This window comes from Melospiza georgiana, chromosome 9 (assembly GCF_028018845.1).
Source record: "Melospiza georgiana isolate bMelGeo1 chromosome 9, bMelGeo1.pri, whole genome shotgun sequence".
Taxonomy (NCBI): domain Eukaryota; kingdom Metazoa; phylum Chordata; class Aves; order Passeriformes; family Passerellidae; genus Melospiza; species Melospiza georgiana.
Genome location: NC_080438.1, coordinates 4,320,498 through 4,459,949, shown reverse-complemented (window position 1 = coordinate 4,459,949; position 139,452 = coordinate 4,320,498). Strand labels below are relative to the sequence as shown.

The 139,452-nt window shown below is 46.1% G+C and overlaps 5 protein-coding genes across 11 annotated transcripts; 3 read left to right on the top strand and 2 right to left on the bottom strand.

Annotated features, from left to right (window-relative positions):
• The first annotated feature begins 8,639 nt into the window (after positions 1-8,639).
• On the top strand, positions 8,640-9,982 carry FAM163A (family with sequence similarity 163 member A). The gene is made up of 2 exons (XM_058030558.1): positions 8,640-8,732; positions 9,578-9,982. Exons 1-2 carry the CDS (start codon positions 8,640-8,642, stop codon positions 9,980-9,982), a joined length of 498 nt encoding a protein of 165 aa, XP_057886541.1.
• Positions 9,983-12,762: 2,780 nt separating this feature from the next.
• Positions 12,763-32,552, bottom strand: LOC131086969 (ADAMTS-like protein 2). Its single transcript, XM_058030275.1, has 19 exons — positions 32,475-32,552; positions 32,256-32,273; positions 26,307-26,449; positions 24,174-24,249; positions 23,567-23,669; positions 22,780-22,925; positions 22,448-22,571; positions 21,112-21,192; positions 20,625-20,800; positions 19,942-20,371; positions 18,874-19,282; positions 18,053-18,159; positions 17,750-17,876; positions 17,219-17,432; positions 16,526-16,681; positions 15,976-16,146; positions 14,227-14,403; positions 13,329-13,473; positions 12,763-13,216 (listed from the first exon to the last, which is right to left on the bottom strand). The coding sequence occupies exons 1-19, from the start codon at positions 32,550-32,552 to the stop codon at positions 13,098-13,100; spliced, it is 3,000 nt and encodes a 999-aa protein (XP_057886258.1). The 3' UTR covers positions 12,763-13,097.
• A 4,593-nt stretch (positions 32,553-37,145) lies between these two features.
• On the bottom strand, positions 37,146-44,794 carry LOC131086837 (torsin-1A-interacting protein 2-like). 2 transcript variants are annotated; one of them, XM_058030068.1, is made up of 6 exons: positions 44,682-44,794; positions 43,748-43,948; positions 41,844-42,143; positions 41,399-41,713; positions 40,881-41,045; positions 37,146-40,115 (listed from the first exon to the last, which is right to left on the bottom strand). In XM_058030068.1, the coding sequence occupies exons 2-6, from the start codon at positions 43,779-43,781 to the stop codon at positions 39,355-39,357; spliced, it is 1,575 nt and encodes a 524-aa protein (XP_057886051.1). In that variant the 5' UTR covers positions 43,782-43,948; positions 44,682-44,794; the 3' UTR covers positions 37,146-39,354. The 2 variants fall into 2 exon arrangements, with proteins under 2 accessions (XP_057886051.1, XP_057886053.1); XM_058030070.1 differs by having other exon boundaries at positions 40,947-41,045.
• Positions 44,795-47,726: 2,932 nt separating this feature from the next.
• Positions 47,727-57,178, top strand: LOC131087022 (torsin-1A-interacting protein 1-like). The gene is made up of 6 exons (XM_058030381.1): positions 47,727-48,117; positions 48,338-48,406; positions 51,267-51,368; positions 52,202-52,261; positions 54,722-54,781; positions 55,917-57,178. Exons 1-6 carry the CDS (start codon positions 47,727-47,729, stop codon positions 56,708-56,710), a joined length of 1,476 nt encoding a protein of 491 aa, XP_057886364.1. The 3' UTR covers positions 56,711-57,178.
• Positions 57,179-62,982: 5,804 nt separating this feature from the next.
• On the top strand, positions 62,983-132,907 carry CEP350 (centrosomal protein 350). Of its 6 annotated transcripts, XM_058029997.1 has the most exons (40): positions 62,983-63,069; positions 73,650-73,735; positions 75,348-75,391; positions 76,306-76,420; positions 77,034-77,166; positions 78,172-78,342; positions 78,532-78,761; positions 79,253-79,363; positions 81,774-81,887; positions 85,110-85,253; positions 86,033-86,685; positions 87,033-87,154; positions 88,392-89,443; positions 90,057-90,210; positions 91,379-91,533; positions 92,420-92,609; positions 93,979-94,199; positions 94,319-94,482; positions 95,157-95,267; positions 95,511-95,642; positions 97,064-97,188; positions 97,586-97,705; positions 98,152-98,318; positions 98,799-98,995; positions 99,517-99,701; positions 100,646-100,733; positions 101,082-101,228; positions 102,064-102,221; positions 105,732-105,854; positions 109,391-109,590; positions 111,694-111,905; positions 113,099-113,243; positions 115,876-116,036; positions 116,613-116,752; positions 117,594-117,676; positions 118,302-120,319; positions 120,613-121,014; positions 121,102-121,248; positions 122,337-122,459; positions 128,887-132,907. In XM_058029997.1, exons 2-40 carry the CDS (start codon positions 73,663-73,665, stop codon positions 129,049-129,051), a joined length of 9,195 nt encoding a protein of 3,064 aa, XP_057885980.1. In that variant the 5' UTR covers positions 62,983-63,069; positions 73,650-73,662; the 3' UTR covers positions 129,052-132,907. The 6 variants fall into 6 exon arrangements, with proteins under 6 accessions (XP_057885980.1, XP_057885975.1, XP_057885976.1 ...); XM_058029992.1 differs by having other exon boundaries at positions 78,172-78,761; positions 86,036-86,685; XM_058029993.1 differs by having other exon boundaries at positions 78,172-78,761; positions 98,155-98,318.
• Positions 132,908-139,452: the final 6,545 nt, after the last annotated feature.

Genomic DNA, 139,452 nt, shown 5'->3' with positions numbered 1-139,452 from the left:
AGTCACGTCTCCTCCCTGGAGCTCAGGCATGAGCAGCTGGTAGCAGCTGCCACATTGGGCAGACAGAGGCAAATGAAGAGAAGATCAGAGAGTTTTCTGGGTTGTTTTTTGGATCCTGATCACAAAGCCTCACTTCCAGAGCCGGCAGCTGGCCCTGATGTCTGGCCCCAAAAAGAGACAGCCTGTCTGCCTTGTGCTTTCGGGGAGGCTCCGAGAGCCCTCCTGCCTGTAGTACTGGTGCACGTGGGAGGCTCCTCTCTCTGTATTGCTGCCTGAATGCAATTAGGCTTTAATGAGTCATTAAAATAAATCTCTGTTTCTACTCCAAGCAAACATGCTGGGGGGATGCTGACAGTCGGAGCAGCAGGTCTTGCATCATGCGGAGGAAGAGGCTGCCCTTCCCCGTGCCTTCCTCCCCTGGGCTGGCACCCTCCATCTCCCTTTCCCTTGGAAAAAAAGACATTTCCCAAGCACCATGCAGATTAGCAGCTCCTGTGAGAGCAGGATTAGACCATAACCAGCCCTAGGGTTGGGTTTTTTGTTGGAGGAGCTGTGATCTGGGGGGTTGTCTGTTCCCCGGTGCCAAAGGGCACCTGGCCAGCTGGAGGCGGGCAGAGATGTACCTGGTTTGTAAGAGATGTGGATGGCCAGGTCCTGTTTAACCCTTGCCTGGATCTGGCAGGCAGCTAGGAGAGATCTCAGCTGGCCCCATGGCTGGATGGAGATGATTGTGAGGCAAGCAGCAAATTGTGAAAGGGAAGTGCAGTGATTCACCCATAGGCATCCATGTAGTTTTCCTAACTGTAATATAAGTGGGATTTACAGACCTCCTGAGCCAAGAGGGGTGGTGGTGGCTCCTCACCTTATGGGCAAACACAAGGCTCATCTCCTGTCGTTCCTCTTAACTGGTAAACAGTGCAATTACCCCTAATGATGTCCATGCTAATTGAATCCCTCCACAGGGCTGTCCAGCTGGCACACTCGCAGGCAGGAGGGCAGATGCTGGCAGGACACAGAGAGACATCCCGTGCATGCCCCAGGGGTGCAGCACCCTTCAAACCTGTCACTGTTTCAACCACAACTCCCCAGGCTGTGGGAGGGCAGGGGTTAAACCCAGGGGGCGAGACAGAGAATTTATTTTGTGTTTTATTTTAGCAAAAGACGTAAATTGGGTGACGCCCGCCGCGGCACAAGGGATCCGCCCCGGTGTGCCGTGCCAGGGGGCTGGAGCTGATGGGATTACAGAGGCTCCAGCCTCATCCAGAGCTTCTCCCCTGGGCTTTGCTTTCGGGAGCAGAGCTTGCTGCTGCTCCGTGGAAAGGTTTTGCACAAGTTGTGCTTCATGTGGCAGGCTGGGAGGAACTGGGATAGGGCAGCAAGGACAAATCCATGTGGGAACTGGGAAACTGGGGAAAGAGTTGTCGTGGGAATGGTGGGAAGGGTGAGATGGCATTGATGTCTAGGGCAAGAAAGGTGACATTGAAGTAGAGCCTTGGACAAGAATCCTAGAGGTTGTTTCAGAGAAAGCTGCTGAGAAACTGGCTTAATGAAAAAAATATATTTGGAGGGAAACTCACTGCTCTGCTTGGCTGGATGCTGTTGGGGATGCTCTGTGGGGTTTCTCTGAACAAAGCTCCTGGGATTGATGCTCCTCTTCCACTGTGCCTGGGATGAAGATGTGTTCGGTGTCCCTGAGTCCCGGTGGAATCACCCCCACCGGAGAGCAGAGCATGCATCTTCCTGTGGAGGACAAGCAAGACAATCAAACCAGGGAGAAGATCCACAGAGTGTGTTTGCAGCCCCCAGGGAATGGAGGGATTTGGCCGAGGTCTTCATGTCCTTGCCCTGATGGGAAGATCCCACTGGTGTGTGAGGTTGAAGGTTTCATCTTGAAGCAATGAGAGTGCTGGAGAGACGTGCCCAGGGCTGGGAATGAGCAGGGAGCATCCTTGGTGGGAGGCTGGCTCCATCACACTGCTGGGGAGAGCACTGGGAGTGCTGGCTGATGCTGGGGAATACCTGTGCTGTGTTGGTGCCTTCCACAGGGTTAAATCAGTCATGGGATGCCCACAGCAGTGCGAGGTGCTGGAATCAGGGTGGAAGCAAATAACCCTTCCTGCTCCTTTTCAGTCTCACAAGGACCCATGTCTTTTGCTGGATGTTGTAAGAGGAAACATGGGGTGCAAGTAGGATCCAAGTCCTTGCTCTGCAGGTCTGTGTCCTCCAGGGATCCACAGTGCAGCAGGATCCAGCCCGGGCTCTGGCTCTCCTCAGGCCGTGGCGTAGGCAAAGTCCCAAGCCTTTAGCACACATGTGTAGGAAAATTCTGCAGCTTTTTGGCGCGGGTCAGTCTCACCTGGGCCACACCCAGCGTCCTGGCTGGCTCCCCTGCCGGCTGCTGCAGCTCCTCACCCACGGGGACGTGGGGGTGCTGGGAGGGACGGTGCCTGCAGCAGGGATGCTGCCCAGGTGCTGCCCGTGGGGATCTGACGTGCAGGATAATCTCAAAAGCCTTTCTCTGTGTGCCCTGGCCTCATGCCACCGGCTTTGTCCCTGGTTATTTTGGGAGCACGCGTTGCTGGCCTCGGCCACACGGGGCTCTTGCCAGATGAGCCCTGTGGATATTCCCATCCTGCATCCCGCTCTGGGCTGCCCAGCCTGACACCTCCCCTGTGTCCGGGGATGCTCCCCACCCTTCCCGGGACTGCATCCACCCTGGCTGGCTCCGGGCTGAGCAAACACAGCGGGCAGGAGACGTGTGGCGGTGAGGAGGGAGCTGCCATCCTCCAGCCCTGGGTTCTAAGCCGCCCTGCAATGAGGAGGAGCTGCAAATGGGGCTGTAATTATATAGAGACTTGCCTTGATGCAGGTGTAGCCCACGGGGTTGGTGTCTGTGTGTGGTTTTGGGGACAGGCTGGGGTGACAGTCCCTTGTGTGCCCCTCCATCATACCCACGGCTGCAGTTAATCCACTCAGGCAGGCGAGACGGGATCTGAATAGTCGTTTAAGGAGATAAAGGGCAGATGAGATGCCCAAGTAATGAGATACCAGGATAATCCGTGCCTGAGACATCCCAGCCTGCAAAGCTGCCCTTCCTCCAGGAGTCTGAGGAGTGCTGGGAGGTCTCCCAGGGAGAGGAATGCGGATGTGCCAGCTGGTCCCAGGATGGGACCATGGCTGGTGCCAGCCCTGTGCCAGGGCTTCACACACCTGGTCAGAGATCAGAGGGGCATGCTTGGTCCTTCGTGGCTGTAGAGACAAATTGCTGTTGGTTTGGAAGCTCTCCTGGGCTCCCACAGGGCAGGGTGAGGCGGGGTGTGGAAGGCAGTGAACCTGGGTGGGCAGGAAGGTGGGTTTTGGTCGAGTTTGATGGCCAGAAGAAGGGATCTCCCAGGCTGAGAGGATCAGGAGCACAGTGTTGCAGCAGGAGTGCAGCCCTTCTGCCCACCTGGGAGCTGAGGTCTGCTGGCAGCTTCCACCATTGAAGGCGTTTGATTTTTTAAAAATTGAGATTAATATCTTGCCTTTTCCACAAAGCTTTTGCAAGAAAAGAGCTGGTTTCACATCCTTGGCATTTTGTCTTTCCCATCCCTGAGCTGGGAAGAGGCAGTGAGGAGCCTTGGGGAGCTGGTCCAAGTGGTGGAGGGAAAGCAAGGGCAGACTTGCAGCAGGGCACAGAATTTTTGGTTTTGATGACTGACTGTGACTCACTGGAGCCTCAGCTGGGGGACAGTGTCACCTCTGCAACCTGGCTGCCCTTGTGGTAGCAGGTGTTGGCTGCAGCAAAACTGCTGGGAAAACCCCACGTGGCCCAAGGCACCAAAGGCATCACAGCAGGAAAAAGCCTCAGGCAGGAAATGGGCCCCATGAAACACCCTTTCTGCTGGCAAAAACCTTATCTGGAGTTCTCTGCAGCAGGCAGAAATAAAAGTTTTCTCCACTGCTGCTGTGATTTCTGTCTGCAGACTGGTCCACACTCCAGGGTAACTCCAGCAGAACCAGCAGCAGATTCAGCTGATTTGGCTCCACAGTGACCCAGGGGTTTGGAGCTGATGCAGGGAGCCTGGGGTGAGCACTGGGACCAAGGGAAGCTCCTGGGGGGCTGCCAGCTGCATCCCACCACATTGCCATTGCTCTGGGTAAGGTTTCCTTTGGCTCAGCTCGTTTGTGTGGTGGGGTCTCCTTGGTTCTGCCCCCCAAGGCTTGGTTTGTCCCCTCATGGTTTGCAGCACAGAGCACCTGACATGCAGGGAGTTTGGGGGGGACCCCAGCCGTGCCTGAGCACCCATGCTGCCCCAAGGCTGGGGTTTGCAGCACAGGGTTATCCCCCTGAATCTCGCTGGGCTGGGTCTGTGTGGGGCAGCTGCCTGGGAGCTGCCCTGTTGCCTGCTGCCATAATCTGTTTTGAAAAGGCAGCCCCTGATGCTGGTTTTTTCCAATTAGGCCCTGGGAGATGACTCTGGTGAGGCAGCGGCCGGGCTAATTTACCAGGCAGACATTTCATTGAATTATCCCGTGAGCTGCAGAGCAGAACCAGGAGAGCAGAGCTTGGGTTGGGGCAGGACTTGTGGCAAGGTTTGGCATGATGTTGTTCATGTATAACCAAGTCCTGCCCCATCCTGAATTCGCTCCTGAGCTCTGGTGGGAGAGCTTGACCCCTGTGAGAGGCAGGGATGACAGAGGCTGTGGGGACACCCGGGATGAGTGAGGATGGCAGGGTGTCACAGCTGGGCTGGGAGTGCTGCTGGCTGGCGAAAACCTCGCCATGGACTTGCAAACCGTGTAAACCTGCTATGAAAGAGGCATTGAAGGAGAATAAATACAGAAGCCTGAGATGCCTCTCGTTGCCAGAGTCACTTCTCAGGCGCTAACTTTGAGCCGTGAGGCGACATCAATTAAAGCAAATGTATCTGTACAGCCAGCTCTGCCCAGAACCACGGACCCGCCCTCAGCCCACCCCGAGCCGGGGACAGTGACACCGCTCCGATCCCTCCCCGAGAGGCAGGGAGTGCGGCAAGGCAGCCCTGCTCCTATAAATCCTGGTTTATTCGGATTATTTGTGTGCCACAGGGTCCCCGTGGCCATCCCGAGGCACCTGGGAGCGGGTGAGCGGCGAGTGCCAAGGCATCTGCTCGACCCGGGATATTGAAATATTTAAACAATTCTCGGCTCCCTTTTTAAGCCAGAAGGAGAAATGGGACTGTGCCTTGGGGAATTGGATTTGTGTGTCCCCCTGGGATGCCTCTGTGTCCTATCCCGCTCCAGGACAGCTCAGCTCACAGTGCAGCCTAGGATTTACAGGATCCTTCTGTTGGGATGGAGCGGTGGGGCTGTATGGAGCTGAGCCAGTGGAGCCCAAAATGCTCCTTTCCCGGCAGGTTGGGATGTGCTTGGGAAGGGTGGATGGAAAAGGGGGATGGGCTGGTTCCTGGTGGCAGAGATGTGAAAAGGCTGCTGTAGCTGTCCTGCCCCTTTCTGGACATACTTAACCTGTAATTCCCAAAACCCCACTTACTCCTGAGGCTAAGGCTCTTGCTCCTTCCCTGGGAGGTTTTGCATTCCCTTCTTCATCCATGCAGGAGAGAGCTGTGGGCTAGAGAAAGCTATTTTGTAGGCACAAATGTGGTAGGAAATGAATTCTGGGCTGCTGGTGGGCTGGGTTTGGGGAAGGGGAGAAGGGCAGGGACTTCCTTCTCTTAAAAAAAAAAAAAACCTCCAAAAAGAAGAGGAAAGGCAGCACTTCTCTTGTGCTTCATTTTCATTTTTGCCTTTGTTTAACATTCACTATTTTAATAAGGAAGAGCTCAGTTCCTGAGAGGGGGTAGTGAAATGCCGACCCCAGCATTCCCAGAAATAGGAACACCAGAGAGGGGGCATGAGGAAGCCCAGCCACCCTCTGAGACCTGAGTGTCTCAGAGGTGACCAAAATTACCCCAAGGCTGGTCCCTCCTTACCCAGGGTCATTCTCCAGCCCTGCCTGCTCACTCCAATCCTCGGGCTAATTGGATGCTGCTCTCTGAGCTCTAAATCAAATCACAGCTCCCATGAAATGAAGTTTTCTGGATGTGAACAGCTGCCTGCATCATCCATCACCGCCCAGCTTGCAGCGTGTCCGTCTCGGGGTCATCAAAGGTCAGTGTTTGCCATTTTCAGTCACCACTGTCACCTTGCCCTGTTAAGGAAGGCACCTGGGGAGGTGACAACTGCACCAAAGGCTCCCTGTGTGTGTCCCCTCACACTCCTGGCAGTGGTTCAGGGTACAGTTTGGTAACAGGGAGCAGGAGCTGAGTGTGTTGGTCTCTATTATTAGCTCTGTGCTGGGTCTCCTGATGGATGGTGATGTTAGCTGGGTTATGGACATATTGATTTCTTTGGGTTTTTTTTTTTCCTTTGTTTCATGTGTGAGAGCAGCTCAAGGAGGAAATCCAATGCATGCCCCCCTTTTGGCTTCCTACAGGAACTTCCCACGAGCTGAAAAATCAATTTGTGGCAGGCAGGATGTGCCAACCCCCACAGCAGAGTGAGGAGGGTGGGTGATTTTGGGGGAGGAGGGCTCCACACTGTGCCTGCTGGGACGTGCAGCGGAGAGGGGCCGGGGCAGAGTTGGGAAGGTGTCTCCTGGAAGCTGCCACCTCTCTCTGTCAATTAGGGCCGCGTGGTGAGCGGGTAATTAGATCTCCTCAGCTGCAAAGGGCTGGCACTTGGGCCCTATCAATTATCCCTGCTCTGCACGAGGCACAGAGGGACACGGGGGCCAGTAATGAAATGTGGCTGTGCTGCTATCAGCGGGGGTGATGGGGCCGTGGCTGCACCCACTTGTGAAAAATGTGTGTTTTATGATTGGTTTTGTGCAAATATTAAAATGAATATTATATGTGTTGTGTTGGAAAGTGATGCTGTATTAATTCTCTCAAGTAGTGTGTTAAATATAGTTTTAGGTTATAACATAATGTTGAAATAGAAACTATGCTATGTAAGATAGTTTTTTTAAGAGAGGACTCACACTGAGATAGCAGCCACAGGACACTTAAATCTTTCAGAGAAAGAGAATTTATTGCTCTCTTATTGAGTTCTTCCCACCTCACTCAGCCCTGAAGATGCAGTCAGGATTCAGGGGAAGAAGCTGACACTGCCCAGACAGTGTTTGAATGGAATTTATGCATCGTGTATGAGGTGTATGAATATGCAGCAGGCTGTTGCTTTTAAGGGTTAATCCTCTGTTAATGTGGGTCCTTTTTCAGGCTTATTTTGCCCAGAAAAGGTACCCGGACTGTCTGGAATGCTTTGTTTTTATTGTCTTGTATTGTCCTAATCCTAATTGTCCAAATTTTTATTACTCCAATTATATTACTATTTATATAACAATTTTATTACTATTAAGCTTTTAAAATGTTAAAAACAAGTGATTGGTGTTTTTCACGCACTTCTTGCTACAAGTCCCCAGTTTTTGATGAAATGGCAGATTTGGGGCATGGCATCATCCTTTCCTGGCAATTTGCTTTACCCATCTTTGCAGCACCCACCTTTCCTGACAGCCTCCTTAAAAAAAACTCAATTCATTTAGCCCCAATGCGGTGACAGAGGTGGCATTGGTGGGGAGGGAGACACTGGGCAGCCCCTTTGGGAAGGAGGATGAGCTGACAGTGGAGTTTTTCTCCTTGTTCTCCCTCGCAGGGCTGTTGAGTGTCCCTGTGGCCATGTGGTGCTCCCTGACCCCACCATCCGGCCCGGGGCCAGTGTGACTGTGACATCCTGCCTGTCCTTTTCTGGGTAAGTGTCCCTGGGGTGGGGTGGAGGGGGATGCTGGGGCTCCTGGAGGGGATGGAGGAGAGATTTCGTTTCCCAGCGGCACCTAAAGCATCAGTGCAACAATGCATCCGCCTCCCTTGTAATAAATTTTAAAGTGGAAAAGGCCAAGTGCTGACTAAGCCAGGCCTGTGCCCTGTTCCTGTAGGGCTTGGGAAATGCCTCCTTTCCCTGCTTCAAATTAGAGAAAATGACACGGGGGTGAAGCAGGGCCTCCTGCACATCCCAAATCAAGGCAAATTCTTGGGAAATGGGGAAAGGCAGGCAGGTGCAAGGGGAGCTGTCAGGCCATGTCTAACCTCTCCCTCCACTTCTTGCAGGTCCAACGCCTCCGTCACTGAACGTGAGTATCCCCTGGGTGCCATGGCATGGGAATGGGGTGGGGGCTGCTTGCTAAGTGCCTGCCAGGCAGCCAGGGTGCCATTTTGGGGCTCAGACTGTTGTGGAGTTCAGAGGCTCCCCTTTGGCTTTGCCTGGCAAAAAGTCCGGGTTTGCTCCTGCATTTTGAAGCAGAAACTGGATTTTCTGCCAGGAGGGTGGAAATCATCCCTTTTGGCTCAGTAAGGGTGAGGTTTTGCCAGTGGGCTGAGGGGTGTTTGACAAAGACCCCAAGCCAGAGCAGCAATAACAGTGAGGGGATGTGATGCTGCATCTCAGTGTCCTCTCATTAAGAGGAGGAGGATGATAATATTGGACGATGCTTTTCCACCTGGGGAATGAGGATGCAATATTTTGGGATGGCTTGCGGGCATCACGTCCATGATGTGATGGCAAAACCAGGGAAGGTGAGTTTTGTGTCCCTGCCTTGCAGAGTTTGATGGAGAATCGGTCGGATGACAGCGGGAACTGTTGTTATCACCGGGGGAATCCTAGCGACGGTGATCCTACTGTGCATCATCGCTGTGCTCTGCTACTGTAGGCTACAGGTGAGTGTCCTCTGCCTTGCCACCCCCACCTTGCACTGGAACGGGCTCCCCAGGGCACTGGTCACAGCCCCAAGCCTCCCAGGGCTTAAGAAGTACTTGGACAATGCTCTGAGGCACATGGTGTGATTTTTGGGCTGTCCTGTGCAGGGCCAGGAGTTGGACTCTGTCCTTCCAGCTCGGGATATTTTAGGATTATGTGCTCCCCGAGCCAAGGTGCTGCTGCAGAAAGGGTCTGGATGTTTTTTGGGGTTTTTTTTTGCCTATGATGGCAGGGAGTTGAAACCTGCTATCCCCCGGGGGATGCTGCAGTGATGTCCTTCCCTCCCCTAGGTGTGGGGGGTACTGCCCTGAGGCTTTTGAGGCTCTGCAGCACTTGCTAATTGAGGTGCAGGCTTGGCTGGGTTTGCAATACCAGATGGAGATTTTTATATAATTTTTTTTCCCCTTGTAAATTAACCGAGGAGGCTTTCAACAACGGCTAGCTACAACCTCCTGCTCTTTAAAAGTTAATGTGAAGTCTGTGCCATGCAGCAATGCCCGTGTGATGAAAAGCACAGCGCTTACTTGGAGCAGTTTGCAGCCGGCAGGATGAAATACCTTCCCTTTGCAAACCTCACAGGGGGATGATGAGGGTGAGTTCCCCAGCAGGTGCCTCCTGCAGCACGCTCAGATCCAGGTTTTGTCTGGCTTCTGCCGCTTCCCAGGACGCAGGAATGATGGAGCAGGTCAGCGAGAGGCCCCGGAGGGTTCCTCAGGCAGAGGGGGATGAGGGCAGCGGGGATGCGGCAGGGCCGCCCCACCGGCTGCTCCCCTTCCCCTCACACAGCCCCTTCCCTCTCCTGCAGTATTACTGCTGCAAGAAAAATGACTCCGATGAGGAAGAGGAGGAGGAAGAGGAGGAGGAGGAGGAAGAGCCCGACCTGCCCGCGCACTCGCACCTCGTCATGTGCAACGCCTGCAGCTCCCGCATGGTGGACGGGCAGGGCAGCCCCGCGCCGCCGCCCGGCGAGCTCAACCAGCACGGGGCTCACACCTACTGCCCGACGTGCTCCCCCTACGGCTCCCCCTTTTACATCCGGACTGCCGACATGGTGCGCAACGGCGGCGAGAGGGTCGCCTACGCCCCCGCGTGCTACAAGGAGATGGGGCCGCCCCTCAACATGGCCTCCCTGCAAAGCTACACGGTGAGCCGCCACGGCCTCCTCCGCGACAGCTTCCCGAACCCGCGGGCCATCAGCACGGAGGTGTAGTCACCATTGCCGCTAGCACAGGGTGTCCCCGGCTGGCACCGCTCCAGGGAAGGGGCTTTTCGCTTGGTTTTGAGGAGAGGAGCCCGCAGCCCAGCCCGAGGCCAGCGCGGCCCTGCTGAGGCGCCCAGCACGGCCAGGCCAGAAGGCGAGTGAGACCTCAAAGGGCAGCGCTGAACCGGCCATCTCTGAACCCATAATAAGTGTCATTATTCTCTACTCTCTCTCCCAAAGGGACTTGTCTAACGAGGGCTATGTACAGTACAACCTAATCTAATTACCCCCGGCTCCCTGAGCCCAGTGAGGCCTTCGGTGTCCCCACGCAGCCAGCCGAGTTGATGGCACATGGAGCAGTGGGCTGATCATCCAGGGCCAGCTGCCATCCCCATGAATCCCAGTGCCCAGCAGGGCATGGCAGCACTCCTCAGCCATGGGGAAGTGAAGAAGGGAAGATCCAGGTCATCCTGCTCCCCTCGTGCTGCGTCAGCTGCCGCTAGCAGTTTGCTTTTCTGTTCAAGTGTAAGATAGGGCACCGTCTCCCACCTGCTTCGGTCTTTGCACGTGCTGAAGAAGTTCAGGACATGAATTTAGGTCACTGCCGAGGGAGGCAAAGTTCCTCGCAAAAGAGCTCACCCACACCAACAGACACAGGCCAGTCCTTCTGCGGCCAAAGCCCCCACCTCTTCTACTCTTCACAAGCTTTCTTAGGAACAATTTTAACTTGGACCCATGAATATGGCAAGATTTTACTTATGGGAAGAATTGAATTCCTAAATAACCAGTTTTGGTCACCTTCAGCTTTCAAAGCCCCACCCTAACAGCTCCGACAGCCAGAGGAAGGTTGGCTTTAGGATAGATTTTGCTTTTGACAGCAACAGCAGAGCCCACTGGCTCATGTCTTCTTTGCAGGGCACTCCCACTGGAGAATGATGTTCAGGTGGTTGGGGTCCCTCTGCTTTTGTGTCTGGAAGAAGAGGGTGCAAGACCCAAATGTGTCTTGAACATGTTGTGAACGTGGGTTCACAGGCACTGCAGCCGGCAATGACAGCCAGTGACTCTGCCTTTCTGCAAAAATGAATGTGGGAAAGTTTCTTCTTCCTCCATAAATCAAATTAGGTGAAAAATTACTAAAGGGACATCTCCATCATTCCCAGGCACTTCCATAGCAACCAGTGCAGGACTGCTCTGCTGAGCACTTCCCATTCACGGCAGGGAGGAGGGATGGGGACAGCAGTGATCCCTGCAGATGCTGTTGGAGGCAATGGCAGGAAACCCTTGCCATGCCTTCGCAATATAGGGTAGGACTGCTCAGAAACGTGAATGGTGGGATTTTATTTTCACCACTGCAATTCAGAAATCATCCCGCTGCTCACAGAAGGATTTGGAGTTGACCTCCCCGCTCACACACAGAAAAAGTAGGTCTCAGCACAGAGGCACACAGTGCACCAGCCTCAAATATCCACTTTACCAGGCTAATGTACACATTGGACCTGCCCATGCCTTGGCAATTCTCTGAAGAACGGAGCCAAAACATCACAAAACATGGTGATGGTCCTTGTAACCAAACACATTGCCCCAGCCTGTGTTTTACACACACTTCTGAGCAAATGTTATGCACCATCTCCCCCACCTCCAGCCCAAAAAGACATTGCATTTCCATTACCTGGAGACTCAGGCTGGCTACAGCGTTTTTAGAGTCTCTGTCCATTCTCCAAATAGTGATAGCAGGTTTTAATGTCCTCTGACATTAACGGCAGGCAGGAGGGAAGATGAAAGTTACCAGCAGCAAAGCTCTCTGGATCCCACTGGTCAATAGTCTGCAGCTCCTCCTGCCTCCCATCTAGCCAGTGCTCCTCCCTGGAAACATGGTCTGTAACTGGAAGAATATCTTGGCTAACTTAATAAATCCCATTCTTTGCCACTAGAGCATCTGCTCAGCTAGGTCTCATCGTGCTGGGAGCCAGGAGAAGTTAATGTGTCCCAGCATGGTCCCTGCCAGACAGCCCCGTGGTCTCTGGATGCCATCCCCTTGGCAGGCACAGAGCACATGGCCACGGCGGCTCCCGCCATCCAGCTCTACCTCTTGGCACACAGAAAGGCTTTCCAGCACCATGGCAGTGCCATGACCTCCAGAGGGTGGGAGTAACACACTGCTGGGGGTCACCCTCGTGGTAGAAGGAAGGCCACTCCACTGTCATCTTTGTCACAAGCAAATTAAGCGTGACCTGTCGCGAGCTAACGAGGCGCCAAAGCTGGGGAGGCAGTTCCAGAGCAGCCAGATGGCCAAGATGAGGGTTGGCCTTGCAGCCAACACACACCCTGGGTCTGGCATGGCTACAGGGAAATGGGTGAGTCTGGAAGGGCTGAAAACACAGGGCATGCAGCTGAGAATTAGAGGGTTGGGAGCTGGTGGAAAAACAGGATGGGGTAGGGGCAGGGATCCCAGGTTTTTTTCCACTTCAGATTCCTCCTGTTAGTACTCTCTGTCTTTGTTGCTCAGCTATGGGTCCAAATTCAATGTCAGAAATAAATGAGGACTTTGAAATACAAACCAGGAGTGGTTTCTGTTCTTTTGGCAGGCAGCACCCAAAGGGCTTTATCCAGTGCTGCCTGGAAGCTCTACTGGTGCAAGGGTTTTTCCTCCCCACCCTTCCTGCTCCTGCTCCTCTTGTGTCCCCTGCTCCTTCCTTGGCTCTGGCCTAGGCACATGCATCCCAAATGCACAGTTTTATAGTTTATCTCTTTATTGTGACAATTTTTTGGTGTGTTTTGGCAGTTGCCCTTGTAGTAGGAAGCCTGCAGGGCAGAGCAGAGGGATGCTGCTGTCCCTGCCCTGCTGCAGGCTGGCCTTGGTGCCCTTGGACACGATGACAGCAGGGACAGGCTCTCCTAACTCACTCTTCAGTAGCTTTCTAGGCACTGATGGTTTGTCTTGTGTAAAACCCTCTCGGTGGAGAGGGAACAGTGATGACTAAGTCATAAAATCCTTCCTCGCTGAGCAAGCTGCTCTACAGGGACTGGCTCCACAGCAGGCCAAGTGGGGTGGCTTCAAGTGGAAAGTCTGGCTTGAGGGGGCTGCTGCCCCTGAACTTGGAAGGGAAGTAGGGCCTGGCAGTGCTCAGGATGACTTGAGGCGACAGGACCAGCAGCAGGCCTTCCTGTAGTACCAGTGTGAGCACAGCTTCACCTTCAGCACCAGCACGCAGTTGGCCGTCGCTTTGTCTTCACAGGCATCTTCTGGGGAGCAGAAGCACACACAGAAGGGATTACAAAGGAGGTGTGCTTCCCCAGCACGGACATCAGGGACTGAGCCAAGGGCTCCTCCACCTCCCTGCCCTCCCAGACGTACCTGGTGCCTCCGTGGGGCAGGGCTGGAGTTGGCACATCTGCCTGGCCTCTGGCTTGGCCGTGGGGTCACAGCCCTGGGCCAGCGCCTCCCCCTGGTAGCACTTCACCTCCCGCAGGCGCACGCCAGCACCGCACGTCTTGCTGCACTGCCGGGGTCAAGAAACAGCAGAGAGAGCATGAGAGCCATTTCCTGGTTTTCTGCAGCTCCCAAGTTCTTTGCTCTACTGAGGTCTCCCAATCCCTGCTTTGGATCCCTGGTCTTGAGGAGGTTTGGGTCAAATGCCACGCTGATCTCAAACTTACTCTCCATTTTTCTTTTTGCTGGAGGAAAGCATCCCTGAGTTGAGATTGGGGCAGAACAAGGGAGAGTTTGCTTTTTATCTCTTTGCTGCAGCTCAGAATTGAATGCAGCTCCATTTTTGTTTGGAGCATTGATGCTGTGATAGAAAATGGAGGAAAAGGCTGGTATAAGCCAGACACAGCTCCCAGTCTTCCCATACCCTAAATGTTCACTAGTTACTAAGGGAAAGAGGGAAAGACAAAACTTTGATTTCTGGGAGTAGAGGAGACATTATTGTCCTGTATGCTTGGAGTGTGGTGCATGCTCTTCTTGAGGCAATAACCCCCATGCTGCATAATTTTCTCCAGCCTGCATGTGACAGTATCATCCTGCTGCAGAGGAGCATAACTTGGGGTCCCATCCAGACTTGAGAGATCCATGGCAGAGCAGAACTTGGGGTCCCATCCAGACTAAGCAGATCCTTGGCAGAGCAGAACTTGGGGTCCCATCCAGACTTGACAGATCCTTGGCAGAGCAGGCTGCCAGAGAGCCTCAGCACAGATCTGCTCCACCAACCAGGTCTCTGAGGCCTCCCCTTCCCCGCCACCCCCAGCCCTACCTGGGACCAGGAGGTGGTGAACCACGTTGAGCATGGCCTCCTGAAGCAGACAGCTTGTTCCTCAGGCTTTGGAGAGGTCTCACAGCGTTTCTCAGGGTACTCCCTGTACAGCCCATTCTCCAGGCCCACGCACAGCACCAGCCGGGTCTTCACCCCTCGCCCACAGCTGGCGTCACACTGCGAGGGAACAGAGCAGCCTGGTGACAAATGGTGCTCCAGCTTCAGGCAAGAGGCCATTCTGCTCAGAAGGGAGGCTTAATGCCTGTGCTAACACCAGTCTGACAGAGGGAAGTGCTGCCCAGGCCACAGGGGCAGGGACAGATGCTGGTAATTAGTGTTCAGCTGAGCTCACCTTGGCTGGCCTCGAGAGCAGCTACCACAGGGCGCCTGGAGCAGAGCTAAGACTGCAAGAGCCTGTTCCTGTCTTATTTTATGTGTAGCTCTGCTCTGAAAATCCAGATAGCAAATGCATGTAGCAACCTACATCTTGGAGTACTGCCAAGCTTTCTGTGGACCCAAGGGGACCCAAGTGGTGCAGTGCAGGTGATGTGCACAGACAAGCACTGCTGAACCCAGAGCTGTGCAGGCTGAGCTGGGAGGGCTCTCTCCCTCAGGACACCACCAGGAAAAGCAGCAGGAGGCAGGATCTGCTCCCTGATGCCCATGCAGGCAGTTGCCAATTTGAGATTTCACTGCTTTGAGTTCTTTTTCACCACAGCAGGGCCAGCACAACTGGCTTGCATCCGCCCTTAGTCATCCTGAAAGCTCAGAGCTCATCAGTGGAGAAACACAGCAAAGAAGCTGGCATAGGCAAAGGTGGAGAGCTCAGCTGGTCTTTCTGAGCTCTGATGAGTTTTACAGCCGTGTCACAGCTGAAAATGGCACTTGAGGACTGTGTGTGACCCACATGGAGGGCTACAGAACCGCCAGGTTTAACCAGCCTGTGCTTGTTACTGGTGCTGGAGGAGCCTCAGCTGAATGCAGTCAGCAGCTATAAAGGGAGCAAAGTGAGAAGAGAGGCTTAGCCATGATTGGAGGGAGGAGAGCTTGGCTACTTCCCTTATTTCCTAGAAACCTTCTTCCTTAGTGCTATGTGGATCCCTGTTTTGCTCGAGACTTCAAAGAAAAAGCCCAAGCCTCACAACTGACTCAATGTGTTTCTTTGGATACTCTGGGATTTGGATCAGCATGTATGGCAAAGCATGAAGTCTTTTGGCCTTGAGCAACAGAAAGAGAGTAAAAAAAGTGCAGAGACTGAGTGTTGGGGGGAACAGAGCACCTGGACCACGTTCACTGGACTGTAATCCCTGAAGCAAGTACCCTGTTATGGTCTGGATGTGACTTCCAGCACAGGGATCTGCGCTGTGGTTCAGGTTTACCTCCAGCTGTTACTTATCAGAGATGAAGCTGGTTTTGGTCAGACTTTCTCTTTACTGGTGGGAAACTCAGGTCCTCTGTGGGGATGAGTGAACACGGCTCTGCTGAGGAGCCAGGTGGGAGAGCATTTTCCTCAAGGTATTGCTGCCCTCCCGTGGAGCTCCTTGGGAAGGCAGCAAATGCCACAAACTTTGGGGTTTTTGTAGGGGATGGCAGGGACAAGCTGGGATACTCCTTCCCTCTTTCTCAAAGGAGCTGGGGCAAGGATACAGATCCATGTCTGGAAGTACAGCCGTGCTCTGCCAAGTTCCTAACACATCCTGTGGGATATTGGGTGGAAAGGAGCTCTGAGGACACAGAGCTTGGCTTTACCTGCTCCCACTCCTGCTCCAGCCAGTGTGCAGGGCAGTTCTTGTCTCCACACGGGTGGACAGCCAGGGGCTTGGTGGCCGGGTCACACTGCGAGCTGGAGATCACCTTGCCCTCCAGGTTGCGACACGCGATGAAGCGGCTCATGCGCCCCTCGCCACACGAACCTGAGCACTTGGAGAGCAAAAGGCATTTAGACACATCAGAAAGCAGGGGACTGGACAGGGCAGGGTTGGGGGTGCCTGCAGAGTTAAGTCCAGAGTCCAGCCCTAACACTGGGACTGTTGCACTGCATCCCAAGGGGCTTTAGATGTTCATTTAGTAAGGCTCTTCCATTCTCCAGGTGCCCTGAGCTTCCCAGATTATTGACTAGAGCTCAGCTCACACAGTTAACCAAAATATACACAACGAGAGCCAAAACCAGAGGTTATTTTAGCTTCTGTAGCTTGGCCCTGCCCGAGGAGAGCCGACAGAGATGTGCAGCAGGTCTGCCCAGGCGTTCCCCGCCTGCAGCCCAGCGCTGGGCGCCAGGCCGCAGCCCGGCCGCTCTCACCGGGCCCCAGTCGGAGGCGGTCCAGCGGCGGTCGCAGGGCGGGCCCGTGCACTCCCTCTCGCTGCTGGGCCTGCGGGACTCATCGCACAGCGGAGCTTCCACGGAGCAGCGCACCTCGCGTCTCATGGTCCCCGCCGCGCCGCACCGCGCCGAGCACTGCAAGGGACACAGCGAGTCAGCCCCGGCGCTCGGAGCACGGAGCAAGGTGGGGAAGCGGCTGTGCCGCCTCCTGTTTCCCTCCTGCTGCTCTAGGAGGGAGGGGAAGGGCCCCAGCAGGGACAAAAAAAGGTGTGTCTGCCTCTGTGTCCACCTCTACCTTTGCTGCTCATTTATTTTGGGACCTAGAGCTTCAACACATCAATGGGTCGATGCCTAAACTGCTGTGTAAAGTCACTGGGCCACAACCAGAGCAGTCAGTCAAAGGGGCGGCAATGGACTTCTAGTTGTTTTGTATCTCCATGGTAGTTTCTCATTTGTCCCTTTCACTTGGTCACTGTCCTGCTTTAGAAGTGACCTTAGAAAAAATGTTTTGCAATGGATTTTGTCTGCAAAGTCCAGCTACAGATAAAGGCACTCCATGTGGAGAACCAGGGTGCAGTTGGCCAGGGGCTTCCTCAGCACCAAACACCTTCCAGCCACCTTCCTCCAGGCCATCCCCCAACCCTGGTACCCAGCTCTGGGAGCGAAGCCTACCTCAGACCACTCAGAGAGCTCCCACTGGGGCCCACAGGCCTTGTTCTTGCAGGCTTTCCTCTCCATGGGCCTGGCCAGCCCCGCTGCCTCGCACAGATCGTCGTACACGGAGCTGTCGAAGCCCGGTGCCAGCATCTTCCAGCAGCGCACGGTGCGGTACTGGGAGCCCTCGCCGCAGGTCCGCGAGCACTCGCTCCACCGGCTGGTCTCCCACCTCCACGAGCAGAGAAAGCACAAAGGAACACCCAGGTAAGGGGGACCAGGGGCATGGGGTGGCAGAAACACAGGCTGCACACCCAGGGCTCCCTCACCCAGCAGCTGCTGCTGTGGCTCTGCTCATCACGTCTGAGTAAATGTGGTTCTGGCCTTTAGCAGGGTCCCAAATTCTTCCCCTCTTTTTGCTTACAGGGGGATATGAGGTCTTGTTAGTTTAAGCATACCTTTCAGCCCAAAAATGGCTGTATGCCTTGAGCAGAACGTGATCCTTAGAAAGGTATCTCCCTGTGGACAGCTGATGTCACTCCCACTCACCTAGGCTGGCAGTCTCTCCCTGTGCAAAATTCATGGGTGGGTTCTGGTCGGGTCAGGGCGTCACAGTAGGATTCATCCACTTCCACTCCATCGTAGCGCACACACATGGCATAGGAGGTGCTGATACCTGCTGGGCCAGCAACACCCTCAGCTGTGCTCCATCAGAGCCAAGAGCCTCCTCCCAGCAGCACTGAACAGCTGGAGTGCTCACTGCATCTGAAACTCTTCCTGTCATATAAAGAAATACCAGGATTCTCTCCCTCAGCAGCCCAAAAGCACCTCACTTGATGAAGCCAAACCTACCTGAAGTGCAGGTGGAGCTGCAGGGGGCATAAGCTGAGACTTTCCAGCGATACATGTCAGCCAAGCTGATGTCATCGTGGCCCACGGGGCTCACATCAAACTCATTGCTGTGGAAAAAGGAGGTGGTGTGAGCTAAAAATGAAAAAAATTGCTGCAAACATGAAATATAGGGAAATTCCTCCTTGCTGTCTTTGAAGGTGGAAAGAAAGCCAGTATTTCTGCTTTCAATTTCCCCCACCTTGGGCAAGGCAGACCACTGATGAACAGAGAGTGCAAAGCCTTGATCCACCTCCCAAACTGAACTAGCAAGGAGGAAGCATCGTTCATAGTGAGTCTTGTGTATATCAGGGTTTGCCAGCCATGGGGATGCCCTCAGCTTGTACCTTGCCTTGAGGCATGATTTGAGTTGGAAAGAGAAGCTCAAGCAAGGTGCCTCTCATATCATATAATGTGGTGGGGAGATTTCATATGTGGCTTGCCAGAAATATTTAGAAGTTGCTCCTCAGTCTCCTGACAGATGTTTACAGAAGCTTATGTGCCCAGAAAAATGGGACAGGTAGGGACATGATGGATATATGGCATGCTGTGGATTCTTGGCCTTATTTACAACCACACCAGGCCCTTCAACACCATTTCAGGGTCCACTGACCCTGAAATATATTCCAGGAGCTCTGTGTCGGGCCAGTTGTAACAATCAGTCTGGAGGAAGCACCTATAGCAGCTTCCATGGATAGACACTGGTGAGTGGGGACATCACGGACAGCAGGGGACTGGCTTGCCCTCCCTCCCCAGCCAACCATGCCCAGGAAATCAGGTGCCACCTTTCAGTGCCAGGGGCTCGCAGGGGCTCTGCCTGGCTGCTGTTGGCGGTGGGGCTGGCCCCGAGCAGAGGGCTCTGTGCAGATGCCATCGTGCTGGAGTTGGCTGCTTCCCCCTGGCTCCCAGCCAACACCTCCACCTTCAGCTCCTCCAGCGAGTTCTTGCGAGCCAGGGCTCTGTGGAGGCCCTGGGGCCAGTGGGGCCAGAGCCTGGCAGTGGAGTTCCTGGGGGCCAGCCTGGCTGCCAGGGGCTGCAGCTCCCTGCAGAAGGCGGCGTTGTGGGGGTCTCGGTGACACAGGCGCCTGAGGAGACGGAGCCTGGAGGACGTCCCACGGCTCTTCTCCGACAGCTCGGGCCTCCTCATGCTGTAGGGCACAGCTGTGCTGATGGAGATTTGGTTGAACCTGAGAGCTGGAATGAAGATACAAGCTTTAACTATATGGGGTGGCTTGTACTTCAGGCAAAAAACATTCAGTGTTCAGCCTAAAAATCAAAAGATTTCTACCAGGGAGCATCAGCAGGCTTTAATTACCTCAGCCAAGCCTTTACTCTGTCCACCCACTACTCTGGAGCCCCATTTAAGCGCCAGTCTGGGCCTTCAGTCTTGGGCTGCACAGTGCTGCACGTGTTCTTATTCCTGAATTGTTGTATGGCTCTCCCAGATCAACCTCAGATATGACTTGTCCCCTTGCTGTGCCCTGATGATCACTGGACTGTTGCCAGGCCCTGTTGCTGTCACTGCCCTATCTGCCAAGCTCAGGCCCCAAGTGAGTGCTCTGCCTAATCCATATTACAGGATCACAGAACCACAGAATGAACCAGATTGGAAAAGACCTTTGAGATCATCAAGTCCAACCTATGACCTAACACCTCCTCCCTGTGGCCTTCCTCTCTCAGCCTCTCCTTCCCTCAGTTACTGGCCCAGGCTGCCCCCTGTCTCCACCCCTCTATTTACCATCCTTCCCTCCTGTTCACCCTGATGCTAAAGCCACCTCAGATTTCAAGAAGACCACTGCAGAATGTCTGCTTCCAGTCAATACAACGGGGGAAGGAAAAACAAAGCAACCAACCCAACTCTGTTTCTTCACCAACTGCTGCTGCTTCCTCCTCCTCTTCCTCTCCTGCTGTGTTTGCATGGTAGACCTGTCTGATCTGAAAGTCGTACTTCTCCTTCTCTTCACTTTGTTCCCAGCCCCAGTCCTGGGTCTGACTGGTGGAGTTGGTCTGGAAGAAGTGTGGGGGACCAAAGTCTAAATCTTCTTGCCCTTCCCTTAGAGGAAGCTGTTCACTGGTGTCTTCTGGTGACAGGGAGAGCCACGTGGCATTGAAGTCTGTCTGGGCAGCTCTGGAATTGGCTGGAATGGGATGGCTCTGGCTGGTCCCTGGTAGGTGGTGGTAGAGAGGCCTGGCAAGAGCAGGGGCTGCAGTTCGGAGGGGCGGTGTCCGTGGCACAGTGTAGTCGTAAGTTATGTGAGGCATTTTCCCATTAAAGTTATAGTACTGGAGGAAACGGGGAAAGAAAACAAAACTGTTTTTATTTTAAGGGTATGAATTTCCCCAAAGCCTTTTCTAGCCACATCTGTTTGGTGATGGTTGTTAAGAGAAGACAGCATCCTCATAAATCCAAAAGGAAAGCCCCCACCCACCTGCCTGGCTTCCTCAACCCCCCTACAGCCAGGTTTGGCTTGGGAACAAGATTGTACTCCTGTTATCTGAGGGAGGCAGGAAACCCTAAGGCTGGTTCCTCACATACCATGGCATTCAGAGACTGGTTGGTGGGCCCATGAGCTATGATGTACTCCAGCCCATCCGAGTTCAGGCTCGAGGGCCGCCGGTACTTGAAGACGGTGCCGGCCACCCTGAAGTTCTGAGGGTTGTCAATGGCAGAGTTGCCGTTGAAGAAGAAATGTCCAGATTCATCAGCAAGTGCTTCAAAGAGAGAGAAAACAGACAAATGGGACATTCTGCAGAGCTCTGGCACTGAGGAGAGCAAAGAGCCCACGAATGAGGAAAGCCCAGCAGAAAGAGAAGCCCAGGCCCTGCCCATAGCCAGCTTGGGTTCCAAATGTCTCTCCAAGCACTGGAGATGTGGTGGCCTTGGTTTTTGGAGAGATGAAGCACCCATGTAGCTGCCCTGGAGGAAATGCTCTCTCACAGCATAGGTGGCAGTGCAGAGAGCCTCCTCCCAGCTCCCAGGCAGCTGAATTGGGGCCTCCACACCCATCAGCTCCTCTGCTCACCCAGGATGTTTTCTGTTTTCCTGCGCTCGATGATGAGGATGTCTGTGGCACCAGCAGGGATGTTGGTGATGAACACATAACCTGAGGAACAGAACAGAGCATGAGGAGACCCCCAGGGCAGAATAAAAAGGTCTGGGTGGGAAAAGCAGCTCATGGGACAAGTGTGGTTATAGGGAGGCAGCACTGCCCTTCCAGGAGCAGGGTGCCAAGGACCTAAATGCACATTGCACCAGTCTGTGAGCTCTCATCCCAGATCTCCTCTGCAATCCCATTAACAGATCACCATTAGGGATGTCAGTCTGAGCACTGCTGGGTTTGGAGTCGGGAAGGAACTGCACAAGGAAACAGTCTGGCTTTGGGGGTGTGGATGCTTTCACACTCTTTCTGGCAAGAACACAGAAAAAAAAGCTAGTAGTGATCAGGGCTGATGCTGAACAGAGGGTGGAAAAAGAGCATAGGTCCCCTCAGCTCCTGACTCCATGGAATTTGTCTCAGGAGTAACATAAAAATTGACCTTTAAAGGGAGAGGAAATAAGAGCCTTTTAAAGTTACATGGTTTGGCAGTTTGTCTTTCCCGCTGGAAACGCAGGTCCTGTCTGTTCTGTAAGATATTTTGAGGGCTGGAATGGGAGCCCAAAACTGTTCCCCTACTGCTACAAGGGGTAAGACCATTACCCCTGCCCTGGAAAGGGGCCTGAGTGCTTTTCTAGGCTGCTGTTTGCAGGGAGTGAGGCAAACTAGTGAAACAACATCAGTGTGAAATGTTGTTCCAAAACATCCTCAAACCGCAGTTGGTTAATTACTAACGAGCATACCACAGTCCATTCCTGCTGTGGTTGGAGGACAGGGCCACCAGGCTGCAGGGAACCTCAGCCCTATTTCAAAGGGGTCTGTCCCTCAGCTGTGCCAGCCACAGGGCTGGGGAAAGCAGGAGATTAAATGCAGGTTGAAAAAATGCTGTGACCCTCATCATAGCTTAGGTTTCAGATGAACACGTAGCACAAATAAAAGAAGATTCATTGATCTCTTCACATTATCTGAGGTGGGCGAGATGCCAAAATCAATAGGAACAAATAGATCCCCAGCTGCTTCCTATTCTAAACAGGTGAAGGGAAACCTTACCAGCCTAATACAGAGCACATCAAACCACTCTCCTCTGATGATTAAGTGAGAAGGACAAAACACAGAAGGCGTTTAAGCAGGGCTGGTGGCACTCCTCAACTCTTTCCACCAAGCAGCTGGGAAAGCTCCTACCCACGTTCAAGCCAGTCCCCCTCCATGCCAGCTGGTGGTGAGAAGCAGCAGGTGAAGTCTCCAGACTGGTAGCAGGGAGTACCTATCTGTGAGATTGCCTTTCGGAAGGTGCCCGAGACACGGTGGCAAGTGCTGCCGTCCCCTCCACACACCCTGCATCTGTCCATGGTCCGGGGCGAGTACAGGCTCCCATCGCACCCAACTGGCTGCAAAGCACAAAACAAGAGAGGGTTTCCTGGGCCAGCTTATCTCCACAGGGGCAGGGTCTTCCCCTGTGTGCTCTTCTGGGGGGTTGTAATGAATGGATCCAATGTGAGGCCTCTGCTTCAATTCCCCTCGGCTTTGTGCTGACCAGGAGGTGCAGCCATGCAAGTGAAATCCCATTTTCTCTACTGCTTCCTGCCAGGGCCTCACCTCACACTTCCCATTGATGCAGACCCCTTGGTAGGTCCTGTCCTTGCAGGAGGTCCCATCCTGTGCTCGGGCCATCAGCTGCCTCTCTCCGCTGCGGGTGGTGCACTGCAGGTCACAGGGCTTGTTGGAGATGCTGGTGTAGTCATCTGCAGGGACAGAGGCACAGGGTCACCAGGCAGCTCAAGGGGGACCTTCCCCTTGTCCCTGCTGATGGTTTGATGCCACCCTGGATGTTCCTGCCACTTGCAATGAGACCCCAAGGCCACGGATTTTACAGCAGTGAAGGGGTCACGGTGTGAGGCTGCACTGGGGACTGTGCCAAGCAGAAATATTTCCTGCTGGCAAACCCTCTTTCTGCCATGCCCTTGTAGTGCCATCACTGTGCCCAACATGGGAATGTGCACCAGCAGATCCCAGGCCACACATAAATGCACATAAAAGAATAAAGACAGGGCTGTAAGAGGGGCACTGACTGTGTGGACTGGTGGCCAGCTCTGCCCCATTCACCTGAGCAGCTGCAGATGTTCCATGTCCCCTTGGCAGCTAATGGAAAAACAGGTGAGTCCAGAAACAGGGTAGTATCTCAGGTGAACTCAGTCTGGGCCTCAAGGGACACCTGGACACCCATGTGAAGTCACTGCGTGGGAAATGGATGAGCAACCTGTTCAGGGCAACCCAGAGCAGCCAGGAGCATCCATCCCTTGTCCCCTAGGACTTTTCTGTGCCCAAGAAGACCCTGTGAGTGTTTTCTGACCCTCACCCCTGGTGTGAAGTTGTGAAAACCCACCTGGATAGAGGGGCATCCAGTGGTAATAGTGCTTCCCAAAGGCTTTGGCATTGAAGCTGGAGCACTGCTGCTGCTTGAAGCTTGCTGTGTTGGCTGGGCAGGGCTATGGAGGGAATAAATGCAATCAGAAAGTTCCCTATCGATCTCACAGCCATTCTTGTGACAGCTGCTCCATCCTTGCAGGATGAAAATGCCCTGTCCACCCTGGAAGGAATTGGTGATGGGCTTGGAGGTCCCCTAAGGGAGGCAGAAAGGCCAGGCCCTCATTGCCAAAGGCCTCTCAAACAGCTGCCTTTAACAGCCCTGCAAAAATTCCTCCCAGCAATGGGAAAAGCAGCAACAAGAAAAACACACTGGAAAAACTTCATCCCCCCACCCCACAACAAATATGCTTTTACATCCTTTTGTCCCATCTCCCAGTCCCAAAGAACAGAGCCCATCTCCCACATCCTCAAAGGCACACCCCCCCAGGAGAGGACCATACCCCTTCTCTCCATCCGGAGGGACCAATCCCACCCCCAGTGCTGGTGATTTTGCAGCCCCAAGTAGGACCCCCTGTGTCCCACACCCCCAGTAAGGACCAGGCAGGACTGGAAGTGGTTCCCACCTGCTGCTGGCACAGTTGGTAGTGCTTGGCTTGACCAACACACATGGTGCTGTTTGTTCCCTGGGGCATCTGGAGCCTGGAAAGCAGAAGTTTCCTGACATGAGCTGGAGCTCTGTGAATACCCAGGTACTGAGGATGACACAGGAGTCAGGCCTGACTTAAGTGGGAGAAACAAGGCAGGTGTTTCATCAGAGCTTTCTGGATCTAGACTGGCCAACATCTCCTCTGAAACACATCTTCAGTGCTTTAAGGGGGGCTGTGACTTTGGGCTGGGCTTGTTTTGGGGTAGGTTGAGCAGACAGGGAGCAACTGCAGTATTGGCACCCCTGTGCCCTTCAGCTCTGAGCTCCAGAAGGGCTGATGTGACCAAAAGACAACAGAACCTGATGGTCCATCCCTCCTATGGATGTGCCCAGGGCTTGCAGTGACTGGGGGAGGTGATTCCAGAATCCAGAATCCTGTGCAATAGGCAGAGAGTCTGTGCACAGAATCCACTAATCCACTGTGCAATAGTCAGGGGGACTGGCCACCCCAACAGATGATCAGAGCAGGCCTGGTGCAGGTGATGAGCCAAAACCATAGGAATTTCTCAACACTGGAATCTTTCATTCTGGCCATTGTGAGCTCTCCAGGAGATACTGGAGATGCAAAGACAAAAAGGAGATACTGATGCAAAGACAGAAATAATTCTTGAAAGCTGTGCAGATATATGGAGAGTGGCTGAGAGCACAGGTTAAGGCAATGCTGTAATGATCTGCAAATAATTTAGGCAGTGTGTAAAGACCTGCAGCAGACAGTGTGTAAACAGCACTGGGAACTGAGGATACAAGAACACCAAAAGCAGATTCAGGCTGGCCTGGCTGCAGGTACTGCAGCTGTCCCTCCAGAGCAGTGCTTTACATGACACAGGCAGAGCCTAAATTTGCAGGAGACTTCAAAAGTGCTATGCCTTTCAGAAGCAGAGGCTTCCTGCAGATTCAGGCAGAAATTATTTTGTGGCCATACCTGGCTCGCACTTAAGCCGTTCACCTTAAAGCTGCAAAAACCTTTGGGCTGGGATTTCTCTTTTTTTTTTTTTTTTTAATTAAATTTGATCCCTGGACTAAAACACCACAGCAAGCCCTTCCCTCCCCAGCTGTGAAGTCAAGGATGGAGCAGGCATCACATGGAGAGAAAAATCTCTATTCTGGAGGCAGGCAAAGGGCAGAAGGGCTGCTCTGGCTGTAGGGGTGCAGGACAGCCCCAGGCTCCCTCCCTGTGCTGTTCCCCACTGCTTTCCCAGGGTGCTGGAGAGGAGCAGCAGCAGCAGAGACATGCAGAGGGAAGGTCCCACAGCACATCTGCACCTTCACCGTGCTGCCAGCCAGCTCACCAAAAAGGAGTTTTCTGCTGCAGGGAGCAGGGCAGGCTGGGGCCCTGCTCTGAGGTGCTCTGCTCAGGAGTGCATTCACGCAGAAGGGAAAGCTGGCTGTGCTGCAGGGTGCCTGCTCTCATTAACAGCCACAGCCTGGGCAGCAGGGCACAGAGCTGCTGCAGGACCAGCAGGAGGAGGGGGAATGGTGGCAAGGTAGCCCAGAGAGGAGAGCAGAGATTCAGGCAGCTGCAGTTCCCCTGCTCTCCCCGCTCCCACTGACCCCAGCACTGTTACAGCTGCAGGGGACAAATGCAGATGCTGCCAGATAAATGACAGAGGGGACAAAACTTGCCAGCTCTGCAGGGAATAAAGAGGGGAAATTGCTGAGATGTGGCTGAGCTGGCTGCTGCCGGCAGTAAATCAGGTCCCCATAAGGTGTCTGGCAGTTTGTGCCCACATCCTGAGCACAGAACTGGCCACAGCAGCCATGGCAGTGAAGGTTTGTGAGGGAAAGGAGAAGAGGAACAGAGCCAGCCCATAACTCTGTCACTTTCAGGACTCCAAGAGAGGAGCAGCCCCTTGCTCCCCATCAGATAAGCCAAGCTGAGTGGGTGCCATGGGGAGCCTGTCACCTGCCCACTGCAGCGTGCTCCTCCTGTCCCCTCCCCACACACAGCAGCTGCCTTCCTTTCCCAGGGGCCGCAGAGGAGGGAATGGCTGGCCCTGCAAGCCCAGGGGTTCAGCCCCACAGCACAGCCCTGGCCATGGCCCCAGCTCACCTCTGTGTGAGGCAGTGCCTCTCGCGGGACGCCACTCCCCCTCCGCAGGAGCGCGAGCAGGTGGACCAGGAGCTCCACTCTCCCCACCACTTGGTGACCTCTTCATCCCAGCTGCCAGCTCCATCTGCTGCCTCCCTGCTGTCCTGACAGAAACAGAGCATTGTTAGCTGGAGCACCTGGCAGCCCCTCACCACCAAAGGCAGCTGTGCTGTCACCTGGGTGCCTTCTGAGCGCCCAGCAGTGGGACGGACGCAGGGTCTGAGCCCTGTGGGGCCACACCAGGATCTCAAAATTAAAACTTCCCTCCAGGACTGAGTCCTGCATGGGAAACAGGATCCCTTGGGATCTCATGGGATGGAGAAGGGCTGTAGGGCTGGACATGTGTGGCAGAAACAGCAGCTGCAGCCTGGCCCCACAGCATCGCTCCCACCACAGCTCACTCCTGGCTCAGGAGGGAAGAGGAAGAGCTGCAGCTCTTGGCCGTGCAGGGAAGCTGGGAGAACACAAGTGTCAGTCCTCAGAGCTGCATTTCATGAAAACCCTTCCCTTTTTGACCAAAGCATCTCAGATCCAGGCTCCTATTCTCTAATAATTTTCAAGAGAGCTTCAGAAGCAGAGCCTCTCCCCACAAACCCCACTATGTTCAGAGGAGGAATGCTCCCTCTCCCAGCACACCTTGCTGGGTCTCACCCTTTAAATTTGGCAGACCTGAGCTCCTCTGGCCCCAGCAGGGTCCTTGCAGTGGGCTGCTGTTGGCTGTGCCTCCACAATTCCCAGCAGGTAAGCAATTCCGTGGTTTAGTTGGGTTTTTTTCCTGGCAGTGTTTTCCTGTTTAGTGTCTGATGGTCTAAAAGCTCCCAGGGACTTTGGCAAACTTGCCTGTGCAAGAACTAATCTGCTGTTTGGTGAAACACAGCTGTGAGTAGTGTTGAGTGCAGCCCTGAGTTTAACACAGGACAGTGACTGCAAGGGATTTATCCAACTAAAATGCCAAGTGTTTAAATATTGATGGACAAAAATTAATACTCAGTGTGTGTGAAGTGTGCTTTCTTAAAGCAAGGGCCCAGGGAAGTTGTATCAGTGCTACTGTTAGCAAAACATGCTGGGTTTAGTTGGTCCTGCTGTAAAGAACCCTCTGCAAAGCAGAACTGATGGATGGGAGAGAAAACTCTGCAGGGTTTGCTCATCTCCAGATGTGCTCTGCTCACTGCTTGGGCTGTCTCTTGGCTTTTATGCTCTTTCAGGGTGTGATAAAGCCAAAGTGCTCTTCTTTTTGTGGTGTAATTCCTGCCTGAGAACTTGTGTTGCTCAGAGCCTGCCAGCAGAGCAGCCTCTGGGCAGAGGAGATGCAGCTGCTTTATGCAAATGGTTTTGAGTTGTAACTTAAAGGGTTGAAATGTGCACAGTTGCCTCTTTCTGATAGCCAACTCTGCTGCAGAAAAGCACCCTGTTACCTGAAGCTTTGCCCTCCAGTAACTGTAACAGCTGATTTCAAAAACAAGATAACAAAACTCTTTGTTGTACTTCAGTGTTCTGGCTGGAGCTGACAGGGACCAAATGCTGTGGCCAGCAGCTGAGCTGCTCATTAGGAAAGTGAAATTAAGAGAAACAGACATGTTTTCAAAAATACCTTTTTCTGTTCTCCCAAACCATCGTCTTAACCAATTCCCTATGAGAATTTTTGTCTCGCTGTGTATTATCAGACTGTAAATGGAAATTCTGACTATGTAGCTTCCACACTTACAAAGGAAATAAACCAAAATTCTCTCATTGTAAGGGATTTTCAGCTAAAATCTTCCCCTGACCACTCCTATGCTGCTTTGTGACACATATTTCAAGGCTGGGGTGGAAGAGCTCTTCACAGCTGTCAGGAAGGAGAATTCCAGTGATTTATCTGGTGGCTGAGTGGAGAGCTCAGCACAAAATTGATTCTCCCATAGCTGGAGGAAAACCCAAAGCTGGTGTCTTGCCCCTTCAATAAGGCACATGGGCTGCCTGAAGGTAAAACCATGAGTAGCTGTAACCTACAAGGCAGTCCTGCCCTGAGGATCTTGTGATCCCAACAGGTGAGAAGGGGCAGAAGCAGAACAGGTGTAGTGAAATAATCTGCTCTGCTGATCTGCCCCAGATACAAGGCAGGGTTTGTGTGTGTGGAATGGTGGGAAGCTGCAGGCTCCTTTCCAGGGTTCCTGCTCTTGGGGTGCTGTGCCTGGGTGCAAGGAGATCAGGGATGTGGGGGCACAGCTGAGGATTGGGAAAGATCAGCTTCCCTGCCTTTGTGAGCTGCTTTCTGTGAGAAATAGGATAGGACACATCTCTGCACTGCACCTCAGTGACAGGATGAAGATTTATTGGAAGATGCTGGTCAGGGAGATTTGTTCTTTTAATAGAAAGTGTTCTCCCATATCCATAATCCCTGCTCCTGCTTCCTCTCCCTGCTGGAGGAATCAATCACTTTTTAAGTAGATTGATTTGGCTCTCAGGTTTTCCATGACCAAGCTCCCTTGCCAGAGCTTCCCTGGGAGCATTTATTTTCTTGTGTAAGCAAGGACAATGCTGAGCTGTCCCCTTGGCCATGTCCCTTATGGCTTGACTGCATCAGAGTCCTAGGCCTGGACTAGGAGTGGGAATTTCAGGTACTTGGAGCTGGGGCAGCTGGTTCCAATCTGTGCTGAATTTATTGTATTGTCAGAAATAAGTCTGCATTGACCACAACACCCAAATGGTTCTTGTTTTTAATTGAAGATACATGCGTTTTCCAAAAGTCTAGATAATAAATTAAGGGCTGTGGGACAGACTCCAGATTAGATTAACTCCTAGCTTCAGTTTCCCAAGCCTCTCATTTGTACAGAGTTCACTCATCCCAAGAGTGAATTCTGGACAAATGAATCCCCCTACCCACCTACTCCTCACAGAGGGTGAAATAAAAGGGGCTGAATTTTGAACTTTTTTGCACTGTCCTGGTTATGAGAGATGCTGGAGCTGCTCTAATTTGCACTGTGCTGCAGAATCATGGAAAAGGAGCAGGCTGGAAACACCAGAGCACAGGACATGCACAGGGCTCTGCCTGAAGGAGACATGATTCCTTAGGTGATGGGAATTTCCATCCCTAGAACAGACAGATCATATTCCAGCTCAGCCAGGTGCTCCCCACAAGAATTCCCCCGAGGTTCCTGTGCTTTGGCACCTGGGGGTTGCAGAGCTGCAGCTTTTCCTCTCTGGGGCTGACCAAGGCATTCCTGTGCTGCACACCCGAGCTGGAGGCCATGGCAGGGCTGCCCTGGGAACCTGCAGGGAATTTTCCAGGATAAAATGCCTCTCTCCATTCTTGCCAGTGTCAGGAACACCACTCTCCAAGCTACTGAAAGCTCTTTCTGCCCAAGCCAAGGCCCAGCAGCTGCTTCCCCTCTCCCCCCTGCCAAACAAAGGCTGCCACAAGCAACAAATGCTCCAGCCCTGCACACAAGGGTGGGCCTGGCCTGACATCCTATCGGATTTCCAGGCGGCCTTTCTGAAGTTTAAAGGGATAAAATAAATTCTCCACTGCCTCTCTGTCATGCCCTGGATGAGCTCAGAGCTGCTCTGGCTTTCCCAGAGACCTGGGAATGGCTGCAATTACCAGTCCCCCGTGTTGCTTATTGTTGTGCCTAATCTTGAGATTCATTAGAGCCTGGAAAAAAAGCTGTCTGGGAAGAGAGACCACAAACATGCCTCCTTAATAGAGGAGCTGGGGGAAAAGCTCTCTCTGCAGCCTTGAGGGCTGGGCCACCACTGAAGGGCACAGTAGCTGTCGTAAAATGTTCTGCTCAGCCCTGTCTGAGCGCGTAGGACAACTCGAAACAGCAGCTGAAAATGAAATAAATTCTTCCCAGACCTTTTCTGGGGCTGTTAACTCTATGTCCTCTACCAAAAATTCCCACAATCCCTTTACTGAAGGGCTTCTCTCCACAGCAAACCACACCACTTAGTGAAATACTAAGTAGCTTCAGATGTCTGAATGCCTGGAATGAGTGGCAGATTATTATCTGAGAATGAATGACCGTGTTCAACGCCCCTGGTTTGGGTTCCCCATCTCATTCTCTGGCTAAAGCTGTGGTGATACACTCCACCAGAGCCCTGAGAAAAAACAATAGCAGTTGCAATTATGTTGGGGTTTGTATAAAGCTATTTCTCATCCTGTCATTGTTTTACACTATTTGTGTAGACTAAATAGTCTGTGTGAGAGATTCAATACTGGAAGCAGACACAAACCCAAATTTTCCCTAGAAAAGCTGAAACAAGGTATCTGAGGAGTTTTTCATTGGAGCAGGTATCTGAGGTAAAACAAGCAATGCAGAATAATTTTTAACGGATCAGGAAGAACAGTAATCTGTGGGAAAATGGAAGCTTGTTAAGGATGTGGAATTGCAGCAGATAAGTAACACAAATGTGGCCGTGTAATGAGGCACAGATGAAAAGCAAATCAGAAAACCAGTGAACAGAAGCCAGTGGAGAAACTACCAAGTTCTGTTCATAATCCTGCCATGACAGAAGGTTCACAGGCAAGTGCTGCACGTCATTGCAGAACACTGGGTCCAAGTCAGGTCATTCCCTGCAAGCAGGACAACTCTTGTCCTGGGGCAAGCTGCTAGAAAGGATGGAAAACATGAGACACATCTATCAGTAGGTTTTGCAGAGGCATTGAATGCAGTTAGGAAGGAAGTTAGTTCGGAAGCTGCTTGCCCAAACTGTGGATTGATGTTTTCTGACACTCTTTGTAAAATGTTTTATATGGACAACGGGAGGGCAGGGGGAACCACAGGTTAGTTACCCAGTGAGCATTTTGTGTGCTGCCTCGTAGCAGAGACCGACAACAATCGGTACCAGCCACCGGGACAATTCACAGCACATCATCTGTGATCTGAGCGCTCCGTGGGGAGCAAGGGAATCTTCAGGGCAGAGCTGGTGTGTGTTTATCCCGGGGAGCCCTCCTCCCACCTGGCGATGCCCTTGTGCAAACACAGCTGCTGGGGCAGGAGGGCACACGTGTTGATGGAGGAATCCATCCCGGTCGGTCCCGAATTTCACATCTGTTTAGCCTGACCTGGCTCGCTCTGCCTGAAGCTTCTGACTTAGCCCTGCAGCTCAGGGTAAACAGAACAGGCAGCAGATGGGCAGGGAGGTAACAACAAAGTGGGAATGAGACATTTGAGCGTCAAAATGAAGACAAACTCCAGAACAGGAGACACTGCTGCTCCTCAGACCTGAGTTATCCCCAGTAAATCTGCACTGTCTGGTCTTCCCTGTGCCTAAAACGGCTCATGTGGGATTGCTTTATCCCAGCCGTGAGTCTGGGGGTGGGAAACACAACCCAAAACCCTCTTCCTTTAGCAGAGCAGAATTCCTTAGGCAGCAAAGAAATGCGGCCGGGTTCCCCTCGAGGAAGCGGGAGCGCCGAGGCACAATGCAGGCAGTGACCCGTGCGGGCAGGGGCAGTGCCGGCGCCCCGCGAAGCCGGCGTTTGTGCCGGGAACACGGATTTCACGGGAACGGGGCTGCTCACCCCGGCTGGGGCTCGGGAAGGAGACGGGACAGGCACAGGGTCTCGGTGAAACAAGTGCCCCGGGAGGAGGGCCGGTTCCGGGCTCCTTTGTGGAGCAGAGGAGAGATGAGGGCAGCGCGGGGCGCTAATGCCTGGACAGGCTCCCCATGGTTAAAGCAGCTGCCTGAAGCCGTGCTGGGGGTGGCAGGGGGGACAGGGAAGGGGGAAATTTGTTTGTTTCCAGCCCTAAACTTGAGCCAGCCTCCCGCTAGGGAGGGATGGACGTGGTGGGCAGCTCCGGGCGAGCCCCCGGGCAGGGAAAGGCGCCGCGCCCCCGTGGTCCCTCTGGTGATGCTGGCACCCTCTTGGTGCATCCTCACACCCCCATCAGCCTTTTGTTAGCGCCGGGCACGGCCAGCGGGCAAAGCCTGCTCCTCGGGGTCACCCTGGGGAACAGGCGACGGAACCCCCTTGCCTGTGCAAGGGAGGGAAGCGCGGGGATCCCAGGAACCTGAAACCTGCGGGGAAGGAAGGGCGAGGGGCCGCGGGCGGGACCCCGCTCCGTCCGTGCCTGCCCCGCCGCGCTCGCCGAGGGGAGGGAGGACGGGAGGGAAGGCAGGCAGGCAGGAGGGAGGCTCGGCGCTTACCTTATCGCCCAGGGGGGCGGCGGCGCGGAGCAGCAGGAGCAGGAGCGGGAGGAGGAGGCGGCGGGGAGCGGCGGCCATGCCGCGCTGCTGCTGCCGCTGCCGCGGAGGAGGAGGCGGCTCGGCGGCCCCACCAGCGGCGGCTGCGGGCGCGGCGGGGCCCGCGGAGCGCGGCCCGGCATGGCTGGGGGAGTTAATGACTTTACAACCTGCCGGGTGGCGGGCGGCGACCCGCGGCGCGGCCGCTCGGCGGGGGAGGGATGGAGGGATGGGGATGGGATGGGGATGGGGTTGGGATGGGATGGGATGGGGGCCGGGCGCTCCTCGGGCCCCGCCGCGCCCCGCCTGCCCCTCGCGCCGCCCTGCCGCTCCCTGCTCGGAGCTCGCTCCGTGCGATCCTTCCCGAGCCCCCGCGGCCGCCCCGGCACCTGGAGCTCCCTGCGGAGCCACCCGGGCTGCCCCTCGCTCTCGGGCGGAGCGCTCCGCTCGTTCCCTCCCGCACAAAACTCCTTTGCTGCCCGATTCCTCCTTCCTGCCCTCTGGAGGCAAGCTCTGCCTGCCAGGGCATCCCTCTGCCGGGACAGAGCACAGCATCCCCAGGACACGGGGAGCTGCTCTTGCTGGGTGGCGCTTGAATCCCTACAATGGTTTGGGTTGGAAGGGACTTTAAAGACCATCTTGTTCCTCCACCTTCCACACCTTCCAATATCCCAGGCTGCTCCAAGCCCCATCCAACCTGGCCTTGGCACTTCCAGGGATGGGGCAGCCACAGCTTCCCTGGGCAGCCTGTGCTAGGGCCTCCTCACCCCCACAGGGAAGAATTTCTTCCCAATATCCCATCTCACCCTGCCCTCTGACAGTTTCACCCCATTCCCCTTTGTCCTGTCACTCCATGCCCTGAACAAAACCTCCCTCTCCAGCTCTCCTGGAGCCCCTTTAGGCACTGGAAGAGGCTGGTCTCTCCTTTCTGGGTTGCCGTGCTTGCTGGTGCTCAGAGGGCAGCTCTTGGCAGGATGCTGGCGGTGGCCGTGTGGCACAGCTCGGCCACTCCGGAGCTGCCTGCCGCGATCCGTGGCTGTGCAGAAATGGCATCAGGTGTCCCCGGCCCGGCTGCTGCCTGCCAGATGTGCCGTAATTAGTGCGGGGAGGCGATCGGGCCCTCAGCGCTCCCTCAGCGAGGGTTTCAGCCTCCCGGTGGAGGCAGGGAGGAGAGGCAAGGACAGGGATGTCAGCTCCTGATCAAAGCTGTCTGCCGGCACGGAGGGGAGAAGGGCGCGATCTGCTTCTGACCCAGCCCGGAAAATGAGGGTGAGGAGCACTGACAAAGAACACGGTTGTGCCTACAAAAGCAGGGAGGGGACAAAAGCTTCAGTGGGCTCCTGGCGGTCCTGCCCTGCTGCAGTGTAATGTTCCTCCGGAGCCAGCTCCTGCCCCACAGATAAGAAAAATTGTGGAGGGGCGCAGAGGTGGGGGAGAGGCTGTGCCTAAGCACGAAAAGGGGATGGCTGGCTCCAGCTGAGCGAGTTTCAGCAGTTTCAGCGTTTGATCTTCTCCAGCCCCTGTGCAAAGCAATGTCCGAGAGGAGCCCTGGCAGGCAGGAGGAGGCTCAGCAGCACGGATGATTTAAGGAGGAGGATCTGCCTGTGAGGCTCTGCAGGAGCCTGACAGGGCAAATCCAGGTGGCCTCCAGTGCTCTCCCCTCCAGGGCCCCTCCGTGCCCCTCTCTCCTGACCCTCCTTGCTAGTCCTGCTTTCATCCCCTGTCATCACTCCCGAGCCTCCTGTGCTCACAGGGCTGATACAAGTGCAGTGTGGAAGGCAGAAGGACAGTGTTTAAAATGCCTCTCTTGCCATTTCACATCCTGGGTTCAGGCAGTGTGGTTGTTTCCTCGAGGTGCAGAGGAGATTTTGAGTTCTCTCAGTCAACGTGGGAGCAAGGATATGGGAGATAAAGTAGTCTTGAGACACCCCCAACATTAATCTGTGTCTGGGAAGGTTTAGTAACTCAACTAATTAAATTCATCTTAAATCTTGTTAACAAAGCCACCACAACTTACTCTCACCCTCCTACTAATTTCCAATCCAATTATCTCATTTTTTTTCCTGCTGTCTTTATTCAGACCATAAAGTAAAGCTGCCACTTTGCACACGGGCCAGCTGGTTCTGCTGTGGGATAAGTTGTGTGTGAGCAGGCTGAGCCTCACCTGTGCAGCTGCCCTCTGTGGCCTTGCATTCAGCTCTGCCATCACAAGGGGCTTTCCCCTTGTTGCTTTCCAGTTTCACATGTCCTGCTAGCAGAGAGCAGGTCTGTACTGCCACCAGGCAGTGTTTAAAGATTCAGGAGTTTGAGGATCTCCCCTGTGGTAGCACCCATGGCTTCATCCCATCTCTGTCTCTCCATAGCCAGTGTTTTCCATTACAGGATGCCAGTCCTGTTTGGGACTGATTCACATTCATCCCTGCCCTCTGGAAGTTTCCTGGGATTATTTCAACCTCTTGTTTCATTGGATTTGGTTCCATCAGCCAACAGTTTCCCAAAAAATCTCCCAAACACAGTCAGGAGAGGCCCCTGGAATGGAGGAGCTGTGCTTGTGGCTGCTGTTGCATCAGGTCCTGATGCATTCTGCTCCCAACTCACCTGTCACAGGCAGCAGCTGCCTTCTCATGGGGAAAGTCTTGGGATCATAATTATAGAGGCTGGGAGTTAAGGTGTATGTGGGACTGGTGTGGAGAGGCCTTCAGGCACCTCTTTATTTCCCTGTGTGTGCTCCTGCTGCTGCCCAGCCTGCTGCAGGGAGCCTGCTGCTTGCCCCAGAGCAGGAGCAATTGGACTTTTCTCTCCCTGTGAGGAGGAACCTGTGTGATCCAGGCACTCTGCAGACACAAGCTGTGCCCAGGACTGTGGCTGATCCTTGTTTCTGCTGCTCTGGGCAGCCCTAAGGATTCAGCTCTGTTAACACAGAGATCAGGGGCTTCCTTCAGCTCAAGCTGTCATTGTCTGGCCAGGCCTGCTCCCCTGTGGACGTTGCCATGTCCTGGTTTTTGTTGTGCAGAGGGGTCTGAGTGGTCCCTGGACTGCTGGGCAGGGGATGGAGCAGACCTCAGAGGACTGTGAGCTGTGTGAGCTGTTTCCATCCCTTGTGCTCTGCTGTCCTGGTGCCTCTGCACTGGCTCCCAGAGGATCCTCAGCTCTTGAGTGCCCTCAGGAGGGACATGCAGAGCCTCTCCTCAGCCTCAGCACCACTGCACAGTCCAGCTGCAGCAGGGAGAGGCCAGGGGGATGCCTGCCATGGCTTAGCCCCCTCCCTCTGTGGGGAACACACTTTTAAGCTGTGTTCTTTGAGCCTTTTCATGGATCCACGTCCCACAGGCTGAGGCCAAGCTCCTTTGTGTGGTTCATTGTCCAGCTGCTTCCCCTGCAGAGGCTGAGGTGGGAAATAAAAACAGCTTCCAGCTCCCAATATCTGCAAATCTCAATTACAATGGAGGTTTTGTGGACCAGAAAGTGGCCGCCGAGGGAGCAGCCCTGGGGAGGGTTGAGCTGCAGATGAGCTCACAGGAGAGATGTGGCTGAACTGGGTTCACTCCTCCTCCTCTTCGTGCCCTGCCTCCTTCCAGCTCCAGCCCGTGCTGGTGCAGAAAGGTGAGGAGGGATGTGGCAGGAATGTCCCTGTCCCTGACCACTTGGACCACTTGGCTTTAAACACTGAGGGTGACAAAGCTGCATCAGCTCCAGGACAGCAGCACGTTCACAGGGATAATCAGCACTGATTTGGTGGTGGAGCAGACCAGGCTGGCCTTCCAGGGCTGGTTTTGCCTCTCAGTTGTGCTCCTGTGTAATTTTCAAGGTGATTTTTAGGATTGTTGAACATCCTTTCCTGCAGAGATTGGGACTCAAAAAACCCCCACCAGTGCACCTTTCTGCCTCTGAGTTTGTTCAGCTGCTCTCTTTGGACTCACTTTTGGATTCATTTGCAAGACTTAAAAAAGCAGCCTGGTTTTTGCATCAAAAACCAGCATTGCTGTACCTGGGGACACTGGATTTTCATGTAAATCTGTGGTGTGAAACCAAATCTTCTTCTCTATCACCAAACAGGAGATGGGTGATGTTTACTTCTGGCAATCAATCACATGGACATCCATGTGAAGGCAGGTGCCATTGTTATGGATGTTGTTGTCAGGAGACTGAAGAAAATCCAAACTAACAGGGTAAATCCTTTCTTTTCCAGACCTCTCTCTGTTTAGGCTAGAGCTGGGCAAAATGATTCATCACAAAAGTAAAAGTTTGAGTGTGCTGAAGTGGTGGAATATGAAGTGGAACCAATCTGTTGAAATGAGAAATATTTGCTTTTCATATTTCTGAAACATTTCAGTTGTCAGTGGATTTCAGCTTCATTTATTATCATTAAATATTATGCAAACCCCAGTGTACTTCAGCCAGGGTTGAATCCAGCAGCTCTTTGGGGGTTTGTTTTTAATTTTGCCTCAGTTGAAAAAGCTGCAAATATTTGCCCCAAACAACTGAGAAAAACGTTGTTTAGAGTTTTTCCAGGAAAAGCAAATATTCACTGTGTTTGCACAGCTACAGCCCTGACCTAAAGAAAACTTTGCCTAATATGATGATCTCTTTAGTTTAATGAAAATAGCTGAGAAAAAAGAATGGAATACAGTTAGACTCAAGTCTCACTTTGCTGGCTTCTTTCACAATCTCACCATTTATTTTTAAATAGAAATCCTGTTCCAGAAGCAAGCAGATATTTGTCTTTAGAAGGCCATAAAAATATCTCTGTATTGGAAGAACTCAGGTGGGTGACACTTTCAGCAATGGGGACTTGCATACCTGGGCTATTTGTTGCAAACACAGTATGCAAAATGGAGAGAGAGAACATTAAAATACAGATTTCCACCAAAATACTGGCATAGCATGATTAATGCTCTGCTGGTCCTTACATCAACACCCTGCAGAGCAGGACACAGTGATTTCTCTCACCAAAGTAGTGTACAGCAATAGAAAAGAGGGAGAGGAGGAAGCAATCTGCATCTTGTATCAAACCATGGGCTCCAGCAGGTGGTTCTCACATTTAGCCCAGTGTTTATCACAGTTAAAACCCCTGTGGTATCTTGTCTTCGTGTCTCAAACCAACCAAAAAGTCTGTTCTTTGAACAAAAACCCTCTCTCTTCCTTCATTTTGTCCCCTCCTCCAAGTTAAGGGCCACTAAGGTGCTGGGGCAGGTCAAGGCACACGGCAGGGGGAAAGAAGAGAAAGGCTGTGGTTTTTGGGGTGCAGGGCTGCACCTCCTTGAGCCCTTGGTGGGGCAGATGTGCAGGGCACTGTTGGCAGGAGACCCATCCCACACCAGGGTCCAGCTGCTGTGAGGAGCACCCTGATGTGCAGCTGCTGAAGAACACCGTGGTGCTGTGGATTTGTTCTAGTTTGCACACAGAGCCTGGCTCTGCAAGGCCACATCTGCTGCAGCTGCTCCCTCTGCACTGGCCCCTGGGGCTGCCCTTGGGTTATCAAAAATGCTGTGACCTGCACCTGCCCCTCCAGGTGTGCCTGAGCTGGCTGCCCTGCCCCACAGCACTGCAAAAACACAGTGTGGGGAAACCACAGTGCTTCCAGGACTTGGATTTCTCTTCCTAGGATGCAGAAGAGGAGGCACAGAAAATTTGTCAAGGAATTTTAGTGTTAATGGCAGAGATTTGGTCTTTACCAGCTAACCCAGCTCTGCTCCTACTTGCTTTGGGAGGTGCCAGAGCTCCATCTGCCTGGCAGGGATGCAAATGTACCCTTGGAGGGCAAGGACCTGGTGTGCTACCCTACATGGTTTGAAATACCAATGTTGACATCGACACTCATCAACAGAAGACACCTGGGGAGAGGCTGGGACAGGCTGCCAGCCCTGCACACAGACCAGAGATCCAGGTGAAGAACAATCTGTTGTGTGGGACCAAAGCATCAGCCTGAGGAGAGAGTCACAGCCTCTGTGTGGCAAAGGGATTGAGGGGACTTGTTTTAGAGAGACAAGCATTAAATTACATTGTATTATTCATATTATTCACCTGTGCAATCCCTTGAGGCTTCACACTATCACAGTGGCAGCAACTGTTTCTTTGCTCTGGTTCTAGAGCTTGTTCCCTGTCATATGGGATCCCCTCCAGGGATCCCTGCCATTAGGGTAGTGTTCAAGTGCTGACAGCTGGAATTTTTGGTAATTGATGTTTAGGGGATCTCTGAATTGCAGGTTTGTTTGAGGATCTGGGCTTTGCCTGGTGTCAGTCGGGCTGTGCCAGTGGGACACTACTGGGGCTGACAGGTAACACCCCTGACTAGCAAACTGCTTTTCTTTTTCAAGCATGCCTTCAAAATATTGAGCCTTGAGAAATTTGACCTTTCTGTGTTCCAGCAGCTCCCTGGATAAAATATATTGCAGGACTGATGTGCACAACTTTAGCAAGCTGAGGGGCAGGGAGAGATGAAAGAGCTGCTGAATGCCAGCATCTTTCTGTCACACTAATCGTGAACATTATTTGTCTATTTCTTGACAGAAACACTACCTGCCAGGTCCTGTTTTCCCTCCTGCATCCCCATACATTGATGTTCCTGCCAGGTCCTGTTTTCCCTCCTGCCTCCCCACACATTAGTGTTCTCCTGTGGAACTCTAAAACACCCCCTGTTCCCATCTCCCAGAAAGAAGTGTGTGTATCACCTCCAGGACTCAGCTGCCCAAATATCCTGGATCAACTTGTTCCTGTCAAACTCTTCCCAGGAACCTACAAGAAACAAACTGAAGAGATGTAACACCGGTGGTGCCTCTGCCTGTACCAGAGCCAGCCAGGAGCATCTTTCCAACCCTCCTCGGGGCTCTGGCCTCTTTTGTCCCTAGGCTTTGGCAGAGCAGCCCCACTCCTCGATGGTCGGCACGGGGTGAATGGGCAGGACCAGGTGGGAGATGCGGCTCCACAGCCCGCTCAGCTTGTCCGAGTCCATGCTGTCGTAGGAGCCGGGGCTCCTGGCGCCGGTGAACTTGGCCCAGAGGAAGTCACGGACCCTCTCCTCCACCTGCTGGAGGCTGATGTGGCTCTCCAGCACGTCCTCCTCCAGCAGCACCGTCAGCAGCAGGGCCACGTCCTTGAAGGCGGCGCTCTCGTGGTCGCAGTACTTGTAGAAGATGAGGGTGGCGCCGGCGGGCAGCAGCTCGAAGCGGTGAACCACGGCGGCCCGGCCGCCCGCCTGGAACGCCTCGCTCAGCTCCCAGTCCACCTGCAGCTTGGCCTGGTCGCTGTGGAGCGCGGCCTTGTCGCTGCCCTCGACGTGCACCGTGCTGCCGTGCACGGCGGCCGCGTAGCAGTCGGCCAGGCGGGCGCTGAGGCAGCGCAGGGTGCGCTCGGCGCGGCGCGGGGCCGTGAGGATGATGATGGCCGGCTGCGAGGGCTGCGACGTGTTCAGGTGCTTGCGCAGGAACTTGCGCCCGCGCAGCCACAGCTCGGGGCTCTGGCCCGGGAAGCTGAGCTGCAGCAGGTCGAACTGCGACTGGAAGGCCTCCAGCGTGGGGTTCCTGCGGGGCTGCTGGGAGCTGGAGGTGGGGCTGCCGAAGCAGAATATGCAGAAGCCCAGCACTGTGAGGCCCAGGATGAAAAGCCCTGTGCAGCAGGGAGAGACACAACACGGGGAACAGCAGTCAGTCCCAAGTGACCCGCAGTGACGTGCTGGAAGGTGGCTACAATGGCTATTTCTCCCCTCTCAGAGCTTCCCCCTGCACTAGGAAAGTGGAGCAAGTTGGTCAAGAAAGGTGAAAGGGCTGCAGGTCCCACTCCAATATGCCAGGTGAGGAGGCCGCAGCTCCAGGAAAGAGGGCAAGGATTGTGAAAACCTTCCTGAGGAAATTGCAGCTGCCCACAAGCTTTCCTCTTTTCCCCTTTCTCTGTTTTTTTTAGGTTTGTGGCTGTTCAGAGCACCACATATGGAGGTGTCTGACCCAGGTAAAGTGCTGCTTTCACTGCCCTCCTCCATGCTATGAGTATACAAAGGCCACTGTGCTTCTGCTCAGAAAACAGAAGGTGCAGACACAATGCCTTGTGTCCCTCTCCAGGCAAAGCAGTCTCCTTCTAACAGGAGAAATGTGTTGATGCAGATCAGCATCAGTGTTCTGCTTAGAGAACAGGACAGAGCAGGGCTGGGGAGGGGGACCCTCAGCACAGCAGCCCCCAGAGCTCCCAGGACACCCCAGGGCACTCACAGCATGATGACCACAATATGCCAGCTTTTGAGGCTGAAGAGCTGCAGGGGAAGCTGCCACTATAGGCTTGAACTGAGCCTGTATTTAAGGGGATGTTTTTTCTTTCAAACTCTCAGAAGAGGCTGTGAAAGGTCTCGAGAGAGAAGAGTAATTAAATGTGCTTTATTACTTGCTCCTGGAGGATCAGTGCCTTCTGGTCGATGAGTAACATGCAAGGGAAGCTTCTTTTCCTCACCTTTCCACAGGAGGGACTTTTTGGCCTTCTCCTGCTCTCTGGTTTGGGTGGTGATGTTCTGCAGGGAAGACAGAGTCTCTGGTTTTGGGGCTGTGTCCCCTGCAACAGGAGAAAAGAAATGTGTTGCTCAGTGCTGAGGGGACGGGTAAATGGAGCTAGAGTAAGCAAAGCAGGAGCTCTCAGCTGAGGAAACACTGCTTTGGGTTAATACTGCCCTGAGTCTTGGCTTTCTCCTCTAGGGCTGGGCAAGGAGAAAGACAATGCAGAGTGCAGTGTGGCTTCATGCCTCTCACAGCAAAACAGGAACCAAAGAAAGAGGGAAGCCAATTAATTTCTTATCGCTTTCAACTCCAGGGAAGTGACAATGGCTATGAGGGATCTCAGCCCATTGCTCTAGTGCCACTGGGACATGCAGGAAGTGGAAGAGCAGCAGTGTGCAGCCCCCAGCTCACCTTTTGGTCTTTTCCTTAACGTGCCTTGGAACTCGCTCTCCTGTGTTTCTTGCCCTCTGGGTGGCTCTGGCTCCCAGTCTGGGACAGTGGCACTGCTGCTCTTCTCTGCCAAGTGGCCCCTGGGGACATCTTCCACACCAGTCACATCCAAATGTGTCACTTCACTGCCAGAGCTCCGTGCCTTGCTTGTTGATGAGACATCTTCCTCTGCTTTGCAGAGACTTTCACACTGCCCAGTTTTCTCCTGGTGCTCCTGTGGTTCCTGGTGGACAGGGCTGTCTCCTTTGCTTTCCACACTCTCATGGCCCAGCCCAGCTGTGGGGAATAAAATGCACAGACCTACACTTCGTCTCTTTTAGCCCAAGAAGCAGGAACCCTTTCTCCTGCTCTGCCTCCTCTGAGGCAAGGCCCAGGTTATCAGGCCCAAGGGTGGGGAGAGACTCACCTTCATCCAAGTTCTGTTTTTCCAGGGGTCTTTCTGAGACACCTTCTCTTGTCTTGTCAGACTCTTCTGGCAATACTTCAATTTGCTGGGCAGGTTTCTCCTCTAATGTGGGACCAGCTGAACCCAGGAGTGTTGTCTCTGGCCCACCAGCAGCTGATTCACACACTGCAGACTCCTCCTCTGGTTTGCAGGATGTCTCAGGCCATCTGCTTGTCCCTTGGTGCCCAGGTGTTTTCTGGGTGGGCCTTTGGTGCTCAGGATGCTCTGCTGTGCTCCCCACCTCAGCCTGGGCTGGTCCAGCTGTTGGGATCAGAGTTCACAAGCCCAGTGAGCCACGCAGGAGTGAAGAATGCCCAGTGCTTTACCACCACCCACACAACTCCCAGTTCTGGCTCTGCAGAAACATTTACCCCCAGTGACATGGGAGAGAACAGAGTGACCAGAGGTGAGAAAACTCTTGGGTTGAGTGAAGGGAAGGAGGGAATCAGGATGCAAAGGCATCACTCACCACCTCCTGCAAGCAGACTGATGCCAGGCCAGTCTCCCAGCAATGGCCACCTTGGAAGCCACCCCTTTCTCCCTTTCTGTCTTTGCCCCATTTTTTTGGTGCTGAGCATGATGCTATATTGTGTTCAACCACCCTTTTCCCACCTTGGGTCCCTGCCCAGCCTTCTGCACACCCCAGGGTATTTGCTGGGCAAGGACAGAAAGCCTTGATGCTGTGTTCAGCAAAAGCCAAAACACTGCTCTGTTTTCAACATTTTTTTCTCTAAACCCACAAATCCAAGCCACAGACCTTACAGCTGCCATGCTAAAGCTAACTCAATCCCAGCTTATGTCCTAGGTGGGATGGGCAGGCAATTCCTTCCTTCAGTGGTAGGATATGTTACCACATCTTCCATAGACAGTGGATTTTCACAGATAGTGATGGATTTGAAGAATTCCTAAGGCTGTTGTTGAGTACAATTATGCCAATGCACTTCAAGCATCTGTCTGAATGTAAATGATAATTCTGCTCATGCTCTGTCTCTGTTTTTCTGCGCTGGAGCTGCTCTCCCAAAGAGCTATGGCAACATTTAATTGGAAACAAACACTGGAGCATAATTCAATAGAGAGATCCTGCAACTGAACAGCATCTGTGACATATTCTGACTCTCACAGAACCAAAGTGCAGCTCAAATTTCAGGCACTATTTGTGAAAAATTGCTTATGAATGATCAAGCACTGCATAAATGATTATGCTATAATTAGCATAAACACTGATTAAAAGGGCGAGGAACTCCCTTCTAATTTGAAAACAGAGAAAAAGCTGCACTTGTCACTTGTCAGAACATGATTTTTACATTCTTTGTTGCTGATTATTACAGTGACACTTCTGACTATCTAGGACAGACCTGAGCTGGGGATGGCATCGCTTTATCACTGACACACTCATAGGTACTCGTCATAACAAGGCTCCCACAGAATGTAAGTACACGGTAGAAACTGAAACATGAGGAACTTGGAGATATCCTGCTGTTCAAGCTGGGCACAAACTACTCCCTGCCCTGCCTCTTCCACAGTTTCTCCAACCAGAGGTGGTGGAAAACTGGTTTATTATTTAAGCATTTGTAGATGGGAAGCACCAGGTTGTAGGGAACAAAGCTCTTCCAGTGTGGATCTCTCTCTTCAGCATTCCTTGTGCTGCCATCTTAGGACACAGAGTCTAAACCTGTCGCAGATCAGAATCTAAAACTGAAAGTAACTTGTTCATCTTTCACCCTTTAAAAAATGACAGCAACTTGCTTTCCTTGGCCTGGAAAAGATGGGATTCTTTACTGGTTTATTTTTCTTCTGCACAGGTTTCTCATGTCACTGGCAGCAAAGGGATTTTCCTAGATGGAGCAAGCAAAGGATTCACTTACCTCCAAGCAGATCCACTCTCGGATTCTCTTCCATTTTCCTTTTCCCCTGGAGCTCTGCCTTCTGCTCGGTTTGGTTTCACTTTCTGGGACGTTCATAGGGAGCTGTGTGTCCCTGCTGTTCCGGAGGCTGACCGAGTCCTGCCCTCCTCACAGCCACCATCCCGTCCTGCTCCGGCCAACTCCAGCTACACGCCCACAAACCTGATAAGCAGAAATACCGTGAATCACGGTGGGCGAGGCTCCTCCTCCGTGATTCCCAAGGTGAAAATGGGAGGATACGAACCTTCAGCCCGCGGGCTGTCAGCTATTTTGCTTCCCGTCCGAGCAGGGGTTAATGCACACCGCATTTATCGTGGGACATGCCAGGGGGGTGAGGCACTGCTGGCTCATCGCACGGACGCCAGGCCGGAGCGTGGGGCTCAGCAGGCTGCCCCGGGAGCTTTTGGGGCTGGTAGCTCGCAGCCAGGCCGGCACGGAGCGATGCCCCTGCTCCTGCTGTTGTTCCCCCTGCCTGCTTCCAGCGTGTGGGATCGGGAGGCGATCCCACAGAACCCCCCCGCGGACCCGGAGCCGCAGCCTGAGTGAGCCCCGCACGCCTCCAGCCATGATTCCCCCGGCTAAAGCCCTTTGGGACAGGGCACAGACGGAGCCGGGCTCGCCGGTGTCAGCCAGGCTTTTCTTGGAAAACTCCCAAGAAACTTTCCCCGCTGGAGAGCGGTCCGTGCGGTTTTCCGCACAGGAATCTCCAGCCCAGCCTCCGAAAGCAGGAGCTTTTCGGCACCGGGGGATCCCTCGGCCCCGGCAGTGTCCCCACACACGGTTTGGGGCTGGGGGGTGCAACCGCTGCCCCGCCGCCCGTCCCTCCCCTCCCTGTTCCCGATGCTGACGCTCCGGCAGGAGAAGGAAATCAGCAGAACAAAGTGGGGCCGCTTACCCAGGCAGGTTCGGAGCCGGTCAGGGCGGCGATCAGCAGGAAGAGGCCAGCGTTGGCCTTTCCCCTTGCCCTCCGTCCCAGAGGCCCTTTGGTGGCAGGGCACCAACGCACACCCTGAATCCTCCGCTGGAAACGTGACGGTGAACCCTGCCCTTCCCTGGCTCCCGGCTGCCTGCTGGGAGCTGTAGTTTTCCTTCCCGCAGTCCTTCTCGGGAGCCTTCAGGAAACATTGACTTCCTTTTTTTAGCCGTGTTTCCGCGACTCTGTGGCTGTGCGCTTTTTTTCAGGCGCTCTGCATGACTGGCGGGTTCCTGCGTTCAGTAACACTGTTGCTGATTGAAGCAGGAAAACGATAGCGAAAGGAGGGAACTGGTTTGAGAGTTGATTTAGGAAAAGTACTGCAGGAAAAGTCACCCAAACACGGAGGCAGCAAAGCCCGGACTCTGGAAATGTCACGTTGCCAGTGCACGGAGGCTGGGGAGGATGTGACATGGAGGGTCTTCAGCATCAGCCTGGGGGAAAGGGATGCGGAGCCCACCCAGCGTCCCCAGAAGTGGGGAGAGGCTGTAAAGCAGGAAAAGGTCTGAGAATGTGTGAGTCAGCCCTTGGCTTCATTTAGGCAATGCTTTTCCCAAAAAAATCCTGTTCTAACTCGTGGTGCCTGCAAGGGGGCATGTATGGGCATGGGAATGTTCCAACCCCTTCCCTATTCCTGCCCAGGACGTGTTTCATGGAAAGCAGCAGCATGGAGCACTCCAGGGGAAAGGCAGCAGCACAGGGAGCAGCAGAACAGAGTGAGCCTCTGAAACTCAGCTTGCTGCCTTTCACCAGCATCCCCAGAGGAACCCAGCAGCAAATGGCTGAGACAAAACACAGGGAAAGGCAAATGAGGCAGTGCTGGAAAGGAGGGGGCACTGAGTGGCTGGGACTCATCAGTCTGGGGAGCAGAGGGCTGACAGGGTGGATGGGACTAATGTGTTAGATTTGTTAAAAAAACTTCAATTTGACTGAATTTCCCTGCCACACTAGTACTGGAGGCACTTGTAAAACAGGTAAGAGGCTGGGTTCAAATGGTAAGGAAAAATACTTTATGCTGTATGGAGGAACACTTGCTGGCCCAGGCAGCACAGAGGCAGTGTCAGAGGAGTCAATAAAATGTGTGTGCCATGTTACCCCCGGGGTGTCAGCACGTGCACAGGCATCAACACTGACACTGCTCATGTCAGGAAGGTGGTGAGAAGGAGAGGTGTGCTGGCCACTACACCTCATTTCTGACAGTGGCTTCCTCTGTCACCTACAGAGCCTGGGGAGGGGACAGTGGCCATGGCAGACTCAGCACATTCCCTTGTCACAACCAACCTCTCACCAGGTGCAGCAGAGGCTGTAAAACCAGAATGGAAAAGCAGGAAGGAAAAAGTCAGCGTGGCTGATTCACAAGGTCACCTTGAGGGCCCTGCTCCTGGCTGCCATCAGTCTCACACCATGACTTGATCTCCCTCAGTAAGGAACAGCAGAGAGGAGCTGCAAGTGGCTTCATGGAAATCCAGGCATTTTCTATCCCTCTGTCCCTGAAGCCATCCAGTCCCTTCAACACAGTGTTTGGGGCTGAGGGGCTGCCCTCTCCATGGAAGCACGAGTGCCACAAAACTGGTGTCAAGTGTGTGACAAAATCAGGGGGTCATTTCAGCCTCTCCAGGTTGAGAACCTGGTTCCCAAAAAGTCATTTGGCAGGAAAATTAGCTGGCTGGCCTAGGGCATGAAGTCATCACAAAACAGTTACAAAAAAGTATCTTGTCGTTGTTATGTTGATTTTCTTTCCCTGATATGGTAATTGTTACATCCTCTTTCATTTTTGCTTTAGAAAACAATGCTCAATGTGTGTGTTCTGCTTTTAGGACTGAAAAGAATGACAATATTTACTGCTGGTACAGTAGGAGGTATATATAACTTAGCTCAAAAAGATTCACTTGCTTTTGGGTGAAACTGCAACATTTATGGTGTGTTAGTAAAGAATTAGGGCATTTTTTGTTTTGAAATCTTAGTACAGAGGAGACAGTACAGGAGTGGAGGCTGAATGAACTTCCCTCACCCAGCCTTCCTGCTGGATTGCACAAAGTGCCAGACTCTCCTCAGGGACAGGACAAGGAGCAGTGGCCATAAACTAAAACACAAGAAGTTCCACCTCAACGGGAGGAAGAATTTCTTCACTGGGAAAGGCTACCCAGGGAGGGCATGGGGTCTCTCTCTCTCTCTGGAGACATTCCAAACCCGCCTGGATGTGTTCCTGTCACCTGCTCCAGGTGACCCTGCCTTGGCTGGGGGGTTGGACTGGGTGATCTCCAGAGGTCCCTTCCAACCGGAACAATTGTGTGATTCTGTGAATTTGTAAAAGGGTCTCTAATCGTTTAGCAACTCATTTCCAAGCTGGTCTTGAGCTGCTAGGGAGGGAGTCTAGAGGAGACCTTGTAGTCCCATCAAAATGCATCTTGAAAACTTCCAGCCACGGCAACTGTACCACATTTTTATGACAGATTTATCACATGCCTGGGTAAAAATGCTTTATCAAGAATGCAATCAAACACATTTTAAAAGTCCAGTTTACCAGTAATTAATCGGAACAAACAGGTAAGAAAAGTGAAATGCCTAGTGAGATATTCCAGATCTGATTAGCCAAAACAATTCCCACACTAAGGAACAGAGTGGTGCAGCGTTATCAGTGCCACAGGACCTCATGTCCCTCGAAGCACCTCCAAGTTTCCCCTCTCTGCTAGTCAGCTATTTGTGCTTATTTTACAGACTTTTCAGCCTCCGAGAAATGCAAACCCGGCTTTGTCGCGACCGGTTCGCACACAGAAAATACCGCGGAGGGCAGCGGAGGCGCGGGGCCCGGGCTGCCCTCAGGGGCCGCGCCCGTCCCGCATTTTTTTCACTGGGGGGCAGCAGCCGCGGGGCCGCCGGGCGGGCGTTGCAGGGGCCGCTCCCGCCGGGCCCGGGCCCGATCCCGGTCCGGTCTCCGGTGCGGGCCCCGCGGGCGGTGCCGGGGCCATGGCAGACCGGCCGCGCTACCACGTGACGCCGCGGCGGCCGCTCCGCGGGCGGGCGGAAGCGACGGACGCGGGTCCCGCCCCGCGGGAAGTGAGGCCCGCGGAGCCGCCCCCGCCGCCGCGGGAAGGCGGCAGCTCTAGGCCCGAGCAGGCGGCGGCGGGCGGACGGGGAAGAGGACGGGGCAGGGGACGAGGCCGGGGCAAGCGGCGCGGCGCGGCGGCGGGCGGCATGGTGGGCAGCGGCGACGAGGAGGGGGCTCCGGCGGACGGCCCCGGGTTGGCTCCGCCGGACGGTCCCGGGCTGAAGCGGCGGCGGAAGAGCCCCCGGCTGGCGGCGGCGGCGGCGCGGCCGGAGGAGCTCGGGGACGAGGTGGACAGCGCGGCCCTGCAGGGTGAGCGGCGCGGGCGGGCGCAGCGGCCCGCCGTGGATTATGTGGTTGAGAGTGCGGTAGGGCGGCGCGAAGCGGGGCGGGCGGGCGCCGTGTGGTTCCCCTCCGGGGGTGTTGGGACGGGATCGCGGGCTCCCGGTGAGCCCGGTGCTTCTGGAAGGCTCTCAGGCCGGTGGGATTGAGCTGATTGTCCGGCCTCACCCTCACCCGTGTCTCGTTTCAGGGGACGAGCATCATTTCGGGACCCCAGACTCCCTGACGCGGCCCCCTATAAAAGCGTACAGATCGCCAGGTAGGCTCCGATCCCAGGGCTCCCGAGGGGCTGGGATGGCCCTCGCTCAGGGAAATGGGGATTGTGGGGTTTAACTCCTCGGCAGGTGTTACCGTGGCACACAGGTGAGGAAATCCCACTGTGGCTCTTACCCCACAGACCCGGGATGGGAGGAGGAGCGATCCTTTTCAGCAGGGCACGCTGGAACCCTCAGGTGGCTGTTTTATTAGTACATCACTTGGAACAGTACTTTACCACAGCATTTAAATTCTACTAGCACTGCTTGGTGTCGAAAGGCAGGATTTAAATAAGGTATGCTGAGCTGCAGGAACCGATCCCTCAGTGGCTGTGCTCCTTACTGGGAGCAGCATTGTTTATGAGGAAATGCAAAACTGGGGTTTTCCTTCTTTTGAAACACAAGGATGCTCTGGGACCTGCTCCTGGATACTGGGCTGGACAGGCTGCTGTGTTGTCACTGTGTGGCAGCCACTTGTTGCTTTAGTTGATGAAACTCGTGTCTTTCTCCAAGCTATAGAAACATGCTAACTCAGTGTAACATAGTCATGTGGCTTTAGCCCGTCATTCCACCAGGAAACTGTGAATAAATTGTATTTCCTCCCTCTTTTCTCTATTGTGGAGTGCGGCAGTGCTCAGGGATGCATTGGGCTAGCTTCAGACTGTTCTCCATTCCCATCTGTGTTTTTTGTCACCAGGAATTGCCTGCCTGTATTCTGCTCCAGAAGCAGAATTTCCAGGAGGCATAGGGGAAAAAAAATATCTTGTTTTGAGGAAGGTTATGAGTATTTCTTTAGGCAAGTACAGAAGTTTGTCTGTGACAAAAGCTCTTGCTCCCACATGGTGGCTAACAGGGTATAACAGGCTCAGTGTTTTAAATGTGGCTGTGCTGCTTCAGGAGGTGCAGCTGAGGGTTGGCTTTTTAATTAGATGGCTCTAAAAATGAGGCTCCTCTCCCTCCCATCCTCCCCAGCTCTTTGCAGCTGTGGTGGATTACAGGCACAACAGGTGTAAAAGTATGATAACAGACACTAATTGTTTATATAGCAGCAGCAGAGGATTAGTTTTCCCCCCCTCTGTAGATGTGCAGTATTTTGCTTTTCCTGCAGAGTTTAGGGGATGGTCTGTGAGGCAGGGCAATAAGCAGGCTGGGTTGTTGGGGGAGCAGAATTGTCCTGCTTCCCTGAGAACAGAATGGAAGCAAAACCACACCCTGAGAAACTGGTTCCTGGCCTCTGCTGAGAGGTTTTAAATACAGGTTAGGCAACTTGCCTGGGGAGCTGGAAGGCTTTAAGAGCTTTAAGAAGAGCTTGCAGAGTTTTAAGAGCCTAAAACCCCCTGCCTAGTATCAGGGCAGCTTCTAGATCAATGAGCTGAAGATGCGTGCTAGCAGTCTTCATGGAAGTTGTCTTACATTTACCTTTCTTTTCTACAACTTCTAAGAAGTCTCTGTAGCACAAAGAGTAGTGATTGATGCCAGGAAGGGGAGAGGAATTAAGAGTAGGGACTGCCTGAGTAGCCCTCTTTAGGCTGATAGATATTTTTGGTCTTCTGGTCACAATTACTGGGGAGATTTTCCTTGTAAAACCTGGGTACATAGTGAAATATTATGGATATGTAGTTTGGCATTCCTGAAAATAATTTAGTGAGGAGCTTTGTGGTAAATCAGTCACTTAACAGCTTTTTAAGATGGGTTTAAAATATAGGGCCCCATTAAGCATGTGCAAATACTTAGCTGTTGCACCTGTGACTTGCCATAGTTTAAAACTTATAGCTTTTTCCCAATTTTTTGTGGTTTGGATGGGTCTGGTGGTTTTGTTTTTCTCCTTAGTATGTTTGATATGCACTGGTGTGTGAAACTGCCAGAACACGTTAGAAAAAGGCTGTTTTCTTAGTTGAAATAAAATTACCAAACACTAGGTGGCAAGCTATGCATTGCCCTTGGCATGTGGTAAAAGAGCTACAGAAACCCCCTGAACCCCAGCTGGTTAAAGAGTAAAAGGGCCCAGAGTGAATGTCAGAAAAAAATTACACATTGTATTCTTCCCTTTGCTGTTTGCTCTGCTGATGCTTGATAGCCCTGCCACAATCTCTGTTCCCCAACTGTTCTACAGTTTTTTATTCCATACCTGAGCTTTTTCTTGTCAGCCCCTTGGTTCTGGGTTTGCATTTTATCCTTTCCTGCATTTGGTTTCCCAGCCCTGACCTTTGCTCTGTGACCTCTGATATCCTACAGGGTTTACTCTTTCTAGTTAGTGACATTAATTGAGCTGGGTTTCACAGCTCAATGACTCTGTGATTTGGCAAACAGCTGAAAAATGTTGATTTATATTCTTCTCACCTACCTGAGGGGTGAAATTAGGTTGCTGTTATGGATTAGGAGAGAATGAGACCTAACTAAAGGATGGCTTGGACTCCATTAAAAGGGAACTTGTTTTCTGTATTTGCTTCTGCCTCTTTTCCCCTCTGCCCAATGCTGCATAAGAAAGACAGCACAATTATTGTTTTTAAGGGGAGTGCCCAAAGCTGTGGGAAAAACTCTATACTCCCATGGTGTTTACACTGAATCCCTTAGTATAACGAATTTCTTGGCTCCTAATATTCATGTTTTTAAGCCAAGAACTCCTAATTTTTATTTTTAAGAAGCGTGTGGTGGTGTAGACAGCTGTATTTCTAGTGAACTCAAATTTACCATGAGCATTTCAAGTTTTAATTGCTTTTTGTTGCATTTTAAGAGAGTAACTTTTGGGAGTTCACAACTTGGAAAAGCACTGATTTAGGTCATGGATGTTCCAAAACTACAACTTGGTCCTTCAGATTTATGATCTTGCCAATCCTCTTTTTATTCTTTTTTTGCTCCTGGCAGGTGGGACTACAGTTTACTTTGAAGAGAATACAGTAAAGGAAAATGCAAAGGCTCATGATAGTAACAGAACTGAGAAACCAACCATTTCTGCACCATTAAAAGGTAACAGCTTTTATCAGCACTTCTTCCATGGTGTAACAAATAATTGCTTAAATGTATTAAAATGACAATCATTCAGTTCGTTTAGAAAAGGGAGAAGTTTTTGAGTTGAAATCTGAATGGATGAAAAAGGGTTTCTTTAAAAAAAAATAAAGCTTCAGTGTGTACTCCTGCCTGAGCCAAAGTAAAACTGGTTATAATAGGATGATAATCTGCTTGGGTGAAAAACCTTAAAGGTCAAGAAAAGGCAGATTTCAACTTTGATAAATATCCAACTGTGTGGTTTTTGAAAAGCAAAACAGAAAGAAGTTTTTTCCCTGCTTCAAAAAACATATGAGGGTGGATCTTTAATTGCCTCAGGCAAGGAAAAGTAAAACTCTTCATGTTCTAAAGAGCTGAATTATCTTTGACTTCAGCAGGGGGAGTGACTACACCAAGTAATTTCAAGGTGAGGGAGCACTTTGCTCATTGCTCAGAGATTTTTCTCCATGTGTATTGCAGAAGCAATGGGGAGATAAAGTGAGAAAAAAATGGGATTATTTTTAGCCACAGAAGGAAGTTACATGTCTTTTTAAAAGAAGCCATAAGAAGGATGATTTGTCATGTTGGCAAAAGCCTTGGGGTGAAGGGCCAAATTAAGCCCTTTGTAATAGATAAAAGTAACTTTCTGCAGCTCAGAGAGGTCCAAGAGGCTGTGCTGGTTTGACATCACAGCATATCCTCCTCCTCCTGATTAGCCTTGAGGAATTCATAGAAAGAGCCAGAAGCATGTGTGGCTGTCCTGTTCTGATCTCTGATGTGGGGACTGAGTTCTTCCCTTTGTGCTTTGCTTTCAGAAATAAAGGCTGACTTCCTTGAGAGAAATCAAGAGTGCTACTCAACTTCTGCACCACAGAGTAAGTAAAACAAGAGAACTTAGTCTTTCCCTGTCATTAGATGAAAAGGACAGAGTTATTTTCCTTTCCTCTGCTTCTGGTTTTCCTTGTGCCCTGGGACACTGTCTGGGAAGATGGGCATGCACTCAGGAGGCAGATTCAAACAGAAACTGGAGAAGGCAGCATATTCCAGTCAGAGCCTCTCTGTGAGGTTATTCAGCTTGCTGACCACAGAAAATGCTCCACTTTCTCTTTCATTTTTCTTTTTGGAGTTGACTCATGGGACAGTAAATGCAGAGCATGGAGTAGGGGCTTTGTGGGGTAAGCTGAGGAGGGGAACAAAACCTTTATTTACCTTTTGGTGGCAGTGAATGTTAGTTTGTGCACAAACCTTCCCTTTTATCCTTTCCCTGAGAAGTGATGGCTTGCTGTGCTGTGATTGAATTAATTGTCCTAATACTCTTGAAAAGGAGCAGCATTTTTCTTTGCAGGCAAAATCCAGTCTGCTCATCTGATGACTCCCAGTGTTTCAGACATTTGGAGTTTTTTTTGGGTTTGCCTTTTTTTTTTCCCTTCCTGTTGGAAGAGTGCTTGAAAGAAAATGTTCTGAATTCTTTGTAAAATCTTGGTCCTTGTTTCTATCCTCAACAGGTTTAGATACAGATAAACAAAGTTTTGTAAATCAGATTTCAGTCTGAACAACCTGCAGGGGTTGCTTGGGTTTTTGTTTCTTTTTGGTTTTGTTGTTTGTTTTGGCTTTTTTTTTAAACCATGGTGCTATCAGGGAGAGAAGTTCATCCTGTGGTAGCTGCACATCTGTGAAATGCCTTTGAAAAATGAATTGATGCAGAGAGTTCTATCTTGTCTGGTAGTTTTACTTTTCTGTGCCCTTCCAGGTGCTGCAGGAGTGGTTAGTTGTGTGTAGGGTGAATAACTTTGGAAGATCACTTAAAACTCTGAAATCTTTAAGGTGTCTGCAGAAGTTAGATTTTCTGAATTAAGCAAGACAAAATTTACTGGGTCTTTTGTGCAAATTGTGCTGTAAATAATGCACAATTCTTAGGCAGATTAAGATCTGTTAATTGAATTATTTTTTCCTTTAGTGCATGAGTTACAGCTGTCACCTAAATATGAAACCTGCTCTGTGCAAACAGAGCTGCACTGTGCTGTGTTACAGAATTGAGGTGATTTTGAGCTGTTAACTCTTAGAAGATTGAGATAAGCTTAGCCAGGACAAGCTCCATGGCTGTGCCCTTTTGGAGTAGGGGGTTGAAATTACAGAATAGGGCAGTTCATTAAGCCAGTTAAGCCCCAGCTTAAAGCAGAGCTGCTTTTAGCACCTTCTGCAGTTACATTCATACAGAAACAAGGTTATGGAGTTTATTTCAGTGTCTTTAAATAACTACTGCAGGGTATGTTTGTTCAATTTATTCTCAATAGTGCCATTGACAGTCCTGATTTGGTTATATATTAAAGAGCCTTCAGCTTTGAACCAGTTGCTGTTCAACAAGGAGCCATAAATTCTCCTGTCTTTTTAATTACCTGGCTAAATGTAGAAAACATGCTGACCAAAAATTGCACAGTATATATTCATGCTGCTCTCTTGGGAAAGTTGTTCATAACACCTTATGGATAATGCCTCTTGTACTTTGCTGTCTGAGCCCATTTAAATAGACCAAAAGTATATTTTGAAGCTGAAAGCTTGCACTTTGCTTTAAAGGCATAATTCATCCCAAGAAACTGATTGCTGATGAAGCAGGCCTCCAGCCCAAGCTGCAAGGAGAGGGAAAAGAAGACTGTGCATTTAACATTTTGCTTTGTTTTTTGCTATTTAGGTCTTGCATTATGTTGTTTTTCTAGTGTGTCCATTAATTAAGTTTCCATTTTTATGCCTCTCAAATTCTTGAGCAAAATCAGGAAACTTAATTGGGACATGGGATCCTTGTGCAGAAAAGAACAGCTTGTTAAATCTCTTCCATTTTATCACCTTGTACTTGAAATGGAGTTTTATTTGCATAATTCTTCAAGAGTTGGAAATCTTTGGGGGTGATTTGTGGTAGGCTGGCGACTTGTGCTTTCTAGGCAAGGTTGTGAGGATGGCTTGGGAGCTGGCATTTGGCAAAGAGCAGAGATTGAGATTTGCTCTGACACTTGAGTGAGACTTCTCAGGCTGGTGACAGTGGTGAAGGGGTCATTTTCCTTGTTCAGGATGATTCTGTTGAGCACAAGGAACTGAAACCCCTGAGCTTGACCCTGCCCCACCTGGGATGAGGTGACAGCCTCACCTTTGCTCCAGCTTAGCAGAACTGGGTTTGGTTCAGCAGGGTGCTTTGTTGCCCTTCCTGTAAGCTTTGTGGAATTTTGCATGTAAAAGTTTTTGTTGAAAATAATGCAGTTTGGTGATTTCAACTCCCTGCTGGAAGATTTGGCATAATTGTTGTCTTAGTGTTCTTCTCATGTTTCTTTCTTATTTCTTAACAGGCAGAAGTAAATCTCGGTATCAGTCCAGTACAGAGAAGCAGTCACAGCCTTTGGCCAGAAGTAAGACTTCTGCTTTCACTTCTGTTTTATGCTTGTGTGACATTTAACCATTTTTATGCCTTTCCAAGTATTTCAGTTCCTGGAGTTGGTGTTAAGCTGAAGGTCCTTGCTAGAACAGATGATTTGCTTGCTGGGACGTGGCATCAGCATGAAGGAAGGAAGGGTGTTGTGTAATGGATAACATTTTCACCTGAATTTCAGGTCTTTTATCTGTAATGTTTACAAGATTAAGACTGAGGCAAGGCTAGTGGTGGTGTTATTTAACTATTGTTTTGTTGCTGTCCTGATAAAAGTTGGGGTGTAAAAGGGGAACAAAAGGAATGCAGTTCTTCCTGTTTCCAGGAAGATTGCTGTATTTTGTCACTCATTTTACTGGGAACAGAATCTTTTGCTTGCAGTGCATGAAACAAGTGTTAATTTACCTGTTCAGATTTTTGATTTGGTTTCATATTTGATCTTTGATGGACATGGTTTGCTGTGTGTACTTTGTGAAGCTCACTGATCCAAAGGCCACGTTCTCTGATAGTGTTGACCACCAGTGTTTGAGATGCAAAAATTGCTGCAGGAACTATTTTTAGCCTAAGGGAATATGCAAGAAAAATAACACAGAAATCATTCTGGTGCAGCCAGGTTTTTTGTAGGATCTTTTCTGCAGGCCATAAATGTAGGAGAAGCTTTGACCTTTTTCAGAACCATTTTAAGCTCTTAGTTTGGATTTTATTAAAGTGAATGGAATATTGATGAACTTTAAGAGCTCCTTTTTCAGAAGAAGTTCTAATTTAGTCTCAGTCAATGTGGGAATATGTAAAAATGCTCTTTTTTTAATGTTGTCACTTCACAAAGTGGCTTGAGTTCAAAACTGTGTTCTCTGTTTTGTGGTTTGGTTTTTTTTAAACTAGATCATCTTTTCTATGCTCTTCAACTACTGTATTGAGAATGGGATCACTTTACTGTTTCCTCTTATTTTCCTTTCACTTTCCTTTCCTTTCTTAACTAGATCTTTTCTATGCTCTTCAACTACTGTCCCAGTATTGAGAATGGGATCATTTCACTGTTTCCTCTTGTTTTCCTTTCACTTGTTGACTTCTGATGCCTTTTAAAACATTTTCTTCTTGTTTGCTCCATCTCTCTATAGATGACAGTGAATCACAGAATGGATTTCACAAGATATGGACTTTGTTACTGGTTCTGTTAATTTGTGTCCCACTGCTTTACATCCTGTGGAGTGGGATTCAAGGTGGAACCTCCTCAAGGAGAGATGCTGAAATTCTGCAAGAGTTTCGGGCCCGGATGGAGAAACTAAAAAACACTTACCAAAGCCAGGACCCCAGACTGTGGAGAAAAGCCCGTGTGTCCCTTGAGAAACGTCTCAACTCTTCCCATGAGCACCTGGAGCCTGCTATCCTGCTGCTCACAGCTGGCCAGGAAGCTGAGAAGGCCCTGAGGTGCCTGAGCAATGAGATTGCCAATGCTTTTGCCTCGTCCCAGAACGCCACCACAATCAGCATCGACGGCGTGGACAAGGCTGTGCTGGACAGTGACGTTGTCAAGCTGGAGGTGGACACAGAGCTCAGCTCTGGCTTCAGGGAGGGCAAGAAGGTGGCAGTGGTGCATAGATTTGAGTCGCTGCCTGCAGGCTCCACCCTGATCTTTTACAAGTACTGTGACCATGAAAACGCAGCGTTTAAGGACGTGGCCCTGGTGCTGACAGTTCTCCTGGATGAGCAGTCACTGAGAAAGAGCCTCACCTTCCAAGAGGTGGAGGAGAAAGTCCGGGATTTCCTCTGGGCAAAGTTCACCAGCTCAGATGTTCCCAGCTCTTACAATGGCATGGACACAGATAAGCTGAGTGGACTGTGGAGCCGGATATCTCATCTTGTGTTGCCTGTTTGGCCTGAAAAGGGCCTCCCTCTAGAGGGGTGCACATAAAAGTTGCTGGAGAGCACTTGGGAAAGGAGGAAGACACAAAATGTGTGTTGCAAGGCAGAGCAGGGAAGAACTGAGCGTGGCTGCTGAGCTCAGGCAACCACAGACCAGTCCTTTCTGTGCTGAGCCTTTCCACCAGCTGGCAGAGTTGTTTCTGCCAAAGCAACTGGGACTTCTCTAAGTAAACTGCAGAGTGTAAGCAAGGAACTTGTTGGTAAATTGTATTCAGTGATGCATTCAGCCTTGGTATCCTGGAGCTGAACATTGCTGTGCCTCAGTTCAGAGTCACTCATCTGCTTCTGAACCTGTGTTGAAGCACTGTTGGCTTTGCTGTGAGGATCCTCCTCTGGTGGTGCATAAAGCTGGTGTCACATTTGACAAGGTAACAATGTAAAGCCATCACCTTCATCTCCCACAATTGCTTACTTCACTTCTAACATAAGAAATAAACTGAAAATGATGAATAAGTGATGTGAGTCTAAGCACAAGCTTCTTCCTGATCCACTGGATCACAACATAGGTGTCAGCTATCTCTGGCCACTTGCAGACATAGCAAAATTGCTTCAAAGATCTGTGACTGTAGAGAACCTTTCAGCAAACATTGCTTCCTTAAATGAGCCTGCTCCAAACAGTTCTGGGGAAAGAGAAAAGATGAGGTGCAAAGGTTGCTTAAATTCAGTAGTAAGGTCAGTTAAATAATTCCTCAGTACCTCTTTGCCTGGCTGCTTGCAGGAGTTCTCTACTCTTTCAAAGTTTTGCAAGTCATAAAATTTGGATGGAAATGATAAAATGTCATCCCCGTGTACATACTATCTCCTTTCCAAACAAAACTTTAGGAAGACATAGTTTATTTCTCCTTTTACTAAGATCATTATTTTTGCATTGAGAGAATCTATTTATTTGTGGTACTTGATATCCTAAAAAAAATAACTTCTTGTATCTGTGTATTGCTGCCTGCTTGCTGTATAAATTTCTAGCAAAGAACAGATTTGCAGAGCATGCTTTTAAAATGTTTTTTAGTCTCTCATGTCAGGAGTTCCTCACAACAAGTACCTGTTTCTATTGTTAAATACTTTGGGTAAAAAAATAAAGAGAATAGCAGCACTTCCATTTCATTGCTGTTGCTTCATGCTCTGAGCTACTGGTCCATGTCCATTTGGTTTTATTGAGTATGAAGGAATGTGTGAAGATGCTCTCAAATTAATAGGATGTTTTCTTGCAGCAGCTGAGAGATTTGGCCCATCATTCATTCACAAGCCCTTTGAACTGTCCTGTTGCAAAAAAAATAAAAACATTTTCAACAGGAAAACCTGTTGAGAAGCTGGAGCTTCTGGCTTCTTTCTGCTAGGCAAGGTTGGAGGTGTTAAAAGAAATTTACCAAAATCACCTGAAGCAAATAAAAGAGCAGAGTTTGGGAGACACAGAGCTGTGGGCACTTAAAGCAGAGCTGGATTTGTTCTAGCTATTGAGAGCCAGCAATGGATAATGCTTCCTATTTTAATGGGTAGAACTAAAAACAGTCAGAAGACATGGAAGTGCTGTTGTTCTGGATGTTTAATAGCTCAGGAAGGAAAAGATGGCATTTACATTTTGAACATTTCACTGGACAAATGCTTTTTATTAAAAAAAAAAAAACAACTGTGACTTATTTTCAAATTTGTCCTCATAGCATATTTGTTTGTATATTATGTAAACTATTTTAGTAATGATTCAAAATAAACATACTTGTTTGTTTTATAAAGCTGTTTTAAGACTTGCCCACTGAATTTTAAGTGGTCAGACTTTTTTCCCCCCATGTTTAAATTGCTCATTCACCTTTGACCAACTACAGATGCCTAAAATACAACCTTTTGCAAAATTCAGAACTTTAAAGAAATGAGTGGAGTGGTAGATACTGGGATGCAGATGCATGTATTTCATAATATCAGGGCTTTTGTTTGACTGGGAACATGTCAGGAAAGGGCTGTGAATTGTCTTTACTTGGTGTTCTTGTACTGATTCCCCAGCTCTGATTTCAGCTGGAACGAATGATAAGATATGGTTCACTTGTTTCATTAGCCCCATACAAGAGTCAGTAGCTGACAAAAGGGATGACTTCATCCTTGTTCCACTCCCTGCTGCATGTTCTGTACTTTTGGTGAACAAACCAGGGCACTGTGAACTGATTGGAGGGACAGTCTTGCTGAGAAGTAACTTTAAAAAGAATTATCAGGACTGGCCACATCAAAAAAGAAGACAAAGTTGAAGATTGCACACATATACAATTAAAACATATTTAACACAGGTAATTTTCTGTTTCTAAAACTCCTCTTCCTTGTAGGTATTAAAGAGCTGTATTCCTGGTTCAAGAGAAAATAGGAAGGTGTCTGAAAACTGAAGACTTAATGTTGTTGTAGCCAAAGGAAAATCTTTTTAGTGTTGTGAACTGTGGGGAAAGCCTACAAAGCTGTTCTAAATATGTTGTGCTACTTAGTCTGAAAAAAATGAAAAACAAGATTATATAGTCCTTCCATAGGAGAGGAAAAGGCTCAGGATTAGAAGACTCTCCCTGCTCTTGAAGCAGCAGGGCCTTTTGTAGCTGATTGTGGCTTTGTCCTTAAAAGGCTCTCATTAAATATCCACAGGTAATTAATGCAGATCTCATCAAGCAACTCCTACTCAGCCAGAGGTGAAGAGTAATGTCTGTCTGTGTTCCTCCCAGGCAGCTGATTGCTATCCTCCTTGTATAATTATTTCATTGCCTGGGGCAAACGGAGCCATTTGATGTTTTCCAAACTGCAAAATAGTTTGGCTCCTTCTAGAGAAATCTCACTTGTGAAGTTGAAGTGACCCTGACTGTCAGCAGATCAGGAAATTAGTTTGTGACAGAAAAAATGTGGTTTTACAGAGCACAGACACCAGATCTGGCCTTGAGACCAAGAAGGGGATTTTCCTTCTTCTGTGGCCTTTAGCAAAAAAACTTGTGAGTAGAACATGATATTTTGGGGGAGGGTTGAACCAGCTACACACCAAGCTGCAGACAAGATTCCCAGCACTCTGCAAATTGGACTGGGAATGGTCAAAGCGCTCCTTGGGCTGTGAGCAGATGGAACTGCAGGTGGAAGGGGGAGCGTGGCCCCTCTCCTGCTGTCACCTGAAGGATGGAAACACCTTGCTGCCTTCATTAGGGGCTGTTGTGGCAGGGACCCAGAACAAAGCACTGCCCTGCTGGTGCTACCTTGCCTCTCACACCCTGCTCTGAGTCATGCTGTGCTGAGTGTGCGGCATGCTAAGCAGGTTTGGAAAAAATAATTAATTCCCCCCCCCCCCTTTTTTTTCCCCACATCAACAAAATCATACTCTTTCTGCAAATTAAATTAAAAAATAGGTTGTGGCTTTCATATGCTTGTTTTTGAAAATTATGTTTGTTTTGAACAAAAAGTCCAGATCAAACTGAATGCAAAGGGTAAGGTGAGTGCTCCATGTTAAGGTAGGTATAAAATTATTTGCTGTACAGGACACAGCTATATGCACCACCTGCAGTGCAAAGGCCAGCATGCTGTATTTGGGAAAAAGAATCTGATTTTGGAGGGGTGTAATGAAACATGAACAACTTGCCAGATTCTGTGTTAGGACCCTGTGGTACAGTTGGAAAACTGTGGGAAGAAATCTGAAATGATGCCTTTAATTCATAAGAGAACAATTTTTCACGCATTGTTTCTGCTGTCAGCTGGACTGCAAAGTTGTAGGAGTACAGAGCAGGGAGGGGGGGTGTCCTGTAGTCCTCACAGCTGTCCTGTGTCCTGTTTTATTGTCAGCTCCTGACAGTTGGATTTATAATTGTGTGCCTGGAAAATCTCATTCCACGTCCAACAGGTGGAAGCACCCTTCCCCAAATTCCTCCATGGCTCTTGGGAGCCACGTCAGTCAGGGAAAGGGGGGAGGGAGTCTGGGGGCTCCGGGCTGCAGGAGCCAGCTGCCCCTTTCTAATTTTAGAAGGGGTGTGCAAGAACAGTGTGGAGTGGAAAACTTTCCAAACCTCTTTCTTAAAGCTGCAATGAGCGAGTGAGTGAAAGATGAGAATGTGGCTCTTTGCTTTTCCCTCACTGAGTGTCTCCGTTCAGCACCAGGGCTGCTGTTCCCCACCGTGCTCTGCCTGTAGGGAGCTCGTCCAGCTGCAGAGGGTTCCATCCCTGTCCTCCCACCTGGGGCTGTGTGCAGGTAAAAGCTTTTTTTTGTTTCTGAATTCCACAAGGGGACTGCGTTTTCCACAAGAATGTCTTTTTCTTTCTCTCTCTCCTCGTGTTGGGTGTTTGGCCATCAGAGCTTTTCACTTCACTGCAAGGGAATCTTTGAAAGTGACAAAGATTCACTCTCAAACCACTTAGGTCCCACTGGTAGGTACAGAGAGCAAACAGGAGCAAAACCAGAATACAAACACCGCCTTTTAATTCCATTTAAACCAAATGATTTCCATGTTTGAGAAAGTCCTAGTTTGCCTGGAGATGAGAAAGAAGGAGGAGCATGAAACTAGACTAACTGCTTCCAAGCAGAAAAGAGAAACTCTGTTTAAAAGCATAATTAAAGAGGCAGTACATTACGAAAGTGCTGAATAATTTAAATAGGCTGCCAGTCCAGCAATATTAAGCAGTAAATTTAAGCAAACACTATGTGATGACGGGGAATATAATAATTTCATTTGCCCTAGTCTGCAATCAGGGCTCCCATACATTGCATAAATATTGTTTTCATTGACCGAAATTGCCATTATTATTATTATTATTATTATTATTATTACTTTCAGTCTCCTGCTTTTGGGAGCAGCGAGTTTGCTCTTTGAGAACTCAGGAGGGAATTTGGCACTACTTGCCACTCTTTCCCACCGGACCTGTGCTTGTCTTTCCATGTTCAGGCATTTTTTTCCCCTCAGCTGGCAAAATCAAAATAATTATAAAATAAATTTTAAAAGTGCCCAAGGTGCACTTTGACCATTTCCAGTCCAATTTGCACAGTGCTGGAAATAAAAATAATTTCCAAAGGTTTAACCACTGACATCTCGAGTTTACCTCTTCTTTCAAAGGAGGTATGCTTATGCAGGAAAATGTACTCTGTAATTAGCTTGTATATGCAAAAGACCCAAATTAAGGCTAAATGAGAATCCTGTAATTGAAATGTGATTAAATTCTGCATTGCCTAAACTTTATAGCTGAAATCTCTCAGTATTTAGGGTGTTTTCCTATGATGTTCTCATATTGGAATAACTTACATGCAAAGTGATGGCCATTTACTAGAGGAGAGGCTATGTACAAATAGATTAATCCTTTCTAGTGAAGTAAAAAAAAAAAAAAGGAAGAAAAAATAAAGGAAAAAAAAAAAAGTAGTTATCATGGTAGTTACCATGATCCTTTAGTGTTTGGGGTTGATAACTCTCCACCCCCGTGCTCCCCCAAGAAATTTGGCACCAAGCAATCTCACTAATGACTGAAAACCAGACTGGGGAAGTTGTAGACAGGCCCTGAAGGGAGCATTCCCAAAATAACTGGAGGAAGAAATTCTTTTTTCCTATTCTAATAACTTTCTTTCTTCAGTGTAAATAATTTGCTAGAGCTGGATAATATCTTAGACCTATTTTTGAAGCGTGGGTGGTTTTAATGCATCTTCAGGGTGGAATCTATGCATTAGAAGTCAGTATACTAACAAATTCTTAATTCATGTTTATAATGAGTGATAAAAGTGAAATGAAGGCCGTGGAACTCATTCATGTCTCTGAAGTTCTGCAAATGTTTATTTAAATTTAAATTTGGGAGAGTGTAATTGGAGACTCTTTCATTTCCAAAAAAAAAAAAAAATATTTTTCTAAAGATGAAGGCTATGAACACAAATGAGTAAAAAGCGGTGCCCTAGTTTCGGCTGGAGCCGCTTCAGGAATGCCAACATCAGCGCCGGGTTTAATTAGCACTGCCAAGTCCTGGCCTTGCACCAACACCCAGGGCCCCGCATAAGGAACGCGAGGGGACTGCCCCGGCAGGTCAGGCCTGTACAGCTGTGAGGGGAACAAGACCAGCTCCGAGGGAAATCCCGGAGAAAGACCCAGGGCAGGGCAGGGCAGGGCAGGGCGGCCGCGCCGCACCCAACATGGCGGCGGGCGCTGAGGGGGCCCGGCGGGCCGGCGCCATGCTGGGAAGGTCGGCGGCCGGCGGGCCGGTTCTCGCGAGAGTTCCCGATGCGCCGCCGCCGCCGCCGCTCCGTGTCAGTTGCGGGCCGGTAATGGCGGCGCTGAGCCGCCGCTGATGGGCCGCGCACCGGGCTCGGGCCGCCCTCCCTCCGCCCGCCCTCCGCGGGATGTGCCGCGACCTGCCGCCGGCACAGCGGGCGTCCACCAGGTGAGGAGGCGGCGGGAGCGGCCCGCGCCGCCGCCCCAGGCCGCGCTCGGCCGGCGGTGCCGCCCCGCCGGGGCGTCGGGCGAGGTGGGGCCGGGGCGGGCCCGGCCCGAGGAGCTGCCGGCTGTCACTTGGCTCGGCCGCTCCGCCCGGCTCCGGCGTCTCCGCGGCATCCGCTTCACCCGTTAAGTCTCTTTCTTTTTCTAGTTTTAATTTGTTTTCCGCTGCTTGGCGTACCGGGGGATGGTGGGTGAACGGAGAAGATTGGGGTGCTCCGTTTCGCTGTTGTCTTTTCGCGTTGTGGGGGAAACCGGCGATCCCGGGTGTTTCCGCGGACGAACAGAACCACAGCCCGGGGTGGCCCCGCTGCCCTCGGAGCCGCCCCGAGCACCGGGAGGGCGCTTTTAAAGTTTAAATGTGCGCTTTGCTAAATGCGTGTGCCGTGCCAGGGCGTCCTGCCCCGGCATTGCGGCATCGCTCGGTGCGTGCCCGCTCAAAGTCCTGCTGACATCCCCGGCAGCAGCTGCCCCCAGCGCTCTCGGACTCCATCGCTGCCATTCTCTGTGCCTCTCGGAGGCATGAAGGCTTCCAGACGGGTACGACTGGCTTGGTTTGTTGGTTTTGGGGTTTTTTCCCCCTGTGGATGCAGTTTTGGGCGGTGTATTGCCTGCTGTCGGTGTAGGTTTTGTGGAATCCTTAGGGCGGTCAGGCACTGGAATAGGTTGCCCAGGGAGGTGGTGGAGTTACCATCCTCAGAGGTGATCTTAAAGGTGTCTTCCAACCTTGACGATTTTCTGATTCTCTGATTGTTTGTGTCTCTGGGTGTAAGCTGTAGCTCAGCAGCTGAGCATCTCCTGGCACGTTGTGTAAGTTTGCAGGTAGAGGTTTATCTGTCAAATTCATTGTGTAGATGAGCAATCCACTGTCTTGAAATTGAAAATATAACACTTGACTGATCGGTTCTGGAGGGGCGGGGGGGGGTTGTCATCTTAAGCTGCTTCAACTGTTCTCCTGATTTGAAAACTCAAAGTACAGTGACCAAAAGTGTTTATGGATCAGGCGTGTGGAGCTGTAAGTGATTCACAGCTTTGCATGCAAGTTCTCAGCGTTCTGTCGGGCTGTCTGCACCGACGGGCTAAGTTTTGCTGTCTCTTCGCTATAGTTCTGGTTGCTGCAACAGTTTCATTAGGTAATGCTTGAGATAATTAGATACAACTGAGGGTGTGGCCACGTGAACACTGTAAACTGTCCAAGGCTTCGGTTTCTGTGAGTGACGCTATTTAAACAGAAGGTGTCCTGCTCCCGCTGAGCGGAGCAACTTAATTTATGGAGTAATGGAACATTTCTGCAAGGGGTCAGGGCACTGTGGAAATCTCCTGCATCCAAAGGAGTGTGGGCAGCATTTGGAGAGAGGTGATTGTGCCCCTCTGGTCCTCTCTCATGAAACCTCACCCGGGGTGCTGTGTACAGCTCAGGTATCCCCGCTGTAGGAAGGACATGGAGCTGCTGGAGCAGGTCCAGGGGAGGCCACAAAGTTGGTAAGAGAACTGGAGCACCTCTCCTGTGAAGACAGGCTGAGAAGATGGCATGGAGACCTCACAGCATGCTCAGTGTCTCAAGGGACCTACAATGAAACCAGAGAGGGACTCTTTGTTGGGAACTATGGAGGGAGGACAAGAGGGAATGGCTTCAAACTGAGACTGGGTTTAGCTTAGGCACTGGGAAGAAATTCTTCCCTGTGAGGGTGGTGAGGGGCACAGAGCTCACAGAGCTGTGGCTGCCCCTTCTCTGGAAGTGTTCCAGGCTGGATTGGATGGGGCTCAGAGCAACCTGGGATAGCAGAACGTGTCCATGGGCAGGAGTTGGAGCTAAATGATCTTCAAAGTCCCTTCCAACCCAAACCATTGTAGGATTCTGTGTTGCTGATTGGCATGGATCACCTTGCAGGCTGCCCAGGCTGGGTGTGGTGGTGACTGAGAGAAAGTGATTTTAAAATTATGAGCATCTCGTTTGCGTGGGTTTGTTTTACTAAGCTTTGGTGCATAGCTCAGGTTTGAACACTGTCCTGATAAACCAGTCCCAATGTGGATCATGTCTTTTCTGTCTTGGAATAACTTTGTTGGCAATTTCTGTCACCACAGCATAAGCATCCCTTAAATGGATAAGGATCTAATCTTGGAGTTGCTACATCTGTACTGAAGGTTTTGTTCACTTGGATGTGATGAACTTGGTGTCTCCTTTCACCCCTCTACCAGACATACAGCTGCTTTCTGCTAAAAAGGTTTCCTTGTATCAAGCAGACTTGTGGATAAAGTCATTAATGGGTTTAGTCCCATTGACTTTAAAGTGCTCAGACAAGGCTGCAGTGCTGTTAATGTGATTCCAGTTAGGTTTGAAATCAGGAGTGTCTGCACACAGCACTGGATCTATTCTGTATTACCTCTCTGGGAGGTGAGTGAAGCTGCACAACATAACATGAGTGGTGTCATGTGCTGCTGCTTCTTTCCTCTCACTTTGTCCTGGCAGCAACCTGATAAACTGAAAGAAAAGTCACTATAAAAGAAAAGTTATTATTTTACTGCCAGTTTAGTGAGTTGAACTGTGATGCAGTCAGGTGAGCATTGCATCTATGAGAGTGACATGATTGCTAGAGAAGGTAGCAAGGAACATTTGGATTCCTTCATCACTGTGGAGCTGCTAAATCTGCTCAACTCCACCTTGAAAACTGACATCAGAGAGCCACCTTTTTATCAGTGCAGCAGAAATGTTTAACTCTGCTATTGGTGTACTGAAACTAATTCATGCTGTTCAAACCAATGTGAGTGTTAATAGAAGATCAGGTGTAGTGATACAGTAATGAAAACAGAAGGACTTTGGTGGTTGAGTGCAGAAAGAAAACTTTCCCAGTGCAGTCAATATATTAGGCATGTGGCTGGATTACAGCAGAAGTGTAAAATTCATCCATAGATGTAAGTGCTTGGAAGATAGATGTGTATCATTGTGCTAATGATATAGTAGGCTTTAATGGACTGCTCCATTGAGAATAAAATTACTTGTATGCCTAAGTGTGAAACCTTTGTCAATATGCTAGAGAAAGAATAGAGCAAATAAATGAACTAATCAATTATACCAGGTCAATTGAAACTTAGTGAATGCTAACAGAAATTCTGGCTGGTTTAGCTTCCAAAGAGCACTTCTCAGTGATGGCAGAATTTCTCACTAAGTCACATCCATGGCAAGGCACCAGGTGGAGTTCTTGAACTGAAACAGAAAAACTTTGAAAGGGATGATGTTATTTAAAGATGAGAAAATATCTTATTGCTACATTTAGCTAGATCAAGAAAAAGTCCTTTAGCAGAGTCCTGGTATCTGCCTCTGTAATGCCAGGTCAGAAACAGAACTGGTGGTCACTGTTCAGCTTGTTGGGAGGTTTTTGTGTTTGGGCTGTTCTGACTCCTTGTTTTGTTATTGAGGCACTTCTTAGATGCTCCTTCTGAGTGCAGTTCTGAGCAGAGGCATCAAAGGTGAGAAAGTGGCATTTGGAACATTTTCCCTGAAGTTTTCATGCACTTTAGTCTGCTTTGAAAGGAAATGGCAATCATGCTGCAGTTGACACAGCTGCAGGTGAAGTTGCTTCTGTGCTCATGGTTCTGTCGAGGCATTGAAAGCTGCTGTCCTCAGAATTGGTCTGGTTCTTGTACCTGGCTGAGGACATTGCCTCCTTCACAGTGGAGTGTTCCTTGTGAGATGAGACAGAGCTTGAAGAATTTGAGCATATTCTGCAGAATGCATTTATTATGGGCTGCAAGAATTGAAATCTTCTAATGTGCAGTTTCTGCTGACTGGAGGTGGAACGAGTGACCAAAGTCTGGTTTTAAAGGCTGAGGAAGGAAAATGCAGGAGTACTTTATTGGTTCTAGGAACTGAGGTATTTTCTTCTCTGTCATAAATGCTAAGATCTTTGAAGGCAAAGAAAATACAGAACTTGTGAATGGATAGGCAAAGCCTTGTGTGCACCTCCTTAATAAATGGATGCATTCTCTGTGCCTTTGTACTCTGATTTCTTCATGAACAATGAATCAAGTTACACTAGCTGTCACAACATTCATTTCAATAGATTTCCTCAGAGTACCTCCTGGCACGTGGTGCAGCAGAGGAAGGCATTCCATTTCAGTAGAACCACTGGTCCCTTTTTAGGGCCAGCTTTATTTTTTTATCACTTCTTCATCACTTTTGCAAGTTGCCATGTCTTTTCATAGCAAAAGAATGTGGTAAATGTCCATTCTCAGCATACAGTTGGAAAGAATCAGATCCAGAAATGTTTCATTTATAGAGAAATCTTCACTATAGTTTGGATGCAAATTTAGTAGCTGACTAGTGCCAATGATTTAATCATAGAACTCAGGAAGCATATTTGTATTTTCTACAGGGTTTTTTTGACATTTGATGGATGTGTGTTTATATCATTTATCTTCCTGGTTAAAGCTAGAGGTAGTGACACATGCTTTGCAATTTTTAAGTGCTCTTCTCTCTGCAAGTGTGTGGTGTATCTTGATTGCTCTTTTTTTGTACTGCCTTAGTATCCTTAAAGTTTTCTTGTTATCTAGCTTAAGACAGATCAAATTTTATTTCATTTATTTTACTTATGAAGCTTTTGTTTTGTTTTAATTATTTTCCAAAGTAATGATATTTGGAATGTGAGTTCTTCTGGTATATATACTGCTTGTATTACAAGACAAAATATTGAATATTATCTAAAATTAGATCACTCAGAGCAGCTCCTTGGGCATTGCATTAGAAAGCTTATTGTATAAATGAGCATTGGGAGAAGGTGGAGGGAAGACCTGCCTCATTCTGCAGTGTCAGCTGTAGATTCTGGAGATGTGGAGCTTTTTGGACAAACATGTCATGGGTTTGTTTGTTGTGCTGGAATTTGTCCTCAGTCCTGAGGAAGGTCAGTACATTGCCTGCATCTGATAGTGTTGAAAGGCAAAGTTTGCTCAAAATATGCTCTGGCCAAAGGAAGAATATGTCACTCTTGTACCAAAAAACATTTTTAAAGCCCATATACATCACCAAAACAAGTCTTAGAACAATGTGTCATGGATATTTTTAGCTCTCATTTAAGTGAGATAATGCAGTTTTGTAAGGGCTTGGATTCAGGAAAAACGAGTAGGTTAACGTTATTTTTATTCCAGACTCAAGCATATCATAATAAATTGTATTTTGTGGTATTTGAGAAGACACAGAAAGTGTTCCTGGCATCTTTAAATATAATTTCCATCACTTTCAGTGGACTGGCTCAGCAAAACAATTTGCTCAGCTGGGTCTGCCTGTGCCTGTCCACCTTTGTCTGTTCCTGCCAGCAGTGCAGAGCTTCAGCTGCACAGACAGGACTTCCAGAGGGTCCTTTAAGATTCAAAAGTCACCTTTGTATTTATTCACAGAAACTTAAAATGCTTTTGCAAACAGGAGAAAATAATGATTTGTGTCTGTGCCCGTTTCCTGCGCAGACAAGTGTGCACTGTGTGAGGTGTGGGGGCCCTGGGACACCCTGGTCCTTGAGCTCCAGTGCTGTCTCCCCTGGGAATAATGAGAGAATGAATGGTTCTTGCTTTGCCCAGGCCCACTGTTCTCCTCGAGGCAAAGGCAAGAGCAGCCTCACACATTGCTCCTGGGGAGCAGCAGCCAGGACTGAGACTGATCCCACTGCTCACCAGTGCTTCCATCCCTTCTCGTTCCTGCATGGAGGGTGTTGTTTACAGTATGACATGATATATGTTTTTTATAAAACAAAAAACCAGGCAGAATTCTTTCAGCCTCTACCAGGCTCCCTGTTCACTTTGCTTTACCACATAAGCCCATTGACTTTCCGCCTGAGACACCCAGGCATAAAGAAAGGAAAAGATTGCTTCTTTTATTGGCATTGGTGCATTATTTTTGCTTAAACTGCATAAAATGTTGTCCTTGTGCACTGTGTACCCAGTTTGTAGCAAAATCTGTTACTATGTGGATAAAACATTTGAGAATATCCCATAGAAGTCGATGTTAATAACTTGTTTCATTCCATACTCATAGCAAACTTTCTTATTTCCTTTTGTGGTATCCCTTTCATTTAGTATCCCTTGTGTTTTTATAAGAAACAAAGTCTTGAGGAACGCTGTTCCCTGTGCATACTTGGTTTTTTTCCCCCCATAACCACAAAATGTTAGTGAAAACAGCAGTGGGTGATCTCTTGCTCACATTGTCTTCCTTCTCTGAATCTGCACAATTCAGTTTCCTCTCCTGTTTCCTCTCCTGTTCCCTTGATTCAGTGCCATGACTTCTGAGTTTCCTCTTTCCTTTTCTTACCAAGTCTTTGCTACTAAGGAAATAAAAACCTTACCAAGGGTCTTTGGAAACTTCACAATTGGACCAATACACAAGCTGTTTTTCTTCCTTTTTGCTGCTCTCTGTGCCAGTTCTTCAAAAGCTCATTGCATTTCTCTCACCTTCCTAGCTTTCTCATTCTCTTCCATTTTATATCCTGCTTCTCTCACAGTTTTCTTTCTCTTTTTCCAGTCTCGTTTTTAAACTCTTCACATTTTTGTGTATCTTTGCTAAGCATATTATGCTTTCATATTTCCCACTCATTTTTAAATGTTGTGCTGTTAACTCTGTTGCCCCCTTGATTTGCTGTCTGTTGTACCTTTCAGTGCCATCCTTGGTATGTTTAGTATTAAATGTGTGGGTTTCTCATGTTCCATTCTTACATGGCAGTGGTTTTCTCTTTGTTTTCATTTCCTCCTTTCTGGTGCTTTCTCATGCATTTTGTGATCTGTCAGTTCTCTTCAGTGTCCTCTTGTAGGAGCAGTGTTTGTAGAGGAGAGAGTGGTTGTCAGGTCCTGTATCCATCCCCCCTGCAGTTTCTTCCAGGAGTTTGGAGTATATTGTGTCCTGTTGTGTTTCCTCTTAGGGCCTCATCTGTAGCAGTTCTGCTGTGCCTTCTCTTGTGTACTTTTATTTATTTTTTGGGCATGTGAATAAAGAATGAGGTGGGCACTTGATGTGGGGTTGAAACATCAGAACACAAGGGTGTTTGTATCTTAATCCCTCACCCGAGGAGGGGCTTGGCAAGGCAGCCCTGACTGGACCTGTGTGGGATGTCTGTGTCTCCCAGGGAGCAATCCCATAACCATCAGATTAGTTTTATTGGTTCTGCAGTCTTCCACCTTTTTTCCAACAATCTCAAGATTCTCAAAGCCTTATGCAGCCTGCTGATAACCTTGTGCCATCAGTGCTGTCTTCTCAGAAGTTCTTTGGTGTTTCATCTTTTGAGCTCAGTCTCTTTAAGGTCAGCATTAAATAGAGATGGTGATTTACTTTAGTAGAACAAGATCTCTTTGAAGCAGTCATTTCAGAGTTATTTTAGGTTTTATGCATCTTTTCTAAAAGTTATTCATGGGACTTCAAGACAACTTCTGTATTGATGGAAAATATATCATTTTTTTGCTTAGTATTATTCTCTGATCAATATTCATTTCAATGTATTTTAGTGTTTGACTGGTCTATTACCCTGCATGCAAGTCCTATAAACAAACATGGTAACTGTTTGGATTTATTTGTTTTTTATTCCCCATCCCTTTTTGTACTCTTGGTAACATTAAAGAATCTTCTCTGTCTGGTTGAACTTTATGCACAGGCAGGGTATTTCATTATAAAAGTATTTGGTTTGTTGGTTTGTTTTTTTTTAATAGAGTGCTGCTTATTCATGTCAGCTGTAGCAGTAGAGAGAAGGTATTTTAGAAGGAATTCAAAGTTTATGGGAATCAACATAATTTATTTGTATGTAGGTTTTGAAAAGCTCATAAATTTCTCCCACCCTTCCAAATGCTTGGGAGAGGGATACCTAAACCCCAAACCCTCAGAGTTATGATTACATCAGGGGTGAAAAATTCTGCAGTGTTGCCTTCCTGAAACTGTAGACAGCTCCAGAGTGCTGGGCTCTGACGTGGCTCCTGTTTGAATCAGCAGCAGCCTGGGCTGAGCAGAGCTGCTCAGTGAATCTCAGGGGCTGCTCTGAAGCCAGAGAGGCTCAAACTTCACACCTGGAGCTGGTACTGCAGCTGTGCCTTAGGATGAGTACAAAAAGATGCTTTCTGATTTCTCCCCAGCTCGGAGGAGAGCTTGAATGGCCTTTTCCTGAGGGGCACTGGAGACTTTTGAAGGTTTGAGATGGAATTATTGACCACTGGTGATCCTCAGCACACCCTGTGGGAATAACTCAGTGTCTCTCACACTGTGTGTGGAGTGCACTGTATGAGGTGTTCTCTAAAGTGTTTCACTGTCTGAATGAGTTCTGTTCAGCTCAGGTAAAGCACTGGCAGCTTAGAGTGTCAAGATAAAAGCTATTAAGCAATTTCAGATTGTTTAATCTGGTACTTTTCATATAGATACACAGAGTGTGTTACAATTCTATATCTGCAGTTTTTAGTGTCAGGATGAAAGCTGTTAACAAGCAATTTTAGATTGTTCAATCTGGTACTTTTCATATAGATACACAGAGTGTGTTACAATTCTATATCTGCAATTTTTAGTGTCAGGATGAAAGCTATTAACAAGCAATTTCAGATTTTTTAATCTGGTACTTTTCATATAGATACACAGAGTTTGTTACAATTCTATATCTGCAGTTTTTAGTGTCAGGATGAAAGCTGTTAACAAGCAATTTTAGATTGTTCAATCTGGTACTTTTCATATAGATACATAGAGTGTATGCAATTCTACATTTGCATGGCTTCCTAAAATAAACTGTATATATTTGTGCATGTAAAATAAAAAGAACAATTATAGTCCCTGATTAAGTTTTCTTATCTATACTAATAATTCTAATGATAAGAATAAATCCCAAGCAATTACATGAAGATGGACACTCAATCCTTTAATAGATGTTTGCTTGTCCAGAAGTTATCCCATTAAATTTACATATGGAGTAGGTTTTGTTACATGAGTGTTTGGCCAAGAAATTGATACTGCTATGATACAGTATTTTCAGCAGTTCTCTATGGAAAATTCCCTCATTTTTATTAATATTTATTTTCTACATTTCTAGCCCAACAGCTCTTTTCCTCAGTGATGGAGAGGATCAGCTGGATGATTTCCAGGGCAGGGCAGTGCTGTGATTTACAGCAGGAATGATGTGAGGCACAAAGTGCTGTTCTGCATGAATGAGCTCTTCAGCACCTGTCCTGGAAGCAGAATTTTCTAACTACACTTGGCTTAATGCCCATAACTATTGGATACTTAAAAACTAACACAGCCACCTTCCTTTCTAGAATTTCTGAATTATTGTGGACTTGTGTTTCTGTACCTACATATGTAAGCTTACATGCCTTTTCCTTACTCTTTCAAACACTTACTTGAACTCATCAAAGAAAGTCACAACTAAAAGTTCTTTTGAAGACCTGTGTTCTTATTATTGATAGTTTTTCCTGGGGCATAAGAGGAATTTTTTGAGATAACTTACTGCTATAAATACAGGATTTATGACTAAATGTGAGACCAAACTTTACTGCTGGTCGCTGTGAGTATCCTTAAAACCATATTTGATAAAAGTCCTTGTCACAAAATATATGGACAAAAATCTGTTTCAGGAAGTAGTAGATAGTGTTAATTTTGGTCTGCTTTTACCAGCAGATTGATTTTTATATTTGATTGCCTTTTTTTGTGTGTGGCACACAGTGTAGGGAAGTAAGAGCAAAAGAAATTTTCAGTAATTAAAAAATAAGGAAAATTACATCTGGGGGTTTGTGAAAGGAGAGGAAAATGTGCTTTTATGACTCCTTCAGAGGTCTAGAACTTCCTGTGGAATTCTGTGGTCACCTGATTGTTTCTTTCCATAACAGAAGCGTTGTCAGTGTGTTATGAAGACAGCTCAGTAAGCATGTCTAGGTTCTTTTTTTGTTGTTTGGGTTTTTTTTCCTTTTTTCCTTTATAAAAACTGCTTTGGTGATAGTGGCTGGGAGTTCACACTAACTTTAGATTCACTGTGAGTCTTAACTTCAAAGTTCGCAGGAAAGCAATGGTGGCACCAGCCTTGTCTTTTTTCCTGGCTGTGCTGTCCTGCCATGCAGTTTTCTGTCCCTTTTCCTTTTCCAGAGGCTGGTGACACATTCATTCTGTCACTGGTGGAGCTGGGGATTTTCCCCAAGCATTTCTAGGTTCAAGCCATGTGGTGCTGTCTCTGTTAGGCCTGTGTGTGCACTGTTCCAGTGTGGGATTCTTCAGACTTGCTGCAATACTTGTTACTCTGATCTAAATTGCATCGACCTCTGGGCCTCCTTTTATCAAGTTAATGTTGCTTGATGACAGAGAACAAAATGAAACCCTTCTTTATCCATGGAATTAGGTGGTTTCTGCAGGAAGCTGTGACCACATCTGTGATTTCATGCTGATTATCTGACCTTGTTCATGATGAAGGTTTGAAGTCATCAGATGAGGTAGACATTCATCATAATGATCAAGGTTATGTTCTCTTTAGACCAAGACAGATTTGTTTTTACTTTATATCTCTTTGATTCTTACAGGGCTCTTTCTTTTTTTAGGTAAATTGACACAATGTGGAGCAGCAAGTCTAATGAGGTGCCTCTACAAAATCCAAGGCATAACCAAAGCAAGGATTCTACCAGAGGTGAGGCTTTTCTCTGTTTTGCTGCCTTGTTTTGGGAGATATTTTGTCATGAGTTGTTTAAAACTTTGGGGAATTGCTCCAGAAAGCATTCTCCTGCCTCAGTTTGGGAGTCAGAGCGTGTGTTCTGTGGCTTCCTTTTTGCAGATAGCAGTTTTGTACTCTGATCTCTGGAGTATTTGCTGATCTGCATTAGCACTTGCCAGCCTGGGATATGGTTGCCAAGATGGTGCAGAGACAGATTTATTTTTTTAAGTGTTGGAGAGGAGGAGCAGTGCAGGAGCAGAAATTGGGAACTCTTGGCTCTTGAAGGAGGTGAGGGAGAGCCTCTGCCACTTGCTCAGTTCCAGAGTGGTGAACACACTTGAAAAGCAGCAGTGCATCTCTGCTTGGATGACTTTTACAGCACTTTTGTCTCCCTTAGTTGGAGAAATTGTTTAGCTTTTTACTGTTTGATTACTCTAATTTAGGAAGGGAGGGGGCAGAAACATTTTAACATGACAATACTTCCCTGACAAATCTTCCCAGAAAGGAAGAAGGGTCTTGTCTGTAGAGCAGCTGAGTCGCGTGCTAAGCTTGTGGTTTGAAATCAATCATATGATCTCCAGTGTGGCACAACTGGACTCCAGAAGTTGTTTTGAAAGCAGAGAAAGATGATTATTTTATCTGTAAGAGAACATTATTGCTGATTATTTCCTGTGGTATATCCAGTTTCTGTTAAAATTGCCTACTTTTTGAAGCTGTACTGTTCTGTGGACAAGAAGCACCATCTCTAGAAGTCAAAGCCAAGTTGTTTCTGTGCTGCTTCCCTAACCCTTGTCCTTTGTGTTGTTGTGTTTTGCCTGAAATGAAATTGGCAGTTTTTTACTATGAGGAAGAGATTATTTCTTTCAGCTGTTACTACTACTCTCCATGGTTCTGACATGAGGATGTTGTGTTTTATAAACCATTAGATTGTAAGAACCATTAGGACACAAAAGAGGGGAACTGAGGAAGTAAATATTTATAGAGGAAAACACTACTACATCCTCCTGAGCTCAATTGCTTATGGAGTAGGTGCTGTCTGTTTAGATTACAAGGCTTGGGTTAGTACCCCCTGCTTGTTCACAAACATTATTTCTGTTTTGTTTGTAGGATGTACAGTTCAGAAAGATTTCTGCTCATAATTCTGCCCTTCGGAGCTTGGGTTTTGAGTAGAGTCTTTCAGTGACCATGTATTCATGCTTAGTTTACTGAAGAAGAAAATGGAAGGGGGAAAAAAAAGGTAGTTAAACTGTAGTATAATAGAAAAATATAAAGTATTTATGTTGGGGTAGATAACCAGCTTCATTTTATCTTCTAAACATCCTCTATTATATGTGGTGGATTTGATTTCAGGGGTTGAATAGCACTCAACCTTAGTAAACTCATAATATATTACATTAAATGCTTTATAGCTTTGCTAAGATGAGCCTTGACTGATAACAGTCTTTCATGGAGGAGATTTACAGGTGGGAACTGTGTTGTGAAAATAACTCGATTAGCAAGAGAATTAAAATTGTTTTGAGGCAACATTTTATTTCATTGTTTTTCATTTACTAATGAGAAATTAATTTCTTTGTTTCTGCCCTGGAAGATCTAACTGCAGCATGGGCTTCTATTTCTCAGACTAAGGCTGCTGTAAGTACTTTTTTTACTTTCTTTTTTGTTCCTTTGGGATTGTTTAGTTTGGTTTTTTTTTACTCATTTCCAAATCAGTTAGTGGCTCCAAAAGCTTTTACCAAAATATTTTCCTCAGTGATTGTCTCTTCAACAAGCTGTGAATAGCACAGAGCCATTGGAGTATGTAAATGTTGAACATTGCTTTATCTTGGAAAGTTTTCTGCACACAAAGAGAAGCTTTTGCCACAGCAAGCTTAATACCTTTTTGTTTAACTAAGTGGGGATGTCACTTTTTTCTGAAAACTTGGGAAAATACCTCTCCTCTGCTTACTCAAACCAGTCAGAAACTGGGGCAACACCAGTATATTTAATAATTTTCCATTCTGAGAATTGCAGTTGCTGTATTTCTGTGGGAATTAACTTAGGTGCATAAGATGATGTAGTAGTGTCTAAAACCTGGCTTCAGTGAGGCCAAGCAGTTTGGGTTTGCAGGGAATTCAGCTCTTTCCCATAGCCATGTCCCTCTTTTTTCTCAGTAGCTGAGCATCAGTTTGGGGTTTTACATGTGGAATTTTTATCATGCTCCATTTATAAGGGAATATTACAGAATTTTTTCCAAGTGGAATTAATATTTTATTCAGGCCAAGCATTAAGTCTCTGAATGGCATGTTATTAATTTTTTCAAAACAGCCCATTTAAGGGAGCAAAACTATGCAACAAAACCTAATTTAGATAATCTTATTAAACAAAACTTAATAGTAGTTTCTGGCCATAAGACCATACAGTTTTGCAATGTCAGCCTTGTGAAGTTGCTCTTGCCTGCAATTTGACTCGTTGTGAAAAAGGAAAAACTTGTCATGTTCAGGGGGAAATAAAAATATAGCTTAAAAATAAAAAACAGTGTTCTAATTTGCATTATCTTCCAATTCTAGCTACGTCATATAGAGAACAAATTGGAAATAGCTCCCACCAGCACGGCTGTGTTTGATTCAGTCATGGATGCCAAGAAGCCCTCTGCTAGTGCCAGCAGGAAGAGCAGCAGGAAGGGTATGTATTATTGAGGAGAGAACGTGTAAGGCAGCATAAAGCCACTGCATTCTGGGAAAGCTTGACTTCTCCCTGCCCCCAGCCTCTCTCCTGCCTGTGGTCTTTATTCCTGAAACTCTAATTGCCCAGAGGAAACTGATGTTTCCTTCCCTGAGCTTAGGAAGGTGAGTGTTCTATCCCAGTCTTTTAGTTAGAGGGGGTGACAGGACTTGCCCCACGCAGTGCTTATCCCACTCTGACAGGAAATTTGCTAAATCTGATGCTTCTGTTATCTGACTGAAGGAGAGCATTTGCTTATAGGAAATAAGCCCTCATTTTATATCCTAAGAGCATTCTGGTAGTGTGCTACTGAAGAACAGACAGATCGACCTCTAGTGGCAACACAGCCAACTTCACAGATTTAATTACTCATAATTAATCTTTAAGCATTATTATCTCTCTTTAAGTATGGTCATTTTTTCAAGCACTTACTGCCTTGCTCCTGGTTGTTGAAATCAGCTTGTTGGAAGAGAGCTGCTCAAACCCAAGAATGACTATGTCAGTGATTCAGCCCCAGGAGCTTTCTGTTTCTGGAGAGGTGGATACATAGAGCATTCTTTGTTTTCTGCTTCAGGTTCCAGGTCCTCCAGCCAAAATAAATCAAGCAAGGAGAAGTCCTCACGCAGCCCTCTTCGAGCAACCACTCTGGAGAGCAATGTGAAAAAATGCAGTCGTGTGGAATTCCGTGAGCCATTGGCTTCCTACAGGTCAGTGCTGGGACAGCTGAATATTGAAGAAAAACATGGTTAAATTAGATTTAAGCTAGCAGTGGTGTTTTTGACACCTCCTCAAAAATTGGTTTGCTTCCTCCCATCACCTACCCAAGTGACAGCATGTGTTGTTGAACTTTTTAGTAAATATTACAAATTTATTTTTTATTTAGTGAATATGAGTTTAAAGTCAACTGTTTTGAAATGGGGCTGGATCATCAAGTGGTATGGCTGTGGCATTAGTACCTGATGGGTTTGATAGGTATTTAGTTTCAGTAATAAGAACCAAGAAGACTGTTTCCTTATGCTTTTCCAGCTTTGTTTCATTAGTTCTTCAGCATATGTTCCCAAATGTGTTACCAAGACAGTGTGGAGTAAGAGTAGTAGTAGTACTACTAGAGCTAGTACTAAAGTCACATTTTTGTGAATGTGAGAAACTCCTATAAGAACAGCTTCTCGTGGAACAAAAGTGGTACAGAACACAGAAGGGGCCATAGGACATGATTATTATCCTGACATCTAAGTTTTGGTCTTTTTTTCCATTACTTGAGTCAGCTGTGAGGTGGTCCTCCTTGTTGCATGTGACAGGGGTTAATTGACCCCTGATTTGAGTAAATTTTGTTAATTGAATCGCTCATGTACTAATTATGCTTAAGTCTATACTTGTTATTTAAGGCTTTTCTCTTTTGAATTGAAGGGTGACATTACTGCTTGCTGATTTCCTTCAACGTTATATATAGTTCTTTTCAGACCGAGAGTGCAACAAATGAAATTTTGAACAGAAGTCTCTCTCTGTTGGATCAGACTCACACTAATAAATATAAGGAGGTCAGACTTTAAAAGAACTTGCCTTTAAGTGGAGCCAGGGTAGAGGAAATCATTCATTTAGTTGATGAATGTGCTGATTGCTGAGTTTGAGGGTCCTACATTTGTGTTTCTGACAGTGAATTTTCCCCCCTTCTGTTGCATCAGGGATTTATATAGTTCTCTGTCTTACCACAGTTCTAGCCAGCTTGAGGCCAAGCAGCTGCTGTCGTGTTTGGAGCTGAGTGAAGCAGAAGGGAAGAGTGAACTCCCAGCCTGTGTGGCACATGAGCAGGAGCAGCAGGATTGGCACAGCAGAGCCTTTGACAGCCGCATCCCTTATGCTGCAGACGAGGAGACCATCGTGAGGTACCTCAATGACCGACCCACAGTCAATGCCTTGCAGAGTAATGAGCCTTTTCCCAGGCTGGCAGCACTGTCAAGACTGGAAGAAGAAAAAACCAGTGGCTCCAGGGGAGATGAGAGTAGCACTAGAGCTTCTCAGAGTACCACATCCCAGGACAGTGAACTGAAAGTGTCTTCCCCTTCTGCCTCGAGTATTTGCAGCGCTCACAGGCTGGAAATCCTCAAGCAGCGGCAGCACGATGCCAAGCTGGAGAAGCTGAAGGAGAGGATCCGAAGGCAGTGGGAGCATTCTGAGGAGCTCAGTGGCAGAGGGCAGCACTTGGGCTATGCTGAGCAGCCTGTCATGGTCACTAACGTGGAGAGCACGGTGACTCCCAAGGTCAGGAAGGTGACAGCTGTGCCTGCTGCTCCATCTTACAGAGGTATGGAGGTGCAGATCCCCTCCCTGCTGGGTGTACAGGGTGAGAGAGCAGAGCTCAATCCACTGAGCAGTGCTTCAAATCATGGACCCTCTCTTTGGGCAATCTGGGAGTGCATGGTTTGATCACAAGTAAAAAGAAATTCTTGCTAAATTACAGAAGTGTGAATTCCTTTGAAATTTTCCTGTCTCTTATTAGAATTACTATAAAAAGAAGCTTGCTGTATTGGTGTTTGGGTTGATTGCAATATTTTTTTATTTTCCCAGAGCTTATTGAAAAAACCTTTCACAATTTTAATAATCTTTTCCTCACCAATTCTGCTGTTCTTCAACTGCGAGCAAGTGGCAGACTGGTATATTGCTTTCTTCTAATTTAACTTTAGATATTCACACAGTTACTTTTTTTACTTGGCAGTTTCCCATCCTTTCCACTCTAACAAAGCTGTATTTACATTTTATGGAGTTATTTTCAACTCTTGAATCTTTTGCTTTCAGGTTTCAATCCTGCTGAAACAAGGATTCGCACTCCAGATGGAAAGATCTGGCATGCAGATGAGTTTCGTATTGGTCGGGAGCTTTACAGAGATATTGCACTCCAGTTAAAAGGTGAGCCACAAGCAGAATTGATTAAGCCACAAAACTTTCTCTAAGAGGCAGAGAAATAGATTTTGTACAAGTCTACAAAGTCATGGGAACAAAAAATTGAAGGAATGGGTGTTGAATATATTGTAATTCTCTCCACGGGAAGAATAATTTACTGAACACTAAAACAACAACGAAATTAGTCCTTCTCCCAGTTCTCTCATTCAAATACTTCTAATAAAAGAACAGTACCAGAAAGAATGTCAAGTAATGGCATTTCTTTGAAACAGGAAAAAAGAAGACTCTCCATTAGAATAACTTTTGTTTAATTTTGTTGCTTTTTTATACATGTTTGCATGAGTGAGTACAATTTCCTGGTTAAAAGGACAAAACCCACTTTTGGTTTCTGTTCTCAAATGTACTGCTCCAAGACACAATCTTTATTCATCTTCCACTCTGAAAAACTGCAGTACCATTGGCAGCTCTTTTCTTTGCTGAGCTGGAGTAGGATGCCCAAGTGTGCTTTTTTAATTTGCTAGGCTGGTTATAGTGAAGTGCTGTAAGCTTGAATTGCCTCTGACTGATTGAGCTGGGAGAGGGGGAGAGATCAGATGAATAAAATGGGTGGGAATGGAAAATAAAAACCCCAGAGAACCTCTGGTTTTGGAGTAAGAGCTTACTTATTAAGAATAACTTTTCTCTTTGCTCAAAACATTTAAGACTGAAGGAAAATGTGTTGGGATTTAAATCTGTAGGTATCTGTGTAGTAATAAACCAATTTGTCTTTTTTCCTTGTACAACTCAGTAAGTTACCAAGGACTTTTTATGGAATCACTCATAAAAAATAGTTCAGAAAGAAGAGATGCTCCTTTCCAGTAAAATTATTTTGCAAGTAATTTTTGCACTGTTCATATCAGTCTGTGAAATTAATGCCAAATTTCCACAGACTTTTAATCTACACTAGCATTTTTATTTTAATTTTGGCAAGCATAGCAAGCTGTTTGTAGAAATTCAAGGGTTTTTTTTAAAGCTTTGTTGAAGAGATCCAATTAAAAGGCATTTGGATCATGTGTCCAGTGCCTACAAAAGAAAGGAGCTGTGTGTGTGTTGATCCACACTTCTGTCCTGATGCCATGTGTAGAACAGCTGTTGTGGAACGTGTCTCCTTTCTGAGCTGAAAAGATTATACTGAATATCTGATTGCTAGTAAGCAAATGCTGGTGCTACACATAATATGTACTGTAAATGTATTTTTAGGTTGTCAGATTATCTACCCATGTGTTACTTCTGTATTAAATTTACACCATGTGGTGTTTTGGGTGTGTACAGTCAGTTGTATCAGAACTGTTCTTTGCTCTCTAGTGCTGAAATAATCTCTTATATCTGTAATATCTACTCTTCTTTACAACAAAAAGATTTTTATGTATAAGCATAGACCATACAGAATGTCTTCATCTTTGTATAGCAGTTAGGCTAAAGGATATTGTATGGACCCCAAGTTTCCAGTAATTTTGTCTTAAAGATGTTCAGGATTTGCCATAGTAGAACAAAATTGCTGTAATAGGAGCAGGATGGGAAGCAGCCTGTGCTTTCCTGGAGTCAGGAAAGGGCTGTTTGTTGCTAAAAGAGGTGAGGAGGATGTTAACTTTCTGCAAATGCAGCTTGTGGTACTCAGTGCATTGATTGTCTTACCTGCTCTTGTTATCAGCCTTAAAGGCAGCTAGAAAATTTGTGAGGAAAGGGTGGGTGTTAAGAGTGAGAAAGACACTGAAAATTCCATTCTTACATCTTTGAAATATGACCTCCTGTTCTGCCTCTGATGCTTCCTATGGACATCCATCAGAGAGTGGATTCACATGAAATTAGGGGCTGTAAATGTTTACATTGGCATCTAAATAAAGCTTATCATCTGTCCATAGAAGGGGTTGCATCCTGATTTTTTTAGGTTATCTGATCCCATTTTTAATGAGGAGGAACCAAAAACAGTGGGAACAGTGGCCACAGAGTTCCTGATGTGCTGAATGTGCTGTCATGCATTAATGTGGGAGCAGCAGCCCTTGAGTGCAGGAACTACATGTCCTTGTGGAATATTAGAGCAGTAAAATGTGGTATCTGTAGCAGAAGAGAACCAACAACTGTTTAATGCAAACTGACAACATTTCTTTTAGAACTGAAAACTAACTTTGTAAATATCTCTACGGCCTTGCTGTGGCTTCACTGCCTTCCAGGGCATAGGTAAACAGACCTTGATTCAAAATTCTGTGAGGATTTTAAAGTGATGGACTGGAAGTCATCAATCTGGGTGTATAATCTGGAAAAGTCAATGAATTTTTTTGTGTTTCTCTGAGTTCTGGTTTTTCAAATGCTGAAGCAAACTTGTTATTCTATGTTCTCCCCTGTGGGATATCACTTAACAGCTTTTGTTTGTTTTTAGAGGATGCAACAGTGAAAGGAAAATCTAGTGAGCGAAACAAAGAGAAGAAATCTACAAGACCAGTGCGGAAAGTGCAAAAACTGACACGATTGTCAAGTCCAGAGTCCAAACAAGGTGACTATTTCTGCTGCTGAGGGAGGATTGTTACATGTCCTTCAGAGATAAGTTTTGTCTCAAGAAAAAAAAGTGTATTCCTTTAAAAGCCTTCTTAGATGTGCAACAGTGCTGTTGTAGTGAGTTTGTACACTGTGCTGCATTGGGGGTTGTGTGTGGGTTTGTTGTTGGCACTTTTTTTGTGGTTTATTTTAATTTTTTGCCTTTCCACTTGCTGTGTGCACCTTGAGGAAACTGCTGCAGAGTGTGAGTTCTTATGGGGAGAGGTATCCTCAGGTATCTGTCAGGGTTATGTAGACAAAAAGAAGCAGTAGCTCTGCTCTGGATCCTGTCTCTGTTTGGGCTGTGATGAAGCTGGTTAAAGCCTGACCCATGGCTCATGGCTAAAATCAGTGCCAGTGGGACTTGCTGAGTTGCTTTCCTGTCAGGTGAGGAGGGGCTGCTGTCAAAGGTGTTCTCTGGGATGATTTCTCAGTGGGGAAGCAGAGAACAGGATGCTCCTGGTTTTTCTCTGGTTATTGTTCCCATGTTTCAAGTTATTGCTATTCTGCACCTTCAGTTCTGGCTTAACCCACTCCTGGCTTTTTCATTTGGTGAAAGAATGTAAACACACATTCCCTCAGTAGTCTTCCAAATCTTGGTATTTTAAAATAAATGTTTATTCTTTTCCCAACTGATAACTTTTTTCCCCACTGTTGTCTGACAATTCCACTGATTGTTAAATACAATTTAAATTTAATTATTTAGAGAAGATGATGCAAGCAGGTTTCTCTAGAGCAGTGCCTTATAGAAGAAAATAAAATTAAACACATGTGGAATTCAGACAGTGCTTCTTAGTTTCCCAGTAGTGTGGATCTTTGATATTGGCAGCAAAATAATTAGGAAGACTTCCAGATGTGCTTTGTATTTGGTTTTAGTTTTCATACAAAGTGAGTAGCTATGGTTGCAATCACACACAGAGCAATTTCTTCTCTTTAAATATATTCAAGTTTAGGCACCTTTTGAACCCCTCTTAAGGTATTCTGTTTTTCCTTATGTACAGTGACCCATAATCTGTAAACATTTTGTAGAAATAAAAAGCAGCTTTAAAAATTATTACAAAGGATTTTTAGAGAGTGAATATGTGCTTCTGCATGCTGTAAATCCTGCTTGTGAATATTTTGTGGTAAGGAATACTAATACTTCAAGGGATTAGCATGGATTTACTCCCTCCTATGCTGATCAATCCCTGCCTAAGGAATCACACTCAGCTGTCTTATATCTTTATGACAATTCCAAGTGAGGGAGGAGCACAGGGCAACCCCAACAATGCCACCCTGTGCCTGAGAGTGTTGTCCAGACCTTTCTTGAGCTCCATCAGTCTTGGTGCTGTGACCAGTTCCCTGGGGAGCCTGTTCAGTGCCCAAACCCCCTCTGAATGAAGAATCCTTTCCTAATATCCAACCTAACCCTCTCCTGACCCAACTTCAGGCCATTCCCTCAGGTCCTGTCACTGGTTTCCATGGAGAGGAGATCAGTGCCCACCCCTCTGCTTTCCCTTGTGAGGAAATCCTCTCTGCCTTCAAGGGAGCCAACAGCTGTAACCTCCAGCCCCTCCATTATATGCAAAGCCACCCCCTGTTATCTTGGATTAAATCCATGGAAGATGATGGCCTGAAATCCCTGGAAGACAAGAGCCAGCTCCAAGTGTCATGTCCATGCTGGTCCATCCTCCTCCAGTCACTGCAGTAGGAAAGTGCTTACCATGGCCTAGGCTATGAATAGCCATGGCTCATGTTCTGCCCCCTTGGCATGTTTGACTTAAACAGCTGACTGGAGATGGAAGGTGACACTGCACACTGGCCCTTTAAACACACACAGAACTAAGTGAGAACAGTGAATTCTGCAGAGAACCCCTTTGGCTGATGCCTCTGTTTCAGAGAGGCTTGTAGTGACATGTTTCAAGTGACAGCTCTTTTGTAAAATACTTGGATAATTTACAATGCAGGCAAGGAGTTCTGCTAGCAGAGGGTTGAGTAGTGGGCTGCAGACTTCTAGGTTAAAATAACAACAAGAAAAGGAGTTGGAAACTGAGGACTGGGATTGCCAAAACAATTATTCTGCTGTGCTGGATTTCACTTGACATTGTTGGTATGCTGTCTCAAAGTGCTCTTGGGCCCAGTACAGTGCCTTTTTTGTTTGGCTGTGGTGATCTCATGCTGCAGTGGCTGGGTTTCTTTAGGCAGAGCGCTTGGAGGTAGAGCCTGAAATGGAATTGTTAAAAATCAACTGCAAATTATATATTCAAGTTAGGTGCTTTTCTGGCAATTAATACCCCTGAAAGGTCTGATTAATTTACAGATCATTAATTATGTGAATTACCTAATTAAATTTTCTTTTTTATACTGTGTTTTTCTCCAAAGCCATTTTCAGGTCATTATTAAAAATTAAAAAAAAAAATTAGTATTGGAAGTTAGTGTGTTGAAAAATCTATCATTTAATCTACCCAATATAAGGTAAAGATGCCACCATAACCAGTTGTTATCATTTAATTATACGTAGGATGATAAAATAATCCTAGAACATTTTGATTGGGATTCTGTCACCTGCAAGATATTTTGTCCTTGAATTAAGTATCAACCAATAGGGTTTATTCTTAACTGTTTTCAGTGCTGGAACAGAAGTCCCAGCTAAGGGACAGTGAGTTAGCATTGGTATAAAATATCTGCTGCTTGATATTTTTTAACCTCCTCACAAGACCTGTATCTCACCAATGAATTACCTGTAAAAGCCTTTAAAGTAGTTTTGAGGTTTTTTTCCTAGAGTATTAGCTAATATTATTTTGATAGGAAGCTTAAGGGGTTTTTATAACTCACCTCTATTTTTGTTCCACTCATTACAATTTAGTTGCTTTTATGTTTTTATTTCTTATTTTCCATATTTCAGTGGTGGTGAACAGCTCTAGAAATATTCCCTCTGTCCTTATAAGGCTTGTTTGTAGATTTTAGACCTGCATAACCCATTCTTCTTTTTTAAATCAGTTTTTGTAGGGCTTTAATGTGCTGCAGTGTGTTTTGGGTGTTACACCGGGGCATCAGTGTTCTGGCTGTTTGTGTAACTGCAGCTGTACCACTAATGCAGAATTAAATGGTACAGAAATGATGAATGGCTGCAATGATGCTTCTTTCTGATACCATGGCAAATCCTCTAGAGCTTGGCTTTTATTTATTCTTTGTTTTGAAGGTGGAAACTATGTGATAAGTGCATCCTCCTGGCGGGAGGGACAAAAGCTGGTAAAAAAGATCCTGGGTCCAGCTCCCAGAATAGAACAGGACAGAAGAGCTGTATCCAGTGACAGAACAGGCCGAGAGAGAGCTGCCAAGTCTGGTGAGTTGTTCTTTTATCACTGGACTTACTTCATGTTTCTTTATTATATAACACTGCACGTCTGCAGACTAGAGCAGACTTCTGAGATAGAATGTTCTGAGATAGGAGTTTCTTATCAAAATTGCTCCTATTTTTAACCTGGAATTTGAGGGAGGTGGGGGGAGAATTTTGCTCACAACCATGCATAAACTCTGTTCCTGTGTGCATTATGGACTTTTTTGGTGTTATGGTCCCTGCACATGGGACTTGAGGGGTGATATGTGCTGCAGGGGTGCTTGGGGTATCTGGAGAAGATGAGATATAAGCTGCAACTAAAAACATGGACCACCTGCAATCTGTCTTTGGTTCTTGAAACCAGTAGGGAAAGAAATGGGTAGATGGCCAGATGAATTTTGAAAGTGTGCTGTGCATAATCCATAAACTGTGGTTCAGCATCCCAGTTTAACAGGGATTGTGGTTCTTCCAGATGCAGTATAATGTCATCCATGTGCATCATAAATATTCATTGATTCCTCCACCAGCCTTTTTCAGAGGTTATCCAGAATCTCAGGCAGGACAAATAAGGCATGTTGGGAACTGCTGTGCTTCTTATGCCTGTGAGGTGGTGAGGCTGGTGAGAGTAGAAAGGGTGTGGGCTCAGTCTGCCACATTCAGACTGTGACACCAGATGAAGCAAAGACCTGTTTACAGTGAGATCTGCACTCCTCCCTCATTCTTCTTTTTGCAGCTATTTCCCAGATTTGATTGCTACCTGACATATTTGACATCTCATTCTTTAGCAGGCTGCATTGGAAGGACAGGTTCTGATTCTAGATTGGATGCTACCCGTAAAAGCTCTTCAAGAAGTTCTGAAAGGTCAAGAAGTAAAGTGCGGTCTGAGACCAATCTGAGAAAACTGGAAGCTGCTCTTCCAGGTGATAACCAAGAAGATCATGCCTCTGTAAACAAGGACTTCCTGCCCGTGGAGATACGTGGGATTCTTGATGACCTGCAGTTGGATTCCATGGGTACAAAGCAAGAGACAGATGTGGAAAAGCAGAATCAAAAACCTGTTTTGCCCACTCAAACTCTGAGGAGCCACAGTCCAACCAAAAGGAAACCAGACAAGGTAGCAGCCAGTGAGGAGCCTCAGGTGATCTCCAAGAAACGCCACTACGACAGCGATGAGGTTCGGCAGTACATCATCAGGCAGCAGGAGGAGAGGAAGAAGAAGCAGAATGAAGAGAAGAAAGCACAAAAGGAGGCAACAGAACAAAAGAACAAAAGGCTCCAAGAGCTCTACAGAAAGCAGAAAGAGGCTGTCACTAAAGTGAAGAATGTGCCTCCTCCTGAGCCTTCAGCAGCCAAACGGTTACAGGAAACCTATTCCAAACTGCTGGAACGAACACTTTTAGAAGAGCCACCTCAGCAGCCTACAGTGCAGGAAACACAGGTACAGCTGATTCACTAACTTAGGGTCTTGCAGTTGTTTGCAGGAATAGGAGCTCGGATGTTTAGGGAGGCTGGGACTTGTGCTGTTCTGGTGGTTATCAGTTAAGAAAAAAGAACAAATCAAAATGTGTAGCTTTGCTTAAACAGAGTGATTTCAATGTACAGCCTCTTTGCTAGTGGCTCTTTTTTGGCCCAGCAAGGCCTACTAGAAAGTTGACTGGAAATATCTTTCTATTTTAAAGAGAAGCTGAATTCTGGATATTAGCCTTTTCAATTTTAATGAGGCAAGAACTCCTAAACTCTGACACACTTTTGAAAATGCATTTTTCTGATTGTCTTCATCTCTAGCCCAGACCTGGTTATCAGCCATCTGGGGAATCTGACAAAGAAAACAAGGCTCAGGAGCGTCCTCCGAGTGCATCTTCCAGCAGTGACATGTCCCTTTCAGAACCACAGCTGCCACTACTGAGGTGAGCAAATGGGGCCTTGGGGGAGAGAGCAAAGTGCTCCTGCTTTCATCTCTGGGAGGGGAAAATAGCCTTGGCTCTGAGTTCCTGTTCCAGTGAGAGTAATTGTCTTTATGTCAACTACAGCATTTTCCCAGCAGTAAAGAGGAAGCTGATGCAGGAAACCATATGAAAATTTTGGCTGTGGCTGATTTGCCAGTAAATAGATAGTGTAAATGGATAAAGTGAATAGTGGGTTGCTGATAATGTTTTGTTGACATCAGTGGGATATGTATTTCATATTGGGACACTCTTATTTCCTCTGCCATTGTGCAAGATCATATGAATGTATTTGTTGGTTTTTCTTACTTGATTTGCTCAGTGTTTCTGTTTGATCTATTGTCTCGGATTCAGCCATTAGTTATTCTCTATGAAGTACCAAACACCTCTGCTTCTTGAAAGTAGCCTTTCCCTACTTCTTTTCATGCAGCTTTCCCAATTTGGACTTGTTCAGTGTATTATCAAAATTTTCTTACTGCAAGTCAAGGTGCCTTACCAACCACTTAGATGTAAGGAACTAAAAATCCTGAAGTTTCTTGGTTATCCTTAATATCCCTGTTGTGCAAGTGTCTTCATTTTTAACTACATCATGTCTGCTTCTTAAATGTATACTTGCTTCAGAATCTGTACTCTGACTTAATAAGTGCAATGGCACCTGTTTCCCTTCTGGAACAGTTCAAGGAATGCCATGTACTACTATGTGTAGAATAAAATAAACAATATGGTAAATACTGTTAGTGTAACATCATAAAGAAAAGATATAATTACTAGTAGTAGAGGAGAGATGAGACTCACAGGACTGCTTAAGGTATTCAGAGACCCTCATAGTCATCAGAGAAGAAGTGTTTTTGGGGGACTTATTAGGTGTTCTGGACATGGGCAGGTGATAAGGAAAAAAAAATCCTTCCTTTTGGAGCCAGGAAGTTTTTGAAAAAGACTGCTGACAGTGAAAAACCCCAGCTTGTTAAAACCCTGAAACAAAGAGTACACCATCCATGGCATTTCAGATTTGGGAGGTGCTGTGTTGTTTGGTTTGTTGGTTTTTTTACTAAATAGCATTGTGTTTACTGTCCCATTCCCCCCCTCTCCGATTCCATCAAAAAGTATTTTGTCCTGAAATTAAATCTGTGGCAACGATGCTTTAATCTAAGACATCAATACTCTTGTAAATCATCAACTAAATGTTGACTTTTCATTTCAGGAGTGATCTGATGGAGCCTCCATGGGTACAGCCAGACAGGTTGAGCCCAAGAGTCCAGCTCCCCCACCCACAAGCTCTCTTGGGCTCAAGTGGAGGCCCCTGTTCCCAGCACTGGAGTCTGGAGCAGATGGACCTTCTGTCAAAGGAGTGTGATGCAATGCTGGCAGGCAGGAGGAGCCATTCTGCCCCTGTGGGGACCCTGGTGCCTCAGTTGTACATGAATTCATCTGCTGCACAGGAAAACCTCTTGGTAAAACCTTCTGCCAGCCAGTATAAGAGCAAATTAGATCGCCTTGAAGCTTTGAAAGCTACAGCTGCTTCCCTTTCTAGCAGGATTGAAACTGAAGCCAAAAAGTTGGCTGGTGCTGGTATCAACTATGGTACCACGTGGAACTCAGAATTTATGCAAGAAAACCAGGATGAGGGGCGGTGGGCAAAGGCTGTGAGTCCTCCTGTGAGGGAGGAAAATGAAAATACTTTTTCAGCCAGAATTCAAAGGATGTTGGGTGCCTGCGTGTCTCATACAGCCTTTGATGACAGCCTTCCTGGGGTAGGCAACCTTAGTGAGTTCAAAAAGCTGCCTGAGACCATCAGACCTCTTACTGATGTAATCAGCCTTGGATTGAGGTCTCCTGCTGCTAACAGGCATGAAGGGATCCTGGGACATTTATCCAAGAGGCAGATGGATTCCCCAGGGCGTGAGAGCCAGGCATATCCTCTGGGCAAAGCTGTTACTCCTCACGAGTCCAGCATTGACTCCATCAGTGAAGGGCCTCTCCTGAGTGATGAAAACCTCTCAGAAGAGGAAGGAGGCCAGCAAAAGCAGCTGCCACTGAAGATGCTGGAGACATTAAAAGAGAAGGATTTTTGCATTCGGGAGAGAAATGCTTTTGAGCCCATCAAGGAGTTTCAGAAAGCAGCTGAGAGATACTCCCCACTTTTCACTCAGACAAGTGACACACACAGCAAGGGGCCCTGGGAGGAACTGGCAAAGGGAAGTCCTCACAGTGTCATCAACATCTTTGCAAAGAATTACCAACTTCATGGAAAAGGTAAAAATGGAAGCATTTCTCAAAGCTCTTGTGAATTTTCCCAGTCCTACTGCTCCATGCACTTGATACTTTACAGTTAAGGAATGTGCATTCAGAGGTCTCAAACATGAATCTGTGTAGGACATGATTTACAACTGTCTCATGTAGCATGCTCTTTTATTTTCATTTTTTGTACAATTTTTTTCCTCTTTTTGAGTACTTTGTCTCTACCCTGGAACTCCTCATTCTGAGGAGGAATGTTTCCTAAGAAGTTGATTTTTTCCTGTGGTTTTTCTCAATTCTTTTTTACCTTCATATTATTTTCTTTAAAGATGATTGCATGAAATTTTTCTGCAGATGGCTCTACTCTAAAGCACAGTGCTCTTCAAGAATGTTTCGATTGGAGTAGGTTAATGAAGTAAAGAATTTGATAATTTACAAAAAGAGGAAGACTGTGCTTGTTATGTTGTGTTAAAACTGCCTTTGTGTTACAACAGCTGTACTGCTGTTCTCCTGATGAGAAAGGAAAACATTGTAACTCACAGTTGAGAGCATTTAAATTCCTATTACCTGCTTGATGTATGTTTGTATTTGTTATAATCCTTGTCCCCTCCCCTGTCTCTGCACACCTCAGTGTTTGAAGAAAGGCTGAACGGGGGCTCTGCCCTCCTGCGCCCTCTGCTCCCTGCCATGAGCCCTCCCGAGAGCGTGGCTTCTTACGAGGATGACTTTGCCTCCTCTCAGGGCAGCAGCACTTTAACAGACAAAAAGATTTCACGTGACCTCAGGTAACTGTGTTAGACTTCCTAGAAAAATTAAAATGCAGAATTCAAGAGAAAATAGTTAACACAAGATTTGGTTCATAATGTGCTGGGTATCTTTTCTGCTGTGCTGTACTATACTAGTTGAAATGTTAAAGTTCTTTCTTAGGACCTTGCAGTTAATAGAGCAGCCAACATAGTTAAGATGGAGTCCAGTATTCCTGTTCCAGAGTCCAGTATTCCTGTTCCCTGTCTAATTTTTGCTGTTCTTTAGCCTAGACAGATAGCTTTAGACAAGATTATTTTCCTTTGTAGTCTGGTGAAAATTAGTTCTCTGACTTGTGTGGCTGCAATAATGCTCAGTTGGGTTGTCTTGTAATTCAGAAAAAATAGAAAAGCTATTTTAAGTCTGAAAATGCCTTCAGCTCTTCAAAACTTTGTGGAAAATCTGTAATTGCTTTCAGTAAGCATTTGTCAGTGCTTACTTAGTAATGGATATATAAACTGTCTGTAAGAATTTTGAAAAGCTTTTGTTCAGATTAAAATTTGAAGACTGTAGATCCTAGACTCTCCATGTCTACTACATGGCTTTCTGAATTTTCCAAGAGCCTCCTTTTTGTAATGAGCTATATTTATATCTTTTGGGCACCTTGGAGGAGGCAACAAGTGTGTTTGTGCCAGTGATACTTCGGAAGAAAAGAAGTTAAAAGGCACTTTGCACACTGAAAATGATTCTTTCTGATTAAATCTTCTTTCTTCTGCTGGTATTATTTGTGTATGATGCATTGGCGTCTCTTTTTTGCAAGTCTTTTTTAATCCTTTATTGAAACTACCTCTTATTTCTGGCAGCTGATATCTGTATGCCCAGAGATAATCTGACACGCAGTCACATTTTGAGTCATTCTTATGTTGTTCAGGTTTGCAGTCAAATAGCTCTTAAGAGTTAAAATTGGACAGGACACTTGTTATCCATCTTCTAGTGTTTCATATTATTGGAAGCATGTTTCAGTATGTCCAATATCATCAAACTTCCCAATGCCTTAGCTGTCATAGCTTTTAATCTCAAAACCAAGGCTTTTCTAGATGGGCTGAGTAGTGCAGTTTAGTCACCTGTCTCTAATTCAAAGTGTGGTAGTTTCCTTGTGTAACATGGGAGCTCTGAGTCCTTAATCACCATCAATATACTTCTTTCTAGTGTTGGTGGCAGCAGTAATTCAAGCATTCAGGAAGAAATTCCCAGCAGGAAGTCTCCCCTTGAGCCTCCCCTTGGCTCTCAGCACTCATCTGGACCCCGGTCTGCAGCGTCCTCTCGCTCCTCTGCTTCCTCCAGAAAGAGGGGGAAAAAAGAAAGTAAGTGCAACACTTGGCTGTGGAGGATCCTTTTTTATTAAGGCTTTTCTTGTTAGGAAAATTGCAGTACTACATATCTGGAAATTGTAATCTAATACTGATAGAATGATTTATTCATTCCTCCAGTGATTCCTTCTTAGGTTCTTTTTGACTCTGGTTATTCTCTGACCTTAAAATACAGTAATTTAAAGTTGAATAAGCAAGAGATTGTTAACAGCATTGAAAAGCTTCCTTTCCTGAACCAGCCTTTTAATAAATAAGTTAATTTTAATATTGTGTGGGAACTATCCTTAGATTCTGTGCTGAGAAAATGCATATAGGCTTCTGAGTTATGGCTGTGTTTGTGAAGGTGACAACAAATTTGCCTGAATGCCTTAGTTTTCACCAGTGCACAAATTAGTAAATACATTGGTTTCTGTGGTAACCTGTACATTACAAAAGCATGAAGAAACTTGAGGCTTGGTGAACCTGTAGTATATAAGCAATGGGTAAAAAGCTAGATTTTAAGCCAATAGAAACATGACAAAATAGGATTAGGCATTCTAAATTAACTGTCTTCCTATTTTTTCAAAATTCTTTGCCTTTCCTCCCAAAAACTAGGCTGTATTCTGATTATTAGTAGTAAAGGATCAAATATGTGTTTTCCTTATTTAAACTGATAGCGTGCTGAAATGAAAGCTGAGTGAGAGTTTTGGCAGTGAACACAATCTACAGAAGAGAATTCATTGCCAATTCTACATTTCTTGCTTGTTGGATATATAGACTTGTATCTCAAAGGCTTCTTTAGTTGGGGAAAAACTTCCAAATTCATTGTTTTGGGGCTTGTGATGGTAAGGTATTCACATGTAAAACCAAACAAACTTTTGACACTATTGTTGTTTCTTAGGGTTGGATGCTTTCAATGGAAGCTCTCACCACTTTTCTGTGGAAGAAGATAAAATACTGTCTGAATTAGAGAGGGGATCCCAACAAGCTAAGAAATCCTTACTGAGTAGCAGAATTTCTAATAAAGAGCATGAGCAGAACCCAGATACAGACAGCACACTGGAAAACTTGTCTGGACACTCCCTGATGAGGTAACAGAATTGTTATGAGACTTTATGCAAATATAATCATGCTTGGTAATGTTACTGGCTGAGTCTTTGGATATGCAAAAGGGAAGTAACAGAAATGGCCAAATGTTAGTAGGATGTGCATGCAGAAAATATTTCTTCCCTGTATTTTAAATATGAAACCTGATGTCCTGTCATGTTCAGTACCTTAAGCATTGAAATAGAGTTTTTGTTTCCCTCTTCTAGAAAAGGTCAGTCAGGAATGTGTCAAGGTTTATTTAACCTGTGCAGTCACCTTTATTTTTTCAGTAGATACACAGACAGTTTTGGCTGTACTTGTGTTCAGCTAATGCTCACAAAGCCTATCCAGCTCTGTAAGTCGATGCCTTTTCAGATATTAACCCATCTTTGGAAAAGAATGTATTAAAAAAAGAAGGAAACATGTTTTCTGTTGCAACCTCTTTTTGTCTAGCTGAAAATGCAGTTTTTCTGCTAATTTTTCAGTGAAGATGGTTATGAAACACTTGGTTTTCACTACACTTTTTTTCTAAAAAGCATCAAACAAGATCAGTGATCTCTCATTCTGTGTTGGTTTAGAGCAGTTCTGAGGTATTGGCTTCTATGGTGACTGTTACTGGCATCCAGGATTGGGTTTGAAAGGTCCTTTGGCCTCCTGAGATGAGCCAAGTAAAGCAGAATGTCTTCCCAAAGGATTTAAACAGCCACTGTTAACCCTCTTCAGGCTAATAAAATTGAAATAGTAAATTTAAGAAGAATCTGTATCATTTTCTCTGTTTAAAAAAGAAATGTCGTTTCTCAAAAAGTGTTACCATAGTATCTTAAGAATTGTTCAAGTTAAGTTTTGGTCTCTATTGCATTTTAGGAGAGAGATTAAGACTCAGGGCAGTGGCTTGTCACAATCAGTTGCATCCATGTAAACTGTTCTGCAGCAGTTTACTATCAGCAACAAACAGTTGCTGATAGTAAACTGTTCACTTTTTAAACTGCAGGTGCAGATGATTGCATCCTGACTTTCTCATGCCAGATTCCTGACATGAAGCACTGAAACTGCTTGTCTGGTCATGTAGAACATGAAGGTGCTATGTTAATTAAAAAAAAAAAATTAATGTTTTTGTATGTGTTAACTAGGCTTAATAATTGGGGAAAAATAGGGTGCTCTAGAAACATAACTCTGAACTGGGATTTAGGGACAAAACCCCTCTCATGAGGCATTTCCTGAAAATGGACTGGACCTGTGCAAACTGAACAGACTGTGCCCTTTGCATGGGTCTGTTTGTGTGTAGGAATGAAAGAACAAGGTTATTCCTTTATTTTATCAAATGGCTGCATTAGGAGAATTATTAACTCCTTTTGGTTTTTGTTTCACTGTCAGTTTCTCAGACAAGGGAAGACCCCAGAAGACACCAACTTCTTCCCCATCTTCTGGCTCCCAGAAAATGTTGCAGTTGGATTCTGCAGGCAATACAGCAGAAAGAGTCAAGTCACCTGCTGGCTTTTCTGGAGGTTCAGCCCCAGGGCTGAAGCCGAACGTGGCCTTCCCTGACGGTGGCCTGGGAACCAGCAGGTCTGCAGCAGGAGCAGCCTCAGCAAGCGGTGAGCGTTTGTAAAATACTGCACCGTGATGATGCCAGAGCAGCTGGAGCATTTCTCCTTGAATGTTTGGCGTGGGAGCCTGGGGTGTGTGAGGGTGAGCAGTGTTTGTTGCCCTGCAGGGTGCATGCGCTTCTCCCCCGCGGGGCTGCAGCACCGGCTGTCGGCAGAGCTGAACTACCTGAGCGCTATCGAGGAGTCCGTGCGGCAGCTCTCGGACCTGGAGCGCGTGCGGGGCATCTCCCTCGCCCAGCAGGAGAGTGTTTCCTTGGCTCAGATTCTCAAGGTAATGGGGGAATACTTCTTTGTCTTAACCTTTCTCTTCTTTTCTTTATATTGTTTGTTTGCAAAAAAATTTATCAAGTTAGGGCAAGTTAAGTTTTTGTTAGCAGTGCAGAGAAATCATAATGGGCGTGATGGGGCATCTCTGCTAGTGGCCATTTTTTAGGATGAACATCTGTTATCTTTCTTAAGTTGACACCAAGGAAGTAGCTACTCTGGAATACATGTCATTAATATACTCTTTGCTGGAATCACTGTTTTAGTTGTGTTTCTTATTTTGGTTATATCCCTCAGATAAAAGCATGATTGTTTACTGGGTTTGATGTTGAGTTCCAGTGCCATGCAGTGTAGTTGTTTGGGCTGGATGATTTGTTTTATTCCACAAAAGCAATATTTTTTGGCAGATGTTTCCTTATGTTAACAAGGTTGTTTATTCTAGTTTGTTGAATTAATTGATCTCCTAAACTCCTTGCTGCACTGTGGTGGAAGAGTATGGGGAATGGACATTGCCTCAAAAAGGAGGAGGGTCAGTGGGTTAAAAATTCTGTTTCAAGCAGAAGAGACACTCCCAGCAGAGTAGATCCAGATCTTTAAGAAGGTAGTTGCAACCAGTGGCTGAAGCAAGTCACATCTTTGTGTTTAACTTGTATGGTTAAAACTTGTTTTCCTGATCTGTAGGCACAACAGCAGCGCCATGAACGGGACTTGGCTCTTTGGAAAATCAAGGCTGAACAAGAAGCTCTAGAAAGTCAGAGACAAATGGAAGAGGCAAGGCAGAAGGCAGCCCAGGTAAGGCTGTCCTTCGAAAATACGGAGTGTGTAAGAGGCAAAATGTTGTAAGTAAATCCATGCCTACAGGTATTCTTAATCTGAAGCTGTGAACATATGAAAGTACTAAAAGGGTTTAATACACTAAAAGAAACTCTCAAGGGCCTGCTTCAAACTTTTTTCTGCCAGATTTTGAGAAATACATCTGTAGTTCCCATGGCCAGACCATTTTGAAGAGCTGACCTGTCTGTATGTTCTGCCTAGGTCCATGCAGAGTCCCTGCAGCAGCTGGTGCAGTCACGGCAGGAGGCTGGGCAGGAGCCCCCGTGCAAGGCTGCAGCCAAACAGGCAGAACCTGCACTGCTCTCTGCAGATGCAGCTCACCAGCTCCGTGAGGTGAGGCCCCAGGGAGAGAGAAAAGCTGTTTTATTGCTTTTTTGCCTTTTAAGTTATTTTCTGTTTGGTGTCATTCTTGGTACAACTTCTTCACTTTCATAGCATGACAAATGATAGGACTTCAAAGGAGCTTCTCTGGCATTGTTACTTGGAAGTCAATCAGCAGCTTTAAATCCCTATTCCATATTCTTATGATCTTCCAGGTAATGAACTGTTAAGAACTTTGTTCTTCAGGACAGATTGATGACAGTGAGCACAGCATCTTCAGTCTGTAAGAGTTGCTCTCCATCAAGAATTGATCCTATATCTGATTTGTGTGCAAATTAAATTAGAAAAGCAGAGAATTGCAGTTTTGCTTACTGCTGAAGGTAGAACAACAACAAATAAAATTTAAAAAAAGAAGAAGGGACAATCTTTAGCAAAGCCCTTGACTTGGTACAGAGTTTGAAGTTTCCTCATTTTGAATCTCTTAGTTTTCAGGTTTTTGTATCAGTTTATCAGTTTTTATACTTCTTGTTTCCAGTATGTAGCAGCTGCTTCAAACATGGATAAGGAACACAGTAACCAAGAAATGCTCTTAGTCCATCACAGTTTAGAAATCACTGTGACTGTGGGTCAGTATTATGGGATGGAGTGCAAAAGGCTGATGAGTGTGAACAGAACTGTTTCTTCACAGCTCGTGCACATGTTGGTGCTCACCAGGGCTGGTTTTATGATGAGTAATGGGATTGTAGAATAATACTGATGTACTTATTCTGGGTTCTGTCAAATATGTGAAGTTTCAATAATATTTGAGTAGACAAAAATGGGTTAAAGGAGCGGAAAAGCTCAGACACCTCAAATAGATGCAGTGTATTGGTCATTGAGAGTAGGTACTGAAGTCTTGGATAAAGACAAGGAAACATTTGTAGTTTTCAGAGCTAAAGTGGGTAGAAACCAGTTAAGAAACAACGGAGAAGAAGCAGAGAAGACAGCTTTTATTTGGTGTAGGGTTTTAACCTCATCAAGTTTTGACTGGAGTTTGTAGTCTAAGAGGTGCTGAAGAGGCTGATGGGGTGGGTCAGCAGAGTAGCTTTTCCATCTCTGTTCACAAATGACTCCAGGTACTCAGTTGAACAGCCATTTGTTTTAACTGGAGTGCAGCAGTGGAAGCATCTTTAACCAGTGTGCTGGGAATATTTTTGAATGTACACTGTCATTTAGTATGTGTAAAGGAATGGAGTATGGAGGAATATGCATTCACAGAGCAGTATGCACCTTTACCACCAGAAGTGACATGTGTTGTTACAAACCATTGTAACCTCACGGCTTACACCGTTGTTACAAATCACTGAATTGCCTGCCAGAACGATCATTCTCTCTTCCAGAAGCATTTTGATGCTGATCAGCTGACTGTATTGCCATGTTTTTGCTGTGCTCAGGTGACAGAGTCAGCACGGGACACTGTCAGTGCCCCGGCTGCTCCCGGCCCCGCCTTGTTTGACCACCAGCGGCAGCACCACTCAGAGTTCATGAAGCAGCTGAGGGCCCGAGCTGATTCAAACAGGTTTGGCTTCATGTTCCACATCTTGGGAGTGGGGAAGTGGCATTTGTTAGGTTTTGCTTCACCTATTTTTGCAGAAAATGTTAAGATGTCATAATGAGTGAGCATTTCAGATGAATTTGGATTCCATCTTTATGCCCTTAATAGCATACACACACCAAAGGTGACATTAACTATTTCTGTGAAACTGTACATAAAAAGAGTAGAAGAAAGATTATCTTGATGTTTTGTGGGATGATATAACCTAGTTTAAGCTTTAGGAAATCTTAAGGAAATCTTACGCTTTAGGAAATCTTTGGGAAATTTTAGCTGTTACTACTTCTAGTAAACTGATAAAAACTCATGAAAACTCCTATATTTAAGACAATGCAGATTGACCCCAAATGCTTCTCATTTCCAGGAAATGTGAATCTACTGCCATATCACAAGGTAAAGAGGAGACTGGTGACTCAAAACAGACATACTCACCAATGTTTGATAGTTACTCTGAGTCCTCAAGATCAAAGGTTCACGATCAGAGGTAAGAAGCTTTTTGTGTCCTGTTCACTTACCTGATATAGTTAGGTGTCCTGAAGTTTCTCACAGCCTTTCTCTGATCTTGAACTGGAAAAATGTTGTCCTCTGTAGTTTTTCCTAAATTCTAAAACAGAATTTCTAACTTACCATTCTTCTAAAATCTGGAAGAAGATTTCTTTGCATTTGTTTATCATCACTACTCACTGCCAGGTAAAGGATGTGCATACTTGTCTGACCACATGGATTTTAAGCTAGAATAAAACCAACAATCAGTAGTTTGATGAAACTTGGAATTTTAAAATAGCCAAACTGCATTTTAAAACCAAAACCAAACTCTCTGCATGTTGTTTATTGTTGTGATGTTAATTGTGGTGTGTACAGCAGTAATGTAACATAAGCATTTTAAAATGTGCAAAGTATTTTTTAAAACATGTTCTCTGGATAACACAGTAGTACCAGCAGCCGCCAGGAGAGCCCTTCAGTTCCATCTTCTAAGGAGAATGAGAAGAAGCTTTCCCGTCGTGAGAAGACAGCCAGCAGTATTGAAGAGCAGGCTCACACTGCTGCAGATGATTCCTTGCCCAGTGACAGTGTTTTGTCCCTGCCAGATGAAAAAGGTTGGCTCTGCTGCTGGTGTGTGATGGCTCTGAAGGTGGGGAGGGCGGAGGGAGAGAGGGTGGTGCTGTTTCAGAATGAATTTCTGAAATAAATGAGGGGAAGTGTGTGAAGAAAGCTGAGCCCCAGGTGAATTGTAGTCTCTGAAGAGGTAACAGAATGGCACAGTGAGATGGGAACCTTTGAGATTTTGCTGTGTTGGTTTAGCCAAATGCTCATGTGCTGAACCTGCAGGCACAACACCAAATGTTTCAACACAAATGTTTGTGTTTATGCCTGTGCACACAAATCTGTTAGGTCTCTCAAAGCTGGGTAATAGATGTTTTCTAACTCAAAATCACTCTTTCCTAAACACCCATTTTTCTACATCAGTTATCTCCCTGTCTTTCTGACCCCCCTAACATCAGTGAGATGAGACAGACTAAAATTGCATTTGTGGTGCAAAACTGAGTGGAAAACAGCTTCCCTGATTTCTCCCTCAGATTCTGCTTCTGTTGCAACAGAGTATTCCCTGAAATTTGATGAGTCCATGACAGAGGATGAGATTGAAGAAAAATCTTTTCGGTCTTTGCTGCCCTCTGAGAGTCATCGCAGAAATAATCTGGAGAAGAAGCGAGGCACTCGTGATGATTCTGATGAGGAAGTGTCCCCAGACAAAACAGCTCTGTCATCTATCAAGGTAGATGTTTTAAGTTAATTTAATTTAACTCAGCTGACATGGTCAAGCTGATAAGCTTCAAGTGAGCTGTTCTTAGCTGTGTTTGCTGAGTTGAAGGTTCTTTTCCTCCCTGTGGTTCTCTGAGCATCTCAAAACAGAGAGATGTGTGAATCATGCTGTATGTCACTGTTGTACACGTGTGATGATTTATGAAACAATCCATCCAGGCCTCTGTCTTGTGGCTTAGGAGGAGTGACTTTTTGAGGTAGGTTTTAAAAGTGGATTAAGTCCTCCAACTATGCTAGCACACAGCTAGGAAATACAAGAGGATGCTTCATCTCTCTGGCCAAAGTGAGGACCTCCCAAAACTGTCACATAGGGCAAAAATAGCTGCTCTGCACAAAGCTCAGATTAAAAACAGCTTCCCTTCCTACATCTATTTTTGTTTATCTGTGTATATGCACACACAGACATGCACTTTGTAATTGTAAAAAAGCCATGGCATTTCTGTGGTTTTGTGCCAACTTCATCTTTCCTTCTAGGAGCTAAGTATGCCATTCTCAGGGGGGCAAGACAGTTTCTCTAAGTTTACCATGGAGATGGTAAGGCAGTACATGAAAGAGGAGGAAATGAGAGCAGCTCATCAGTCCTCACTGCTCCGGCTCCGGGAGAAGGCTCTCAAAGAGAAGACCAAGGCTGAGCTGGCGTGGCTGGAACACCAGAAAAAGTAAGGCAGCTCTGAATGTACATAACTGCTGACTGACCATTTCCTTCTATTTTCCAAGGCTTTGTTTCCACCTTACTGCTCCCTTATTAAGTATTAATGGTTGAACTAATCTTCTGACATCAGTATTCTGTGCAGTTGTTACTGGGACTTGGGAAGAGCAGGACCCAGTTTATAAATGTGCTTTGATATTTACATTGAATGGAGTTTGATTAAGAATTTCACTGAAACAGTAGAAGAGCAGGTGTTTGTTGTCAGTTGGAGGAGGTAGTTGCCAACCATTCTTCTACACATCTTAATTCAGGAAGATATAACACTGTCAAACAGTTTGACCTTTCTTTGCTTGATGTGTATCTGAAGTCATTTTAGTTGACTCAGGCACATTTTGTGTATCTGGATACATGTTGTACTTAGTGCTTTGTTTCCAATCTAAGATGTGCTTTGTCCTGAAGTCCACTTGAAGTACCCACTGATACTAGTAAACAGCAGTGGCCAGATTTAATCAATAATTTTCTCTGCATGGCAGTACCATTGTTCAGCAGACACTTTCTTACAATTTTGTGTTATTGTGGATTTGACAAAGGAGTATTAGGTAGTGAGCCAAGTGCCCTTCCTTCTGAGTTTCTCAAATGGTGAGTGTGCTACCTCTGCAGAGCTTCTGCCCATTCTTTTGTGATCTCCTGTTACCTGCACTGGCTTTTTTACTGTGCCTGTCTGACCAAATGATGCAAAATATTCCACCATAGAGCATGCCAAGGATTAAGGTATATACTCTTCTGCAGAATAAGAAAAGTAAACTTTTTTTTTTCCACTTTAAAGAGTAAAAGGCTTGTTGTGCATTTTTTTAAATATTGCTTTATTTTATTTATTATTATAAAGCAATTATTTATTGTTATAAAGCAATCTTATTACTTTATTTATACTTCTTTCTTTCAATCTGTTTGCAGGCATTTGAGAGACAAGGGAGAGGATGATAAGATGCCTCCTATTCGAAAGAGGCAGCGTGGACTGCTGCTGAGATTACAGCAGGAAAAGGTAAGGGATGCCCTTTAGGAAAGTCCTGTTGAAAGCCATGTGTACCCATTAAAGGTTTGAGACACTGTAAATATAGGAATGGAGAACCAGCAGTATTTCTTACCTGTTTTAATTTGCATTTCAATCATATTCAGCATGTTGCTCTCAAGGGTCCTTCTCTATCTTTAATCTCATAATTGAGACTCTGATTAATTGATCTCCAGTTCTTTGCTACTGAAGTTCAGCCTGGTTCCTTCCTTGTGTAACTGCAGTCATGTCAAACCCATAGCAAGGGCACTGTGGCATCTTTGAGTGTGTTCTTGAGAGAGGTCTGTCAGTGTTCTCATGCTGAATTTTTACACCTAACAGGCAGAAATTAAACGTCTCCAGGAGGCAAACAAGGCTGCTCGCAAGGAGAGGCAGCTCATCCTGAAACAGCAGGCGGAAATCGAGCGAATCCGCCAGACTACGATGAAGCTGCAGGAAAAACTGAAGTCTGCAGGAGAAAACAAGCTGGTGAGTGTTGAGCACAGAAACTGGAGTCTTCCCTCTTCACCATGTTTATAGGAATGGAGGGATACCAGTTTGGACCTATCACTTGGAAGTTTTCTCTGCCTGAAGTGATCTCACCCCTTTATCTCAGCAATTTATGCTTAATTTCTTTAGAACGTCATTTAAGGAAATGCCTTTGGAGAAGTTATAAAATGTTTTAAATGCACAGTAGATGTGTTTGTTCTTTCTCAAGCTGAACTAATGGCTTTGGGAATGTGAGATGTTTGATGTTTAGGTCTCTGAGGCTTTGATTTTTGTATATAAGCACTAACCCCAAAATTTCCTGCTGTGTGCTAATGTAATTATGCTAAGTTTCTTGCCTCTACTTGCCTCCTCACAAAATTTTGAGAAGACGCAAGTTTAATAGTAGTACTGTAGAAAAGGTTGATTTCCTGTTTGAGTAGCTGAATTCTGGTTTGTTACTTTGGGGGGCTTTTTATTTTGGTGTTTGTTTTGTTTTGTTTTGTTTTGGGATTTGGTGTTTCTTTGATATTTTCTGGGTTTTTTTGTTTGTTTTTGTTTTGGGTTGTTTTTGGGGTTTTTTGTTTGTTTTGGTTTTTTGTTGTTGTTGTCGTTGTTCTGGATAGAGTTAGGGGAAAACTTAAATTATGGAGAGAAAGAGGGTGCTAAAAGCTGCATGTCAAATAAAAAAGAGGTTATGAAGTTGAATCTGTAAGTGGACAGAATCAGTATTTCATGTAACCTAGACTTACAAGTTAAATTAACACCAACACAATTCATTAAGGATTTTAGAATAGTCTTGTAATACTTCTTCTTTATTTTAACCCTTCAATTGTAGGAGCTTCCCAGTGAGGATGACATCAAGCAGAGCAATGGTTCCAGCCCACTTCCAACTGATGCAGAAACACGCAGCCCTTCCCCAATCTCCATCTCCAGCAGTGAGACCAGCAGCATTATGCAGAAGCTTAAAAAAATGCGCAGCAGAATGGATGAAAAGTAACTATATAATTTTTTTTTTCTTTTAAAAAATACTGCTATTTTAATGGAACAAGTTGGTTTGGCCCAAATCTGCACTAAAGACAGCCACCAGAAATATTGGTGATGTTAATATCACACCTTGGTCTGAATTGCCTGAAAAACAACTGATTGGAAGCATGAAGAAAACTATATTAATCTTTGAACATAATAATTTAAAGTTCTTGCATGATTCAAACATTATGGCAGACCATGTGGTCAAGATTTTATTGAAGAAGATTTGGTTTAATATTCTTTGTACTTGATAGAGTTGGTAAAAGCACATCAGGTTAAGAGATGTCGATGTTTGTAGGTGCAAGAAATAAGGACAGGTTGTGGCTTCACAGCACATCCTGTCAGAGTTTTTCTTGAAATGAGAGACCTGAAGTCAAATGGTCAAAATGGTGCCTGCATTTTGTATCTCCTCTTTAACCTTAAAGAGTGAAAAAATATAGGGAGTGAGACTCTGGAATTACAGTGCAAATTTTTGAGTTGAAATGTAATTTATAACAGCAATTATCTTATGCAAAAACTAGTAACTGAGTTTCAGATCTGGCTCACAGAAAGACACTGAGGTTGTCAGGTATGTGATTTCTAATTATCCAGCTGCTGAATTTTAATTCTGGTTGCATTAAAATCAACTAGGATGAACTCTTTAAATATTTTTTTATTAATGGAGATGATATGTATGTGACTGAGAATATATTTGGTTTACAGGTTGGAAGAACATTGAAAATGTTTGTTAGGCTCCAGAGTAAATAACAAAATTTGTGTGCAGTTCCTGTGTTTGAAAACCTAAAATGAATCTCCTGATTTTGCTTATGAAATTGTTTTAGATAATTGTTTCTGCATCCTTTCAGTGTAGGAATTATTTGTGTGCATGAAACATCCCAAACACTTTATACCTGCTTGTGCTCATTAGTTTGGAGTCCTAAATTCTTATTTGAGACTAATTCATTGAAAGTCTGGCTTCTGCCAGTTGCCACAATCTTTGCTTAAACAATTCCTTTGAGCTTCGAACCAAGGCAGTCACTGCACTTCAGTCCCTGTGGGTGCTCTTTGGAATGTGTTTTCTCTGAGATTCCAAACACAGCTGGATAAAACATCCCAGAGCAAGCAGTGCCATGTAAAGGCCAGCTGTCCTTGTCACATTTAGCAGCCAGTTTGCTTGCAATCATTTGAGAAGCACATTTCCCACCCATGCATGTATTTGAGTATGATGAAAATAAAACCCAACAGCACTAAGGGAGGCTTTGGTGTGAGCAGGGAAAACTCAAAACCTGTTGTAGTTTCATGGCCTTTGTGTCTAGCCTGAGTTGATTGCTGTTTTATTCTGACTCCTCTGGTGGCATCTGATAAACTGAACAGCCGAAATCAATGATGATTAAAAGTTTTTGAGGTGCCATATTTCTAAAACTAAACTCATGGCATTCCAAATTGTATGAAAACCACGCCATCATCATAGTGGCAAATTCTCAAAGTATATTTTGAGACTGGTAAATGACTTAAGATAGAGACTTGAAAAGCATGTGTGTTGCAGACCATGCTGACTTGTAGGTTTTCAAGCAAGAAATGTTTTTCTTCTGATCTTTTTTTTTTTTTGTTAAAAGAGGGTCTTTATCCTACTTTTTCCCCACAAACAAGTTTAACAAATTTCAAATGGTGATACAAAACAATCTGTAAGTTATGATTTTTGAGATACAGTATTAATACTAAAAGAGATTACAAATATGCTTGTATATTTAAGGCTTCCTTTGCTTTTTTTTATCAGCTAGTGGCTTTGTCAGTATTGTTCTTGAAATCTTATTTTTTCATAGTACATTCATTCCTAAGCCACACTTAAAATTGCGTAAAGACTTATATATTACAAGGGATAGCAGCAGATATCAAGTATGTTCTATCTTTAAAAATATTTTAGTCATGATTTGATTATTATTTGATGTAGTTGGAAATATTTCTCACCTGGAGAATACTTTTCAAAAGCTGGATACCAAGATTTGAGATGGAACAATTACTTTTAGGCAGAACAAGTGGAAATTGTGTGTGATCTGTATGGTCATGTGGTTTTGGTTTTATGGTTTTAAGACTTGGATTGTTGTATATGTTCAAAGGAGGAAGTATTTTGTGTGAGCACAAATGATTCTCTAAAACTTGATTTCCCTCTTGTACAGTTTGTGCACACCTTTGGCAGGTGTTTTGGTAGTGATAGCAGTGCTTATTGATTGAAAAACTGCTGACTTGGCATCTTTTTTTAATGTCTTGATTTGTAAAGCACGTAAAAATAGCATTAAGATGTTTGGCTTGGGGTTTAATGGTAGCAAGCTGCCATTTGAGGGGAATCAGGGTGGGAAATGGGGCTCAAGGGAAGAAGCTGGATGATAAATAAAAGGAACTTGAGGAAGGAACTTGGAAAGCCTGCTATGCTGGATTTGCTGTACTCCACAGCAAGGTGGAAATCCTTTGGCTTCCTTACTTAGGAGGCAGCTTTAATATTTGTCTTGTGCTGAAAGGGGAATGAATGGATAGTTTTGTTTTCACTTTAACTGATGAGTCTGTGTAGCCTGCATGTGAACAGGAGCATGCTCTGTCAAAGAGAATTAACCACTTTCCCCTGGCTTTCCTTGCATATGCAGCATTAATGATAATTTTTTGCAATAGCAAATTAAATGCTTATTTTCATTTGCTTTTCCTTAGTGTGCTTCTTAGCTTGCATTGTAGTTGATAGAGCTAAATGGAGCATGGTATTTTTCTATAAATTTATTAATTCATTAGGAATTAGCTTAAAATGGTAATAGTTTTATGAAATACCATTTTAAGCAGAGCTGTCAATTATGTAGGTTTTTTTTAAACAATAGATATTATCTTTCTGCAGTTAATACTTCAAATGAAATATATGGGTATTCTGAGATCAAGTTTGTTGCAAAAAATCCCAATTAGCAGCTATAATGTGAATGGCAGGTGTATCTGGAACTGTCTGTGTTTTAAAAGTAAACAATTTAATCTCTTTTTTCTTTGCTCTTTCACTGGTGCTTACCTCACTGTAGAAATAATTTTACTGAGGTTTCGCCAGGTGAAGAAAATGTGTTTATAGTTTCAGACCAGGAAATTGTTGATATTGCAAGACCAGCATGCTCTTTAATACCAATAACACACTCTTTTGAGAGAATAGCATGAGAGGGGTCAGGCTGAGATAAGTTAACTGGTGCCTGTGCAAATCTGCATCAAAATAATAAAACTCTCCCAAATTTAAAGAAAAATACAGCAGTGTGAAAATAGCTTGTCTTTCATTTAACAGAAAACCAAGTGTTGCAAGTGTATGTTCTATAACCTCCTGCATAACAGTGTATAGTTTTTGTACTGCAGATGTTGGGTATTAACTATACAATGTTAAATGCAATTAATTTTCAAGTTCTTTGCCAGATGCTATCCTTTTCTCATTCTTTCTGCCTTAATTGCTATCTTAGTTTTAAACTCTTCCTCCTTATTTTGTAGACACTGCTCTCCTGTTCACTACTTCTTCTCTGTCTTTACGTCTCACCACTGGGCCTCTCTCAGTGTCTGTTTTCCCAACCTCCACCCCAAATTCCAGCTGTATATCTACAACCAATTGGTCAGGTAACTGTATATTTCTCCAGTGATAGACTCTTTGATAGAGCATGCTCTGTTCAGTCCTAGAAAGTCCAGAGGTTCTTCAGCAGGGGACATGGTTGGCACTTGCCTCATAGTTTGCAGATCTTTTCACTGACATAGGCAGGGGGATCACTCCACCCTCAGCACCAGGCTGAGCAGTGCAGGGATTTGCTGGAGGGAAGGATGCCATCCAGAGGGACCTGGACAAGCTTGAGGAGTGGGCCAGTGTGACCCTCATGGAGGTCCACAAGGTGCAAGGCCCTGCAGCTGGGTCAGGACAATCCCCACTATCAGTTCAGCCTGGGGAGGGAATGAATTGAGAGCAGTTCTTCAGAGAAGGACCTGGAGATGCTGATGGACCAAAAAATGGGGTTTGACTCTGCAGTGTGCACTTGCAGCCCAGTAAAACAAATCTATTTTGGGCTGCATGGAAAAACAGCAGCTCAAGGGAGGTGGTGCTCCACTCTGATGAGACCCCACCTGCAGTGCAGTGTGCAGCTCTGGGGTCCCCAGTTTGAGAAGGACATGAACCTGTAGGAGCAGGTCCAGAGGAATCCACAAAATAATGAAAGAGAGGGAACACCTTTCCTGTGCAGAAAGGCTGAGAAAGTTGGGCTGTTCAGTCTGGGGAAGAGAAGGCTCCAGGGAGACCTTACTGTGCCTTTTCAGCATATACAGTGAGGTTATAGGAAAAATTGAGAGAGACTTACCAGGGCCTGTAGTGATAGGGCAAGGGTAATGTTTTTAGGATGAGAGAAGGTAGATCTAGATTAAATCTAAGGAAGAAGTTCTTTGCTGTGAGGTTGGTGAAGCACTGGCACAACAATCTGTCCCATCCCTGAAAGTGTTCAGGTCAGCAGGAACTTTGAGCAACCTGGTCTAGCAAAAGGAGTCCCTGCCTATGGTAGAGGAGTGAAACTAGATGGTCTTTATTGTTTCTTCCAACCCAAACCATTCCAGGATTCAAATCTCTTATTCCTGTTATGTTCTGAGTGGCAAACAGACAGTTCACTCTGCTCCCACTGTCTGGTTGGTACTTCAGAATAGCTGCTGAAACCTCATAGTTTGGGTTTAAGTCAATATCCCTTAAAATGTGCGAGTACAGTTTAGAGCAGCAGGTTAACACTAATATTTGAAATGCACTGATAAAATGTGTGATATTAGCATCAGAGAAACAGACTTTGAAGTCATGCTGCTGTAATCTGAGTGCTGCTGCTTCCTCATTGCTCCCCCACATTTCCAGCTGCATAGATGCCAGATGTGCTTTTGCAATTTTTTTTTCTGCTTTTGAGGATAAATGTGTATGCTTGGTGTTGCAACTGGAACCCTCTAGACTGCAGTAAATATTAAGGCAATGCATCTGCTCTTTTGTGGCTCTGGCCTTTAAAACCCAGGGTTATGAAAGGGTCTGCATCTTTGGCCATGCTGCTTTGATCCTCCTCTTCTTGTGGGTTTTTGTTAGAATCTTCTTTCTCTCCCATCACTTCTGTTGACTTATCTTTCTTATTAAGTAGTTCTTCTGTGGTAATTATTTTCATGGCAATTTCATTAATTCTCCTCCTGTTTGTGGTCTTTTGGGTTAATTCATTTGACATCTGCTTTTAAGGAGTCTTGCTCTTTTTAATCCATTTATTTCAGCCTTTCTCTGCATTTTAATTCAACTTGAAGTGCCTCTCTCAGGACCCAATAAACTGCAAAAGTTCCTGATGAAATCAAACAGTAGGTGAAGAAAGAAGAAAAAGTTGCTTTTTGCATTGAGGTCATTGTAATAATGACCTCTAAAACAAGTTCCACATGCATGATCTGCTGGACTAATTGGAACTGATGTGTGTGTGAGAGTAAGAGTGGATAGATCTGATAGTGCTGGTGAAAGACACAACATTATCATGACTGTCCTGTCATGTTTGTAATGCAATTGCTGTTGGTAGTTTGCTCTGTTAATGACACCAGCCTGTCAGTTTGGCATAAGTGTAAATGATGTTTGATGTTTGTCTATAGAAAGAATAAAATTATGCACAAAACCATGGAATCTGTCAGCTTCAAGGTGGCAGATGTTCCAGAGATTCTGAGGTGCTTCTGTTTTTCACCTCCTCTTGTTTTGACCATCAGAAAGAAGATTGTGAGCGTCTCTAACTGGCTTCTGAAACTTTTCTCTTCATGTCATAACTTGCTCCCTTTGTCTGAATCTGTCTTAGAGAAGGACTTATCTGAATCTCAACCTTTCTGATCAACTGCCAGCTCACTTCTCCAGGGAACAGAACAAACACTGAGTGAGCAAATGAGAAGTGTCCCTTAGCAGGCAAGACCTGCACATTAGTCACTTGGCCATTCCAGACTCTGTAAATAAAAGGGTTTTATGAAACATGAGAGATTAAAAAGCACAAATGAGATTATTATCTGCTTTGCAGCTTAAAAACTTTGATGCTAAGTGCTTGGGATGGCTTGAAAATTATAAGGACATTTGCAAAAACAAAGTATCACAAGTCTTTGAAGTCTGCCTTCTATAGCACCACAACTTCTGTACCAATGGCAAACTATGGACTTTCTACAGAGTGATTCTGTGGCATCTTAAAGCTTTCAGTGGAGGAGAGTAATAGATTGATAGACACTTTTCTCTAGACTTGGCATGCCAGAGGAAGTGTGTGCAATTGATGCTGAACTTGCTTCCAATTTACTGTCTGAAAGGTGAAGTGCTATGGTTACTTCAGTGCTCAGAAATGAGACAGGAGCTGGCAAAGAGAACAAAGGTGTGCACACAAACCTATTCATACCTACCAAATCCTGTGAGAGTTTTGTCAATTCTAAGGTTTCATGGATCACTTAAGAGCTCTTTGTGAGAAAGAAAATATCTATGAATTTTCAGCATGAGCTTTAATTTTTATTTTTTTCTTAATCTACCAGCTAGATATGTTAGAAGCTGGGAAGGAACAGTCTGGCATGGTTATTTTCTTGATGCTGTCAGCTCACAATTTACCTTCCAAGTGCACCAGTCCATAGAGGTGATGCTTAAAGGAAGAAAGATGAAAGCTCCAGGAGGACTCTTCATATAGAATCATCTTCTCTTATAATAACATATTTGGAAAAAACCATGGGGCAACTGAGGTTACAATTTTTCTGTCACTGGGATTGGCAGAAAAGAAAAGTTCATTTTTCAAATTGTTGCAGCTTTCTAGAAGGTTCCAGTTTAATACCATAGGTACATTTCGTGTCCTGAAATTGGGAACTTTTTTCTGTTTAGTTTAGTGCATATGATTTTAATGATTTTGAAGATTTTTTTAAATATAAACAGCCTCTTTACAGTATGATGTAGAGATTACTTCCTGCAGAGAAAAGAACCCTTGTCTACTTGCGGGGTTTTTGCAGCAGCACATCAGAAATCTGGGAGATCTGTTATTGTGGATATGATCCTAGAAAATGAACTGAACAACTGCAGTTGTGGGAATGATGGCAATGGAGCATCTGGGTGTTGGGAGCTGAGTGTGGCTGGCTGGTTTGGCATTGTCCTGTGCTGTGCCTGGCAGGTTCCTGACCAAGAGGGAGCAGAAGCTGATGCAGCGCCGGCAGCACGCGGAGGAGCTGCTGGAGTGGAAGCGGCGCCTGGATGCCGAGGAGGCCGAGATCCGCAGGATGGAGAAGCAGGCTCTGGCTGCCTGGGACAAAGAACTGCTCAAAACCAAGATGGCCAAGAAAGAGCTGGGGGATCAGAGGGCTGAGCCCAAAGGTAATAGGGGCTGGGGGAAGTGACACATATGATAAGAGTGAAGGATTGCTTAGCTTTGCAGTTGTTTCCTCTTCTGATATTTTGGTTGCTTTCTGGACACACTTGGAATCTCAGTTTCTGCACTCTGTTGCCTGTTTCACACCATATACATAAATGTGTATTTCTCCTTTGCTATGTATCCTCCCAAATGAACAGTGCAGCATAAGCCCATCAGTCACTTCTATATACAATTTTTAAACTGTATTTCTGTCTTTCAAAGCAGAAATATTGCAGTATGCCATGATTGTAGCAATGTGTCTGAACAACTTGGACTACAAGGTGCACCAGCCATTTCACTTGTTACTGTTCTTAACCAGGATTTTCTCAAGGCCCTCTGGAATTCATTAAGGTTACTAAGACATAAACTGTGCTAAAATAAGAAAGAAGAAGCTCAGAAACCAAATTCCAAAACCACAAGAACTCGATAATGGGGGGCCACAAAGCACCTGGACTGTAACCAGTCACATATTTTGAGAAGTGCATGCAAAACACGTGAACAAGCAAAGGCACCAATCAGAAATACATGATCAGCCTGTGCAGTAGAGTTAGAATGTATAAATAAGTGAATAATGTAAACAATAAACAGCTTCTACTTAATCATATTAGTTAGTTGTCCAGGAGTCCTGAATTTCCCACACATGATCTTTTGCTAGTAGTCATCTGAACTTACTCTGTTAAAACCATTTTCCCCAGTGGTGAGCTTGTGTCTCTGCTTGTTAGCTTTGGTGCTGTTGGTGAGGATGACTCCTGGTTGCTTTACCATTTTACTATGTTTTCAAAAAATTTAAAGAATTTTTTTCTCCCCTCCTTTGTTAATGCCACCTGTTTGAAATGTGTAGCTGTGGTAAAGTATGCTAGGATGTAATTAGTATAAATGATGCTATTGTGAGGAAAAATTGAATTCCCAGATGTTGGAAGATACAACTTTACAGTTCTAAGTGGATCATACTGAAGCACAGGGAACAGAATTGCAGTGAGAGAAAGTGATTTCAGGGATTGTTCTGAAAATATCTATTTTTCTTTTTTTCCCCACTTTACTGAAAGTAGGCAGCACATCCTTTGGTTGTGCAAAGGGAATTTAGAGTAATGCCCTATTACATTTGTTACTGAAAGCAGACATGTGGATTTTAGGCATTGTAAGACATTTTCAAGATGATATGTGTATGGATCAGTAAGTTCTGATGAACAAAAATTCAGCACAGATGCTGAATTCTTATCAATAAGTGAGAAAATTACTTTGTACCAATTGTATCTACCAGTAAACACTGGAGCACAGCCCTGCTTCAGAAGGAAAAGTCCTTCTCCCCAGCCTTTACTCAAACACTGAAGAGTTCTCCATGGCTGCCTCAGTAATGCCATGACTCCTGCAGAATTTAGTAAACAGGAATATTGAAACCCCAAATTATTATTTTGTTTGTTGCCATTTGAGAGACTCATGATGAAATCATAACATTAAAATGTTTTCTGCAACTACTGTAAAGGAAGCAATCAATTCCAAATTCAAGATCTGGCCTGCAGATTATATGCTCCTCCATGACTTCTTCAGACTAATAGTGACTCTTGCTTCTGTATGGTCAACTGGAAGGACAGGTTTCCCTAATAATCTTTTCAGGGTGTGTTGTCTGGAAAATGTTAGAATATCCTGAAAACCTCTTTATTTTAGACATTCAGCAATCACTAAGATTGTTGTGCAGGTCTCACAGATGCACAGAATCATTTGGATTGGAAAAGGCCTCATGAGATCATAATGTCCAACCTGTTACTAATACCACCTTGTCAACTAGACCAGGGCACTAAGTGCCACATCCAGTTGTTTCTTGAACACAAATCATGCTTTAAATCATACTTCTCTGGTAAACAGGCTTGTTCTTGCTAAATATTCCACCAGCAGTTGTAGGTGAGGGAAATAATGCTTGTTTGACATGTATTGCTAGTAGTTACTACTTTATCTGCAGACAGCATAGAAATTTTGCCTTTCAGCCTTATGCCTTCAGCCTTATATGCCTTCAGCTTCTGCATAAGATGGTTCTGATGTGCTTTGTTTTTTCTCTCATTGAATCTCAGAAACAGCTAGTGAGGAAGAGTCTCCAGTGCCTTCTTGCTCTCATCTGAATAGTGAAAGCTCTATCCCAGAAGATCTTGGCAGTCTCGTGGCTGAGTCTGTCCCTTCAGAGCCTATGGGCCATGGACAGCCAGAAAGCCCAGATCAGAGTACAATTAATGAAGAAATTGTTTATTCTGAAGATTTCAAGTCCTCTACATCACCTGGCAAACTGGTGAGTGAGCTGTTCTGCCTTATGTACTCTACACACTATCAGAGAAGTGGCAAGTACAGCCATCCCAGTTGTAGAGATTACACTATTCACTAAATCTGTTTTCTGTGTTTATGATACCATTTCACACTACTGTGAGTAACCATTGTGATCAGATATGTTCTTTGAAGTCTTGAGGAAATATTGTTTCCACACAGAGTTCAGATATTTTTAAAATTGTGGGGAGTCTTGCAAAACATTTTACGTATGTCACGTAGGTATGCAGTGCTAAGTGGTGGAATACTGACCCAGTTTAGAGTGTGAATTAGCTGTGGGCTAGCTTGTTGCCATTGTATAAATTCTTTGAGGCCATGGAAGCTATGCTCTGTTTTTCCACTTTGCCTTATTTGCAAGTAATGTATCCCAAAGTGTAGCTATAGTATGAAGAAGCAGACCTGTAACCTCATGCACAGTCCTTTGGGTTTCAGATTGTGTCTGCTTGCTGCTTAATTCTGCCCTATTGTTCTATTCCAATTGTTATTTCTAGTTGGATGATAATTTTAATGAGTTTCATCCTGATAACTTTGCCCTGTGTTCAATAAGACAGAAAATTCAGTGTCTGTGGGGTAAAAGAACTGCTTATCTAGACTTATTACAAATACTTTCTTGGCAAATTTGCTGAGGAGATAATAATAAAATGTCCAATGTGTGCCAGAGGTTATGTCCAAGGTGTGTTCAAGGTTTGTAGGATAATGTTGAAGCATTAAGCAGCATTTTAGAAGAAATTTGCTCCTTGAGTTTTTGCCTGGCCTCAGAAAGAATAGTGCTCTGTTGTTTCATGGATTCAGAATGTTGTCTTGCACCCTCTCCATGAAGTGGTGAATTTTATTAGTTTATTTACTGGGAGTTCCTATTGCTGCAGATGACACAAATGTATTGAACACATGTGAGTCAGAGCCATGTCAGTTCACTTAGGTGGTAGTGGAGTAGTCTAAGCAGGTTTATTGAAATCAGGGCTCAAAGTAAGCAGTCAGCTGTTGCTGCTCTTGGTATTACTGCTTTATTCTCTAGCAAGCTTGAATTCTTAAGATTTTGTATAGGTACCACTGTTTGAGATGTCCTCTTGTCCTGCTGTTCTTTCCTTTTAAGTGGCTCATGATGACAGTGATCTTTTACTTTCAAACTGCAATTACTTATTTATCCTGTTCTTCTCTCAGTCTCCTCCCAAAAGCAGCTTATCTGTATCAAAGCAAGACTCCAGCAAAGGCAGCCACAGAACTGGAGGACAGCTACATTCACCTGTGAAGTCCTACCAGACATCTCACAACTGGTCTGATGAATCTTTATCTATGACACAGTCAGGTAAGTGTAATACTCACTTGGGTTTATGTTGCTTTTTCAAAGTTTCTCTTTTAACAAACTTGAAATGCAGACATAGGTGTGGGGAGGCAGACAAATTCCTGGAAGTTGCCAAAGCTTGGGGTTGGTGGGTGTATTTTCCCATTATGTAATTTGATCTCTCCAGCTGAATAAGATCTTAATGTAAGAAGGTTTATACTTTATATCCTCTTGTAGAAAGCAGTACAGGTTCTGCAAATACATGTGAAGAAGATAAGAGTCAATAGTTAAAGTGGTCCTAGGATTTAAAAATTCTTCCTTCTACACCCAGCTCCAGAAGCAGAACAGCTCTGTTACATGGCAATATGGGAGAGACTTTTGGTCTGCCATGTGCAGAATCAATGGATGCTTCAGGACATAGGGGTTTATTTGTGGAGGAGGGTTTGGTCTGTGTGCAGTAAAATAGGGCCTAAGGAGGCATTTAGAGCTATAAAATCTCCTGCATGGACTCATTATCCCCTTTATCCAGTTCCCAAGCTGCCTGCCAGTATATGTTGAAGGGAGGAATACTGGAAGTGAAGTGGTTCAGAGCAGCCCTTTCCCTGCTGTCTCAGTCATGTGGAGTGCAGGGGATCCTGAGCTCCCTCCAGTGGGTCACCATCATCCACTCTGTTCACCTGGGAAGTCAGTTTTGACTCTTTCCACACTTTTAGTCTCTAGAACATCTTGTTTTCCACAGTGCAATTGATAGAGCACCACAAAATACTTCTTAGCAAATGAGATAGCATTTTCCTTCTTGGGATTTTTAATAGTAAGCCTTCTGTGGAAAAAGAATTAGCAAGTTCTCTTGTGTGTAGTGTCTGTTGTTTGTGATGGTTGGTAACTTACTGTGGGAAACACCTACGTATTTGCACTGAGTAATCTGTGTTGGGATTCTGTTTGGAGAGCAGTTTCCAACACAGTGAAGCTTTCAGCACCTTGATAAAAGTTATTTTAAAGCTCTGACTCAGCAGTCATATAAGGAAGCCATTATGAAATGTAGAGCAGTCAACAGTGATCACAAAAATAAGCGTGTATAAAACAAAATATTGACAGTCTTTGACTTCACATTCTAAAGAAAGGTATAAGAGGTGGGAAGCTGATTGGGATGGTGCTGGTTTCACAATAAATCATTCCATTGTAAAGAGACAAATGTTCTGGCCTGCTGACTAACAGTGAAGTCATGGCCCTGTCAGTCTGATGCACGCGTAGACAAGGCTGTCAAAGATGAAAGCATGTGCAGATCTTTCCCTTATGAGTTGATCAAGAAATGCTGTAATTACATAGTGGTCACTTACTGTTAGGGAGGAGCTGTTAATTACAGAGGCATCACAAAGTGCTCCTGATTAGCAAGTGAGATTCCATTCTTTTTGTTTGGGTTTTAAAAAAATTTTAAATGGTTAACAACAGTTGTTAATGCAAAAAGAATACAGTAGTTTGATTGCATTTACTGGCTGTTATTAAGAATGGAATCCTTCATTTCATGTTCAGAAAGGAGATGGATTAGGGAAATGTCAGCTGTTCCTGCTAGGTGACCAAAGCATATTGGTAACTGACTTTCTAAACTACCAAGTAAAGTAATCAGCATTTATAAGCATCCAGAAAACAGGACAGGTGATACTGAGCATTAGAAAGACAAAACAGCCAAAATCCTCCTCTTGGGAGCTGCAGCTATAAAAGAGGAAGGGGCACATGAGCTCAGGGAGGAGCTCCAGTAAGGCTATGTCAGGTAATACTTTGAAGAGTTTTGGATAGTTAATTGTGGTAGCAGCAGTCTGGGACAAGGATCTTGTTTTGCACTATGTTGGTATACATTTAAAGCAAGAAACAAGTGGACATGGTCAGGTGGGTGGAAAAGAACAACTAATGAGAGGCTGAGGCAGTCTGTCTATAGAGTCTGAGAGACTAAGAGGAAATAAGGAAAGCTGTTACAGCAGAAATAAGAAAGTCAGCAGAGTTATTGGTAGAATTGGGTTACTATGCAGAGACTAGATCTGAGTATCTGGGGACAGTGACAATCTCTGCATTGTTCAAGTTGACTTCCCTTCCAGCTGTTGGCCAGTCAGCTCTGTATTCATGGATGTATTTAGTCTAGGTGATAGAAAATCTGAATGGCCCAGAAACTTATACTTGGTTTGAAGTACACTGTCCCAAGTGACTTTCTCATCAATGAAGTGCACTCTGCCACTTGAAACTCTGTATTATAATTGTGAGCCTGTGTTTCAGATATTTGGTGTTTTCAAACTTTTGGTGTGCAGCTCCAAGTTGTATTTTTAAATATAAAAATGAATTTCTGCAATACCCAACATGACAAGCAGCTAATGTTGAAGAGCATAAATGTGTGGTTGGTGTGAATAAACCTGGTAACAAGTTATTGTATCACAGCCTAACTATGTGTTTTAAACTAAGCAACATGCAACACCTTTTTGTATCTTTCACACATAGTAGTGTTTAGAACCTGAAATCCCACCTGAAGATGTTAAATAATATGTTGACATTACATTCTTTGACATTTTTCTTGGACTGTATTTTGTAATTACTGAATGACTGTTTATTGCTTTGCTCAGAATTGCTTTGTGAGGTGCAAGTTTGTAAAGACTAAAAATAACTTTTTCAGAAACCACCTCTGATCAAAGTGACATCGAAGGACGCATCAGGGCCCTGAAGGATGAGCTACGGAAAAGGAAATCTGTGGTTTACCAGCTGAAAAAGGAGCAGAAAAAGAGACAAAAAGAGAGACTGAAGGCCCAGGAAGCCAGTTTGATCAAACAACTGGAGGTCAGGAATAGAAGAAAGAAGGGCAAAGTAACAGATTGTTAGACTTAGATAAATCTTGATGGCAAAATATTGTATCAACAGCTGTGAAAGACACCTTGTTGTGATAGAAATGTGACTATTACACAGAATCACAGAACAGTTTGGGTTGGAAAGGACCTTGAAAATCCTTTCATTCCAGTCCCCCTGCCATGAGCAGGGACAGCTTCCACTGGACCAGGCTGTTCAAAACCCCATCCAACCTGGCTATTTAACCATTTCCAATCATGAGCCTTGAGGAAAAAATGCCATTCCCTTTTAAAATGTGTATCTGTAATGGATTGCTAGCAGCATTCTGGGGGTTATGTGTGCTTATGCAAATTACTGTCCTAGCTGGGATTAAAGATTAGTGCTCATGGAATTTGGTTTTGGAAGTAAAATATTGAAATCTCTAGGATTGCAGCTGTAGATTTTGGGAAAGTTAAGTAGATTGGTTTATAGAGAAGCTGAGTGTATTTTATATTCACTTACTAGGTTTTGATTGTTGAATTGTAGTTGTGGTGTAGTGTATTAACAGCTGGAATTGTTTTCCATGTGCAGTCCTATGATGAGTTTATCAAGAAGACTGAAGCAGAGCTGAGCCAAGATCTGGAGGCATCACCAACAGCCAAACCTCAGATCAAAACTCCATCCTCAGCTGCTGCTGAAAAACCTAAGATCAAGGCACCACCACTCCATAGGTAGCTGGGATTTCTCCGTCCTTTTTCTTTTTTTTTTTTTTTTTTGAGATTATTTTGGAACTGATTGTTGTTTTAGCCAAAGCCATGGATGCAAGAAAAGCTGCTAACTGCTGTGCTTTAAAGCACTGGACATTGGCAGTATCCAATAGACCTATTTGCTGCTGTCACCAGACCCAAAACAGATAAGATTTACCATGTCTGTAATCTTATGCACCTCACTGTTCTCCTGCCCAGCCTTTCAGGCTCTATTTTCATTTTTTTAAAAAATAATTATTTTCTGTTGTGCAAGAATTCTGCCAGATACTGTGTGTGAATCATTTGCCTGAATGCTTTATTTTTTCCATTTTGGCCACTCATTATGTCCACTGCAGTGTGTGAGGCAAACTGTTCATCTTTGCAACTTAAATCTGGTTTAGATCTTAGGTTTTAAAGGGTAGAGAATTCAACTGATCTTTTGCACTTCCTCCTGTATTTTAAGTGTTCATTTTCTCCAGCAGATGGTGCAATTTTAGTGCATTCAAATGAAAAAAATAATAGAAACAACCCAACTTTTTTCTCTCCTTTTTTTTTCTTTTTCTGGGAAGAGATAAAGTTTGATTAGTCTTGTTTTAAAAAAAAATAGTTTCCAGGACTCTCCAGCCTCCCCTCTGTCCCCATTCCCATTTTCTAAGGTCATAGCATGTTGACAAAGCAAACTACTGATGTTATAATTATAATGCCACTTTGGTGTGGTGTTACAATTATACATGCCTGTATTTCTATTTTTATCTATTGAAAAAACCCACCAAACATCACCCTCTGGTGTAACTGTAATTCATGCAATTTGATTTTTCCAATTTAGGCCTGAAACAGCTAAAAACTGGAAATCACTGACTGAGTCAGAGAGATCCAGAGCATCTTTGGAATCCGTTTCAGAACATGCAGGTGAGTAACTGGAAGAATCCATACTACAGATTAAGATCTTGAAGACTGACTGTTCTAAAATTCTTTAACCTTTTCCTTCTTGATTCACAAAGAGGTTTTAAGAGAGGATGGAGACTTCATAAAACGATAGTGATGGAGCTGTATTTTTTGCAGTTTTATGCAGCAGGATTCTGCTTTTGCAGAATACCTTGTGTATTCAGTATTTAGTTTACTCTTTCTGAGGTGTATATGAAACCATAATTAAGTGACAGCCTTTTTAGTTTGTTTGTTGTTCCTTTACCACTTGAGTTCAGACACTTTTCACTATTTTGCAGTTGATGATTATCTCATTATCTCCCGTTCTAATCTTCATTGTATTTGTGGCTTGCAAGCAAATAACTGAGTCCTTACCTTGGGATGCTGGTTAAAGGAACAGAAGTAGAAAGCAAGCTTTATAACCCTGGAACTGAATGGAAGTTACTCATGTTCTTAGAATAGCCAGAAGTATATATTTCCAAGGCACCAGTTTGTATCTTCTTTTAACACAGAAACCTTGATATTAATTTAGTTCTCTGTGATTGCAGCTTGCAATGAAACAATATGGGTTATACAATCTGCTGAAATTCACTTTTTATTTTCCTTCAAGATGCTGTGTCATCAAGGACTGAGAGATCTGTGTCTGTACACACCAAGAAGGTGGCTGTGACAGCTGTCCATGCAGGAGAACCTTCTGAAACAGCTTCCTTGGCTTCAGTGTTACCAAAGAGTTCCAGAGCAGGATCTGGTGATTCCTCAGATCGTCTCAAAGAAATGAAAGATATTAGCAGGAGTCTTGAGTCAGTGAACAAAGTGGTAAATGCATCCAGTGTTGGTCCTACCATTAGCCATGAATCTGAGATTACAGAAGATCTGGAATACATAAAGTCAGAGGAATATGAGAATGGAGGTTCTGATGTTAAGCCCGTGGACAGTTCTGACGTCTTGCTGACGTTAGATGAAGGACAGGAGAGTTCACTGGATCACTGCTCTGAAAACAAACTCTCTCAGAAGGAACTGTTAGATGTAGCTGTGGAAGGTCTTCATGATACAGAAGAAATCTTAAAACAGAGACAGTCCAATAAAGATGCTTTAAGTGGCCCAAGCATAGAGGAGACTTCTCACAAACTCAGCAAATCTGCAGAGGAAAAAGGTGATCTGCTTTCTGAGCAGCTCTTGAGTCAAAAAGAGCCATCATACCCCGATGACTTTGAAGGATCCTCTTCCAGAAAACAAGCCTCATCTGAACAAACACTGCCTGGGGACCGCTACAGAGATGACTTTGAGGGATCCCTGCTCTCTGCTGATGGGAAGTCCCTGAGGGAGCAGTCCCAGCACAGCCAGGCCAGCCTGGGCAGCGATGGCGAGATCAGCGAGTGCCTCAGTGACAGGTCTGTCTCTGGCAGCACACACTCAGAGAGGCTGCTGGAACTGAAGTCCCCAACAGAGCTTCTGAAAAATGCTGAACGCAGAGATGTGCAGCAAGAACAGGCTCCTGCTTGTTCACCTCTGTGGGCCTCAGCTTCAGTCACAGAAGAAGCAGATAGCTTGTCCAATTTCAACATTGGAGACAGAGTACTTGTGAGTAAAGTCCAGCCTGGAACGCTGCGGTTCAAAGGGCTCACTAAATTTGCCAAAGGGTTTTGGGCTGGTGTGGAGTTGGATAAACCTGAAGGGAACAACAATGGAACTTATGATGATATTAAATATTTTGATTGCAGAGAAAAGCATGGTATTTTCGCTCCTCCTCAGAAAATCTCTCACATTACAGAAAGTATTGATAGCCACTTAGACACAAATAAGGATGATGAAGATTCATTCTTTGATGATAGACTGGAGAAACAACACAAAACTGAGCAGAAAGATAGAGAAAGTTCTAAACTGGGCAAAGAAGCTGAAAGCCAGAGCAGAAATGCAACAGAGAACTATTCCCAGGATAAAGCTCCTGTGGACACAGCTGTTTCAGAAGCCTCAGCTGAGGAAAGGGTTGAAGAGGAGTTGTCATCTAAAGCAAACAGCATAAAAGAGATTTCTGTAGCTACTGGTTCATTTGCCCAAGAACAGTCAGTGGTGAATTACCTGAAGGATGCTGTAAAAGAGGAGGCTGGCCACACTCCTCTCACTTCTAGTGTTGTGGATGAGATTTCCACTGCTCAGGTGGATGATGTATCAGATTTCCTTTCTGAAAAACTGGAGAGGCAGAAGACTCTGGGGGAGGAATGTGCTGAAAAGTTAGATGATCTCTCTCCTGGTGTTGTGGAGAAGCCTGCAACCCCACTGCTGGATTTGCTGACAAAAGAAAAGAACCAGTTAGAAGCACAGCTCAGCCTGCCTCTTAGAGAGGAAGAAAAGTCAAAAGACCAACTGGAAAAGGTCAGTTTGCTGACAGACAGTCTGCTAAGAGATTTTGTGAAAGACACAGTCAATCAGTTACAGCAAATAAAGAAGATCAAAAATGAGAAAATCCAGCTGAGCAACCAGGAGCTCTGTGATGTGAAGGAGGAAGCCACTACTCCACCTCAGCAGGTGGAAAAGCAGATTCCAGATGGACTGAATAACTTCTTCCTAAGTTCTGATTTGGAAGATGACAGAGAAGAGCTTTCCTCTCCAGACATGTGCCCCAGACCGGTGAGTAGCAGACATCTTGCACTGGTGTTAAGAGTTGATTGTGCCTTTGGCTGGGGATGATTGAATCAGGAATGTGGTGTGGCACCAGTTGTTCTCCCAGGTTCTGCTGGATGATGTGGAGATTACCTGTATGTTCTTTAGGTGTCTCATATGTTTTTGTGTATCCCAGTGCATGGCTTGTTTTGGTAGCCATTTCTTGCCAACTATATCAGTAAAGCATTTAAAAATGTAAGCTGAAGGACACAAGGGTGTGACACCACTTTGACATTTACTCTGTGGCTCTTGATTCGCAGGAGAGTCCCGTGTTTGGTGCCAGTGGCCAGGAGGAGCTTGCCAAGAGACTGGCAGAGCTGGAGCTCAACAGGGAGTTCCTGAGTGTGCTGGGAGATGATCAGGACTGGTTTGATGAGGACTATGGCCTGAGTTCTGGTAAGCTGCAGCAGAAGCAAGCTGAGGAACCAGCAGTGCTGCCCCAGGCAGAGCCGCAGAAAGTGCCGACCAAGCCGAGCGAGGAGGCCCTGGCGGTCCCTCACACTGCAGTGGAGGTGGAAGGGATGGTGCATGCAGCAGCTGAGGAGCTCTGGAAACTGAAAGAGCTGGGTCATGATCTTCAAAGCTGCAGCCTTAAAACAGATCTTAATGGTACCCTCCAAGAGCAGGACACAGACACCATAAATAAGCAGGTTTATAGAAAGGTACGGTCTTCAGGTGTTTTGGTCTTGCCCTCCAAAATTTTACCATGGAGAAAAAAAGCCATAACCTTTACTTTTTCCTTTGTTCAGGTGGTATTTGATTTAACAAGAGAGATCTTTGGGGAAATCTTCGCTGAGGATCCTAATCTGAATCAGCCCATTTGGATGAAACCGTGTAGGATCGCATCTGCTTATTTTCGCCGAGTCAAAGATCCAAATGATCTGGATGAAATCAAGGTAGGACAAAGTCTTTGTTGAGCAGGGAAAGTAAGATGAAAAGCACTGAACTGGCATTTACCTGAGTGTTAGAAGATCATAAGAGGTGTATCCAGCAAGAGATGAGTTGAGAAAAGAAAATGACCAACTTGAAAGAAAATTTGTCAGAATGGTCCTTTTCTACGCAACAGATTGGCCTCCCTGTCCTTATGACTGCTGCTGGTTGTTTTTAAACCTCAGTCCTCTGTGCAGAACGGCCAGGATCACCTTGATCTTATAAAATTGGTATCCTGACAGCCTGCTGCTGTAGCAGATTTCTGCATGGCTAAATTGGAATGGATCCAACGGTAGGGTTGGGCCAAATGGGATGAGTTAGATTTTTCACTCAAACACACACACCTACACCAACCTCTCTGAGGAAAGCAGGATTTGCTCAGAGGAGCCCAGACTTTGACTGATGAGGGCATTGTCATATTTGGCAAGCCAGAGGAGGCCTCTATGTGTTGGTGGTAGTGCTCAAGGAATGTCAAAATCGCTGAGCCTTGGGGACAAATGAGAATCTGACTGGACCTAGGTTAAACTTGCAGGGCTGACATTGGGAAAAATCCTGTCTCCCTCCACAAAGAACCTTCCATATGGCTCATCAGGACACAAATGAAAGCTTCCACCTGCACTGTTTCTTCTGAAATTGAGGCAGTTGAGTAAATTTTGATTAACCTGCTGAAGATACAGCATGTTAACTGTCTAGGAAAGCAAAGAAAAGAAAGAAATAGTATCTAAATGACTCTGTTAGTTGAGAAGACTCCAAAGCATGTGGCTGGGGACAGCAGGGACACAGGACAAGGACACCAAATTCCCACCCTGCTTTTCTTTAATATTTTCCCATAAAATAAATTGTCAGATCCTCTGTTTGTGTAGTGTTGAAAGTGTCTGTTCTCAAGATTGAAGCAGCAGTGGGTGTCTTGTTTTCCCCCCTAATTCCAGGTTAAATAATTGTCCTGCCAAGCTGATGTGAATTCTATAATGTAACTTTTTTATGGGAGCTGCTTTGTGCATACCTTTAATTTCATAGCTCAAGTGTGATAAATCTCACCTTTACTGTTCCGTAGAACTTCATTGCAGCTGAAGTACTGAAGCTGTTCAGCCTGAGGAAAGAGCCTAACCACAAAACAGACTGGCAGAAGATGATGAAATTTGGGCGGAAGAAACGAGACCGGGTGGATCACATACTGGTAAGTGGATGAACACAAACAATCTTGTCAGGTACTGTCCACCAGACTGAAGTGTGGCACGTGAATGTATTTTCAGTATTCAGTCATGCTGTTTAAAAAATACAAAGTGTACATGAGCTGTCAGAAGTCCAGTGCCAGTGAGGGAAGATGACTTGAGTTAATTCTGCCTACTCGTTTGACTGCAGTATAAATTCACTCACTCCCAAAAAGTTTAAAGCATGAATTTCCAGAGGGAAACTGAAATATTTGACTGAGAATAAACTTTTTCTTTGAGATGTGAATATGTTTTTCCTCTTACTTAAAATGTTTTTATTTTGAAGTAATATTATTTAATTTGAGACAGTAATAGAGAGAATGTAATTAAACTAGTGAATGCAACTGCCACTGGGGCAGAGATAGTTCAGTGTTAAAACTGCCTGAGATGGAGCATGTCTGGCTGTGTACAGTTTTTGAAAGTTATTTTGTTGTCTTGTATTGCCTGGTTAACATCTTTATTGGCTATAATGATAGTGAAGGTTCTGCTTGGGAATATGAGTCGTCATTAACACTGCTTCACTTAATTACACCTGGAATTGATTCCACACAACGAGCACATATGAGTAATTGGGAGTTGTGGGTCGTGTGGTCTTTAATTGCCCATCACTGGAGGGCTTCCAACACAGGGGTTTAATTGTATGTAAATAGAATATATATTTATAGATCCCAATACATCCTTATACTCTTGATTCTGGGATATAGAGGTTGTTAAAGCATGCACAAAAAAGTTCTGTTTAGATCTCCAAGGGAATTAATATTACAGCTATTGTGCATGTGTACCAACTTCCTAATGTTTTTGCAGCATAGCTAGAAAGAAAGATTCCTTCTAGTTGAAGGCATGCAGAGTGCTTCAGGTGATGTTTGAAGTTCAGACAATCCAGTCTGTGATTTACATGCAGAGCCAGGCATCAAAGATTAATGGTGCTTTGACAAGTTTGGCCTAATAAATAATGTGTTTAATTTTATTTTGTTCTCACAAGAATATGGTAATAAAACTTCAGCTGAACACTGGGAATAACTCTGTGAAGGTTGCAGCATGCCATGCTTTAGGAATAAGGCAGTCCCAGGGGCATTTCTTACAAATTTATACTTTGATGTGAGCCACTATGAGAGGAACTTTTAACTGAAAACCTAAGGAGATAAGGCAAGAGAAACTGAACTCTATTTTATTAAAATCTCTGTGAAATATAAAGCATTGGACAGCTTTCTCTGTCTCCTAGTCAACCTCAGCTTAAGGTCATGAGTTCTGTGGTGACACAGATCCAAGGCCAGAAGAGGAAATACAGGTGCAAGACCTGCTGCCTATTCCCAGCAGCTCATGGGGTAGCCCTAAAACTGAGAGGCCAGGTTTAGGGTTCTTCACATTTTGTTGAAATTGTATTCAAGTAGTACAAGAGAGAAATTTCCTGAAAGAGAAAGTGAGATTGTTTTTGTAGGTTTAGATGCTAAATCTACAAAATACTTAGTTCCAGTTTTTGTGAAGGTGTAGCCAGTATACACCACTGCAGTGTGAATACACACATGAGCTCATTGATTTCCCACATTCTTTTGATGCTTGTAAAGACAATGACTGTTAAAATGAGACATGATCTCTTTAAAGCAGAGATTAGTATTCCTATGCTTCTGTTACTTGCATTTAAACTTAGAGCACAGTTTCTTCCCAGTTTCTTTGTTTCCATTTTAAGTCAAATTAACCTTAAAATGAAAACATGCCTTCACAGTTTTCTGTTGAGACAACTGTGTATTTTAGTGATACTGAGAAGACTGACCACGCCTGACTGTCCAGTTCTGTCTGACCCAGGAGCTGGGCATGACTTTATTTCTTCAGCAGACACAGAAACAAATGCCAGGCTGTTTGACTGAACTTCTTCTCTCCTGATTATGCCTGGATACTCTGTTCTGGGTTTTTCATATTAAACTTAATTCCCAGTGGAAGGTTCATCCCTGTAGGAAGGGACACAGCAGGAGAAGCTGCACTGATGACCTCTGTGACACTGGGACCTCTAGGTTGGCCATCACACTCCTAAGAACAAAAGGGAGAACAAGATGGATTCATCCTTTTCCTCCTTGCTCTGCCTTGAGCTTTGCAGCTTCCTCCAATTGCTGCACTTTTAGTTGCATTTTCACTTTGGTCTGTGTTTTCCCAGCATTGACACTGATGTGGTGAGTCATGTTTTAGTGCCAGTGACAAAAGAACATCTTCCTCTTCTCCTTTTTGCAGCATTCTTTCTGTCTTCAATCAGGCATCTCTGTCCTCAGAAAAGAATTTATATTGGGATTCTTCAGGGATCCCTCTGATATGCTGGATATTTGCTCCAGTTACTAACATTTACAGCAAATGTTGGCTTTCAATAAACAAGTAAAGGAGTTCACATTTATGAAAAGCCACTTTGTTTAAAATCAAATTAAAGGAATGTCTAAGTATTTGCTTTCTTCCCTTTTTGTCCCTTCATGTTGTTCCTTTATCACATGTGTGCTGTCTGTGATTTGTGGAGAATGTCAAATGTACATTTTGGTACATCAGGGCTGCCAGAATCTTTCAAAACCTGTTTTTAAACTACAGCAAGAGCCCTCATATCTCCTTATTTAAGTTCAGGTGCTGACAATAGGTTGTTTCCACTCCTTTTTTTTTCCACTTGGGTCTTCAGCCAAAACTGCCTGTGCTGATCTGTTTGCATGGGGCTAGAACAAACTCTGCCATTGCTTTCCCTGCCAGCCCCTTTCTCTTTTATGTGGAGCTTGAGAAAGCAGAGCTCACATGATACTGCCAAACCTATGTGTTTGGTTTTCACACCTGAGGAGCCTGCCAGCAGAGTGCTGCACAGTGCTTGATCTTCTGACCTGTTGATTTAACAGCCAAAATGTTTCTCTCTCTGTGCAGAAGCTCTGCAACAAAGCAGGACTGTTCCTACCAAGCTGGCTTAATTGGAAAGCTGGAGGTGCCACTGCTGCAGCACCCCAGATCTAAACCCAAGGGAGTGCACAGTAAGAAGGGAGTGAAAGGCTGTTTGTCTGCTGTGTCTGAAGGTTTCCAGGCACTCTGAGAGCAAAGGGCTGTGAGAATGCACCTGCCTGCCTTCCTCCTGCTGGCCTTCAGCCAGGATGCTACTTTATATCTGGATGCTTAATCTTTTCAGTCTCCCTGATAGTCTACTTACTCCTTAAATGTAGTTTATTTTAGATGTATTCTTGCTTTTGAACAGGAATCTTGAGAAATCAAAACATGCTAAGTCACTCTCTACATTTCCTTCTGATTATATTACTTCATGTGGGGTTTTTTAGGTGCTGTGACATTGCCAGCAGGATCATGTGACCATGTTATCTTCTAGTTTTTATTTTGTGTGCATGCCCCCTTTCTTTAAATGTTTTTTTTTAACATAAAAAGTGTACATATAAAAAAAAAAAGGACACAGAGAAAAAAATACCACACGGCCTTCTGCATTTCATTGCTCTTTATGTTTTCATGAAGATTGAATTAGTTAAAACTGTAGTTTTCCTGTCTTCACCCAAATGCAGTTTCTTTCTGGTATAGAGATCTTGCTTCCTGGTATCAAACATGTGAAGTTTTACTTTTGTCATAAAAAAGTGCAAAGTACTGAAGAAAAGGCAAAGTCCATTTCCATGCAAGCCATGATAGTTGTCAATTATTAAAGAAACTGTCTCAATTACTTAGGAGCAGTTTGTGGTAACACAACAAATGGATCAACCTTTCCCAGACAAAGGAGTCACAGCTGCCTTGGCTCAGATGTTGCAGCCAGGGCTGCAAAGCAGCACAGCAGTTGCCACACGTGTTCTGAATGCACTATAAACAGGACTTGCCTGCAGCTGCAGATTGCACATTCTCACAGTTTTCCAAAAGTATGCTCGAGGAAGTCCTGCTAATGCCAAAGGAAATTGTGCACTCTGCCTCTGAGAGAGGGGGAATGATACAGGCAAGAGAAAATTAATCATTGATACTGTTTTTCCTTCTGGTGCTGTTAAACATCCAGCCTTTCTCTGCCTGGATCAAGTACCTTCTCCTCTCTCGTTTACTTTTACTTCTTTATTCCATGTATCCCTTTTCACTGCTTGAGCACAGTAAAGAAATTGTCTCATCACACAGTTGTCAGGGAGACAGAATAAACAGCACCTTAGTGTGGATCTAGACATTGGGGTTTGTTCAAGGCCAGTGAGATCAGAGCTTTTAACCTGCTTGATTATTTTTCTCACTGGCTTTCCCCACCCTCAGCATTACCTTCACTAAGTCTTGACTTCACTTTTCAGCAGTGGAGTGGCTGCTGGCCTGGAAGGCCTGGGCAAAAAATCCCATCAGTCACTGTCATGCAGCTGCTCCAGGTTACCAGCCTTGGATGTCATCAGTCAGGGTCCCTGGGCATCCCCTGGCATTTGTCGCCACCCACCTCCTTCATCTTCACAATCTTCCCCCATTTCCAGGATCTTTCCTGCAGCAGCCATTTTCACCCCCTCCCTTTGAGCCCCCTGTTGTTTTTTCCCAAATCACTTCTGCTTTTTGGGAATCCTTTTTCAGTATCACCTCTTTTTTCATGACCCCTGTCTCTTCCTTATCTAAATAATCTATGAAGCAGACACAGAACACATGATCAGTCTGCAAATTGCTGCTTCTGTCTTTTGCCTCTTTATTGATAGCAGGACTTGGGACATGCTGCTGTTTATCAGAATTTTCAACCAGCACATACATAAATTACAAGCAGCACTTTTCTCTGTGAGAGTTCAGGAGTCTCTTTCAGACATTCACCCCCACAGAAACCCACACCAAATTATCCACCACTTGTTAGCCTTCCATTTAAATTATATTTCACCTACAGCACTCCTTCAAAGTTTGATTGCAAAGATTGTTGCTTCTTCCTTATTAGTAACAAGCCTAATGAAGCCATTGATGCCTCTTCCTTGGCAGCTGTGTGGGAAAGAGGCACACTGTGCTACACTTGCTATGGTAGCACAGATTTGTAAGCAGGCAGTGTGACTCTTCCAAAGCTGTTTGCAGGATGAGATCCCTGCCCCTCTCCCCAAGCTCTCTTAAAAGAGGGAGAAAGGAGCTGTCAGCCTGGAGCCCTGTGTCTAACCAGGACCTCATGAATGGCTGCAAACCCTGCAGCAGTGCCAGTCCCCTGGGCTTCCCATAGCAGGCTTTTCTTGGCCTTCACACTCTGCTGGGGTTACTGAATCAGCATTGTGCCACAGCAGCTGTCAGCTTCAAAACAGAGCAGTTTGTGGGAGGTTTAGCTTCAGGCAAAAGGAAGAGAGTGTCTTGGGGCTATAGTTCATGTTCTCTCTCAGAAAACAGCACTACTACATACATATCCTGGGTTAGTGGGTTTTTCAGTGTGTTTAACCTTAACAAACACAAACCTTAATTTGGCAATGTGTAGGTGTCTGCCCCATTTCTACACTGCAAATGTATTTTGAGTTCAGAGTGTAAGATTTATGGTCAAAAGAGGTTTCTGCTGAAGATGAGCAGAGATGGAGCTTTTAACAGGTTTTTGTTGTCACTTTAAATACAAGGGATGTTTGCATTCAGTCCTTCTTTTCTAAAATGTTTGAGTGTGTTTAGGTTTGTCTGTAATACTGAAATGGCCAGTAAGACAAATTTTTAATAAGTTTAATTGAAGATGTTCAGTTTGGAGAGACTCTCAATAAGACTTGACTTGCTGAATGAAATTATATATTTTATTCTGATACTAAACCACCTATTTGTCAGTGAGGAGTAAAAGGGGATTTTCTTTGTCAACAATTTAGTAATAGAAGGAAGTAAGTACTCTTTGAATGTACTGGTGCAAAATTCCATTTGTAGTAATGCTGTCAAATGCAATGAAGCATGGAGTGTTCTGTGCAAATGAGTTGTAATGCTGTCTTATAACACATGCAAGCATTCTTCCTATGCAGAATCACTGGAATTTAGTTGTTTCCCTAAAGTTTTCTTATTACTTTATAAACTGAACTGCAGTGAAATCTCTTCTTTTCACCCTTGCCCTGTTCAAGGCCTTTGCATTACTTCTTACCATTTTAAGCTACAAGGAATCAGCTTCTTGCAAAAACATAATTAGGAACTAATTAATTAATAGACCTTCTACTGTTGGCCAAGACTTTCCCATTAGCTGAGTCCTTTCAAGTGAGAAACTTGTGCAGGAATATGAAAGCCTTTAAAATGAATGCTAGAGTGAAAAGTAGAAAACATTCATAGAGTGAAATAGCCTGGTTCAAACAGATCTGTGTTCGTTTTGCTATTCCAAGCGTTTCCTGTAATCTCTCACAAAGACAGATATGTTGTTGACAGACAGACTCTGCTTTGGACTCTTTCTGGAACTTTGCAGGCAATATTATTTTAAAGCAACAGAATTGTAATGTTTCTATTGCTTTTCTCCCCTCCAAGGTGCAGGAACTGCACGAGGAAGAAGCGCAGTGGGTGAACTACGACGAGGATGAGCTGTGTGTCAAGATGCAGTTGGCAGATGGGATCTTCGAGGCCTTAATCAGAGACACTGTTGATGTACTGAACCAGATAAACGAGAAACAGAGGAGGCTGCTGCTTGTCTGACAGTGCTGGAGCGAGCTCAGAGCTGCCAACCAGGTCAGGCCTCCCTGACTCCTGACCTGCTCTCCTCCCTGCACGTGCTGCAGCTGGACTTCCACGCGTGGGGTTCCCAGGCAGTTCAGATGGGATGAAAAGAACCTGAACTGGCTGCCAAGACCTTGCACCAGATTTATTGTTTGGAACAAGCTGATCCCTCACTTGAGGCTGCTTTGAGGAGTGCTCAAGACTGTTCATGTGCCAATGCAGTTATGTCACATAACTGTCAGAGGCTGCCCGGGGCCCTGGCCTGGGGCTTTGATATGTTTGGCTTGTTCCCTGAAAGGGTTGGGTTAAGTTGGGGTGTTGGCTGTTTTGCTGGAATGGTGGTCACCCATCAGTACTCAACTTGTCTTTAGAAATGTGAGTAATTTGGAGAAGCAACAGTTTGGTCAGGTTTTGGTCATAAACAGAGACTTACCATACTGAACAGTGTTATAATCTTAACACGTCTTCTCCTGCAGTCCTAACAATGTGCATCAGTTCCTTCTGCTTCAGAGCCTATTTAATTCACTTCTCTGTGAAGCTGGTTTTCATCTTTCTTCTGTGATGTGGTACCAAGCATGGTGCCAGCCCAGTCCAGGGAAATTAGATGATGTTTCTTCTTGCCTACAAGTAAAGAATTCTTGCTGCTTTGCTCTGAGGCAGAGCAAGATAAAGCCTGCCTAATGTCAAGTGTGAAAGATGAGCCCGTGGACAACTTTCCTCCTACTGTGTAGCACTTCTCTTCCTGGAGCACCAGCTGCTCCCAGATAATGGATACTCAGGATTTTCTCAGGCACGAGACATGCAGGAGTGGAAAATATTTCCTCACAAAAATTTGGCCTTCAATCCCTCAGCTTTCTCCCTTACTGTCACCTAATGAAATTGGAGAAGCTGTTACTTGAACAATTTAGAGAACAGAGTGTATTCACCAAAGAAAGCAGTGTCTGGTGCTTGACTGTCTGCATGTTTTGTGCTTGTGGGTTTTTTATTTATTTTCAGATAATTTATTAAGTGGATTACAGGAGAGTGTCCTGTGCAGTTGGCTACACTGTCTTGTGTTTTGAGACAGACAAACTTGAGAGAGCATCTGGTTTAGAAAGTTCCAGAGCCCCATATTCTTCACACAAAACCTCCAGCTTCATGAGGCAGATGCAGGGGGTGAAGGTAGGAACAACCAAACCTCAGTGACCAAGGGTGGGATGCAAAGACAGGTCTAGGAGTGGAGCTGGAAAACCAAAACACCTGGTTCAGAGACAATGCAGAATTGGGGGGGCTGAGCTGAAAAATTGTGTGAAAATTCCCAGCTCTTTCTATTCCCTTCCTTTCCCAGAACTTCTGCACCGTACTATGTGGTTGATTTTGGTTGATTTGGCTGGATTCATCTGCAGTGTCATTCTGCTGAGTGCTGGTTCCTGACCTGTTCTTCTTGTTGTTGTGTTTTTCTTGGAGGAACATGGACAATCTGGGGTCAAACGTTGATGCCTTAATAGTGGATGTCCCTGTTTGCTAACCTGGGACAAGGCCCAGAGGGAAGTCAGATTCTCCAGGCACTGGAGTGCAGACAGACACTTTGAAGCCCTCAGAGGTGCCCCAAAGATGCTGCAGCCCACAACAGGCATCTCAACTGCTTCATTCATCTGCTTGGTTCTTGGGCTTCCTGCTGTGCATACCTCTGCTATGCCCCAGTTTGGTTTCTCTTTTCCACCTTTTTTTTTTTTTTTTTTTTTTGGTTGGGTTGTTTATTGTTTGGGATTTTTTGAAAGCTATCATTGGAATATTTGCATTTTGCACAATGACACACGGCTGGTAATTCTTCAGGGACAGCACTGGGAAATGTTGGATCTGCCAGAGGTCCATACAGATTCTCAGATGTAGTGTTGCCAGCACCTCATTATGAGTTAGTGATGAGCCATATCCCTGGGAGCTCTGTGAGTGGAAGAACAAGGAGAGGTAATGGTGGGTAGGGACACCTCCACAGAATATGCATGTCTGTCCCTCAGTAGTGGGCCTTTTGGCTGGCTGGAAGTCAAATAGTCTTGGTGGAGCATTGCTCAGCTTTTTTTCTCAAGTGATTCATTTGTTCATGTAAGATGTCATGATGCTGAACCAGGAAACCCTTGGATGCTTAAGACAGAAGCAAACTAAAGCTGCTAGATTTAACCAGCATGGTGTCACTGATTGGGTCACCACCTCAGATTCCCTTTCCTGGGTGTATCTCTTTCAATAGCAAGGATTGCTATTTTTATAGGTAGCAATTATGGAAAGAGGACACAGACCTGCAGAGTCAGTTGTACCTGGAGCATCAGGTCAGGTTCTGTTCTGTAGATTCTGTGGCCAGTGTTGAGAAGGTTGTCCTGCATCCCCAGGGCTTTTTGCTCCTCTGAGGGGCTCGTGGGGTGTTTCTGGTGTGTCCAGCAGGAGGGGGGAGGTTGTGCAGTCAGGGCATGGGGTCCCATTGGAGATCATATGCCAGCTGTCTTTTGGCTGTAGTACCCTCCACAGAAGCACTAACTGTTTTTAACAGGTGTTGGACAGAAGGAAGCTGTGTCTAAGTAATGGCTTTGTTCCTTTGCAGACATCACTGATTTATTTTGGTAGCAATCCTTGCTAGGAGCAACCCCAGAATGACTTGAACGTACGTGAATTCCCTTCTCAATACCTCACGTGTGTTGAGTTGCTTTGAGTTGAGTGTATGTTCAAAACCTCAAGTGGGTTGAGTACTTGTGGACTGATGATTACTGCAATGAAGCAAGGGTCAGGCTGCTAGTGAGGAGATATGGGGAAGCCTGGGGTCCCACAAACAGGCTGAATTCTCTGCTTCTCTCCCCAACCTTCCCTTTGTAAGAAAAAAGATGATATTTCTGCATCCTGGTTATCTCGGTGTAACCACATAAGATTCAAGGCTGGACACTTTGCTGAGACTCCTGAGCTGCTTGGGGCAGCAGCAGCTGTCATCACTGGGGACATGCTGCTCCTTCTTTGGAAGGGTCTCAGAGCCAGGTGGGAAAGCCCAGGCTTGTGGGAACACAGTGTGAGTACCTCTGTAACAGCAGGATGCTCTGTGAGCCGAGCCCTGGAATATCAGTGCTTCTGCCTTTCAGAGAAGGCTTGTTGCTCACAAGGTGGAATGAGGGATTGAAAAATCCCATCTTGTTCCTTTTCCTTTCTTGAAAAAGTGGCCTTAGCTTTCTGCAATACTTGAATAAGTGTGTACCTGCAGAAGTAGCACAGTGACAGAGACCTTTTAAGTGACTATTCTGCGAGGAACTGTGTGCAGTTCCAACTTTCATATCTCTTTGCTACCTTAAGAATATTAGGAAAACAAAGTACTTTTCAGCAGACAAACAGTTGAATCTTACAAGGTATTTAGTGCATCTGAAGTGTTTACAAACCAACTAAAATGGAGAAAAGCAAACTATTGAACTTATTTGTAATTTAAGTGTTAAATGCAAAATTATATACAGATGAAAAAGGAATACTGTAATTAACCTGCATTTACTAGGGGGTTTTATTCCTTGATTTTGCAGAGCCTTTTGATACACATTTGCAAAGCCACCTTTTGGGAGGCTCGGTCTCCCCATGTACTGTGTTGTGGAGATGCTGAAAAGAAACCCATTTATTGTGTATGTGTAAATAACCTGGTAACTTGGGGTTTGGGCCAGTTTCAGCTCATGTTCACATCCACAGCAGCTTTGCACAGTAGACAGATCCAAGGATGTGGAGGGGGATGGGGAGTTTTTTTTGTAATTAAGAACTGTAAAATAACCAGGATAGTCCCTGTGTACACCAGTGTAAATATCTTTGGTAACTGAAATGTACTTTAAGAGAACAAATTCTGTAAATAAACTGATTTATAAATTAATCTTGTTTCCTGGATTTTATAAAATTGAGCTTTCCAATTATCCAAGCAGTTGCTAATTCTGACGGTGTCCTGGAGATTTGTCCCTTGTACGTTCCACTTTCTGTCTGATGCTGTGCTTGGGATGCCAATCAGTCTACAAAATCCCATTAGAGTTGCCCTAATTATAATCATAACTTCTTTAGAATTTCTTTATTGTTAAAGCTGACTGTTGATAACACCAGAAAATAGCATTGAACAATCATTGCAGGAGTTTGCAGTGGGGGAAAAATTACTCTTCACACGTATTTATTTAAAATATGTTTTAGAAACTCATGGTTTAAAACATTTTTATGTTAAAAACAGTTTTGAAATTAAATTCAGAACCTCAGTCTTGTTTTGTATTCCTAAATTGGCACATCTCTGTAGAGCTGCTGTTAGCAGCACCAATCCCTTCCTCACCAAGGGGCAAATATTGCTCCCTGGAAACTATGTGTTGGTGGAACTTTTCTAAATCTTTGCTGTTTTCTTTCCAGGACAAGAGAAAAACAAATTACTTTAACACCTGAAAGGTGTAGAAGGAGCTCTGTAAGAGGACAGCCAAGCACTTGCAGTGCCAAACCACAGGTGTGGGCACGTGGTGATGGAGTGGCAGCATGAAGGTGTGAGCCAGGGAGCTCAGGTGTTTATTGAGCCTCCTCAGTGCCTGTGGCCACCTCTGCTCTGGTACCTCTGCTGTGTTTTGGTGCCTTTTATTAATGTACAGCCCAGCAGAAAAGGCTTTGCTCTCCATTTACTGCAGACCCTGTACAAAACCCACCATTGGTCTTTCCAGCTTGGAGGACACCGTGACCATCAACTCCTCACCTGCCTGGGAGGGCTGTTTGCATTAAATGGAGGAGACCTGTGTGAGCTAAACCATTGCAGTTATTTCTTCTTTGCTTTTCTTTAGCAGAGGTACCTCATCCTGGAGGAGGACTTGCTGCATTCAGGCTTCTATTATGGAAGCAGCTTTGCTGCAGGCTCGCAGTGCCAGTGAGCTGCAGGGCTGGTCCTCAGTGGAGTGTGCTGGGGACACCATCACAGCCCTCAGACAGACAGGAGGACATCACAGCCCTCAGTCATCACCACAGCCCTCACGACAGGAGAACTTCACAGCTCTCAGACACCATCACAGCCCTCAGATAGACAGGAGGACGTCACAGCCCTCGGACACCGTCATAGCTCTCAGACAGGAGGACATCACAGCCCTCAGACAGACAGGAGGACGTCACAGCCCTCTGAGCTCAGTGACTGAACCAGCCAAATGCAGTGCTGGATCCTGGGATGTCCAAAGGGCTGAGGCCAAGTGGTGCTGCAGCCTCTGTGTCCTCATTAGTGAGCAGCAGGAGAGCATTTGTGCTGTGCCTTTCCTCGCCCCACAGCAGTTTTACTCCACGAGTCCTGTATTCTTGGACAGTTTGCTGTTTGCATCCATCCCTGGAGGGGGCTCAGAGTGCATTTCATGCTGAAAAAAACCAAACTGATCTGTGCATCTCTGGCTGAATAAGAGGCTTCCTTTAAGAGCGGCTCGAGCTGTGGGAGTGCTGCCAAGGTGCTCCGGCGGGTGACGCAGCAAACTGCTGCATTGCTCCTGCTGTCCTTGCCCAGGATGCCCAGCAATCAGCATGATGAAGGCTCTCATTTCCTCATTTACAAGTCTACCTTGCTTCACTTTGTCACTGACTTTCTACCCGTGGTGTTGGTGCAACTCCTCCCAGGAGCCTTGGAGCATGGTTACCTTTGACAGCTGCTTCACCTGTGCACCTGGTGAAACTCCTGGGTTGGGCAATGGCCAGCAGCCGCCTTCCTGACGGCACTGTGGATTGAGTAGGACTGTGTGGTGCCTCCCTTCCCAGGTACAGCCCACTCCCAGGTGCCTCCCTGGGGATGTGGTGCCAGCTGCAGCCATCCCACGTGGCAAAATGCCTGGCAGAGCACTGGTGCGCTTGAAATGTTGACTCTGCTCCAGACGTGCTGTGCCCTGCCTAGCACAAGGGCTTCTGCAATGTCCAGGCTCTCATCAACACAGCCCTGAGAAGAAAAGGAGTTGGTGGGGAGCTGCTGAACACCAGCAGCTCTTCAGAGTGCAGGAAGGAGAGGAGGGGGGCTGCCCAGCTGCTGGCACCCAGCCCGGAGCACGGGCCATTGCCTGGCAGGAATGCAGATGAGATGTAATGGAGTTTGAAAGTGTAGGGCCCTCCGGGATGCCGGTCCTGTGGGGGAGGGAAAGGCACCCTGTGAGACCTGGAAACTGGGGCAAACAAAACCCCTAGCCTCAGCTCTGTACCCTCCTGCCTCCTCCTGAATAAGGTCCTGCAGAAATTGGGGGAAAAGGAGGAGGAGTAGCTCAGTTCAGGAGGGTGATGCTTGGGCAGGTTCAGGGGCATAGAGGAGTACAGATACCTTCTTTGCCTGCCAAGAGTGCTGATGGCCTGGAGCAGGTGGTTAGTTCCTGCTCTGAATGTTTCTCTTGGCCCCAGTTTTCCAGCCCTTTGCTCCACCTGTACAAGACCTGCTGTGTCCCTTGGGCTGTGTTCCCTCCCTGATGTGGGTTTCCAGTGGCTTCCTCTTGCATGAAGTCTAGACTGACTCTAACTCAGATTTTGTCTGAGAATTTGCTGGAGGTGGAAGTAACACCACTTCTGGTGGGGGTGTCACAGCTACAATTTGATTTTATTCCAGCAAAATAAAGGAGGCTGCAGGGGATCCCACTGCTCACATGGCTTGGCTTGAGGAGCTCAGCGAGGAGCCTGGTCCAGTATCTGTCTGCTGCACTGCTCCAAGGGCAGAGGGAGCCAGCACTGCTCAGGAACTGTGATTGGGCACAGCAGTCCTTGGAAGGTGAGACCTTGCTTACGTTGCAGGACTACTGTCAGAGCAAGAGAGGAGTGCTCCGTTGTCATCCCTGTGGTATTCCCAGTTTCATGCACTGCAATTATACCACCTGCCAAATAATGATGTGGCAAATCTGGGCGGTGTGGCCTCCTCCAATCTGCTCCTTAAAGCTGGGAACATGAGCTGGACTGGAAAGCATGTGCTCTGTGCAGCCTAGGTCATGGTAATCATTTATGACTGTTAGCAGATGTGAAATTTGCAGGTAAAATGCTTCCTACCCAGACATACCAATGGCAGTGCCAGTTCCTCCTGGTCTCTCTGAAAAGAGCAAGGCCAGCGTAGCTGCTGTCCTTTGGTGCAGGGATGAATCAGCAGAGGGTGAATAGCAGGAGGCTGGTACTGCTGTGTTCTCTCTGCAGATGCAAACTACGTGAACACATTCATCACATCCTGAGAATGCACCCCAGATTTGCTTTTGTGCCTCTTGTTATTACAGGCTGCTTGGGCTTGAAAGGTAGAAATCAACGATTTCCGACCAAGCCTGGCTTGTGGAGTCAGCAATTCCCAGCTGCCAGTGGGGCTTTGAGGGGCCATCCTGGTCTTCACAGGTGTCAGAGCCAACGCAGAGTCTGGGAAGCATTTGGGATTCACATCCCCTGCAGGTGTCTCAGCAAAGCTGGCAGGTTTGTGGCACAGGTGCTGCCAAAGGTCTTGTCTGAAGCCATGTCTCAGCTCAGGTGTGACTTGTGCCACCACCAAGGAAAAAGTGCCACCTGGATTGGAATGTCAGGGAGGTGGCAGGTGACACAATTTTCCATCGCTCTCTGAGGGAAGTGAAGCTTTTTATCCACAGAAGGACCACGATTTAAGCAGTGCTGTGCTGCAGATCAAAGAGGACTTCCTTGAGTTCATCATCCTGTGAAGTCTGGAGAAAGGAAAACTGCTGAGCTTCCTCTGCAGCTGGTCTTTCCAAGGTGCTTGCAGGGTGTTGGATGCAGAGCTCTCAGAGCAGGCTCCAAAATGCCAGTGACGGGGTTTGCCATGATTGTATCATGAGTCTTGCATTGGTTGCGTGTTTTCCTTGGAGTCAGTTCCTGGAATCACACAATTAGGTAGGAACGTGTTCTCTAATTTTCAAGGAAGAAAGTCCATTTCAGGATCAACCTGTGGCCCTGAACCTTCACAACTAAAGGGGAATGAGGAGGTCCTGGGTCTGCTCGCCTGGCCATTCAGAACATTTTATAGACAGATTCATGCTTATAAAAATAGACAATCAAAGCCTTTCTCCATTTTCTGAAATGCAGTTTTACCATCACATCAAGGGCTGAGCACATAAAATCCAACCACTCTTTCCTTGTCTCCTCTCTAACCCAGCACAGAGGTGATCTGAGTAGCTTTGTGTCTGAAAATGATCCATTTTAGGTGCACGAAACAAGTTCTGCAGGGCTTAAATTATTTTGGTGAGATTGCGGCCGCCTTTTGAGGTTCTCAGCCTGTTGATGTTGCCCACGCCTCACTGACTTCAAGGAGATTCCTGCTGGGTGTTAGTCTGGGAAAGGAGATTTCAGAGCTTAATGAACTAAAGCCACTGCTCAACTGCTGCACGGAGATTGTGCACAAGAATCTCTGTGGCCATCCCATGGCCCTGCTACAGAGTGAAGCACAACTCTCCCCAAAGTTAAGGATGCTCAGGTAGGCACTGAAGGCTTCTGCTGTGAAAACCAAGCAGGTTCCTAGATGTGCAGTGGGAGCCTAAAGCTGACCTTTTAGGGCTGGCTGGAGCTCCAGCATCACCCAGCCACCACCCAGGTGAGCATCCAGTATCACCCAGCACCTGTGTCCTGGCCTTGCTACCTGCAGGTTCCATTGGCAGCCAGAGAGGACAAAAAGGCAGAGAGCACTGGGAGGGTGTTTCTAAAACCTCGCTGGTTCTTGGCTGCTATTATTTCATCTTGGTTGCTTTCAAATCCAACTTTAAAAAAGAGTTGTTTCAAAGCCTCTGCTTCATCTTTGGCTTCACAGGCCATGCCCTGTGTCAGGGTGTTCTGCAATGAAAATATGTCTCTTCCCAGTGCGAGGTGCAAGAAAAGCCTCATCTCTTGCTTTGCAGCAGCATTCAAAGGAAAAAAAGGATTTTTGGGCAAGTCTGTGCCTGGAAAACTCCACACCCTGCTGCTGAAGGAGGCTATTACCTGGGGAGCCTTGGGGATGGGATGTGCCAGCTGGGCAGCGGGGTCGTGGGTAGCAGCCCAGCTGTTCCCAGGGCAGCAGGAAGCAGGACCATCCCCACCCCAGGGCTCAGAGGATGAGCAATGGCATGGCTCACCTCCAAAAGAGCTGGAGCCCCGGGCTGGGCTGTGGGCTCTTGCCCCTTCACCTTGCTTTTGCATCTAAAAAAAGGATTCAAGGAATTTGGGCTGCCTGGAAGGAAGGGGTGAGCTGGATGGGGAGGATGCTGGCAATTATGCTAGCACTGAGCACCTGTCCTTTGCCTTGATAACCTAATCAAGCTTAAAATAAGGCTTTGACCTAGGGGGAAGATAACGGTGGTGATCTCCCTGAACATGGGGATTTTTGCATTTTAATCACCAGCTGGATGAGGACAAGTCCTGGCAAAGCCTCTCTCTGTCAGTAGTGAGGTACCACCTTTGAGAGCAGCCCTGCACAGGCTGGGCTGTGTCTCTCTGCCTCCTGGTTAGACAGTGAGGCGTGATAATCCCTTAAGGACTTAATTACAGCTGGCAGGGCTGGAGCAAGACATCTTCAGCCCCATTCCCATCAGCCTGGACCCACAGAAGAGGGGTGGGAGCAATCCCCTGGGTTGTGTCTACCACGCTCTGTCCCCCCAGGCCAGCCTGTGTCAGGGAGCCCTGTCGTTTCCTGGAGATGTTCCCGGTGTGGAGCCCCTGCCCTCCACTGCCCCGGCGAGCCCGGGCTCTGGCAGGCTTGTTTTTCTAGCATGGCAAGTCTGCCTGAAATGCCTAGGTGGGGCCCAGCATGGATAATGGCCTTCCTGGGGACAGAGCCAGCAACAAGCCCTCAGCAGCCATGGGCACCCCAATTCCCGGAGGTTCCCTGGCCTCAGGGGCTGGGGAGGGAGCGGAGGGCTGGATTTTGGGGCTGTGTCCACCCTGGCAGTGCCTGGCTCTGCCCCGGGGCACTGAGCAACGGGCACCTTCCGTCTGGGGCTGGGAGCCGGTGACGTGTGTGCGTGCGTGAGCGAGGGCACGGCTTGGCCTGGCCGGGAGGATGGAATCACGGAATCCTGGAACGGCCTGGGCTGGAAAGGATCTTAAAGGACATCTAGCTGTCATCCTGCCGACCCTTCCACTGCCACAGGTTGCTCCAAGTTCCATCCAGCCTGGCCCGGAACATTTCCAGGGATGGGGCATCCTCTGGGCAACCTGTGCCAGGGCCTCACCGCCCTCACAGGGAAGTTTGGTTTTTTCCCCCTAATATCTAATCTAACTCTCAGTTTGAAGACATTCCATTGAAGGGGCCACTGGGGGTAGAAGGCTGCTTTTTTGAGATGTAGAGCTGGATTTTGTGGGTGTCAGAGGATATCCTTGCTGAGTATTGCTGGTAGGTTTGGGGACAGGGCAGGGATGTCTGCAGGCTGCCCATTCCACAGGGTGTCCAGGTGGTGCCCAGTGACGCTGGCTGATGTC

Excerpts from the sequence above, each read along its gene's own strand:
- FAM163A (XM_058030558.1), top strand. The coding sequence starts at position 8,640 with ATGACAGCGGGAACTGTTGTTATCACCGGGGGAATCCTAGCGACGGTG. Across the intron at positions 8,733-9,577 it reads TCTGCTACTGTAGGCTACAG|TATTACTGCTGCAAGAAAAA; the intron begins GTGAGTGTCCTC and ends CCTCTCCTGCAG.
- LOC131086969 (XM_058030275.1), bottom strand. The coding sequence starts at position 32,552 with ATGGCCGCCGCTCCCCGCCGCCTCCTCCTCCCGCTCCTGCTCCTGCTG. Across the intron at positions 21,193-22,447 it reads AAAGGCAATCTCACAGATAG|GTTATGTGTTCATCACCAAC; the intron begins GTACTCCCTGCT and ends TCTGTTCCTCAG. Across the intron at positions 13,474-14,226 it reads TCACCACCTCCTGGTCCCAG|TGCAGCAAGACGTGCGGTGC; the intron begins GTAGGGCTGGGG and ends TGACCCCGGCAG.
- LOC131086837 (XM_058030068.1), bottom strand. The coding sequence starts at position 43,781 with ATGGAAGAGAATCCGAGAGTGGATCTGCTTGGAG. Across the intron at positions 42,144-43,747 it reads GAGAGTGGATCTGCTTGGAG|CTGGACCAGCCCAGGCTGAG; the intron begins GTAAGTGAATCC and ends TGATCCCAACAG. Across the intron at positions 41,714-41,843 it reads AAAACAGAACTTGGATGAAG|CTGGGCTGGGCCATGAGAGT; the intron begins GTGAGTCTCTCC and ends TATTCCCCACAG.
- LOC131087022 (XM_058030381.1), top strand. The coding sequence starts at position 47,727 with ATGGCAGACCGGCCGCGCTACCACGTGACGCCGCGGCGGCCGCTCCGC. Across the intron at positions 48,118-48,337 it reads GGACAGCGCGGCCCTGCAGG|GGGACGAGCATCATTTCGGG; the intron begins GTGAGCGGCGCG and ends GTCTCGTTTCAG. Across the intron at positions 54,782-55,916 it reads GTCACAGCCTTTGGCCAGAA|ATGACAGTGAATCACAGAAT; the intron begins GTAAGACTTCTG and ends ATCTCTCTATAG.
- CEP350 (XM_058029991.1), top strand. The coding sequence starts at position 73,663 with ATGTGGAGCAGCAAGTCTAATGAGGTGCCTCTACAAAATCCAAGGCAT. Across the intron at positions 91,534-92,419 it reads AAAGAGGGGGAAAAAAGAAA|GGTTGGATGCTTTCAATGGA; the intron begins GTAAGTGCAACA and ends GTTGTTTCTTAG. Across the intron at positions 101,229-102,063 it reads CTGCAGGAGAAAACAAGCTG|GAGCTTCCCAGTGAGGATGA; the intron begins GTGAGTGTTGAG and ends CTTCAATTGTAG.